This window comes from Ambystoma mexicanum, chromosome 1q (genome assembly GCF_040938575.1).
Source record: "Ambystoma mexicanum isolate Mex_15411 chromosome 1q, UKY_AmexF1_1, whole genome shotgun sequence".
NCBI classification, from domain to species: domain Eukaryota; kingdom Metazoa; phylum Chordata; class Amphibia; order Caudata; family Ambystomatidae; genus Ambystoma; species Ambystoma mexicanum.
Genome location: NC_090922.1, coordinates 1,320,802,677 through 1,320,946,855, shown reverse-complemented (window position 1 = coordinate 1,320,946,855; position 144,179 = coordinate 1,320,802,677). Strand labels below are relative to the sequence as shown.

The 144,179-nt window shown below is 45.9% G+C and overlaps 1 protein-coding gene across 1 annotated transcript; it reads right to left on the bottom strand.

Annotated features, from left to right (window-relative positions):
- Nucleotides 1–56,039: 56,039 nt before the first annotated feature.
- On the bottom strand, nucleotides 56,040–127,921 carry COA7 (cytochrome c oxidase assembly factor 7). Its single transcript, XM_069642181.1, has 3 exons — nucleotides 127,729–127,921; nucleotides 83,117–83,257; nucleotides 56,040–56,608 (listed from the first exon to the last, which is right to left on the bottom strand). The coding sequence occupies exons 1-3, from the start codon at nucleotides 127,832–127,834 to the stop codon at nucleotides 56,163–56,165; spliced, it is 693 nt and encodes a 230-aa protein (XP_069498282.1). The 5' UTR covers nucleotides 127,835–127,921; the 3' UTR covers nucleotides 56,040–56,162.
- Nucleotides 127,922–144,179: the final 16,258 nt, after the last annotated feature.

Genomic DNA, 144,179 nt, shown 5'->3' with positions numbered 1-144,179 from the left:
GCGTGCGCGGGCCCCACGCCTGCCTGACCCAAGGGAGCATGGCCCTTGATGTGATACCACTGTCTGTGGCTGCAGGACTGCATCCCTCCCTTGATCAGCTGTCCCAGAAACTAATACTGTGGAGTGTGACCCAGCATCCGTAACCACCACAGACGCACGTGACAACACTGACTGGCCCTGTGAGGGGACGTGACTGCTGCAGACGCTTGGGCTACAACAGCACCAACACTTGATGCACTCACCTGCGACAGCCTAGAGGAATCCACATCCGGTTCACCACCAAAGCCACTGATTTCATCAGTCTGGATTTTTTCACCATTAAAGCTCCTCTTCCTCGATGTGGCGGTCTACTGTGCCATGCATTGGGATTGAGCCTGTTCTGCTACTGCATGCTTTACCTTCTTGGAAGGTCATGCAGACCCTGTATGGCTGGGACCACTCAGGTCAGTAGGGGCTGGAGCACTAGTCGGCTGGACCATGGCATGACCCACTAATGCTGGGACAGTAGGTGCCCCTACGTGAAGCACACGTAAGCAACTGTAATGATAAGAATGGGTGTACGCAATACACAGGGGCATCCAGAGTATGAATGAAGCATACGCAACTCACCAGTAGCGTCTGGAGAAATAAAAATACACGCGCGTTTGCACTGAGGCAAATCCCCTCCAAAAGTAAATGGGTACGCAATACGGTGCGTGTCACGTGACTTCCATAGATACCTCAATGACGTGAATGCGCACGGGATCTGCCTAGGTGCGCAGAGTATACACTCACAGTAAGTAAATTACATTAAATCCCATCACGGAACAAGGTCCTTCACTGCGCTGGCAGCAAATGCAGTTGCGTGACGCACACCACGGTACCTCATGCCCACACTGCTGCTTGTATGACCTCTTCTGCCCCAGCTTTGCCCCATTCACCACTACAGTGCTGCTGCATGCTCGGGTCTGAGTGCTTGCATGCAACCTGCACTGTCTTCTTGTGCTAGCTGCTACACTACACTGCTACACTTTTGCCTGCAATCCTGTATTGGACCTGCAACCACCTCCACTGTACTTCCAGTGTTGCATCCGACACCTGAGCTGTCCGAACCAGGGATTCGCATCTTCACATATGGGGGCTCATCACTGCTGCCACCAGATGGCTATTTGTTCAAGCTGCTGTCACTGCCACATTCTACGTGACCACTGTTGGCAAGGACACTCTACTAAGATGCTCCACAGCAGAGGATTGAGGGCTGGTGCGGTTCGCATTGCAGGTACATTGCACGTACACCAGAAGAACATTGATGGGCTGCTGGATGAGTCCCAGCACTTATTTGAGGCCAGGAGGTGCACCTGCACATTGACAGATCCATGCAACCGGTAGCACTGCTGTGCACCACCGCAGGATCTTGTTTCACTTGCACCAGAAAGACGAAGAGGAACTTGCCAAGCTAGAGCGAGATGACATCATTGAGCAGGTGGATGGCCCCATGCCCTGGCTGTCCCCAATCGTGGTGGCCAACAAGCCCAAGTGTCCCGAGGTCTGGATTTGTGTGGACATCAGATTACCAAACCGTGCAATCCATAGAGAGTGCCACCCGACACCTATGCTAGATATCATTCTTGCAGACCTTCAGGATGCCAAAGTGTTCTTGATGCTGGAACTCAAGGATGGCTACCACCCGTGCCGCTGCACATGGATTCTCAGCTGATCATGACATTCTCTTTGCATGTGGGGCTATTCTGCTATAAGTGGTGGAGCTTCGGGGTGTCCTCCACTGCTGTGGTCTTTCAGTACATCATCAGGGCAGTGCTGGTGGGGCTCCCCATGGTTCTCAATGTGAGAAACAATGGGCTCATATTCTTGGCCTCTCCCAAAGACCATGTGTCCAGACTTTCAGCAGTATTAGCCAGGATAGCTCAGCACAGCCTGAACTGCTGTTTCCTGCATTCCCGGGTTGATTTCTTCTGATTCCTATTTCACGAGCACGGGTTGTCTCCTGACCCCTGGAAAATCTGTGACATTAAGGACGCAGCACCCACCCCTCCCACCCTCCAGCATACACACTCTGAAGTGAGAATTTTGCTGGGGATGGTGAATTTCTGTGACCCCAACCTGGCCACATTGACTGAGCCGTGACGGGTTCTCACTGAAAAGGATCAAGACTGGTGGTGGGGCCAACCACAGCAAGAGGCTTTTATGGCCACCAACGCAGAGCTTGTGGCTGACACAGAAGCTTTCCTAGGAGGCAAGCTGAGGTTCCTCATCCCAAAACACGACTCTAAAAATCTCAAAGTTCCAGATTTGGCAAAGATAAGGGAGGTCCAGGAGAGAGCCAATACAAGAGAAAGTGCCAGACGGTGGCTGGAAGGAAATCTTATGGATTTGGGGGACACAGTATGGGCGCATACACAAAACCCACTGCACAAGATGTGTCTGCCTCAAGCAGGGGTGTTGCTAGGTCTGGAAAAGATCAGGAGCTAAGCTGATGTCAGGACTCGTGGAATTCGGGGCTAGCTATAGCCTTTTGGTTGTAGCCCATGACCTTCTATCCAGGGCTACAACCAAAATACCTGAGGCTACAACCCCCTCAGCCCCCCCCAGCAACGCCTCTGGCCTCATGACACCAGTCCCTGGACAGTTACCAGCAAGCAGGGGTCCATGGTAACTGCTGTGAGAGGGCGGGAATCGCTTATGAGGAACTTCAGGTGGTTTAGAGCCTTCCAAGGGAGAGGTGAGGAAAAGTGGCCTAAAATGGATGACTGTTCGATACCGGAAGGTGAGATTCTTGCCCAGACACCTCAGTCAGAAGTGGAACAACAGAGAAGGCAGGAAGAGGAGAACGAAGATGGGACTATGCAAGAAGGACCATCTGTAGGTGCAGTTTCAGATAATCATCAAGCACGTTGGGCATATTTCTTTTGCCCAATATATTTCTTATATTCTCTGGCTTCAGTCACGTTAAAGATGATCCTTTATCTAGCCGTATACAGAGTTCATTGGTGATGACCTACCAGCCATGTCGCATCATCTTCCTGACAATTTATTGACAAATTGTCAGTTTGAGTAATAAAATAGCAACACTGACAAAAGACTCACGGCCTCATTACGACACTGCCGGTCCGTTAGGGATGGACAGAGATGGAAAGCGGGGAGGGGATGGGTGCTTCAGGGGAGGGGATGATTCCTTGGAAATATAGAATAAGGAGAAGGATACACTGGGGCAATAACGATTGAGGGAGCCCTGGAGTGATGGCAAATCACAAGGGTGTGACTGGAGTGCATAAATGCTAGGAAGGGAATGGCAGGTATACAGACCAGTGCAGCCACTGAGGAAAGGGGTGAAGGAGAGGAATATGCGGGACACACTTCAAAGGGGACAGCGGCAAAGGGACAGAGAGGGTTGAGTGACTCAAAAAAAAGGATGCCTTCAGAGGCACTGTAAGAAAGGGACACACGTATCACACGGGAGGGAATTCATCAATACAGGCAAACCTGGAATTCAACAGAGAAAACATAGAGATAGATGGATCACAAGAGCTGGATTTCCAAATAGCCCCCATGTGCATCTATGTGCCGTGGAATAGGCTGTTGTTCACACATGATTTTTTCTTTATAGGATACTAGTGGTACCAACCGGCGTTGCCTGGGTCTGTAGCTGACATGCACATGGGATCTGCTATAGCCTTGTGCATGTTTTATTGTGTCATAACGTCCTATTTTTGAAAAATCACAAAATTATCAATCTCCCCAAATCGCCCATACGGATAGCACAGGGCCGGCTTGGTCAGATGGGGTGGTGGAGTGATGTTGGTTGGATTGCACTTTCACCAATACACTCCAGACTGGTATGCCGACCCCAGACCGAATTTCAGCCCACCAACTGTTGTGGGCTGGAGCTAACAATCGCAAAATCGTCAAACTCCTGAAATCACAAATACTGATAGCACAGGGCCAGGCCCCGCCCTGTGCAGGGTGAATGTGTGGGGTTGGTGAAATTTCCCTATGGCCAGTACACCCCAGACTGGTATGCCGACCGCGGGCCAAAATTTCAGCCCACCACCTGTTATGGAGCTGGAGCCAACCTCGAACATACAAACACACTGCCAACAAATATATTTAGATGATAAAATGTAACATTTACATCCAGTAGTACATTCTCTTCTCTCTATTGTACAATGAAATAAAATGGAATGTTTCTAATTTTGGAGTCATGCTGTGTGAAATAATACCATCTACGAACAAGAGTGTACTGTCATGGGCCATTTTGATTTTTGCTATGCAAAGTGAAGGTTATATCTCTGTAGGCAAGTGAATGCTAATCGGACACACTTTTCAAATATGCACTGTTTCTAAAATTGGAATGTCAGCGTTTACGCCAGAGCTGGTTTCAGGCTATGTGAGTATGTAACATAACCTCTGCCATTCATACAGTGGACACATGTATACTTCTGCTGTGCACTGTCTGCTGGCACACCAGCTGCTGAGATGTGAATTGGCCATATTTAAGTAGCAAAAGTATCATGCATTTCTAATGTGGACATGCAGTAACTTTGTAGATGTTACTAATGTACAGATTTCTTTTAAAAACTTATGGCTAAGGGAGCATACTTCAGACGATGCAGATGCCTACTGCTACCTCTCATATTAATAATATAAGAGAAAGTATGCTATGGATATACATTTTGCTAAATCTTGAATTAATTTGTGCAGCAATTCTTAGCAGACGGGTTAACTTGCAAGTGGCACCCTGTCTTTGTTTGTGATATCTTCTATAACTAGAGTTTAAGTTTGTTGCAAAAACATGTTATTCTGCCTAATCCTACCTTTCACTTATTGGCTGGGCTGATCAAAGTGTACAGCTGCTGCAGGCTCCTTCCCTTTGAAATGAGCTGTCGGCAACTAGTCCAGCTGCTCTCAAGAAGGGCTTAGTGCCTCTAGTGAAAATATATGTTGGGAGGCAGATGAATATGTTATCCATACCTTCTGCCCCTCCCTCAACCCAATACCGCACAGGTGAGAATCATAACTCACTGAGGCAACCGTACCACCCTTATCACAGGCAGGTACACCAAGACAGAGACCATTTGGGCTAAAGATGGCAAACGCAGAAACTAACATGACGGTAATAAGCGCCTGCATTAGACACAAACCAAACGTGCACTCCACATGAAGAAACGCAGACACTATGTAAATTATGCATTGATACATGGAGAATATTAACATAGCATCCACAAGACATGAAGAACACTAACAAAAGCAATGTACAAGTTATATGCAACATGAATAACACAAAGGTCTAGCTCACTATCATAGAAACAAGAGTGTAATTGGCCAGCCATCTTCTTCAAAATGGAAGCCGCAGCATGCTTTTTATTAAAAGAAAGACTTCAAGATTTTGAGAGAACTCAAAATTCTGAATCCATAAAATACAGATCTGCGCACATCTCAGACAGTGGCTTACAACCCAAGATTGCCATGAATACGGAAGCATAGGAACGGCAGAGGGAAAGAGCAAGATAACAACTCCCAAGAAGTAAGCCATATATTCTCAGATTAATTAAGAGCACAACCTGTCTATGTTATCCAGGTGCAACGACTCAGTAAACCCAAAAGCTCCATGAAGGATAATTCAAGGGTGTCCCTGATGTCAACAAAAAACACAGCACGCATGGTAATATTAACAAAAACATTAGTAAATAGGAGGTAATTCTATTTCATGTGTCTCTCATCACACGTGACCCATAATTGGAAGACAGTGTCCATTCATTAGAAGTGAACACAGATAGGACACCAGCTGTACTCCCAACATGTACACACAGACACAAGACGCTGTAGGAGTCCAAGTACAAAGAGATCACCCTGGTTCATGGACTTGGAATGAGGGATGGTAACATTTTTAATGAAAAATGAACAGTCCATGGGCCTCTCTCTCTACTATCGGTCAGGCTTATGTCATGACGACCTGTCAAGTATCCAAGGTTGGGTAGTAAGAAACCAACCAATCAAAATCCTCAATGGTATGCCACTTATGAAATAGCTTGCCAACCAATCTCTTGGTGTAGGTATAATGTATTTGTACCTTTATCAATTTTGAGGAGGTTCCAGATAGAGCTATCATATATGTGTAACCCAATCAGACGTTTAATACATATAGAGTGTATATGTAGCCACAACCACTAACCAAGCCCTCTAGGTTTTGGTAACTAAGATTATGTTATGACATCAGCGATGATGAATTGGTAGTATTGAAACAATTGTTTTCTATGTATCCTCTGAGAGAAACAAGATTGTAATGCTTGCATGCTGTTCCTGCTTTATTTGGATGATAATAAAGCTGGATTTTGCCTTTCACTTGGTCTATTTCATCTTTGAGTCTGGTTTGGATTGACTCTAAGTCCTCTGGGTAGTTTGGGACTTCCCTGGGCCGTCTTAATATATCATCACTACAACCCAAGTCGGATTGGGGAGATAACATCAATGTATAGCAGCCATACCTCAGTGCTGGCTCCCCAGTTAGTCACACTTGGCAACATCTTCCCAAGTCTGTCCTCTTTGTCTTGCTGTTTCACGGTAGCCCTTTATATGACAAGATTCTTTAAACTACTCATTCTATCTCCAATCTATTTGATCTTTCTGACTTCCAACACCTGAATAATAATCGTTTCCCTACCCAGGTCAGTCTGACAACGTGTGCTCCTACAAGAGCCGCAACACTCCCATTCATGCTGGTGAACCCTCTCCCAAAGCTGGAAATACTCAGAGGTGGGTTTCAAGGGGACACCTTTGGGCCACTAAAGGACCACCGGTATGCGCATACAGCTACCACGGATTTCTGAGTTTCGGAGTACGACATAGCTGCCATGTTTATGCCCCAGTCAGCGTCACCATGCTTATGTTGGCCATGCCTCCTCCAATATTTGTTTTACCTTTTGACCATTGACCATTAGTTTGTGGATGAAACCACATGAGAGGGCCTTTTAAATGTTCTTTTAGCTTATGATTAGCGTGGTGTTTGTTGTATATTGGATATTCTGCACCAGGTTTATTCTCTCCACTATGTCCTACCAAATCTGTCTCACTTTTGCATTTCCAGCATCTGTTCAAGTACATTAAACTCAGTTTGAACATATTTACCGGAATTCAGTGCATCTTGTAGCATACCTTCTGCAGGCACATCTGCTATTACAGGCTGATGCAAACGCGCAGTGATAGGCTCCTGACAGAAGACCAATTCCCTGAAAGGATTTCAGTATTTAAGGAATTGCCTAGCCCCTACTCTTGAGTCATCTGGGAGAAATTTAGGACAAATCTAGACTGGAATCTTATTAGAACTCAGCCATTTCAAAGAGGATTTAAAGGGGCCTTACACTGTTGAAGATTAGCATTTTCAGAAGGTCTGCCTGCAACTTTAAAAGACTGGTGCCGAGAAGGCTGACTATCCTGTTTTGTGAGCACCGGGGGACCACTCCGGTGGTGACAGTGCGCGGCATAAATATCCTTTAACATAACATAACGTAAGCCCCCTGAAAGACTTTTAACGTTCTTTCCTGGAAGGGGAGAGCAGAACCAGTGATCTAAATTCTTCCGAGGTACTGGTAAAAGGACCCACAGTGTTGTGAAGTCCAATCATGTTCCCCCTGGCATTTTTGGTGCCCAGCACAAGAACATTTGTGATTCAAGCTTCAGCCAAACTGCTGTCAAGATGCTGAATCTTCCCATACTCGCCAACAGCATGTGCCCTAAACTTCTGAAACATCCAGCTAGCCCAATCAACAGACACGACACCATCGCTGAAGCCCTTCACTACTGATGCAGCTCCTTCGAACTGACCTCTTGCAAGAATGGAATTGTCAATTTTCTTCATTTGAAGTCACCTAAAAGATGGTCGCCATGCTGTTGAGACACCAAAAAGAGATTATGGTAGAGTGGAAGTGTTTTAGATTCTGACTTCCTAACCTAGGACCGTAGTCTCTAAAGAAGGTTTATTACCCTTTCCCCCACCCTAACAAGACACTCATCATGAGCATTTTCCATGTACACTGTTCCCTCTCACGTGCTTGTATTTTTCCTGCCTCTTTATCTATTACCAAAGTCAGCAGACTATCGTTATCAAGCTTACATTGTCTGTGCCTTTTCTGTGCCTTTCACTTACACCGATGGATATTTAGGGTTCTTTGTAAATTGTCGTTCTTTACGTACATATTTTTAGAACTTTGGACATTTGTATTTAGTATTAACCACACAATTGTTGTTTGGAGGCTTAGAGTGTTCCCTCTGCCTTAGCTATGGACTATTGTTGACTATTGTGGAATTACCCTACCTCTGGGGAGCGGTCTGTAATTATGGTAATGGTGAATGCATTTCCCAAGATGCAACAGTTCAAAAGTGGCCCCTGGCCATGGTGCCAGCTTGCTTGTTCCTGATTCAGGTATTCCATCCTCATGGGAATCAGAGTATGATCATTCCCTAATAAAAGCTAAAAGAACATTTCAAAGAACCTCTCATGTGGTTGTCATCCACAAACTAATGGTCAAAGGGGAAAGCAGATATTGGAGGAGGCATGGCAGGCATAAGCATGGTGCCGCTGCCTGGGCATAAGCATGGCAGCTCTGTAGTACTGATGCTTTGACAGCAGGATACAGAAATGTGTGGCGGCTGTATGCGCCTACCGGTGGGCTTTCAGTGCCCCCAAAGGTGTCCCCTTGGCACACACCTATGAGTATTCCCTGCTTTGGGAGAGGGGATTGGAGAGGTTTCACCAGCAGGAAGGTGAGTGGTGATGGCTTTTGTAGGAGCACAAGTTGTCAGAATGGGGTCCATGATATGGCGTATTTTTATGTTTCGTTTTTTACAAAACGGACTGAGGGATAGAGCCGAGCTCCAGTTAATATCTGCTCACAGAGTCCAAAACGCTGTTTGCTTTTATTCTAGAAGCTCCCTGATCCTGGAAAATCTTTTCCTGTCCAAGCTGCTAAGATTTGGAATTCTCTTCCTGTGGACCTAAGACTACAAAAAGATCTAAACTGCTTTCACGACAACTGAAAACGTTATTATTTCACTGAGCGTCCTCCCCGCATTGCCTAGCCAACTGCACGCCTAATGTCCTGTCTACTCTATGTCCAGTGTTTATGTTATGGCGCCCCGATACCTGCAGGTTTCTGGCCCCTTATAAATAAATAAATAAATACAATAAAATAATTAAATTATTTTTATTTTTTAAATGTATTTATTTATTGGTCACTTGTTAGGCGATTATACAATTAGCAAAACTGTTTCAAAGCACCCACAGGGCAAGAGGGTGGGGACAGGGAAAGGTAGACAATGAATTAAAACAGAGATAAATAATTAAATTAATAGTAAAACAATCATGAGAATAAAATGGAGGGGAGACAAACCTACGCCTTGTGAGTGTTCAGAACGTGCAAGTGCAGAGGGGAAGGGGGTATGGGATAGGTTTTGTGGTGCTCATGGAGAAGTTCTTGGGGTGAAGTGCTAAGAAGGGAAATCGTAAGTGCAAACTCCTGTATGGAGCAGTTGGGATGAGTGATGTTGGGCGTCAGGGCCTCGAAGAAACACAAGGGCCCTGCACATCAGTCACGCTACTGTATGATTAGCAGAGGAGAAGGAAAAGGTAAAGAGATAGGTCTTGAGGCTTTTTTGCAACTTGAGGAGGTCCTGCTCAAGATGCAGAGTGGGAGGGAGGTTATTTCACAGAAGGGAGCCTGCAGAGGAAAGGGATCTACCACCAGCTCTCTGTTTAGCAAACCACTTCACATGCAGGGAGTTGGTGCCAGAGGAACGCAGGAGTCTAGAAGGAGAGTATTTGGTCAGTAAGCGTTGAAGATAGAGTGGTCCCCGGCCCCAGATAGCCTTGTGGATTATCCAGAGGGATTTGAATTTAATCCGTGCTGAGACCAGGAGCCAGTGAAGGCTTTATAGGGCAGGAGAGATGTGGTCCCTGAACTTGAGGCGAAGGATAAATCTTGTTGCCCTATTGTGGGTTAGCTGGAGGGGGTCGGAGAGTGGACCAAGGAAGATTAAGGAGCAGGCTGTTGCAATAGTCTAACCTGGAGAGAACCAGAGCACGGGTTACATTGAGTCTCTGGGGGGAGGTGAGGAAGGGAAGAGTTCCTTTGAGAAGGAAGAGCTGAAAGTGGGACTTCTTGACTATGTCCTGATAATAAGGGATGAAGGAAAGGGAGGAGTAGAAGATGAAACAGAGATTCCTGGCTTCAGAAGAGGGGGCAGGGAGAGAGCTCATGAAGGAAGACTAGAGTGAGGGGAAGAAGTAGGGTGCAGTGGCCCAATAGGGAGAATCTCTGTTTTGCTGGCATTGAGACAGTGGTCATTAGCAGTGCACCAGTCCTGGATGGCAGAGAGCCAGTCAGGGATGAAGGAAGGTGCAAGGGCGTCAGTAGGAATGGTTGTGTGTCATCAGCGTAGCATTGGAAGTTGGGGGAGGAGGCAGCAATGAGGCGTGCCAGCAGAGAAAGGTAAATGTTCAAGAGCCAGGGTGAGAGACTGGAGCCCTGGGGGGACACCACATTTGGAGGAGGAAGTAGAGTAGGAGAAAGAGGCCAGAAAGATTTTGGAGGAACGGTCAGTTAGGAAGGACCTATTAGGTACTGTCATTACCTAGACAGTTTCAATTTTCTTATGAGCCCTGGAGATGACACTCTGTTGGTCAATGGATAGTCTTGTCTATGCATGTACTAACTGACCATGGTGTGGACAATCATTGTTGTGGCTGGCTACTTTGTGGGGTTTGAGAGGAGAAAGACGCTATGCTGTAGTGTGTGCCACTATGGCTGTACAGTGCACAGTGGCTAATGTGTGTGGCTGCTGCTCTATTTATTTAACAAGAGCCTTACAGTGCTGGTACTATTACTCTGTGATGTGATTGCAGTGTTTTTGGGTCACGGTTATGGGACTGAGCATTGTATGTTGCCCCATCTATGTCACTCAAATGAAGGACTCTGCTTAAGTGCCAGTATTCAATTCAAGCCACATTTGCTTCAGTTGTAGGAGTGTGGGCATTGCACAGTTAACAGTGGACACTGCTCATTCCTCCCCAAAGTGAACCAGTGGTCTGGGAAACACTTGTCTGACAGAATAATGAGTCTTGATATTTGGCAAAAGCAAGACCCTACATGACACAACTGATAATCTGAGTTAAAGCCTCAACATTTTGTGGCAAGTTATTTATAACATCAGAAACAGTATCACAGATGAGGAAAAAAGGGTCACTTGTGTTGAGTGTTCAGCTCAGGGAAGTGTTTTCTCTCTGGGAATCTGGACTGAGACAGTGGACCAACATACAGGAAGGTTGACCAGTTTAAAAGATCAATCTAGGTGTAGCAACAAATGCCTTTTAGGCCTACCTGAAAGTACTCACACCATTGAATTGTTCATGGAGGAAAAGATCAAGACCCCTTTCCTGATGATCATGTTTTGTCTTCAGTTGCTGATGGCATTGCACACTGAGTTCAAGGGGAAAAACATTTTCCAAGTGATCCAACCTGTCCAGCTATGATTGTATGTATGTATGTATGTCAGATTATATAGCGCCGGAAGCCCGCAGACATCAGGGCGCTTTAACAGACAAACACAAAGCTATAGCACCTCCTGTATCTGTGTACGAGGCTCAGACTAACTGGGGAAAGAAACATACCTATCTTGAGCTTGTACTTGGGTACTATCAGTAAGCTCTTACCTTCGGAGCGTAACTGTCTCTGCGGGGTGTATAGTACCAAACTATTCTTGAGGTAGCTGGGGGCTTTCCCGAAGAGTCATTTATGAACAAGTGTCATAGCTTTGAACTTTATCCTCTCTTCCACCCTGAGCCAATGTAGCGATCTTCTGGCCGAGGTAGTATGCTCCCTTCTCCTAAGATTCTTTACTATCCTCACAGCATCATTTTCTATGACTTGGCATCTGGCTAGATCCTTAGCAGATGCACCAGTGTGCAAGGCATTGCCATAGTCCAACCTAGATAGCACGATTGCCCTAGCAATAGTGGCCTATTGCTTTCATTTAGATATGGACTAATGGCCTTCACAAGACGCAGGTAATTGGCTGTATTTTTGTACAGATAGCTAACCTGTGCTTCTGAATTAACAGAGGAGTTGACCATCATTCCCAGGGTTTTGACCTGGTTCGAGACTTGGATTATGGCTTCGTTTATCTGGAATGTCTCATACTCCTTCCCCAGCTTAGCTAATAAACGACTGGACCCGAACAACATGAGTTCGTTTTTAGTATCATTGAGACACATCCAGTTTAGCTGCATCCATTCATTGATTTTGCTGTATACTTTAGCAATCTTCTCACTATCCAGAATATGGGAGCCCTCTAGTTCTAGTATGAGCTGCGTATCGTCCGCATAGTTGGTAAAGAACACTCCGGTTTCCACCAGAATGTTGCACAGACTTCACATATAGATGTTAAAAAGCATTGGCGAGAGACTTGCTCCCTGGGGCACTCCGAATAGGATTGAGATTGGATCGGAGAAATTATTTCCCCAGTGGACTCTGGCTTGGCGGTCTTTTTATTTATTTATTTATTCGTATTTGTTAAGCGCACAGAATCAGCCCTGAGGCATCGTGGCGCTGGTTACAGAATAGCGCTGGTTACAGGAAAGCGAGTCTTAGTTACAGCATAGAGGCATACAGGCATACAAGTTTGGGCAGTAGCAATATTTAGCAATGTGTGCCTGATTGGCTGTAGGTAGAGGAAATTTAGTTAAAGAGAGAGGTTTTGAGTTTTTTTCTAAACGCTGTGAGGGAGCCTTCTGCTCTTAGAACGTGGGGGAGATTGTTCCAAAGTTTTGGTGCTATGTAGGGGAAACCCTGCCCTCCTGCTGTAATCTTGTTGATGCGTGGTACAGTGAGTTGGTTAGTGTAGCACAGTCTGGTAGGTCTGGATGAGGTCGGTCTGAGAATGGTGTCTGAGAGATATGATGGTGCAGTGTGGTGGATACATTTGTGGGTAGTAGTCAGTACCTTGAAGGTGATGCGTTCTTTGACAGGGAGCCAGTGAACTGATTGTCTTGCCAGTGTGATGTGGTCCCTTTTGGAGATGTTTAAGGCTGCTCTTAGAGCGTTATTTTGGGTGACCTGAAGTTTGTTTAGGTTTTTTTCAGAGGTGCCGGCTAGGAGTGCATTGCAATAGTCAAGTTTAGCGCCTATGGTAGCTCTTGCTATTGAAAGGCAGTTTTCTTTGGAGAGGAATGGTTTGATGGCGTTGATGAGTTTAGTGCTTAGTGCAGATGCGGAGACAATGGCACTAACTTGTTTGTCCATGGACAGGGTTGCATCAATGTAGACCCCTAGCGTTTTCACAGAAGATAGGACTGGGATAGTGCAGTTGTCGATGTTGAAATTGGCATAGCAACTATCTAGCCTGGCCAGTGTGGATTTTTGGCCGAGGATAAGGATTTCAGTCTTATCCCCGTTAAGACATAGGCCGTTAGTGGCCATCCAGGCTTGAATGGTGGCGTAAATGAGTTTTAGAGCTAGGGCGTCTTTGTGGTATGAGCCTGTTAGAGGGAGGAGCACTTGGATGTCGTCAGCGTAATTGGTGTAGGCAATCCCAAGTGCATCAAGTTTCTCGAATAGGGGCTTAGTGAATAAATTGTAAAGCGTAGGTGCTGTACAAGAGCCTTGAGGGACACCGCAGTGTATTATGGATGGTGTTGCGCTAGAAGTGTTTGAAAAGACTTTCATGGCCCTCCCTTCAAGAAATGATGTTATCCAGGAGGTGGCTTGGTCAGAGAAATGTGCGGAGTGGGAGAGGTGTGAGGTGAGGGTCTTGTGGTCCACTAGGTCGAATGCCGCAGAGAGGTCGAGGAGAAGTAAAAGGGCGGGTTTACCTAAGTCCAATATCTTGGTTATTTGGTTTTTAAGGTCCAGGAGAGCAGTCTCTGTTCCATGACCTTTGCGGAAGCCTGACTGTCTGGTACCTAGGATGGAGTTAGATTCGAGGTATAGTTGGATTTGGCTGTGTGCCACTTTATCTAGAATCTTGAGAAGGAAGGGGACTGTTGTTATAGGTCTGTAGTTGTTAGGCACCGTGGGGTCGAGAGTGGGCTTTTTTAGAAGTGGGCGCACCCAAGCTTCTTTAAGACTGTCTGGGACAGAACAAGTCTTGAATGAGGCATTAATGAATGCGGTAATGATTGGGGCAAGTGGTTCAGCGCAGTCCTTGATTAACTTAGGGGGGCATGTATCGGCTTTGCAAGTCGATGGTTTCAAATGTTTCAGTATGTCCAGGACTTCTAGTTCTGAAACTTCTTTAAATGCAAATTTGGGGATGTTAGTGGTTTTGCTAGGCGATTGGGAATCTAAGTGCCGACTCTGTTTCGGCAAGGTATTGTAGTGGTCACGGATTTTGTTTTGTAAGAGGTCTATTTTGATGAGCATGGCGGCTTGGATACTGTTGCACCAGCCTTCATCCTTAATGATCTCGTCAGAGGAAGTGGGAGGCACTGTGAGCTCTTTAAAGATAGAGAAGAGTTCTCTTGAGTGGCACTTTGAGTCTAATATTCGACGGTTGTATGATTCAGATTTGGCATTGAAGATGGCGGTTTTGTATTTTTTTGCGGTGTCTTTGAATAAGTCTTTGGTGGTGTCGCATGGGTTGGCCTGCCAGTTTTTAAGTGCTTGGCGCTTTTTGTTACGCAGAGCTTGGAGGTCCTCTGTGAACCATGCGTTTGAATGGAAAGATTTTTTTTCTTTTTTCTCTTCTAGAGGAGCAATGAAATTTATAGCATTGGTGAGCGTATCCTTGAGTATGTCTGCTAGGATGTTAGGATCTTGTGGGAAAGGAGGGGCGAGCCATGGGGTTTTGAGAAGGGGGCGTAGATTGTCTGCAGTTAATTTTTTGGAGCTTCTGGCTAAGGTGGCGGATTTATGTACTAGTGTTTTTTTGGTAGGTATCGTAGGGATAGAGAATTGTATGCAGCTGTGATCTGTCCAAGGGAGGAATGTATTGGATGTGATAGAGGAGCTGCAGTTATGGTCGGCCAGCCAATCAAGAGTTCTGCCTTTGGTGTGGGTGGGTGACACGATTTTTTGTATGAAGTCTAGGTTGGAGAGGTCCTTGAGGAAGGAGGTTGCCGTTTTGTCCTTTGGGTCATTATAGCCTAGATTAAGATCACCTAGGAGTAAGGTTTTGGTGGATTTTTTTAGGTTTTCGCTGAGAATATGCGTGATTTGCCCTTGAAAATCGGCTGGGAGTCCTGGGGGCCGGTAGATGACATGAATGTTAATGGTGTTGTTGTGAGAGAGGGGTAGTTTGGCCGATAGTATGTCTGCATTCCCTTCCCAAGTGTGGGGTGTGGGTCTGATATGGTGGATGTCTTTATAGATTATGGCAACCCCTCCCCCTGATTTTGTAGGTCTGTCTTGTCTAAGGATGGAGTAGCCTACTGGTACAGCTAGGGTAATGGCGGGGCCTGAAGCTTCATGTAGCCAAGTCTCTGTGATGGCTAGCAGATCTAAGTCGAGGCTGGAGATGAGCTCGTTGATTTCTAGGGCATGGGCGGTGAGCGATCGAGTGTTAAGTAATGCGCATTTGAGTGTTGGTGCTACCTGACTTCTGTTGGGAGGCCGCTGTTTCATTTGTTTTTTCTGCTTGAGGTTGGGTGGGGTGGGTGGTTTAGGGGTGGGTGTGAGGTTAGTACACGGTGTGAGGATGTGAGGAATCCTGGCCATAAGGTTGTGGGAGACGGATGTGCGAGAACCTAGTCTATAGTTTCTGTGTGAAGTTGGGATGTGTTGCGATGAGAAGGACCTAGGTAGTGTGCGTGTCCTCAGTCTGCACAGTCTGGTGCAGCTATTAGGTGTAGAGGAGTGAGGATGCGCGGTGTTGGGACTAGAGTGAGAAGGTGTTGAATTTGTGTTGGATTGCATCATGATGCTGGGGCTAGGTAAGCACGAGTGTAGATAATGTCGTCCATATATTGCCGTGGCGAGGAGTGTGCCTATGAGTAGTAGAGTGCTAGTCTGGTGGTGCAGCCCTGGTAGCATGCTGGAGTACTCTGTTGTGCACGTGGAGGGAGGCGAGACTGAGCAGCGGTGGTTCTAGTAGTTCGAGGCGCTAGTTGCCTAGAGGATGTCAGATGGTAGAAATGTGCAAAAAGCATTCACTGTCTATAAGTACGAAATGAGGCATTTTGAATCAAGAGTACAGGATTTTGGCATTGCAATGATACAGTGGAAACCCAGTGGAAACCAGTGGTCTGCAAGGAAGATTAACCTGCTACTATAAAACAATGTTTTTCTGTTGTCAAGAGCGCGGAATCGGGTGAGATACCAGAAAAAGAAAGTAAGCTGTTCGATCTGGACTGCTTGAAAATTACAATGTTGAGCTGTAGGTTAAAATGACCTAGTTAAAAAGCATCTTCAGGAGAAATAAAGAAAATATGCGATTGGGGATAAAGCAAAGATGGTTTAAAAACTGGCAGAAAGCATTTCAGTCAGGAAAAGTATTACCTTATGTAGGAACTGCTGGCTTGAATGTATGTGCCACTGTTTGTTGAGTTTATTTCTCTATTGATTTATTTGGTCTCTGCTGGTCGTGGATGACTGGAAAATATGGATGTATGTGGGTGGTTATAGAATTCAGAAATATCGACTTGCTGACCAGTGCTTCCTCAATAGTCCTAAAGATGGAGGTGGTTGAGTTTTTGATTATGTTGACTATTTGGTGGGCATTTGCTCTTGTTTATGGATTTGTATTAGACTGGGAGTTTGGGATTTAGTTCCTGATATTGGGTTGTGGGACCAAGGTGAGGAATGGTTGTGTGCGGTAGGTGGGTGTCATCATGAATAAGCATGGTTGTTGGGTTGTAGTTGTGGAAGTGGGAGGCAGGCCAAAATGAGATAGGCCGTGAGAGAGATCCCAGACTGGGCAACCGTTCTGGACTAGGGAATCAGCAGACCCAGTGGGGGTGCGTTGTGTACGCAGACAGACTGGGTTTCCACTGTGGCAATAACAGGCAGGCTGCACTGAAAAGTGGGAACACAATGAAGGCACCAAAGTCTTTGTAGAAACCAGAAACAGATTTATTACAGGAAGAGGTGTAAACTCATTGCCAGCAGGATACATTACATTTGAAGGTATTTGTACCGCGCACCGTCACCAACAAAGTTGGTCCCCAGGCGCTCTGGCGGATCTGCAAACAAGAAGGCAAGGTGAGTTAGGAGGGTGAAGAGGGAGTAAGATAGTGAGAGAATTGATGTTCTGTCGGCAACTTCTTCTTGGTATACACCGTGCGCTGAGCTTTGGTGCGAGAATCAGAGTGATGTCAGACCTTGTGTGCTGTTGGTGCGGCTTATGTGTTGTTGCGGTGTGGTGAAGTGCATGCGGCTTGCAGTGCGAGAGGTGGTTGTGTGAGTTTTTGAGTGATTTAAGTATGCAGAAAGTTTGAGCTTTTTTGTTAGTGGGTTATATGTTTTGCAGGTAATCTTCACAGTATTCCTGAATGACTAGATTTCGGGAATCCTGCATGGTGTGACAGCAGCTAGATTTGAGTGTCCTGTATTGTGGAGCGAGAGGCCACACCTAACAGAACAAATGAGTATAGGACCATACGCAGCTGGATTTGAGAAACAATTGAATAATTCAGTGCAATCCCAAACGCAGCTATATTTGAGAGTCCTGCATAGTGGGAGAGAGGCCTACGCCTAACAGAACAATTGAGGTTTTAGGCTAGCACACTCCCTGTTGTATTCTAATGAACTAATTATAGTGTTGTATTCTAATTAACTATGTGTAGTGAGGTTGGAGTGTCTATTCTCCTCCTCGGGTGTCGGCCAGAAGTTGTGGTGTCCCCTTTCTTCTATCTATGTGAATTTGTCTGCTGGAACTTTGGGAGTAGTACAGGCCGGGATGCTATGGGCGAGTCGTCTCAGTGCTACCGTCATGGTCTGTCTATGCGTTCAGTCTTTTTTTTTTTTTTTATAACAAATTTTATTCGTTTTATAAACATAAACATACAAATCAAGAACAAAGAACCCGATCGGATCGATCGGGCATACAAGCATTCTCTAAGCACGGCTCTTCATACACATTGCAAGTGTCAAAATATCAAGTCCCTCATATAATAAGTTACAGGTCATCCAAATTATACATGATGTAGATGGGTCTCCAAGGGAGTCCAAACGTCTATGAAATCTATTCATGAGCTCACAACATACTATGTGTCTTCCCATTTTTGCCAGATCTTGCGTGCTTTCCCTGGGCATCCTCTGGTAGTGTATATTCTCGTTTCCATTTGCACACAGATGTCCACGTCCGTTATCCATTGGTCGTATTGTGGGGATAAGGATGAGCCCCACAGCTGGGCCAGATTCCTCTTTACGAGTCCTGTGGTAGTTGCCAACATGAGTCTCTCAAATCGGGAAATATCTAAGTCGTCATCCATCCCAAGCAACAGCAGTTTGGGGTCCATAGGTATTCGTTGGCCCATGACCGCTGACAATCTGTCACAACATTTCTGCCAGAAGATCTGGATTCGTGGGCACTCCCACAAGATGTGAAAAAAGGACCCCCTCGCCTGTTGGCATCTTAGACAGTTGGGGTCAGTTGCTCTCCCCCATTGGTGTAGGGCTTCTCTTGGGTAGTATACCCTATGTAGGATTTTAAGTTGGATCAATCTGATTCTAGCCGACATGGCGACTTCCCTTGGGTACATGAGTGCTTTGGTCCATTCTTCCAGTTGTATTGGCCCCACATCTCTTTCCCATTTTGCTTTCAGGTCTGTAAGTTCCGTTGTGGCGAAAGAGGCTATTGCATTGTACATTATGGAGGTTATTTTACTGTCGATACGTTCTACCACAATGTTCCTCTCAATTGGTGTGCAATCTGGAATATTCGGTAGGTCTATCGCACATGTGGTAAGTGCATGATGCATTTGTCTGTAATGAAAGTGTTCTGTGGGGGATAGGTTGAATTTGTCCCTCAGGGTCTGGAATGGCATTATCACTCCGTTTTGAATTATGTCTGCTAGCCTCGTTATCCCAGCTACCTCCCAGGCCGCCCATTTCGGCAGTTTACCAAGCTCCGGTAATCGCCTATTACGCCATAGGGGCTGTGCCAGCGTGAGCTTCCCATCCCATCCTAGATGCTTGTGTGCGTCTCGCCATATTTGTGTTCTGTGTGCTCTAATTGTGTTGGGGATCATGCGTACCTTGCTATGGTAGAGGGTCTCTAGTGGGGAGAGCCCCGTAACCATCTGGCTATCCGCTTTAATGTGTGGTAATTCAGGGTTGTTATGCAGGATGTCATTTATTATTGGCATCTGGGCTGCCCAATAGTATGTTTGTAGGTGGGGAAGTCCTATACCTCCTTCCCATACGGAGCGTTGCAGGGTTTTTAGTGCGATCCGGGGGTGTCCTCCACCCCAGAGGAGCTTTCTGAGAATCTCGTCTGCTTTGTGGAATTCTATTTTGGGTACATACAGTGGAGCGTTTTGGAGGATATATACGAATTGGGGTAGAGCGAGCATTTTAAACATTGCCGCCCTTCCTAATAGGGTGAGAGGGAGGGTCATCCAATGTTTCACGTCGTTTGCAAATCTATCTCTGATTGGGTGTAGATTTTGGGATACATATTGCTTGAGGTCCGTCGTAACCTGTACCCCAAGATATTTAAACTGCTCGGTTTCTATTCTGTATGGACAATTGCATAGAGCTGTCGCATCAGTTCCTTGGATCGGAAATAGAATGGATTTGCTATAGTTTACTCGTAGACCACTAAATGCTCCATAACTGTTTAGTATTTGGGTGACGATGGGGTATGACACTGGTGGGTCGCTCATATAGATCAGTAGATCATCGGCATAGAGGGAAACTCTATCCTCCCAGTCCCGGGCCCATTGGAACCCCCTCCACAGCTGTGAGTCTCTCAGCATTATTGCCAGGGGCTCAATTGCCAGTGCAAATAGCATCGCCGAGCGGGGACACCCCTGCCTGGTCCCTTTACCCAGATTAATGGTGCGTGAGGTCCATCCGTTCACCCTTATCTCAGCTGTCGGTGTATTGTAGAGCAACCTGACCCAGCCTATGAATTGCTCACCCAACCCCATCCTACCCATGATGCACCACAAGGCCTCCCAGTGGACTGAATCGAAGGCTTTTTCGAAGTCAATCGTGAGGAGTGCTAGTGACTCCCGCAACGTTGGGGACTTTTCAATGGCGGCGTGCAGTCTATGGATATTCATGCGTGTGGATCTCTGCGGTATGAAGCCACATTGGTCTGGGTGGATAAGAGTGTGTATGACTGTCTGGAGTCTGTTAGCCAATATCTTGGCTAGTATTTTGGCTTCTATGTTTATAAGTGAAATCGGCCTGTAGGAGCTGCATATGTCTGCTGGTTTGCCTTCCTTATGAATCACCACTATGGTGGCCTTTCTCAGGTCCGGGGGTAGGGTTCCTCTTTCTTTGGCATACAGGAACATTTTATGCATATATGGTACTATTCGTTCATTGCCAATCTTTTTCCAAGCCTCCACTGGGAAGCCGTTAGGCCCTGGGGTTTTACCATTTTGGAGTTGGGATAGGGCTGTTGATAGTTCTTCCTCTGTGATTTCTGTTTCTAAGCTCATCCTTTGCGTATCACTTAGGTGTGGTATGGGGAGTGTATCTAGGATGCTGGGATCCACTGCAGTCGTCGGGGAGGCGTATAGTGTCTCATAGTACTCTGCGAAGGTTTCAGCAATGGCCGAATCAGTCCAGGTCCGTTCAGCTTTCATGGTGGTTATACATCTTATCTGGCGTTGCCCCTCCTCTCTTTTCTCCAACCACGCCAGCATCTTGCCGGCTTTGTCTCCAGTCTCGTATAGTCTAGTGCACATAGCTATATGTGCTTGTTTCGCACAGGTGAGTGTGATATTATGCAGCTTCTTTTGTGCCGCTTGCAGGGTTCTGTTGTCGTCTGGAGCGCCTGTATTTATATATTGCATTTCGGCATTTCTGACCTCTGTTTCAGCGTCTTCAACCTCCTTCCTGTGCGCTTTTTTGTGAGCAGCAGTCCAACTCAGTATTTCACCTCTCAGCGTTGCCTTGTACGCCTCCCATATGGTTCCTTGGTCGTCTATCGAGTCCTGATTTAATTCAAAATATGAGGCAGTGGCTTCCTGAATCTTTTCTACTAACTCTGTGAATCCTAGATAATATGAATTCAGGCGCCAAGTCAGTGGGGGCATGGGTCTTTCTGTTTCGAGTAGGATCATCAGCGGCGAGTGGTCTGAGATCCCTCTGGGCTGTAGCGTTGCCTCCGTTACCTTGTGTATGTCTTCGCCAGGGAGGAAGAAGTAGTCTAGTCTAGACAACGATGCATGTGCTCCCGAATGGAAAGAGTATTGTTTCTCCGTCGGATGCAAATCTCTCCATGCATCCTTCAGTCCCATTGCTGTAGTGAAGGTGGCTATTTTAGTTGGTATCCCTGGGTTTCTCCCTCTTATATGTGTGCGGTCTAAATTGACGTCCATTACGTCATTGAAATCTCCACCTACTACTAGTATATCTGCAGTGTTGTTGGCTATGATCGGTGTGATGTCGTCGAGGAAAGTAGTTATAAGCGCCGGGGGAGCATAGATCGCCAGTATGGCAATGGTTTGATTCCATAGCGATCCTTTTATGAGGACAAATCTTCCTCCGGTATCCAAGGTTATGTTGGATATCTCAATAGGGATTCTCTTGTTTATTAGTATTAGCACACCTCTCGAGCCCATTGAAAAACCTGCATGTATTGCTGTACGGTATTTGGTTCTTTTGAAGAATTGGTATCGTGTGCCAGCTAAATGCGTCTCGGTAAGCAGTGCTATGTCTGGGTTGTGACGATTCAGGTATTGTGTTACCAGTCTTCTTTTGATGCAGTTTCCCAGGCCATTGACATTCCATGTCATGATAGTAAGTTTTTTGGTATTTGGCTCTTTCGCACTCATTCCTTGTCCTGTTTGAATGTCCGTGTCAGTGGTAGCAGTTTAGGCGAGGGGAATCCTGTGCTATGGGTGTTTGGACTGCCCTGTTTTCTTCCCATCTCAAAGTGCTTGTCTAAGCCGTGCTTTCCTTGTTGCCAACAAATAACGCGAACAAGTCCCAACTCTCCCCCCTCCCCATACTCCTTCCCCAACTGAAGCATCTGTCGCCCACACAACCAAACTTAATCAAACCGTTGAACTTGGGGTGTCTCTAGTCACTGTGGCGTTGGAGGCGCCGTAGTGGAGAGTCTGGGTATTGTATTGGGCGGGTGATTGCAAGTTTCGTTCTGTTGCGGTTGCAATCGGGGGGGTGGCTTGCGTGGTGTGGTTTATCGCAGCCGCCAGCCGTTCTGTGTAGTATTTGTTCCAGCTTGTGCCTCCGATTGTTCAGTTGCGGAGAGCGTTACATGCAATGATCTGTCGGTCGTATTTAATCATCGGCATTCTGTGGTATTTCTTCCATTTGTTGCTGTGGCGGCTCATTTGGCAGCCTGTTTGGTCGAGGTCTGTTTCTTCGGTTTTCCTGCCGTCTCCATGGGCCCCATTCGCCTTCTAGGTTGCGTTCCGCCCAGCTCCATGCCTCTTTTGGATCCGTGAAGTGCACAGTAGTGCCCTTATGGTAGATTTTCAGCTGAGCTGGGAATAGCAAGCCGTATTTCACATTCAGCCCTAGAAGTCGCTTTTTGAGAGTGTCAAAGGATTGCCTTGCTCTTTGTACTTCTTTGGTAAAGTCAGGAAAGAAGGCTATCCTGGAGCCGTTATATGTCATGGCCCCTTTCGTCCTTGCCATGTGGAGAATCGCATCTCGGTCCCTGTAATTTAGGATCTTGGCTATCACCGCTCGTGGTGGTGCTCCGGGAATTGGTCTGCCAGTCGGTATCCGGTGTGCCCGTTCGATTGAGAAGAAGTTTGAGAGGGATTTGGGAGCGAATAGATCGGCGAACCATTGTTCGAGGAACAGCTCCATGCTGGGTCCTTCTTCTTTCTCCGGCAGGCCGAGGATTCGGATATTATTCCTTCTCGATCGTCCTTCTCCTTCTTCCACCCTCTCCTCCAGTGTCTTAATGCGGTCTAGTGCGGCATTCACTTGTTGACCCATGCTTCTTATAGTGTCCTCCGCCACTGATATGCGCGTTTCCGCCTCCCCTGTACGGGATGATAGTTTCTGCAGATCATGGCGCAGCAGGGAGACCTCTGTGCAAATGCTATCCATTTTGACTTCCATGGCGGATCGAGAATTGGAGATAGCGTTCATCACGTCTCTAAAGGATATGTCGTTCTCGGGCTCTGGTGATTCGACAGTTCTATTCTGAGCCATAGGTGTCGGGGCAGACGTTGTATATTGCTCCATTGTGTTCTGGGTTCCAGTTCTTCTAAGCCTTTCTTTGCTTATTTCTGGCGTGTGGGGGAAATAATGCGCGTGCGTTCCCCCTGGCTATTCTTCGTAGTAGGGGGGGGTGGAGGCGGGCTGGCGGACGGGGTGCCGTCTGCTGTGCTTCGGTGTCTCAGGAGGTCGCCTCCCTTCCTCCCCCCTCTCCTTACCGGTTTTGCTGCGTGCCGTTCTCCAGGTTCCTTTCGTCGTCGCAGCGGTCGCTGCTGTTGGCGGCAGGCGCTCTACGAGAGATTGGAGCGCCCGCTCAGCTTAGGCCTGTAGTGCTGGTCTCCCAAGATACGCTGGTGTCGTAGGCCTCGGCGTAGCCGGGATGTCTTCCCGGAGGATAGCTAGCCCAGCGAGGGCCACGGGGAGCGGGGAGGTGGTTGCTCTTTTCGGTCAGCAACGATAGTCAGGGCTGCTGACTTTCCCCAGCGGAGGTTGGCGCCACTACTCTTCGGCTTCCGTGGGAGGCAGCGCCCGTGGGTCTATATTGTGTTGCCGTCGGCCATTTTGATTTCGTCTTGGCGCCGACCGCCTCTCTCTCTCCAACTGCCGATATCTCGGGATTGACGCTTCGGAATTAGCACCAGTTGCAGATATTGTTCCTACTGGGTTTCCGCCACCCTTGAGGAACCTTTTTAGGGCTGTATTTGCCCAGATTCGTAGGATATTTCAGGATGTAGCTGGCGGCTTCGGGAGCTCTACGGGCTCACGTCTTCATCGGTCGCCGGCTGGCCACGCCCCCCTATGCGTTCAGTCTTAAGTGTACTCCTCTTGTGGCCATCTCTCATTATATCTTATTGTATGACGTGGAGTGTGTTCCTTGGATTCTGTTCGTGTCCAGTTGTTTGGTGGGAACCGGGATCAGTATCTTTATTCATTGTTGTTTTAGCGGTGTGGGCGTTCTTGTGGGTGCTCTTCTAGTTACTCAGTGAAGAGACAGGATTTGAGTAGTTTCCTGAATACTATGTGGTTTCTTCTGTTCTGTATATTCTTTAGACACACTGGACTAGCTAGGCACACCAACTGGCATAGAACCCGGGGCCTGTGGAGTACCCTTGGTAGTAGGGAGAAAGGGAAGAGTTGGAGAAGGAATTGGAGAAGGGAGCTGCTAGAGACGTTAAGGGGGAAAAGGAGAGAAGGAAAGGGAGAGAAAAGAAAAGGAGAGGGGGTAAAAGGAAGGGAGAGAACAGAGAGGCACAAAGAGTTACACAGGGAGAGCGAGACACACAAACACAGGGAGAGACACACTGGGACAAAGACACAGGGAGAGGGAGACAGGCAAAGACACAGGGAGAGAGACACACAGACACAGAGAGAGAGAGACAGGGGCAAGGCAGAGAGGCCAGGAGCCCTAGTGGTGGAAAAATAGAGCAGATTGAGGAAAGGAAGGGGAAGGATTGAGAGGTAAGACCAGGGTACCCACTGAAGGGGCCTCCTGAGCTCTGCTGCCTCCCACCTGTCAGCACACCGCTGTCAGAAACCAACAAAAAGAGTGCCTCTCTCCACCGGTTTATATAAGGCTGTCTCTTCACCCACTCCAGGGCCATCCAACCAACCAGGCAAGTGTTTGTATAGCTGTTGCCAGGACACATTTTGGGTGGTTTCCAGTGGAGATCGGATGCAGAGCTGGACACACATTCTCACGTATTCTGTGTGATTCTCAGGACAGGGGAGTTGAAAATTATATAGTGCAGGGCAATAGACGCCCAGAGGGGAGGTTAATTGTAGGGTATGGGTTAATGACATTTTAGAATGCAGGGCAGTTGGGGTCACAATGAGGGATGAATTGCTGGACTGGGGAATGGAGTAGGTACCCAGAAAGGGTGCAAGAGGTCAGGTGCTAGTTTGGTGACTTGCAGAGGGTGGGATAATTACAGGGTGTGGTACATGTGGCTTTCCAGAGCCCGCATCCATGATGGACACAAGAAGTGGAGTGACTGGGTGTAAAGGTGCAGGCCAGCTATCACTGGGTAGTGGAGGAGGGTGTCAGGAAAGGGGAGTAAAGATTCAGACCTAGGCGGCAGATTACACTGGAGCTGGTTTATGGCTCAAAGCAGGGGGGCTGAACAGGTTTTCCAACAAGGAGCATTGGCCAGAACTCTGGGAGGAATGCGATCCTTCTGTTACTGGCTGAAAGCTGGTTGACTAGGCGGGGGATAGCGAAAACTGGTTTTAGTGGAGTCCCCCAGAGGGCAATGGATATAAGGGGGATGCGAGCCATGGTCAAGTAGGGTCCAGAGGTTTTACAACAGTTTGATATGAGGCACCAGAGTAGTTTGCAAATGACAATTAGTTCAAGTAACCCCCCAACAGAATACAGGATATATGAAAGCATTTTTCCCCAGAAGGATCTGAACCAATCTTTTATTCCATTCAGAAAGTTCTTGGGGGTGGTCCCAGGGGAGGTGATGTGAGCAGCATGGTCAAAGACTTCATCAGAGTAGTCTGGCACAAATACAAATACAAAACACTCTGACCCAACAAGTGCACACACTTGGAAGCCAATATCATGTCGAGGGTCATAAGGTTTTGGAGAGCCAATTTTCTCAACTCCTTCTGCTCTGTGGCCAATGTCTCCAGTAATACAGCAGTCTCATTCACCACTGCTTTCAGAATTGCTTCCAACCAATAGACAGCCTATCCTACTCTCATGAAACCCATCTGTGGTCGTAATGCAGTGCCATACAGCTGTGTGTCTTTTAGAGGAGTGTATGTGCTCACTATGTCACAGCCTTGTTGTAGGTCACATGCATTTCAAATCTTGCCAGGAGTTCTTTTTTTTTTTTTGGTGACCCTGATGGTGGGCACCATGTGTCCTAGGGCACAGCTGCTACTCCATAGTTGAGGCAGCTGCTTGTAGGCTTGGCTGCCACACATTCAGAAGAGGTCTTTAGGAGTCAATCACCTATGTGTTGGCTGGCATTCAGGCAAGGGTGGCTTCCATACCTGGTAGGCAATGTAAGGTAGGAGGCAGGGCTGTATTTTTGAAAAATGTGTTGGGCCGTTTTAACAGGAAGAAGACATTCGGTTCGCTGGGTTATCAGAACAGTCCATTTTAGATTGTGCCAGTTTCTTGACAACCAGGGGGTGCTTGTGTGACCAAATTACCGTGGACTGGCATCTGGTGGTGGTACCCACATCTTATGCCCCTTCTCTTTCCCACTTGAAGCACACAAGGATGATGTCCTAGTACAGTACAGTTTGAAAAGCTTTTTCCATGTGTGGACTGAGCTTCCCAGGTGGCAGAGGAGACACTGGCAGGTACAGACTGGGATTTTGGGATTTTTGGGAGGTCAGTTCTTGTTAATGAAATCTCGGGGATCATCAGAGCGTTGCTAAAGGACATGAAAGGGGACAGGGGTTGGTTAATGGTAAATATTTACTGGAACCCTGCCCAGTTCCCAATTATTTCCAATTATTGTGCAGAAATTGTGGGACTATTTGACTGTATTTACCATGCAATATCCAACAGATAAAATACTGATTCTGGGAGACTCATTCATATTGTTTACTGGATAACATGTCACATCTGGCTCAGAGAAAGCAAAGGAAGTCGGATGGTAGAGCGTGGTTTGAATTTATGAAAGAATGGGAATTGTTGTCCTTTAATGGTAATCTGGAGACAGATACTGGGGCTTCCCCTACTCGGAGAAGGGGTCCTTCTTACTCTATCATTGACTATATCTCTGCCTCTCAGGGATTGTTTGAGAGGTGTAGTCACTTTAAGATTGTAGAAGAAAAGTTGAGTGACCAGGCTATGTTGATTTCTTCCTTTGATATTCCTTTAAGCCAGAAAACTACTTACATGAAACAGACGTTGACATCTAATTTAGCTGGTAATAGGCTGGTTAGATTTGATAAGGGGGGTCAGAACCTGAATGCTATGCTGGAGATGACCACCTCTGATCGGAATGATGAGGAGCTTCGATTCCATCTTGAACCAAATAATTTTGTAAAATTGCTATGGGATTTGATTCCATCAGTAGTTGGTTCTGTTAAAAATAAAACATCTTATACCCATTGTTTTGATATTGGGATTTTAGAAAAAAAAAGAAAGAAGAGGGGAGCTTTATGTCCTAAAAACATCAAACAAGACTAAAGCTCAGTACTATCTAGAGGCCAGGTAAATAAATAATACATTAAGGAACTGGATGAGATCCCACCAATCGTTAAGATTACAGAGAGACGGAGAGAACATGTTAAAAACTGTCAGTCTCAAAAATTCTCGTAATTTCTGGTCATTGATTAACAAAAAAATCTATTCAAGGACAAGAAACCCGATACATGAGCACTCCTGGGTTGAGCATTTCACTAATATCTATGGCTCACCAGAGAGTACTGTCCAAATCAATATCTTCCTGGGAATTGGGTCTTGTCCTACTCCCTGGAAGAGATCAGATTACTAATAATTGAATCATCAGTGTAACATGCCGCAGGGCCAAATGGACTCGGCAATGCAATCCTAAAGTTGAATCCTGATCTCTGGTCAAGGGTGTTAAAGACATTATTCGATAATATCATTAGAACAACTACTATTCCTAATTCTTGGAGAAGTTCCGTAATCATTACGATCTTTAAGCATGGTGATCGCCCAGCGGTGGCTAATTATCATCAGATATCTCTTTTGAACGCTGATAGCAAAATATTTGCTGGTCTGGTCCTTAGAGACCTTGAAGATTGGGCCACAGCCAAGGGAGTTCTCTAACCATTTCAGACAGGATTCTGCAGAGGTTTATCTACTACACTCCATAACCTCATCCTCAGTTGCTTGAGCTCTGGGAGTGCAGTTAATGTGGAGGTTTGGAGGGGGAGACGTCTCTATGGGGCCTGGATGGATTTATCCCAGGCCTTTGATACTGTAAAGTCCCTCTTGGCTATTCTTATAGAACTTCATCACAATTCCACCCTACGAGTGAGGTTATCTAGCGCTGGCGATCTATCGCAGGTGATACGCAATCAGAGAGAGGTTCACCAGGCTGCCTGGTGGCTCCCTTCCTATTCAACCTTTACTTATCTGACCTGCTTCATTGTTTTTTGACTCTCCTGTTGTTCAGTCCTAAGATCGGAGAGACCAGGTTATCGTTGTTAAGGATTTCAATCAGGCGACACACACCTTGGTCTCGGCCTAGTATGCAGTGCACAACTGAAATGCTTATCTTTTTATATAGTTTCAATATTGAAATGGTACACCACTCATATCACACCCCCTTTTCAAATACCCCCGAGTCACAATGGACCATGAACCGGGCTAGTTGGTAAAATACAATATTTATTAATTTATTTTAAAATTCAAAAGAAATCATACACTTTTAATATGGGGCAGCAATCACCAATGTGGTGATAATTACAATGTGAATGTGAGCAATGCACTGGGTTTAACCTGCTCGTGGAACATATACACAGCACAGTAGAATAAGAGCACCTTTTGATTTAGGACAGATAGCACCCAAGTTAGGATTTCCCCATGCAATGTTCTCTCAACCCACAAATAATCAATTCTGAGTGGATAAACAGATGCAGCAGGTAATCAGGAATGAAAAATAGGAAACAGAATCCCAACCTGATCTTCCCTCCCAAAAAAAGAGAGAAACACTGATGTTAAACCCCTTGCAATGTTATGAAATGACACTCGGAAATGGACAAATAAATAATGTGTGTTGAAAACCTTGAAGCAAATAGAATTCCTCACTAAAGCAACGGTGCAAAGACACTAACAATCACAAAGAATGGATTACCAAAAGCATACAGTTCGAAAATGAGTGGCAAATTTAAAACATGTTGCAGCAAAATGACATGTGTGAAAGCTGCATGTTTTTCATTCCCGCCTAAAATTAACCAAACTGTTTTTAATAAAAACAGGTGAAATACGCTGATTCGGAGTGCGTTTTTTTTTGGTTGGGGGGATAGCTATAGATCACAGGTACCATATGGAAGTGAAAGTAAGTCTAGCTGGCAAATTGGATGAGTTATGCAAGATTTAGAAAGGTGCGCTTTGCGAAAAATGAAGGTGCGAAATAGGAAAGGAAATCAGTCGCGGCAAGAACAGTTTTACTTTACACTAGAGTATTCAGGCTAGGCCTCCAAAGAGGGACACAGTAAGCTCCAGGGTTAATTTGCGAGTTCAACCCTCTCGCCCCTGCACCCAACCTTGGCGGAACCAGTCCGGTCACTCGAAATAGGACTAAGGGCTTAGGATTACACAAGACAAAATTACTAAAGAGATGGCGCTAGCACGAGAAATCAAGAGCAGGGTTGCAAGAATGATTCTGACAGTTTGAACAAGTTAGCAGAGTAAGGATAGAATGACTTAGAGAGTGTGATAAGGACAAAGACGAGATAAATAGACTATGGATTACTCTGGGGTAGGGATGATACTTACAGTACACTTTTATTTTGGGGTTTTGGACAGTGACCGGTTCTGGTCACTACACGGCAAGGCGCCCAACAAACAGCTGGGCAGTTCTGGTCACCGGATGGCACTGCTGACAATTCTGGTCATTAGATACTAAAGATCAGCTGGATGGCAGGTTTGCAGCAATCATGCAGTTAGTGGTATCAGGATGCTTCCCAAAAACACCACAGCTTTCCCCTTTGGTTATTTGGGAATTTTAGTGAGTTTTCAGATTTGAGGCCTTGCTGGGATAGGATCAGCAATGCTTGGGTTTTGCAGTGGGCCCTGGAGTAGGGACAGCAAAGTTTTGGCCTTCTGGATAGATGGAACAGGACGTCAACGCAGGAAAATCAGGAAGAGTGTGTGTCTTGTCAGGGACCCTTATTTATAATGCCTAGTGACATCAAAGTATATGACTGGGGCAGGCTTAACTAAACACGCCTCTAACAACGGGATTGGACAAGGGTAATAGTCTCCGCCTTGCTCTCAGCTGGTTGGATTTCAGGAAAATGTCAGATTTATGGTGCAAGTTTTACAATGTCCAAAAACCTCCCACAGTTACTTTAACTACAATCCGATTCTGCCACAAACATACATTTATATAATTGCAATCTCTTAGCAAATTATATACACTGGTTACATATTTTGTGCAGCACATTGCAGTCCAATCCTCCAGTCCGTGAGACCTTGTTCCACCATTCTACAAGTTGTGCGTACTTTTCCATGAGATTTATATTACTCAAAATTCTAGAACTTTATACATGGGTGTGGATTATCATAAGGGATGTATGTACCAAAATGTGCTTTTGCAACATGGATGCTTTTCATGTAATCTGGCATATTTTGCCATTTCTGTCCCTAAGGTGTCAATGAATTCTACCAAGTCTTAAAAGAAAGCCCAAAAATTCACTTTTACACTGAGCAAATCTTACATTTTTACAACGTCTTGCTGCAGAGATTAGAGTCTTTAAAGTTTATTTATGAAATAGTCTTTGGCAACATATGGCAGTCCTTGTTTTTTCTTCCTTCAACTGCTGCCAACTGGAAATTTCCTTCAAAGCAAGGTGGGGTTTCTCAGCTTGAATGAAGATTGTATTGCCCCTTCACACTTCAAACTTCCTGGCCCAGGGAGCTCCATTGTCAGTGGGTCCAACCCAGCCAAGATTCTTTCCCATCCTGTAATTATCAGTGGGGTGGTAGTCTCTGCTGAGAGTTTATGGTGTGACTGCTTCCTAGGGGGGGAGTTTCAGGGTTGCCAACTGGAATAACTTTTTTGGGAGCTTGCAAATTCAGCCCATGTGTTTTAAAATCTTTATTTTCTTATTTTGGGTCCTGAATTAAAACAAACCTGTGGAATAAAATAGCCCCTGTGTGAATTTTCACCAGCCACAAACCCCTTCCCGTTGCTAGGTAATGGCAGGCTTTCCTTCAACAGTTTCCTTTTTAAAATGGGCTTTTTTCTCCTTCAGTTTTGCAAAAGCCCATTTTTTACACGCGTTGAAAACTGCTAGCATTTCTTTCTTTAAATTCGGTTTGGCAGCTCCAACAGATTCCCACACTGTCTTTGCAGCCAAATTCATTTTCTTGAAAGCAGGAGTTTTGTCTGAAGCACAGATACATTGAAACTGACCTGGCTCAGAGAGTTGGAGTCTCTTTGAACTGCTGAGCCTGGATACTTTTGGAAAGAAATAAACACGTGTTCCCGTGCGAGTGAAAGTGGAGTTCCTTGTTGATTTCTCTCAGAGTTGGTTTGACAGGGCCTGTCATTCAGGAATTATGCCTGGTTTTGCTGAGGCACAATGAAATATCCTGGGCATCGCAGGGCCTTTTTAATCACAGTAGTTTAAGACAGAACAGATGGAATTAGCGTCAAAGCAGCATTTTTAAAGGGTGAAAAAGTTTAATTTTGAAGGGGAATTTTGGGTTTTCAGCAAAGCAGTGCTGCCTTTTCACTTTATTCCATTTATGTGTTTCAGAACACACTGGAACACTCCTTCAGTGTGTCTCCTTGTTCCATCCTGCCTGAACTGTGCTTGGCAGGACGGTGCGCCATCTTTTTGTTGCTGCAAAAATGCAGTTTTGAGGTCCTGGTGCGCACAGGAGCCAGGGCAGCCGTTTGCGGTTTTATGCAACCAGGCAGCTTGGTGATGTGGTGAAATACTGTTGAGTGAGTCCATATATCCCACATCATGGTTAGTCTACGGAGACAAGGAACAAGTTACTTACCTGTAACTGTTGTTCTCCAGCATGGGTCTGGCATGGATTCACATGCTCATGAATATTCCCCGTCGTCAGGCTGGGAATCCTCGGTAAAGAAAAAACCAGTATCAGTTTCGTTTCTGATCTGTCTTTCGTAGTAATAACCAATCACTGGTCTCTGCGTCATACTGACCACAGCCAATGACTGCCCTCTACCTAAGCACCGCCTCTGGCAGCCATCTTCAGATTTGGAAGCACGTGAAGTGGCAGTATGACCAAGTGAAGAGCCGCAGAGGGGTAGGCGGGAGGGTTCGCATGTGAATCCATGCCAGACCCATGCTGGAGAACAACAGTTACAGGTAAGTAACTTGTTCCTTCTCCAGCATGGGGTCTGGCATGGATTCACATGCTCATGAATAAAGAATACATAGCAGTACACACATGCACAACCACGGGAGGTGGCAAAGGCTCAACATTAAGCATCACATCAACTCAACATTAAGCATCTTACCTCCTCACCAGGCTCACCTCAGGCGAACAGGTTGCGCAGCACTGCTTGGCCGACCCTGGACTCCTCCCTGGAATCCCGGTCGACGCAGTAGAATTTCGTGAAGGTGTGCGTCGACCTCCACGTAGCAGCCCTGCATATGTCCAGCAGGGGCACACCAGATAGGAACGCCGTGGTAGCTGCGATCGCTCTGGTGGAATGGGCTCTCGGACGGCCAGGCAGCGGTCGGTTTGCCAACCGGTGACAGTACATGATACAGCCGGAGAGCCATCTGGAGATGGAAGCCTTCGAGAGAGCCTTCCCCTGATTGACAGGTCCAAAGTTCACAAAGAGTTGTGACGTCTTCCGAAAACCTTTCGTGCGGTCCACGTAGAACTTCAGCGCTCTAGCTACATCCAGCGAGTGCAAAGTCCTCTCAGCCGGCGACGAAGGCGACGGGAAGAACACAGGTAACACCAAGGGTTCGTTGAGATGAAAGTCCGACGGTACCTTGGGCATGAAGGAGGGATGCGTCCTGAGCACTACCCTCGTGTCGTGGAAAGTCAAGTACGGGGCCTTGCAGGAAAGGGCCTGGATCTCTCCCACTCGTCGTGCGGAGGTGATGGCCACGAGAAAAGCTGTTTTCCACGATAGAAACTTCAACGGGGCCGAGTGCAGAGGCTCGAACGGAGGTCCCATGAGTTTGGTCAGCACCACGTTGAGCTCCCACGCCGGGGCCGGAGCCTTCACCGGCGGGAACGATCTGAACAGTCCCTTCATGAACTCTTTCACCAGACGATGAGACCACAAGGACGTCCGGCCCGTGGTTCTGGTGTATCGGGAGATCGCAGCAAGATGAATCTTGATGGACGCGTGTGCCAGACCAGCCTTGGCCAGCGTCAGCAGGTACGGCAGCACTTGGGGAGCCGTAATCCGTAGAGGGTTAACCTTCTGTGCGTGGCACCAGACAGAGAACCTCTTCCATTTGTGTCCGTAGCATTTAAGAGTCGAGGACGCCCTGGCCTTTGCAAGAACCTCTCTGCAATCGGCCGGTATGTCGTATCCTCCAAACTCTAGCGCTGCAGGAGCCAGGCCTGCAAGTTCAGCGACTTCGGGTCGTGGTGGAGGATGGCGCCTCCTTCCCTGGAGAGTAGATCCGCGTCCGCCGGCAGCTTGATTGGCGGGGACGCCGACAAGTCCAGAAGGTCCGGGAACCATATCTGCCTCGGCCACGCAGGTGCGACGAGGATCATCCTGCACCATGACCTCTTGAGCTGGTTGACGAGCCGGATTAGCAGAGGCAAGGGAGGGAACGCGTAGAGGAACAGGCCCTCCCAGGGGAACGAGAAAGCATCGCCCATGCTCCTCGTCTGGGGAAACCTGCTGGCGAACCTCCGGCACTTGGTGTTCGTCGCCGTCGCGAACAGGTCGATCTGGGGTGTGCCCCACCGTCGGAAGAGGCGATCCACCAGATCCTGCCGTAGTTCCCACTCGTGGCACGAGCGCAGCTCCCTGCTGAGTGAGTCGGCGATGGTGTTTTTTATCCCTGCCAGATGAAACGGCACCAGAAGAATCCCTTGGGCGACGGCCCAATGCCACAGGTCCTGCGCCTCCTTGGACAGCGCTGGGGACCTGGTTCCGCCCTGTTTCCTGATGTAAAACATGGTGGTGGTGTTGTCGGTGAAGATCCTCACCACCTTGCCCTTGAGGGACGGAAGGAAGGACCTGAGGGCCCAAAACACTGCACGGAGCTCCAGGACGTTGATATGCAGATTTTCGGTGTGCGCTCCCCACCCTTCTAGGGAGGCATCCGTGGTCACAGTCACCTGGTGGGCTGGGGTCTGGAAGTCCATGCCCGCCGTCAGATGCGCGCGGGTGCCCCACCACCGTATCGCTCGTCGGAAACTCTCGTCGAGCTTGATCCTTTCCTCGAAGCTGCCCGTCGTCTGGATCCAGCGCGCATCCAGGAACTCTTGCAACGGGCGCATCCGGAGCCTGCACATGGGAATGAGGTAGATGCAGGAAGACATCATCCCGAGGAGGGACTTGATGGACCTCACCTTGGCCGCGTCGGCCACCAACATCCGTTGCACCTTGCCCAAGATGGTCCTGGTCCTCTCCTCCGACGGGGAGGCCAGAAGGGACACTGTGTCGAGCCTCGCTCCCAGAAACAGTGCGACTTGCGCGGGCACCAGGTGGGATTTGGCGTAGTTCACGGAGAATCCCAGGTCCGTGAGGAGTTGGACGGTCCTTGCCGTGTGGACCACGGCGAGCTCCCTCGTCTTGGCGCGGATGAGCCAGTCGTCCAGGTAGGGGTAGACGTGAATCCCCTCGCGGCGCAGCTGCGCCGCCACCGGTGCGAGGCACTTGGTGAAAACCCTGGGTGCCGACCGCAGTCCGAAGGGAAGGGCTTTGAACTGGTAATGACGCCCTTGGACCACGAATCTGAGGAATTTTCGGTGCCCCTTTAGGATGGGAATGTGGAAGTAGGCATCCTCCAAATCCAACGACGATAGGAAGTCTCCTTCCTCCAGCTGACCCAGGACGTGCTGGAGGGTGACCATCCGGAACTTCTGCGCCTTGATGAACTTGTTCAGGCGTCGCAGGTCCAGGATGGGGCGCCATCCTCCCGTCTTCTTCTTCACGAGGAAGTAACGCGAGTAGACTCCGGAGCCCCGAAGCCTCTTTGGGACGAGTTCGATGGCGCCCTTTCTGAGCATCGCCTTTACCTCCAGGAGAAGTTGAGGGACGTGAAGTTCTTTCCTGGCCACGGGGGGGACGCGCGGGCACCTTCTTTGAAACTCGAGCGCGTGGCCCCGGGCCAGGGCGTCCAGCACCCAACGGTCGGTGGAGATGGACTCCCACACGCTGACGAAGCCCGCCAGCCGGCCTCCCACCGGGGTGCTTCGGTGGGGGCCCGACCCCACGGCCGGTTCAATCCTGCTTGGACGCGGCCTTGCCGCCTTGGCCTCCTTGGCGACGACGGCGGGGGCCGCCAGACTTGCCTCGTCCTCTGTAGGCCTCTTGCGACGACGAGCGGGCCGCTTGACGGTAGGAAGCGAAACCGCCGCCGGAACCTTTGGAGGCGCCCTTGCCTCCGCCGCTCCGAAAGGGCGTCCGCCGTTGCTGCAGTACTCCAAGGGCCCGGGCCGTCTCAGTATCCGCCTTGATGGCCTGAAGGGAATCGTCCACTGTCTTCCCAAACAGGTTGTTCCCGTCGAAGGGCATGTCCAGGACCCTGGTCTGGACGTCCTGCCGAAAGTCCGTAGCCTTGAGCCATCCGCGACGTCGAAGGCAAACGCCGTTGCCCATCTGGCGGAACCCAGTGTCGGCGATGTCCGTCGCCACGGTGATGGCGTGGTCCGAGGCCACCTCACCTTCCTGCAGGATCTCAAGGGCCTCCGCCCTCTTGTCGTCCGGCAGAAAATCCAGCAGGGGAGCTATCTTGTACCAGAGTTCCCTGTCGTAGCGGGCCACGATAGCCAAGGCGTTGGCCGCTTTAATCGTCGTCGCCGCCGACGAGATGACTCTGCGTCCCATGGCATCCAATTTCTTTCCCTCGCCGTCCGGCGGGGAAGTCGACGTGGAGGCCGCACCCCCCCCCCGCTTTCTTCCTGGCTGCCGCGGAGACGACGGAGTCCGGGGTAGGCTGCGCCCGGAGGCATAGGGGGGCCGAGTCCGGGACCCGGTACTTTTTCTCGTACCGGTCTCTTTTCGCTGGCGTCGTGGAAGGGTTCTTGAGGAGGGAAAGGCCCTCATCCCAAATGTCGTCCAACAGAGGCACTGCGAGGACCGTCTTCCTCTTGGTCTCGCGCCGTTGGTAAAGGAAGCCTTCCTTTTTCTTCTCCTCAGGGCAGAGTTGGAAAAGCTCGGATGCCCTGGCGATCATTGAGTGGAACGATCCAATCTCGTCGGGCGGAGAAGCCCTGGTGGGAGGCGACGACGGAAAATCCTCGTCGTATGCCTCGTCGTCCGTACCCGTCGCTGCTGTGTCAGTCCCCGTATCATCCCCTCGGGTGGACGGGGAGGAGGGCTGGACGGGGCGCGACGGTTGAAAAGGAGGCGGTGGATGGATCCTTCTTTTCTTGGTAGGGGGAACACCAGAAGGTCCCGGTTCTGGATCCCCCGACGGGAGAGGTTCCTCCGTCGGTAACGGTAGTCTCGTCCTTATCTCGGAGCATAAGGACTGTATAGCCAACAAAATGGCCGCTGAGTTGTCTTGCGGCGCTGGCAGAGGGGAATCCGACGGGCGAGCAGGGGCCCCGTCGGTATCCTCGACGATGTCGTCGTCGTCACCTGCGTCGGGGCCCATTCCGACGGGCTGGTCTTGTTCCACGCCTAGGCCGTGGCTTAAGACCTCGATCAGTTCCTCTTCTGAGGTTGAGGCCGAATCTACGCCGACGCCCTGCCCCCCCTTCTTCCCCACGGAGGGTTTCACGGGGGTCCTATCGATGGGCACGAAAGAAGACTCCCTCCGAGGAGGCAGGGAGATTCTGGGCCCCGAGGCCGCCACCACTGGTGCAGCCTCCACAGGCTGGGCCAGGGCCGCCGCGACCGTTTCGATAGAGGGCTTGGTCGAATGGATCAAGGCCTTCACCACCTTAGGTGCGCTCACCGCCTTATCCTTGAGGGAGGGGGCACTGCCACGCTCCTCCTCTGCCTTAGAGCTCGACCGGGGTCTCTCCAGGAGCTTCGCCGGGTGCTCGGCCTTCCTCTTACCCGACCCAGAGCGTTGGCTCGTGGTTGATGGTGCCGGGGAGGGTGCGCCCTGCCTGGCGCCCGTAGAGCCCGACCGTTCGGCGCTCCCGGTGCCAGCGGACTCGCGGTGCTTGGCCTTATGTTGGGCCCCCGTCGCCGGGGCGCCCTCAAAGGTCTTAGAAGACCGCTCAGATTTCTTCTTCTTCTCGCCAGACGGGCTCTTACCCTCCAGCCAGCTGGCGAGACGTTGATGGCGGTCCTTCATGGTCCGTTCCGACATGTTGCCGCAAAACGCACAGTCCTTCTCCACGTGCGTCTTGTCCCCATGAAGGCAGTAAAGGCAGAAAGAGTGTTCGTCCTCCTTGAAGACGTTCTGCAGCTGGCATCCAGGGCAGGCCCTGAACAGCTTTCCGGGCGTCGAGCTTCCCTTCTCCTGGGCCATCTCCGAGACCGGGCCTGAGAAGCTTCTGGAGTCCTCCGAAGTGTAGCTCGACGAAATCTTCACCCTTGAGGGGCACAGATGAATCCGACACGGGTCCCCGTTGATCGGATGTAGGATCGGTGGAGCTTGAGGCTCTTTTGACCGAAAGAATCGAAGTTTTTGTGAAAAAGCGCGAAAAAATAGCACTAACGCTCGAGAGCAATAGCACGAGGATCCCAACACATGAACGTGCGGTAAAAATCTGAAGATGGCTGCCAGAGGCGGTGCTTAGGTAGAGGGCAGTCATTGGCTGTGGTCAGTATGACGCAGAGACCAGTGATTGGTTATTACTACGAAAGACAGATCAGAAACGAAACTGATACTGGTTTTTTCTTTACCGAGGATTCCCAGCCTGACGACGGGGAATATTCATGAGCATGTGAATCCATGCCAGACCCCATGCTGGAGAATATCATTGTTCTGGATTATACACAAATCGGCTTGCAAAGGCTTATGACGGCCCTGGGAGAGTACTCAAAATCTAATGGTTTGAAAATTAACCCAGATAAATCCAGAGTCATGATTTCCAAGTGTCCACTGACTAAAACGGAGCCATTTTCCTGGAAAATTGATAGTTGCTCTGTCCCCATGGTAGGGAAACTTGTGTATCTTGGTTCTAAGATCACTCCTTGTCCAACAAAATTGGATCTGAATAACACTTTAGATTTGGAAGCAATAAAATTTAGGATCTCATATGATCATGATCCACTTAAAATATTGTACATTTTCACTTACCCCGCTGATAAAATACTATGTGGGGAAGGTTATACCAACTTTGTTGTTTGGATTGGAGTGCAACATCCAAATCTTTGAAATAAACTGTGAACGTTTTAAAGCAAGGATATGGAAAAGAGTTTTGAATCTTCCCAACTCAATTCCTATGGCCTTTATCCGTTATGAGTTGGGTCTGTCCTCCCTCCTACTATCGATGGAATTAAGACGGGTCTCTTTATTTAGATAGATTAATGTCTATCAAATTGATTCTCTTTATGAGGACGTTCATATCCAATTGCTTAAGGAGGACAATATCTTTCTGGAAATAATTCATTCCAAATGTTCCGATATCCTTGCTACAGCGGACACAGATATAGATACCTTGAATTCCAATCCTTTAAGATCTAAGGAATTTATCAAGAGAAGAGACTGGATCCGGACAATCGATAGGCTACGATCAGCAAAACTATCCACACATTTTTCAAATTATGATAAACCTAGAGCTGTTCTTCCCACCTATGTACAAAAATTCCCTGATCCTAAGGCCAGGATGAATTCCCTTCGAATTAAACTAAATATCTTGCCCACCTTGGAATTTCTACATATTCGGGATAAGATTGGTTTTCCGTCTGACATATGTCAGGACTGTGAGTTGAACACTAAACATACAGTAAAACATCTTCTTTTAACCTGTCCTGGGATAAGGGAGAGGCTAGTTTCCCGGTACTTGCCTCGAAACTCTGGAACTCTATGTCTTCCTCACTCAGACAAGAACCTTCCTTTTTCGTCTTCAAGTGCAAAGCCAAAGCATGGCTCATGGACCAAGATTCACACAATTTATCACTGCATCTCCACTAAATCTATGATTTACACATTCACTGCAATTGCCGTTTGTGGAAATCGGGATTTTATTTGTTAATCAGTTTATAATAATATGGCTTGAAGGAGAGCCTGCTATGAAATAATCTGCTAGGGGCCATTTACAAACGCCATTCAAAAGATTAGGCCTCCCTGCTTTAACACACAAAGCTAAAAATGTAGGCCTCAGGTTAGGCGCCTTACTGCTTAAAACCGCACGATGCATAAAACTTGCTTACGTCCGCTGGAATTCAAGATAAACAGCATGATCTCTCACTGAGATATGCGTGTCGAAAAGTACATTAGCTCATCCCAGATGTGAGAAAATTCTGCTGACATTAATGGGAATTTACAGTAAACCATTTTATTAATAAAATGAGACTGGCACTTCCCTTTTTCTGCTCAAGGTCTAACCTTTATACACAGTAAACGTTTACGCTGCTCGCTTTCTTCCCCAGTTTACAAATAGCATTTGCTTTCAGTGACATGATGTGATGTATTATGACGGGGCTGCCTTTTTCCTCTCTGCATATACCGTCCCGACACATTCAGGGAAAACATAGCAGAAGTGACGGAGGGGTGATTAATCTGCCAAGAGATGTCTATGCACGTATTGTGTGGGAGTGCTGTCTGGTATCTAGCTATATAAACGTGGTCATTCTGCTTTAAAAGTTGTCAGCAACTGGGGACTGCAGTGACACTTGTTTTTTCTCCGTCATTGTAATCTTTCTTTGCTCACCCACTTAAGTGTTATTCTTAATAAATGCTTGCACTTGTGAAAACCTCTGTCGGAATCTGTATGTATCTCATGTAAAAGTATTTGTTCCATTTATATTTCAGACGGGGTGAACCCCATCAAAAACCATTGTAAATTCCCTTTTTTACAATTTGGCAACTCTAGTGGGACTTCGGTGACAGAGGGCTTCAGCTTGGAACTTTTTCCAGCGGTTCACCAGTGCAGGATTGTCTGTTTGACGAATTGACCCTGGAGGCCTCTGCTCAGAAAGGAGCCCATGCTCCAGCAGCCACAGGAAAACCTCAGACCACATCTGCAACTAACTGCTCAACACGATGATCTGTTTGTGACAGAAGGCTCCCCCCGTCTGAAAGGCCGTCTGAGGACCAGTGCCACATTCGCTGTGAGGTTCCGACACAGACGTGCGTGTGTGCCGACAAGATAGACGACATCTGGAATCCAGTGAGAATGTTTCTAGCTGTTGAAATGACTATTTGAGGAATGAAAGTTGTGTCCATTTTTGATTTTTTTATTCTCTTCTCTTCCTTTCATTTTTTCCGTTTCATTTTTTTGTTTGTGTGTATTATTATAACATGGGGAAAATACTACACTTAAGTATGCCCTAGGGTTATAATCCTTGTGATCATGAGTTAAATACAAAAGTTACGGAAGGTAACAGATTAGCGAACAAAGCGAGGTGCGCCAATAACAGGTAATTGAGTAATCATGGGAAATGCATGTACCAAAGTGAATTGTTGCGCAAGTAATTGCTTGAATAACATAGAACAACACGTGCCAACACCACCGACGGGGAATCCTGGGTGGGAGATTATGGTTAAAAAAAGGATTAGGCACCGTTTTGTTCTTACGAGAATGGCACAAATATACCTCCAAAGCCAGTGATCCTACCCTGCTTTTTCCGATTTATGGCTCTTTTGATTTAGACTGAATTACGTATCTCAGGGAAGGACTGCTGGCAGGAGTAGATAAAAAGATAAAACCTCTTCAGTGGGAAACGTATAAAATCTGGGCGGATTATGCCCGACAGAAGTCGATAAGAAAAGCTCGACTTAAGGATAAAAAGCCACAATCAGAGAGAGATAAGGCAAGAGCCTATGAGCTCCAAAGACTAAAGTAAGGCTGTGAACAGGATAATAGGAAGAACGTATTGCACACAGTATGAGCATGTTTCCAAGTCATGTACAGAGGATTCAGCACCTATTATACACACAGATCAAGAGCCTGATCCCTTAATAGAATGTCTTCTCTCCACTAAAAGAACTCCTCCGCCTCCTTACTCTCGCCTGGAAGGGAGTGGGGAGTCAAAGAACACCACTCCTCCACCAAATGCTCCTGTATACCAGACTAGAAGGATAACTGAATCCCAGAGAGATGAAGCAAAATGTTTTGCAAATGCTTGCATAACTAAAGGTGCACAATGCGTTAAAATAGCTAGGGATAGTGCACCTCAAGTTGAACAGCCAGTGGCAAATTAAATTGTGAATTACTTATGCAACAAAGTATGGTCAGCCTATAAATTGATTAATAGAGATGAACCATATGATCTTCCAGACGACTACAGGGAAATGGATGTGAATAGACAAAAAGGGATCATTTCCATAGAAGACTGCTCAGATATTATAGTGACACTACTTATGTGGCTTGAAAAAATTCCCTTAAAAAGGTCAGTAACGCACCAGAACCCTATGAGAGAAGTACCAGGTTTTGATAGCAGCAACCCCACACATCAGGTTCATGTACCTTGGAATTGCATGGAATTATCTTTTACTAAGGACTTTCCAGATATTAGACAGAATCCAGAGCAATGGTATAGTCACCGTGTGCTAAAGAGTGGACCTCTCACAATAAATGATATTGATCAGTTGTTCTCATGTATATTACCCCCAGATACCTGGAGACAGTGTAGAAAACAGGACAGTGAAGAACCTCCCATTAAATGGACTGATTTAGAGGATGAAACAGTGACCAAATATAGGAATGGGCAGAGTTCTTTACACAAGACTATTCTTGCCTTGATACATAATGAGAAGGATATAACAGATAGTACCCAGAACGCAAATGAACTGGGATAAGTTAACTCATTGCAAACAGAATGAAGGAGAATCAGTTGAAAATTATTTTACCAGGAAAAAGCAGGCTTTTAGCTCTTTTAGCGGACTGGACGCAAGTACTACAGAAGGACAAAAGGGTTTCTGTTCCCACTTTGTAGGAGGATTACTTTCTTACCTTAAGAATGATATTCAAACATATGAATCTACATGGCCAACCCAGATTTCTGCTCAAATACTGACCATGGCCAGATATTATGCGGATAGACTCAGTAAAGAAAAGACTGAGAAAGCTAGAAAGCTGAATAGTTTAAAATAGAGTATTAATGCAAAAAGCATTTCCAGACAGAGGAAGGGGGTAGATGCAGACAGCAAGAGGTATGTTCAGAGGAAGGAGACAGGGGGCAAGTGCACCCCCATTCAATGGAAAGAGTGGTATAGATGAAGGATGCCACTATTGTAAATTGAGTAATCATTGGATTAAAACCCAGGGGAAGAGGGAGATCAGTAGGGCGTGGTTTTGCCAGAGGACAGATGAGACTAGGTAACAGTGAAGAGGAAAAACTATCCAAGAGCAGCAGAATTATTTTGATCCTAGACAAGGCCAACAGTATTCAGCAAGAGATTACTATGAAGATGACACACATTCAGATGACTATGTAGAATAGGGATGCAGAAGAGAGGGAAAAGGGAGAGTGCAAATACAAGTGGACCACGAAGGACCCTATGTTGAATTAGCACTTAAAAATACAAAGCCAGGAAAATTGAAGTTCTTACTTGATGCGGGGCTACCCATACATCCATCTCCCATAAATTGATACCTACTGTACCCCTCTCTGGGAAAGTAAATACATCAGTAGGGTTTTCAAATACACCTACTTATAGCCCCATTTCAGAGCCTATCTATTCTCTATAAGACCTATTTCATGTCATGCTCCTGTTGTGCTTACTAACAAATGTGCGTTGAATCTATTGGGAATAGATCTGCTATAAAAAAAATTGCATGCTACAATTTGCTGTACCCCTGATGGTGTTTATCTCACTTGCATGTCTGATGACTTAAAAAAAAGCTGCGCTTACAATGCTATTACCACAGATGTACTTTCTGATGAATTACTAACTGTTGATGAGGGTATGGGCTAAAGGTAAAAATGATGTATGGTGTCTCCAGATAGCACCTGTTCGCATTACAATAAAAGACAATGTGCTTTACCCAAGAATACCCAGTACAAAATAAAAAGCACTAGAAGGAATCCGTCCAGTAATACAAGATTTCTTAGCTAAAGGCATTATCAAACAAATTGCAGGCAGCCCCTGTAAGAGCCCGATACTTCTCATTCAGAAGGTTAGTGAGAATGCCACACCTGAATGGCGATTAGTGATTGATTTGCGCCGTATTAACAAGTTAGTACTGCCTCAATTTCCAGTTGTACCAGACATGGTTTCTCTTTTTACCATGATCCTACCTGCTGCCCAGTATTTTACTGTCATAGACCTTAAGAACGCATTCTTTAGCGTTCCAATCCACGAGGATAGCCAGTATTTGTTTGCTTTTAATATTGAAGGAAGGTCTTATACATTCTGTAGAGCTCCACAAGGTTATACAGAGTCCAAGTATGTACAGTCAAGCTTTAAAAGCATAGCTAGATTGCTTTTCACTTACTAATGGCACAGCCCTCTTACAGTATGTAGATGATTTGCTTATAGCTGCTGACACCAAAGAGCAATGTATAAACTGTACAGTCCAATTATTGAATTTCTTAGCACCATTAGGTCACAAAGCTTCTCAGAATAAGCTACAGTTTTGCCAAAAGCAAGTAACTTATTTGGGTCATATCCTATCCAAGGGAGAAAGGAGATTACATCCACAGAGAATACAAGCTATATTCAATACAGTAGCTCCAACTACACAGCAAGAAGTGAGAGGATTTTTAGGTATGATGTCGTTTTGCAGCCAATGGATTCCCAATTTGTCTCTCTTAGCAAAACCCTTATTCAATCTCACTACCAAAGAAACGCCAACTCCAATGCCAGGTACCAGAACACCAAGCAAGCTTTGATATGCTAAAATAAGCTTTGTGCAGCTCATCTGCTTTAGGGACCGCCAATTATGCTAAATGTTTTTCCTTATTTGTGCATGAAAGGTCTGGATGTTCGCTATCTGTATTAACTCAACTCCATGGAGATAGAAACAGGCCTTGTGCCTATTTTTCTTCAACCTTAGACACAGTGGCTAGGTGTTTGCCTAGATGCCCAAGTATGGTTTGGAACGCAGAGAACGCTTAAAGTGCATTTAACCCACAATGACTGGAGCAGGCATGGCGAACTGGAGCGCACGGAGCGAACTCGAACACACGCGGCAAGCCGGAATGCATGAATGCGTGACCGAAATATATGGAACAGACTGGGATGCATGGAGTGGATAGGAGTGCAAGGAACGGACATATATAGTATGATTTGGAATGCAGAGAATTTCTGAAAGGGTATATAACCCATCTTTTCCCACCACCACGCTTACTCTCTCCTTACATCACCACTCAACTAGAACACAGTGATACTATGACACCATTCGGTATAACTGTTCTCATACCAACACTCGCCGCTCACTCCACATCATTCTAAGTAATCACTGCTGGTAACACCCCCCCCCCCCCCAAGTCAGGCGTTCTCCTCAGGCCCAACGCAGCCACATCCGTTCTGGATAATTCCTGCCAGAACTAACACATATCCCTGACCCCAAAACCAGCACACCTACCGCTAGAATGCAGCTATTACACAGATACTGCACGAGCTGCACACATACCCGGTGCCCACACGCACCGTTTTGACTCTCTCTATTCTCTCTATTGATATGAACTTCGGTTCCCAAGGGCGTTCAACCTACCAGCGCCTTCAGACCATACCAATGGTATATAAGGCGCTATATAAATGCAAGATAACAATAACAAGGGCAATTGAAGGTGCTCACTTTCTGTGAAACAATCGGAAGGTATAGTGCAAGGACATCCACTGGTAGTGATGGTGCCTCATGCTATTGATATACTGATGAACAAAACACAAACTCAGCATATGATTAATGCTAGATTGACCAGATATGAACCGATTTTTACTCGCACCACACAACGATAAAAGGGTGCAATTCCCTTCTGATGACCTCACTGTATTGCATGACTGTATCCTCACAGCAGATGAGGAGACAAAGGGAAGGGTAGATTTAACTGCTATACCTTCAAGTGAACCTGATGAACCCTATACTTGGATGGCTCATGTTTTAAATTGCCAAGCGGCAGCTCCACAACTGCCTACATTTCCCCAGGTATCGTGGTTCCCAAAGACATCACAGGAGTGACCGAGGGACCACAATATAACCTCAGGCCACGAAAGCTAAAGTAACTGTGCCGATTGATGCTTGCTTCTTTTCCTGAATTGACTTTGCTGCCTTCTCTACAGATTGTCTAGGGCGGTGAATACCGGCATCTTTAACAAACTGTCTTTGGGGTGAGGCATTTGAACACTCCTGAAACTCCTATAACCCTTGTCTTGCCCCAGCCTGTTAAGAGTCTTTCCTTTAAGAAACTCTCTCATAATGCCAAACAGTATCTATGACACCTACTCCTGAATCCAGACCTCGCTCCAAACCCAAGGTTCTGTTATTTCTACTACTTCTGAGTGTTTTCCTATTTTGTTTATTTTTTTCCCCTAGACAAATCGCTCAAAACCCCATATTCTGCTAAACCTATACCTATATCCTATCCTTTCACCAGAAGAATCATATCATAAGGAACAAATAAGAGAGAATGCTTTTATTTCCTTGCTTCATCACACTCATGATATTGTGATGGATTCCGATTGCTGGATCTGCTTGCAGTACCTGCCTATGTGGGGGAAGGGATGCCCCTGCTACAGATACCTTTACCTTTTCTTCCTTCCTTCCTGCCATGCATTTAGTATTCTCACGTATTGAGATAGTGCTTGCCCTCAGAAAGAGGTCTTTAGGGTTTAGCACCAAGAGTGGCACTGCTGTGAATAACAAAAGCATTTACTGTGATTTTGAGAAGGATATCCTTAAAAAGGGCTGATGTGATCTGGTAACTGTACCCAATGCTACTTTTCCTTTTTCATCATATTTTTCACCCTTTTCTGATACTGCAAACCTTCCTTCACTATATTCTCCTGATAAACTGTGTGTGAACTCCCCTACCACAAACCCAATTGCATTCCTTAAATTAAGAAACATAGATGTCCAAGATAGTATCTGTATAGAAGCTTCTGAGGCCTATGAGGTGGGATATAGCTGAGATTGTAACATAATCTACCACATGCCTGACCTACATCCTTCTATGGATGCCACTATGTATGTGGGGGATTCTATTTACTTTATCTGTGGTAGTCATGCGCACACATGGCTTCCCAAGGGCTGGGCAGGACGTTGCCATCTAGGATTTGTATTACCAGCCATATCTGTTAAACGCAACAATGATGTTCCACAAACTATCATTAAGCACCTACCGCGCTCCAGAAGGGGTGTGGTGAACCGAGGAGATACTGCAGCTGACATTGCCGGTGACTTAATGAAAGCTTTTATTCCCTGGTTTGGCACCGCTATTAACTCATGTGATATCAGGAGGTTAGCTAGGCTGTTGGATGCCACAATCGCTGAGACAGCAGATGTTTTAGAAAACATAACTATTGAAATGCAGACTGGCCAACAGGGGGTGCACGGATGAGCTCTTCCTCTGTGTGAGCTCTATCCAACAGGTCCTTCAAGTGGTTTGAGCCCCCACTTCGGGACCCCCCAGACAAGAAACACACTGGTGCTACATGAACCTGCCCCCCCCCCCAAAACTGGAGAAAACCTGGCGAAAATCGGCACAGCATTGTGGGAGAAATCATTGTGCAAAGGAGGCAACGCGAGACCCGCAACCCCACTTAACGGCTGTAACGAACATCATACGTAGAAGAGTGAGGAAGCAGCTACTGTCCCCGGCTCACAGAGCGTGGCTGGAGCACCATGGTGGACCCCCATTCCCAAGCTTGCACTGCCCAAACAGCTAATTGACTGGTGCGAGGAAGAGGAGCAGGAGGAGCCACCCTGCAGAAGCCTGCAGGCAGAGGACACAAGCTCTGTAGATGCAAGCTGTCGAGAACCTCCTTGGGTCCCGGTGACGCAGGAAGAGCGGACCCTGGCAGAAGCAGTAAGCTCCTATAACTGCCCGAGGTAACGGCCAGTCGCCGGGGAAGACGTCCCGAAAATCCGACAGGCCCATTGCCGGACCCTCTGTGCATGCTGTGGAGACCTGTGTGCTGTCGGGCAACCCCGCTGCCCTGGCTGTCTTCTAAGCTGCATAAGCGAGGCGCCGGACGATAGACCCGCCATACGAGTTGGTGATCCAGAGCGGGACCGACCAGAGCAGTGGGGTAAGACCCCGCGGCGCACTGTCACCCGAAGCGCATACCAACTAGACAGCGCGTGCGGCCCTATGATACGCGCTCCCTGCATCGAAGACGAGAAGCAGACGGATACAAAGACCGTTTCAGGACACAATTGAGCCCCTAAAGGGCTACGCTACCCGGGGCGCACACGCAGTACAGCCTCCGCTCGCCTAAAAAAAAAGGAAGATCCAGGGTGTTACAGAGAGTGCCCCCCCTCGCAGACAGATGCAACCGCAGCGGTTCAGAGGGGGATACTTAGGATGCAGTACCCAACCACGTGGAAATCAGCAGGACACACAAGAACCCACGTGCACAGCAGACACCCCACTAACTTTAGGCGCAGCACCACAAGGACATCCAGAGGGCCCCCCTGGCTCAGAAATACTGGCGACACCGAAACAGCTCCTCCAGCCCACGAGCCCACATCGCTACTCCATTACAAACAAACCGATACCGGGTGTCCTATAACGATTGTGACACGCCGTTGACTCTACCGGGGTCAGAAGAAGATATTCACAGACTCCACCAGTGCCCTTCAGTGCTCCCCACCTTGTCATATGTGCCTCACTGGATGGACAGCTCCCACCAACTTACACAGCTTCTCATCCACTGAGGCCACATTAGATGCGTTCATGCCAGACATCCCTGCCAACCCGGGAATCGGCCTGAGACCAACAGATCCACTGCACTGAAGTCGAAGGAATACACAGGGGAAACGCCACAAGGCACAAGACATTCACATCCCCACTGAATCAGGTAGTACAAGAGACAATAGGGCGGAACTGGGCCACTCACAAGGCAGAAGGACCAGCTCCAAACCACCCCCACGACACCACAATTAATTTCCATCCACTTGCCGTGTTGACTGGGCACACTCCTCTCGACACGCGCGCACAATTCACAGGACTGTTGGGTCCAGAACCCGAGGCTGCCTCGGACCCCTGAACTTAGTCCTAAGTGCCACCGAATCGTTACAATTGAACTGTGTGTACCAAGGGGTTGGGCCCTCTCAGAATACAGAGAGGCATGTGCCTCCCTTGGGCAAACGCACCAACAAACTAGGAACAGACGGAAGGAGCCCCTGGGCATGCAAAGAGAGTGACCACACCCCAGAAACGGATTGATACTGCAGGGTACCCGCCTGGACAACCTTACACTAGTAGAGCTTGACGGGAAGAAATATCATACCCCCACAGGGGTAGTGAACAGAACGAAAAGTGCATGGACACACAACAGAAACTTGCTAACTACCAATACTCCCCACGTCACCCGGAAGCGGACCCCAAATCGACATCCAACATGGCGACATCGGGAAACGGAAGCTGCCGCGACAAAGCGCGACGTAGCGGCCCTTCTTTCTGAAATGAAAAATATGAGAGCAGACATCGGAGGCAAAATTAACAGGATCACAAACATAATAGATAAGCTGGAAGAGAGACTCGAGGGAGTGGAGACCAACCAAACCTCACTGGACACACTTGAATCCCAAATAGATCAGAGAGTACCGGACATTGAGACAAGAGAAGAAGAATATAGTTAAAAAATTGATGTCCTGGAAAAATCGCGAAAGGCTTAACAACCTAAGGATCTTCAGAATACAAGAGAAGGGGAAACAGAACAAGACTTGAAACAAGCCCTCCACGCGATCTTTGAAAGTACTATTCGAGGATGATGCGGTAGATGAACCCAAGATGAACCGGATTCACAGAGCCGGGGGAACTCCTGGTGGCCCGAAGACCGTTCTAGTGAGATTTCACAACTACTCTGCTAAAGGGCGAGAATTCTGGACAAACCCAAAAACACCCCCCAAATAGTCCACGGCACAGCCAATGTGATGATTTTCCAGGACTTGTCCTCGCGAACGCTGGCCATGCGAAGGAAATGCATACCGCTGACCAAATAGCTTAAAGAAAAAGGAATCCGACATCGGTGGGGGCTATCCCTTCTCTCTCACATTTGAATACCAGGGAACTACCATCAGAATACAAACGGAAAAGGACATACGAAACTGCATTACAGACCTCGTAGGCAACATCTCGAACAAACAGAACCTAGAAGAAAGATCCCGTGAGGACCAGCAATGGAAGCTACAGGGGCCCAGACGCAGGAAAATTCCGGTATCCAGGAAATATAGGAGGATGAACACCTCACCGGGAATGGATCATTGAAAATGGTAACTGCCAAACAAGAGGGGTTTAGAGAAGCTCTACCCCAGAAAACATTAAAGATGCAGCGGGAAGAATCCCCAAAGACATTCAGAGTCTGTTCCCGCCTTCATCTCCAGAAGACCACACCTGAACAGTGCACTTGACGCCAGTAATGACTTTCAGGTAATTGCTGGGTTAAAGATCACCACAGTGAGTTAAACTACTTGAACCTAGCCACGACACTAACTGTTAGGTGGTCGTCTGGAACGCAGACAGTGCAGGATTGCATAGCGAAATACGCAAAGGCTTGCAGAAATTAATACATAATGAGAAAGGGGGGTGGGTGGGTTAAGGGGGCTCACAGTTCTCAGCGATGCTTAAAATATGGACTGTGGGTTGCACGTTCCGCACTGATGGTCCGAGACTGGCTGGGTGAGATGTTCCAGCTAGTTCGGACGCTGAAAGGGAGGGAAAGTGGGAGGGGGGAATGGGAGCGAGGAGAGTTAGTGAGCACGACAGATGTGAACAGGAGTACAAAACAACTGAAGATTAATAGGTACATGAGACGTCCGCATACCAATGAAAATAAGCGGAAGTACAATGGCAGCGTCACCTCCAGTTAATACACATGGGCTTCTCAAGGTTGGCACGCTAAATGTGAAGGGCTTAAACTCACCAAATAAAAGATCCTTAGTTTGCAGGGAATTTAGAAGAGCGCACTTAGATGTGCTCTTTCTACAAGAAACAAAGTACATGCGGGGAGAGGAGCAGAATGTTTTCCCAGCCAGCCAGCTCTCAATACTGGAGCTCCAGGCCCTTGAGGAAGGCGCGCGTAGGCATATTGGTCAGCAAAGGGATAAACTTTGAACTCTCCAAGACATGGACCGATCAGGAGGGGAGAGCCATCCGATTGGTGTGCAGAATTCACATTACTACCCTTACCTTGGCAACACTATATTCCTCTAACACTGGTCAGACCCACTTTCTGAAACACACTGTTCCAAAGATAAGCAGCTGGACATACTATCCTGGGAGGGGACTTCAATCTATGGGCTGAATCAACTATGTACAGACAGGCAGGCAACCCAGAGACCGGCCCCCTACCCTACCAGACAGAGGCTGCGCAGAAGCGATAGAGATGTTGCAAATCTTTTGTTTACATGATACCTGGTGGCACTTACACCCCGATGACAAAGGATTCACCTTTTACTCACCACCACACCCAACATACACCAGAATAGATTACATGTACTTAACAAAAGACATCTTCGAGGTCGCCAACACAGCCAACATTGTTCCGATCTCTTGGTCAGACCATGATTTGGTATCAGTCGGTATTGGACTGGACACCCTACCATCCAAAAATACAAAACGGCAATGCAATGAATCACTTTGGAAACACCCAATCTTCCGCACTGAAATGACACAAGCAATTGAAGAATACTTTAAAATAAATGACATGGGCGACATCCCAAAGAGAACGGTGTGGGAGGCGGGCAAGGGGCGGAAAAAAAAGGAAAGGGCCATAATAGAGAAAAAGTTGAGGAACGAAATCACACGGCTAGACACAATAGCATGGAACAATGAAACTGATAGGACTTCACAATTCGGACTAGATATGATGCAAGCTAGTATTACAGTTATGTCTAGATATGACATAATGCTAATCTTCTCAATTCTATCTAGATGCGACGCAAGCTAATCTTTACAACCCTGTCTAGGTGTGGTGCAAGTTGACATGCACAATTCTGTCTAGATTTGACGCAAGCTAGTATTACAGTTCTGTGTAGATATGACGTAAAGCTAATCTTCACAATTCTGTTTACAATTGACGCAAGGTAATCTTCATAATTTGGTCTAGATATGACGCAAGCTAGTATTACAGTTCTGTCTAGATATGATGTAATGCTTATCTTCACGATTCTGTCTAATTGTGATGTTTGCTCATATGCAATCTTTCTGGACGAGCTAGCACATAGTATAGTCTACCTAGATGCGAGATATTACTCACTAATAATTATCTTGATATGCGAGATGGCTGGGCAACACAGTTCACAACTCAGTGTGTCTATGTGGGGCGACAGTTGCTGAATGGAAGTGGGTACATGATATGATGATCTATTATATGATATATATGATATGGCATTTATAACGCGCCTATACACAAGTGTTATAAGGCGCGACATGCACATTACCTTCTATTTGGTGGTAATAAGATAGGAAAGAGGTGGGCCAGTTTTGTGGTTGCAGAGATAGCTGTGCCCCTGTTATGTTAAGTTACGTTATATTAATATATACAACGCATCAAAACTACCCAAGGGCAGTCTCTAGGCACTGCAAGAAAGAGGACGTGGTTGCTTAGTGAGGGAAGAATGATAGGATAGGTCCAAAACCAGGAGCAACTGGCATCTGCGTGTGCTGGCTTGCAGATGGTAGGTTGCGTGCACTGGCTTGTTGTATCAATACAGGTAAGGTCCAATGACTTCAGCGTTTTCTGTGTGGCTGTTGGGGGTGTGTATGTGTGTTTTATGGGGAGATTGGCAAGTGTTTAAGGTTGTGTGCACTGGCTTGTTGTGACCGTATGGGTAAGGTGCAGTGTTCGGGTTAGTTTGTTGCAAGTGTGTATTGGTTGTGATGGTTTTGTGTTAGGGTATACGTTTGCTAGTATAGTGTTTGGGTGGTACGTTTGAGGAGGTAGAAGCAGGTGGTTAGTGCTTTGGCTATTTGCCAAGTTCTTCTATGTGGCTAATGTAGACAGTCCTTTTTGATGTGGCAAATGACTAATCTCTATAATTCTTCTAAGTGTGACGCATGGCTAAACTTCACCTGGACAGAGTGTGGACTCCTAAATTGGAGGCACAACAATAAGTGCAAGACACCTATATTTGAGATATCTAGATAGAGGGAGAACGCCCAAGTATGGGACACAACAGTAAATAACACCACTGAACAGTTGGTACACAGCAGTGATAGGGGTACTCTTCACTAGCTGACTAATTTTGGTAGGCTATGCTCTGTAGGTAATGAGAGGCAGGGTTTTTCGAAGTATAGCGATTGCTGTACTCCCCACCCAGACCACACTTATTTGGTCAGTCGCTGCTGATTGACGGCTGGCTACTGGCTTCTCAGGCAAACATGGTCTGGAGCTGCTTCTTTGGGAGCTGCCCTTTGCCTTGGGGCCCTTAGCCTAAGAGGTTGCACGGACAGTGGGCTGCGCTAGGGTGTGTGATTAAGAGCCTACCTCCTGGAGGGCAACAGCAAATTACAGGCACAGGGCAGGGGGTAGGGAGGGGGGCAGGAGAGAGGTCACACAGGTGCGGCAGAAAATTTGAAAAAATTCTGGAAGGCAAGTGTAACAGAGGCAGAGACAAACCTGACTGTTCCAACTAACTGCAAAGGGGAGGGTGGGGACAGGAAGAAAGCCAGAAACAATATACCCGAGGTACTGCACACTCTAGATGCAGGCCAGCTCTGAAAAACAGGGTGGAAGGCCACAGAAACCCAAGCTAAAACCACCAGAATAGCACAAACTAGTAAAAAAAGATTGGAAAAAAAAAAAAAGAAAACACACACACTACTCACTGAGCATCAACTTGTATGTCTCTCAAAGTCTGTGTGTGTCCCCCAAAGGCCAGTTAATTTTAAATGACTACCTGTTGATATTTACGTCCTGATTTTAATGTTGTTAAATCCTTGAATTAATCATGCAATCTGCTGCTGAATAAATTGCTTACCTATATAACAGTGTTCGATCCCTCTGGTGACTGAAAAAGCTTGCACGGACGCGAGTGATGTCCGTGTTCTGTTTTGTCTAGATCTGAGTGCTAAAACGCGGTCCCCAATTGGTTCTTGGTCTATAGCTGTTGCACACGCGTGCAGTCAGCGCTCCTGATCTGCAGTGCATGCGCAATCGCAACGAGAACCTCTGCACGGCGCATGCAAAATGCTAATGTGGCGTTGTCAAACGGGACTCAGATTTAGACAAGAACACGAACAGCGCTTAACAATATTAAAATCGGGTTGTATATATCAACAGGTAGTCCTTTCGAATTAACTGCCCATTGGGGGACACACACAGACTTTGAGAGACATACAAGTTAAGAACACTAGACAGCATACCACTGCAACAAAGGGTGAGCGTGTCTTAATTCCCATTATATTTCTTGATACGATTTGTCACTTTAAATGATCTACACTCCAGGAATGTTATACCATGGTACTTCACCGCTCTGCACTTGGTTCTTTTTAAAATGTGTTCTATATCGTCTGAATTACAGCAAACCCTTTACAACAAAGATACATCCACCATGCGATGACACTCTCTGAGGAATTGTGGATCAAGTTTAAACTATTATTATCATCATTTTCAGCCTAGCTAATCAGCACTAACACCGGGTATCCCTGTATGGTGTTAACAATCTCTGAAATATCACCAGTATTTGGCAAATGAGACAAGACTCGCCCTTACTAACCAATCAGTTAACATGAATTGCCGATGAGCACATTATTTTCCAAGGCTGGCATTCGGCCAATTGGTCTCTAATTTACACAAAATAGTGCATCTTTCACTCTGCTTGATTTGGGGATTTTATGGTGTCATCATGTTTCCCTATCCGCGCACACCCAATGCTGAGCTATGTACTGATTGCATTAGCGAATGCTAAACTATAACACATTGTTGGTATAAGCATCTTAAGTATTCTTTTGTGTTTTTTCCTGGCCTCCCCCTGTGTCTCCAATACACTTCACTACAATTTGGGTATGTGAATTAATTTTGGTTACTATAACATTCCTTACGATATTGTTATTCTTTGCTTGTGTATGTGAACTTCTCACAATTGTTTTGTTTCTACTGTATCATACTTTTAATTTTGACCTCAATGTCAGCCTTGAAAACGACTTCTTTTGTCGAAACACGTGTCGGGTGACACTTCGAGATACCAATAATAAACAATTGGTGCTGATTAACATCCAGATGCATTTGGGACTTTCTCACTAATCACAGGAAGAGCGCGTATTGCGCGTCATTCTTTGTTACACATTAACAGTGTGGGCCTTAACAGTTTATTTATATTTATTAATTGGGTATTTATAATGCGCCAATACAATAAATGGCGTTTCATGGTGCCACATGACGAAAGTGGGTGGGATAGGGATGAAGAATAACAAAAACGGTCCTACTAGGCCTTGTGTCATTTGGATCGTGCAAGTGCAGTAACAAGAAATGAGAGGGCGGGGCTGGATGAGGATGAGTAGTGGTGTAGGCCCCTCCAGGCTAGTGCACGGGTGAGGGAGCCCAAAGGGGCAAGTGTAGGTTAAGGGAGGGTGGGGGAAATCAGGGGAGAACAAGTGCTTGGGTACACTAGGCGAGGAGGGCGTGGTGCCTGGCAAGACTCAGAAAGCACCAGGCAGCCAGGCAAAATAGGGCAGAGGAGGGACATTAGCAGGGCAGGGGGAGAGAAGGAAGAAAAGAAAAGGGGGGTTTTGAGAAGCTTCCGGAACTTAAGGAGATCCGGCTCAAGCCTGAGGGGCAGGGAGGCCATTCCAGAGGGCGGCTCCTGCGGAAATGAGAGATCTACCTCCCAATCTCAGAGTTGGAGCTAGCAGACAGAAGGGCTCTAGAAGGGAGGCGTTTAGGGAGAGAGAGCTGGAGGTAGCGGGGTCCTAGGGCCCAGAAAGGCTTGTGGATGGTGCACATGGTATACAAGTTGATCAACGCATCAACGGGGAGCAAGTGCTAGAGATTGTAAGGCTGGGGAAATGTGGTCCCTGGGCTTGAGGCCAAGGACAAGTCTTGCAGTCCTATTCTGGAATAGTTGAACAGGGCGAAGGGAGGATTTAGGTAGACTGAGGGAGAGGCTGTTGCAGTAGTCCAGCCTAGAAATGACCAGCGCTCTGGAGACAAAGGTGAGGAAAGGGAGAATGCCTATGAGGAGCTGAAGCTAAAAGTGGGACTTCTTGGCAAGGGTCGCAATGTGAGGAGAGAAGGAGAGAGAGAGAGGAGTCGAAGATGCCACCAAGGTTTTTTGCCACACAAGAGGGTAAGGGGATGGGTCACATGGAGTAGGATCTGGAAATTGGAAGCATTTTCGGTCTTATTTATCTGGTTTTATGCTCTCAATTACAGATTTTCAGTAGCATTGTGAACGGCTACAGTTTAGTCACGTATCTGTAGTCATGGCAAAGGAGTGGCTTCGAAAGCAAATAATGTTGGATTTTGGTTTCATAACATGTACACAGGTCTCAAACTCGCGCGTCTTTCACAACAACAGAGTTAGAATTTTTTCCACTATTCATGAAATTTGGTTGAGAGTGATTTTCATCCCCTGCTCACACCCAACAGACAAATGCTCTAGGAAAACAGAATATGCAGAATAAATTAACATTTAGTTATTCTAACAAGAAGATTGAATTGTACAATGGCACATTCCACCCAGAGTGATCTTGGAAAGAAAAAACTAAATTAAAAAAAATATATAAGTGGAATCATTTATTTAACTGGCGAGAACCTATTCCTTGATGTGGTCCTTAAAATGGGTTGACGGGATTTCAGAACAAGCACTGAAAATAGATCACTGCAATACAAGTCTTATTTGTGTCACTCCCCAAAAGTGATTTCCTTGGGGGCTACTTGTTCTTGGTGTAGGTCTTTTGCCTTATTTTTTAATAGTTCTGCTTTGCTATCATCCTTATCTATGCCATCTCCAAGTTTGTACATTCGGCTGGCATTTGCACATGCCCACACATGGCCTAGATCGCAGGCCTTCACAGAGTAACTCAGAGCCTGGCTCATGTCTTTTGGTAAATCTGGGGCTCCTTTGATGTACAGTGCACTAAGATTGAAGCAGCTGGGTGCAAAATTGCCATTGCAGGCCATAGTATAGTAGTCTCTGGCAATAATGGGATGAGGCTTGTCGTCAAATATCCGTCCATCATGTGCCAAGAGACCAACGTTATGGCATGCCTCTATAGACTTCTTTCCGCCTTTCTTACAGGATTTCATAAAGCAGTCATACGCAGCTTTCAAATTAGGAGCCAATCCACCTATAAAACGAAAACAAAGGATATTGAAGACCAAGGTAAAATAATACAAACATTAATTTAAAGATTGTCACCACAGGGCATTGCAACACTGCCAATAAGGTATATCAAAACAACATATAGTAAAAAGAATACATTTATGTCAAGAGACAAGTTTCATTCAATCATGATCACTTGTCTTACTTCAACTAACAACAGGAAGAGTAAACAATAATAGTGAAAAATTTGCAGAATTACTTTGAGGAAATTCTTGGTTTTTTTAATTTTTATTAAAGACACAGATATACTGTCCCCTTCTTTAATTAGGAACACTCGAGCAGCGTAATTTTAAAGAAAATGTACTGCAAACATTGAAGAACCCATTTCCCATGTTCCCTGTAGCAACATTCACATTATAGTTAGCTTCAATCAGGATGAAACCATCCTACACAACCTGCCTTTAAGCTTCCAGTTGCCCTCTTTCCTCAATGCAATGGGGTCTAAATCAAAGCATTTCACTTTCTTTCTACACCTGCCTGCTCTAGTGGCTAGTGCACCCAACAAAAGTTGTAAAAAAGAATTAACTGCTCTGAGCCAACCTACATCCTCTAGAGTAGTTGAAAACTGGTTTGGCCTGGTTTTCTGACACAGACATGCCTAATACACATCCTATGTCGGTGGCTCAGTTTGTTTGGTGTTAGGGAAAGCCCGACTGGCTGGCATTCAAATCCTGTTGTCGTCTGCCAACTGTGTGATTGGAGGGGTGAATGCGTTACCAGTGGGACAACCGGTCCCTTCTTCAGTTCTTATCAGAGTTGCTGAAGGACTTCTGTGAATATGCAGAGGACTTGCTTTAGCCAGATTGCCTGGCTCATATGTCCTTGCCCCCGATTACTTCTTTCAATGCTGTAAACGCCTCCTTGCCTTTTCCTCTTCTTTCTCCTCCTCCTCCTCCTCCGCCTCCACTTAGTCATCATTGCTAGCTGAACTGGCTTTGCCATCTTCAGACTGTTTCCTTTCATTTGCTGTTTTGCTTACATATGAAATCTTCAATCAAGCACAGCAAGATGTAGAGTGGATGAGTGGTGGTTTGCTCCATTCCATCCTGAGTAGTCACCACCAATTGCTCCCATCATGGGACTCTTTGTTGGCTGGCTAACTCCTCTTTGCCTTGGAGCCGACAGGATCCCTTTGGAGGGGTTCCTCTTACTTGATTCCTTCTCCATCACAGCTGCTTCCAGCTTGCAAGTCATTGTTCAAGGTACACAGATTATTCTTTCTGTGTGGGTGATCGTCAGTCAAGTGGTCAAATCCTCAGGTTCTGGGTGCCTTCCTCAGACCTTCAAAAGGAGGCATACCACTTACCAGGTACTCCCACCATTGCCAAGCCAAATCCATTGCTACTGGCACCATGTACTTGTCCCTATATCCGGATATATTCCTTAGAATTGTCGCTAGGAGTCCCTTGAGTTCTGGGGCTTCGCAGCCCTCTCCTCATCCCCTCTACCGCAATATTACCATTGATGTGGATTGGTTCTGAATCTTACTTTGCACACACGATTCCCTGGTTTGCAGGGTATCAGACCTGCAGGTCTTCATGGCTGTCCCCTCAGGCCGTTTGATCCTTTGGCTGCCCTTGTGTGGTAGAACTGGTACTTCCATGACTGTCCCATAACTGGTTTCCCTATCAACTAAGACATGTTCTTCCCATGGGGAAACCTCTACAAACTTTTGAACTCCTGCTAAGAGACTGGAAAATGTACTGACCTAAATTTAGATATTGGTTCTTAAAACCACAGCCTGTTAGATGTTAAGTCAGCGTAAGGTATATATTGAAGGATGCTGGAATTTGAAGGGGGAGGGTGCGGGGGTGTCCCCCGGTTTTTCTAGAAACAAAAAAGCAGCAAAAACCGACCCTAAATAATTCTGCCAACTTGCCATGTCGCAAAAAATAAAAAAAAATAAAAAAAAGTCTGCAAACCTTCAGAGAACTGGGAAGGGTCTATACGATGGCCCTTTTTTTTTGTTTCACACTTGGACTGTTTGACTGTGTGTTGTGCTCTACATCAAAGAACCTATGTAAAATAAGACTCCACGATGGCCGCCAACACCAGATAGACGTGTCGGCAGCCCGCTCCTGCGCCCTTATTATCTTTGAAGCAGTTCCACCACCCCCGGAACACCCTATGGTAGGGACGATAAGAGCAGATACGAAGAGGAGGACCCCCCAGATCTATATGAGGAGCCTGAAAGCGTATGAACGTAGGAACCACCGTGGATGAGTGTCGGGGCCCTCATAGACGGACACAGAGTAAGGGCTCCAGTCGGCTCAAGAGGGAGACAGAGGAGAAAGTTCCACATCCGCAACGGTAAGTATTGGCTTCCCATCGCGGGCGACAAGTGAACGCCAGGGCCAAGAATCGGGGACGGGGCACACACTGTCCGTCAACCTGCGGTGTCGAAGAGCCAACCCGGAAGCAGAATAGAAGGCCCCTACAGACCTGCCAGAGGGAGGATCAGGGCATAGACCACAGTGCTTGCCCATGGGCCATCTCCGACACAGAACGTGAGCTAAACGGCCCCCCACGGAGGAGCCGTGGGGAAGAGGAGGTTCCCCAGTGGCGACAGTTTGATATTGTGACGGGCTCAACTTGAATGAAGAGGACCACATTAGAAGACGTTTGCACCGTTCACGTGTACACCGGAGAAGGAGGCGGAAGGTAGCAGCCTAGCAGGCGTCGACAGGGAGACCCGCTCCGGGACTGATGACACGCAGCCATAAGTAGTAACATGGAGGTGGAGGAGAGACTAGCCAACAGCAAGGGGCACGGACCAGGGGGGTCATTCAGGAAGAACCAGCAGGCATTAAAAGAGGAGGAGCAGCAGACAATAAAAGAGGAGGGCGGCCCCCTGATCGACCCGAAAGGGGGGTCCATTAATGCAATCACCTCAGCCCTGTATGAGGGTAAGGGAAGCCCCACCAGGCCTCACGGAAGGAGGTAGTAGGCCTACGCCCAGGGAGAGGCCTATTATCAAGAAATAAGGGCAGAAGGGAGGGACAGGCCAGGGAGCAGGAAAGCCTGGGGGCACCAACAATGGGCAACAGACCCCTGAAATGAATGGAACAGTGGGGGGCAACTAAAGAGACAATGTCTCTCAGATGGAGGAGAGTGGAGTGGAGTGCTGGATCAGGAGTAGATGCCCCCCACCCCACCAGCAACACTGCAGGGTACATTGGGCAAGAACACTCGGGCATGATGGCGTCCAAAGTCAAAGCCAAAACCTCCAAACGGGGGACACAGTGGGCACCCTCATCCCAATATGGGCACCAAATGCAACAAGGGACTTGGGGGAAAAACATGCAGACCCCATGGAAGCAGAACAGGTAGCACCAGAGTCCTGACAGGATTTCCATGATGACATTATGTCACTCCTCACTAAAGCATTTCACGACCAGTTCCAACTGATGCACACCAACCTCTCCAGTCAGAGAGTCGAGCAAGGCCAGGCCATGGGAATTGGCAGGAGAAAGGCAAAGAATGGTGACTCTACGAGACCCATGCCTGAAACAAGGAGAAGAAACCAAAGAAACGGGCACAGAGGAGGAATAACAATGGATAAGACAAGCCCAAGCTAAGCAACAATGCGAGGAAGTGGGGGGAGTAAGCGCACATACCTGGGAGGAGGAGCTCAGGTGGAGGATTCATCTTGGAACCTATAAGGGCGGGTAAGCGCAAGGGGGGGCAGGGGAATTTGAGATTTGAAAAGGGAGGAGTGGGAAACATCCAGAAGTTGGGGGACAAGATGGAGGGAAGTGAAGTGGGGGAGGGGACTGGGGAGAGGGTTGAGAGACTCAAACGCAACAGGGTAGGATCCAAGGGCAAAGGGAGGCGCACAAGGGATGAGGAGGGCAAGGGATCAATTGTACGGAAAGAGGCCCAGGGTCTATCACACAGGAAAGGAGGTGGTGGTAAGCAAGGTACATGGAGAATCACCCAAATTCAAATGGTCCACACATAAACGAGAGGGTTGAATACCCCTCTCAGGAGGAGGAAATTAAAAAAAATCACAAGGATTACAGGCCCAGATATACTGGCGATCCAGGAGACTAATCTCCTGGCAAAGGACCAGCCGAGGCTCAAATTGCAAGGCTTCCGCCAGATATTGCAGGCATCATGTCCAACGAAGTAATGGGGAGTAGCATTGGCTATCAGGAACAGTCTAGAGTTGAGTATCAGGATCCAAGGGGGAATAAGGGGGAAGGTATATTATAATGGTAGGGGACCACAAAGGCACCTCGTACACTCTGGCCTCAGTACACAACCTCAATACCAGACAGGAGGCCTTTCTGAGGGAATTCCTGAGCGTGTTGGAGGGCTTCACGAAGGGACACATTGTAATAATGGAGGCCTTTAACTTTGCCTGGCAACAGGAGCCAGGACAGATCCGGGAGGAGGAGGAACGGGGGGAGCGGTAGCTTCGGCGGTATTACAGGGTAGGTTCAAATGTTTAGGGTTACGGGTTGTATGCAGGCAGCAGGGTGGTGGGGGCTATACTCTCATGTCCAGTGTTCACAGAACACAGTCGCGAATTGACTACATCTGGGTGTTGCCGGGGTTGATGGGGGCAGTGGAACACGTGGAGGTAGGTCCTCTGGGAATAGCGGATCATAAAGTGGTGACAATGATAATGAATTTGCGTGGGCGCTCACCAGGGGTCTGAAGTGGAGAGTCCCAGGGGAACTACTGTGAGACCCGATTGCAAGGGAGGGGAAAATCAAGACCTTCTTAGAGCTAAACAAGAGCTGAGACACAGGGGAGGGCACCCGATGGGATGCCTTTAAGGCCACAATGAGGAGAGTATTTATTGCAGCAGAAGCACGAAGGGAGAGACAGATGAGGACCTTTGAGGCCCAATTTAAGAAGGAAGTTGATGAGGCAAAGAGACGGGCAGGGGAGACCCCCTCCAGGAAGTCACTTAAGGCTTATAGGCAGGTGGTGGGACAACTAAATGTCCTTAAGACTAAGAGAGCTGAGTCAGCATTATGGTTTGTCCGACAAAGGCTTTATGCCAAGGCTAATAAGGCTGATGCATTATTAGCAAGGCTATTAAGGGGGGCTGCGGGCAGCAAAATAATTGAAGCATTAAAGGATGGCACAGGCACCCGTCACTCCCGCACAGAAGACATTCAGGAGTGTTTCGCAAGCTACACCACCTCCCAAGATCCCCAGCGTCAACAGCAGACTACCTGGAGAAAATCCAGCTCCCTAGAACAGACGAGGGCACTCAGTAGATACTAGGCTAGGAAATTAGAGGAGGTGAGGAAGATCATAGCAGGTCTTCCCCCAAATAAGGCACCATGACCAGCGGTTTTTACGGCTATCGTCGATAAAACATTTTCCACAGCCCTGGCCTCCCACTTGACAAACCTTTATAATAGATTCCGGGAGACAGGGCACACCTCGCATTCTAGGGAAGAAGCCAAAATAACATTGATCCGCAAGCCCAATAAAGAACCCACTAAGTGCACGTCATACCGACTCATTCCGTTCATAAATATAGACGCCAAAGTCTATACCAAAATCCTGGCTAAAAAGGTTAGATGCGCCCTTACCTGCTCTGATCCACCAAGAGCCTGCTTTGTGTTAGGGAGACAGGCCGCAGATAACATCAGACACGTAGCCCACCTGATAGAGAAGGCCCAAAAGACTGCCATTCCATCGGTCCTTCTCTCCTTGGATGGGGAGAAGGCATGTGACCAGGTGGAGTGGTGCTTTTTTTTCCAGAGTGATGGGAATAATTGGATTGGGGAGGGCTACTTCCTAACGATGGTCCAAGATAATTACAGAACCCTGGTAGCTTGCCTTTCAATTAATGGATCAGTTTCCCTCCCTAGCAAAATAAGCAGGGGGACAAAACAGGGGTTCCCACTCTCACCATGTTAAATGCAATCTACCTGGAACCACTACTGCAGAGTCAGGGGGGGCAACATGGTACACCGTTTGGGGTTAAGCAACATGAAGTAGTGGCCTTTGTGGACGACATACTCCTGTCACTCACCAAATCAAGAGAATCCTTAGAGGCATGCAGGGAGATACTGAGGGGCTTCGTGAAGTGTCAGGGCTTCTGATTTGTCAAAATTAATTTGAACTCCTCAACCTCACGGTAGGCGGAATTGAAGGTGACATTTAGTTGGAATCCGGTGGGGGGTGAAATACTTGGCGGTATGAATTACACTGTCGCTCTTTGGCTGGTACGAAGCCAACTACCCACCCATGTTATCGGCTATAAAAAGAGACTTCCAGAAGTGGAGGAATCTTCGGGTTTCTTGGACGGGCAGGATGGCAGCGGTTAAGATGGTTACACTGCCCCGTTTGCTTTACTCGTTCCAAGCAATCCAACCTGCGGTGCCTTCTAGTTTCATCAAGGATCTAGAAAAGGTGACAGGGAACTTCATATGGGAGGGGAAGAGGTTGAGGCTCAATTGATAGCTCCTGATGGCATCTAGGAGGTAAGGAGGGTTGGCGGCCCAATTTCCAACAGCCTTACGATGCCGCACAGTAGCAGATTATAAGAGAATGGTTCACACTATCAGCGGGGAAACAATGGGTGGAAATGAACAGGGCAGGGGCTCAGCATGATCTCAAGGACGTCTTGCGGTTACCATGTCAAGATAGGCCAAAGCATTTGTACTTGAGCGCCATAACCAAGCTGGTAGCAGACATGCGAGACAAGTTAGCAGGGAAATACAGGTTTACGAATTTCCCCTCGCCCTTTACACCTATCTTTAATAACAGTGATTTCCCCACAGGAAATGAGAGAGGGCATTTTGGCCAATAGCAGGAAGGAGGATGTGGGGTGATCCAAGACATGTACCAAGGCCTGACCATCAGATCATTTGTAGAACGCAAGCAGGAGTTTGGGGTGGACGAAAGAGAGAGTATCTGCTATTTTCAACAATGACAGTGGCTGCTAAATAATGAGATTAAAGCCGCGGCCACTCGACCCCTTACTCCATTTGAAAAATTCTTGTTAACACACGATGGGACCAAGGGCTTAGTCTCCAATTTATACAAGATTCTGGACGTTGCCATCCCTCTGGCTTCTTGGCCTTACATGGCTCACTGGGAACGGATGACCGGGAGGCAATTAGGAGGGAGGAATGGGGGAAGATTGTGGAGAATGATACCAAAGGTGTTCCTTGAAAGAGGATTACAGAACTCAATGACGCTTCCAACGTCTGAGACTTTTGTACCCAAGTTGAATCAAACCAGACGAAATGACCTCACAAGGACTAAAGCGCCAAGGATCTGAGATGGGAGTGGGGGTTGGCGGGGGAGATGTTTAGCGGTTGGGTAGGGCAGTTGGAAGGGGGTGGAATTATAACTTATTGTAAAATCAATAAAAAGAAAATAAAACAAAAATACTTGCTTAATGTGTTATTCTATAATACAGTTCATATTTTTCTGTCTGTTTGTAAAGTGACATTTCTTAGTTCGTCTATTGGGAGTAACTGTAGGCATCCATCAGCCTTCTGCCTTCTGCCTTCCCCCGAAAGGAGCGGACTGCTCAGACATTACTACGTCACAGTGATTTTGGTCTATCCTGTGGTTGGAACGCTGTGTACCACTAGGATAGATGTTCTCACATCCCTGACAATAGAGCCCTGGACAAAAATGTCCACAACATTCTACACATTTTAAATGAATTTTTATGGAGGACTCCTTTGCACTTCTCAGATTAGATGGTGCTACCAGCATTCATTAAAGAGGCTGGGCATTACACCCAGCAAGCTAAGGCGTCAGGATCCCATGGCATCCTAGTGTCTATTGCTCTTTGGCCGGGTCCAGTATCGTGGCCAATATACTGAGTCTCTGGGACTTTGTACTTGCATAAGTGCCATACCCTCTCTCTAGCCCTCTATAGGGATCTTGAAATTGTTTAACAAAAAATATCTTGGGTTGGCTCTCTGGAGTTGAGGATATCTTCCCTTTGATGTGCGACCTTGAGCATTCTGCTCCAAAGCATTCCTGCACCTCTTGGTCTAGTCTCCAAGCCTCATTTTAATGCACTCTGCCATTATTTGTGGCAGACTGCAATCCCCATGGCCAAACATGACATACACAGATGAACGTTTCCTTTTGGCTACTCGTATGACATGCTGGATTACAGATACCTTTTCCAGCAGTTCGAGACAAGTTTGTTGTGGTTCCCTGGTTTGCAATTGACAAGTCATGTCACGCTGGCCCAATATACCTACCACTGGGCTCTAAGATCTGGTTTCAGGCAGATTGTCATTCATATTAAGATGAGCTCTCTCAGCGCTTGTCAAAATTGTCCGACAATATATCTTACTTCTATTGGCCTTTGGCGGGTGCTAGGAACAAGAGGGTGGGCTCAGAGGCATTGTAACACTTGCAAAAAAGTAAACTACCCCTTTCCTAATTTGTCTTCTTGGGAGCCTTATTTTACAGCAAATTGGCAAGTAGTGTGCGTTCCTGTCACCTCATGCATACACCCATGTCACTTAGCTGTAGCTTTATGGGCACCAACATGTCTGCTACGACTCTTGATAGTGTCCTCGATTGAAGAGGCCAAAACTCATAAAACTTGCCAAAGAGAGGTCTGGTTTTGAAGGGCCTTCGTCATCTGACCATGCAGGCTCGGAATATAATGTTTGAGCCTCTGACATACTGAGAGGACTGGGCATATGCTCTGGAAACTTCAGCTGCAGGCCACGTTACTTGTAGAGCTTCCAACAGCTGGCCTGGTGCTCTGCTAGTAATCACCGTCAGGTCTTGATGAGCGCAGGTTTCTGTCAGGGAAACTGCTTGCCATTTTAGAGAATAGCCACAGCTGCGAGCCCCTCTCTAGCGTGTTCATGCAGCATTACAGGTTAACGGCTTGGACACGTGAACAGGTACACTTTATGAGGAACGAAGATAAACAGCAGTCTGAGCTTTACTAAGCCGATAAAGTATGACTGTATTCGGTTCATTAATTGTGGGCACCAATACAAACTGGAGTCCAGATGACCACAGAAGAACATTGCCCTATTCAGATGGAGTCAAGAGAGGCTAGTGCACCCATACCTGGTGTTAGGCGTGAGGGCGATTGTTAGCTTGGCAAGAGACACGAACACTGAGCATAGGTGATCAGTGGAGGGCTGTCAGCAAGAGTGGCACGCCAGCAGCAATCGGTCATGAATACCCAGTGGATATGGAAGCAGCAAGGCATAAAATAAGCGGTATTGCATTGCAATTTGCAATATGATAATGATGTTTTGCTGTTTACTTTAACAATCATGTCGCACCAACTGCAATATGAATTTCCACAGCAAAAAAGAAAGAAAAAAAAAAAGATTGTGCCTTTTAAAGTTCTGCCTCTGTGCACAACGTGCACTGCAGGCGTGGCAGAAGCACCCGGGCTGGGCTAAAAACATTGTATCAATGTTATGTCAGCCCAGCCCGGATGCGGAGTCATCATGTCATGAGAGGAGGATCTCAGCCCCCCCTCTCACACTCTGGCTTAACGTTCTTGAGGTAAGGAGGCCGAGGGAGTCAGTAGGGGCCCTTTTCATGTAAACGTGTTTGGGTGCAAGTGTCTGATGATAATATTTCTCCCGCCCATTCGGGCAGGTGAAATGTTATCCATCAGACACTTGCACCCAGCACCCGCCGTAATAACGCAGACTACTGCTCGTAGAAGGCCTCTTCTACAAGCAGCAGGCTGCATTATTACGGCAGGTGCTGCAAAATAACTACTTCAGATTTAATATTCGAAAAATCTTAATTTTGATTAAATGAATGATGAGCCCATCATCACTCTGCTACTTTCCACTGCTCCTGCACTGTTTGTGATAATGAAAAATGCTTTGTTTTGTGGGTGGCACATGGTCGCTGCAAGAAGGTCAAAAGAGACATACCTACCACAAACAATTTCAAAGGATCTGGTCCCTTCTGTCTTTCAACCAGGCCATGTGGTGTATGCCATAATCCTGTTCAGGCTTGATGACTGTTTCAGGAGATTTACTGAGTGCCTACAGAGATGCATCTCCTTATCTTTTGTGTCAGCATCATTGAACAGCTTGTAGCAGTCTTGCACATTATACTTTCTGGTCACCTGTTGAAGCATCACCATTGTGGCTTCAAGTTTGATGCACTACACACAAATCTAACAACCTCATTGCAGCCTTCTTGATGCCTGGTATCAGGGCGGGCTGCAGCACGGGGTAGAGGTCCAGGCCCCCTCAAGGCCACCACCAACCCTTCCTTAGTGAGAAGCCTTGCTAGTGGTGTTAACTATCACTGGGACCAGGTGGGAGGGGTGGCAGGTTGGGTTGCAGGCATAGGGGATTTTGCACTAAAAGCACGGCAGAAACTTATGAGTTATTAGCACCTTGAGGGGCTGCACTACAAGAGGCCAGGCCAGGATTTGTTTGCTTGCCTTGGTCAATGTGTTATGCACCACAGCCATGGTTCTCGTTCTCACACTTGCATCCTAGCTCTCACACCATAGCCCTCTCAACATGCACACTCACTACTCCCACTATGTATTCAAATAATGCATTTCCCACTCTCACTTTAGCTCTCATTTTTACTCAAACCTAGTTTTTATGCGTTCTTGCACGATAGCTCTCAATCGCAGTCACCCACACCCTTACTCTTACTTGCACCAGAGATCTCATCACAACTGCACTCTTCCCTGCCTATAGCCCCCAATCTCCCTTGCTCCCTGTCCCATGTTCCTTAGCGTTCATTTTCACTCTCACTCACCCTTCTTCTCCCACTCACTCCCTGCAATAAAAGTCTTTGAGTTTTTAAAATGTTTACCAGAATCCAACTGCACTTTGATCTTGTCTGCTATCTTGCAGCCTTATGCCTCTGTTCAGAAGTGCATGGCAAAAGGTCCTGATCTCGATTTACCCTCCCCTTTTGCGGTTAAGCCTACATATCTCTTGGCCTTTTGAACAGTTATTTTTTGCACCCCTAAACCGCCCGTCTCCAATTACTTTTTGATAGCTGGCATTAGTGGAAGATGCCATTTTAACACATAACAAAAACAAATAAAACTGCAGAATCATTATAGATGCAGCCAATGATTTTGCAGTTTTAATACAGGAAACTTCGAGCTCTGTACAGGCGCTCTAGGGCAAAATACATGCAAACCTCCTAATTTGCATATGTTTGTAAAGGTGAAAGGCCCCAACCCTGTCCCTGGGATTGCCGGGCTGTGTGTTGGCAAGTGGCTGCACTGGCATTTGTTCGGCTGTCGATTCTCGAGGGCCCCCCCCCCAGAGTGAGTGTGCATTGTTGTGGGTAGGTAATGAGTTGATTTTTACCCATTTTGTAGGAATTGGTCTGCAGTGTAGAGGAAGGTTAGGCAGAGAGGACCTTCCCACTGTGACTTAGCAATGGGCCTCAAGAGGTAAGCAAAGCCTAGCCCAACTTTTTATTCCAAAACTATCTTTTTAATGTAATTCAAAGGCCTTCTGCAAGCAGGATGCGTTATTGGTGCAGGTGGCCGCGCTGGGAATACATTTTCTCCTGCCCGTTTGGGTGGGAGAAATATCATTTACAGCCATTTGCTTGCGCTAAGCCCCGCACTAAAAGCACTGCCGGTGCAGGCAGAACGCCTTCTTTCAATCACAATTTGAATATTAGAATGCTTTCTGAGCAGGCGGTGTTAAAATTGCAGGGCTGTGTGCATTTGGTGGGCAAAATATTCGTCCCAGAGCCCTTTGCTAGCACGCAGCTCTGCACTGATAAAGCCTGCAGAAGGCTAAATCATTTGTTCTTTCCTGTCAGCAGCAACTAAGACTTGCAATAATAGATTTGTGATCATTATGTTAGCACTTGAATCAGAATAGTGGGAAGCAAGAGGAAACGGGAGATTTAGCAAAGCTAACTGTCAAGTGTCCCGTGAATGTGTAAATAAGTAGATGCCTTAAACACCACAGTTGCACAGAAAGTGACTCAAAGCTATTTCTTTTTAAAGCTGAGTTCATCCATGAGATGTGTAGTCTTCTGTGCAGGGTGGTGCAAATACTCCAAGGAGGTTGCTATGGGTGTACTTTGCAAATAAACAAGACCATGGTGGCTCTTGTTTAACCCAAAACAAATGTGTACTAATTAGAGCCTGGAAGTAACATTCATGCAGCAAACCTTTGCATTTTACAGACATTGCACTGATGTTATACTTCAGAGGTACATAGAAATCATTTCTGCATTCTTGCTAATTCTATATCTTGGGGTACAACTAATTGTGGCCACATTCAATATTAGTACAAAATTGCTAATCAAATTAGTTCATTTGCTAATAAAAAATGTTTAATTAGCAAAATCTGCTAATCAATTTTTGAAAACTAATTTATGCCTTGAAGCAGGAGTAATAAAACTAACATTACTCACAGAAACAGCAACAAACTGGAACCATCAATCATATCCCTTATGAGCATGCAGACTCTTCACCTTCCAGATAAAGTGTAAACATTCAAATTAATATTGCAAACCACAGCTTCTTTACAAGTATAATAATATGATATTTATCTGGCGGTTAGGTAACACAGAAAGGTGGGACATGAAATACATGAGATTTCATAGGATTGGAGTCCGATGTTATTTACATTTTTCACTACAGACATTTCCAAGAGGATGTGGGAAATGTTTCCTTTAATGTTAGCAGTTAGGTCTGTCCAAAATCATGCTGTTTGCACTTTCAGAATTAAAGAAAGAAAGCACAATGCTTGGCTCCAGTCTGCCCATATAGATTCTGGGACATCATGATGGAAATTAAATGAAAAAATGTCAAAATCAATGCTAACCAGTGCTGTCCATATCAAACCCGAACTTATGCATCACAAGATCCTACTCTTTTTTATCTTGCAGAGAGCAAGCTCAATTTTACTCCTGCTTGCTTTATGATGCAATAATCTTTACCCAATGTTTCATCTTTTTCATGTTTCCTTTTTCCTGCTGCCTGGATATGTTCAGTCTTCAATCCCCACCTAAAAAAGTAATCTTGGATCCCAAAGAAATAAACAATTTGCGTCCTATCCCCCAATGAACATTTCTATCTAAACAACTGTAGAGGGCTGTGGTGACTTGGATTCAAACCTTCATTGAGAACTCAGAATTGTTAGACAACGCTCAGATAAGTTACCACTCCACAGTACCAGACTTATCACTACATCTGTTTTAGATCAGCTAAAAGGCAAATTAGACCCTATGGCAGCATATGACATGGTCGACCATTAAATGCTACCCAAGAGGATCCAAAACGTAGGCGTTCAGGGCACTGTTCTTAAATGGATCAAGTCTTTCTTGAAGATTGCTCTCAAGAAATCCAATTTGACTCCCTTCTCTTCACAACCTCCCCATGTTAAATGTGGGGTCCCTCAGGGCATGGCACCATCGTTCCTTAATGAAGCACTTACATCAGTCGGGAGGCCTTATTCTATTATGCAGACGATAAATAGCTATAGGTTGCCCTTAAGGTGGGAGATAACCTGCCTATCAAGAGTAGAGAATGTCAGTCCTCAATCAAGTGTTGGATTGACTTGGAATTTTCTAAAAATGAATCATGACAAAACTAAAATACAAATTGTTAATGAGAGAGCAAACACCTTGACTTCTTTATGCTGGCCAAATAATTTTGGGCAATGTCCCAAACCAAAGGCAGAAATAAAGAAGTCTTAAACAACAAATTGACACTGAATAGTCAAATTGCAGCAGTTATGAAAACCTGCTTTTTTCTTATTAGAAAATTGAAACCTATTCTCCCTTAACTATCCTTTTCTTGTCCAGTTTTGGCAATACACTCACTGGGGCTGTTTCATGGAATTTGTGCGCCGAAAAACAGGGATTTGTGCGCCATTCTGCCCGCAAATCCCTGTTTAACAAATGGGGATTTGCGGGCAGAATAGCACACAAATCCCCATTTTTCGCCGCACAAAATCCATGAATCAGCCCCACTGTTCTCTTCCCATTTAGATTTCAACAATAGCATCCGTTTGGAGCTTCCCAAGTATTTGATTTCTCCCACGCAGTGAGTACAATACACTGCAGCCAGAACACTAAAATAAAATTAAAAAAAATGTATCTTATTACTCTGACACGGCACCCTTCACGCTGGCTACCAGCTAGAGAGAGCTTATAAGTGGTCTTCAAAACTAACTTCAGTCCCCTGTCTTGTAATTGAGTCTACATATATTGATGTGACCACTAAGATCTAACCAGGACAGAAAGCTCATCATTCCCAGAGATCAGAAAGAAAGTCGATGGGTGCTCTTTTGTGGTTCAAAGAGCAAAAATCTGGAACACCTTACAATCATCCTTCCTAGAGTCTCTAATTAAATTGACTTTCCGGAAGCACCTCAAAACAGTTCAACTTGAATCCACTAATGTTGGTGCAGCCAACCTACGATTCATCCTTTCGAGAACGCAAGATCCCTTCGGGTGAACGCTGCGCTCTATTTAACTCCATATATAACTTGCAAAACCTTGGTTTTTGCCACATGACTAGTGAGCGCAATGGCCGCGCAATGCAATGTTACTGGCCTTTTTGTGCTTTGCTGTGGCATGCAGTAGGTTTTTATTGGACTTTAACATTGGAGCATCATAAACAAAACTTCATTGCCCCACCTCTTTTTGCTAAACCATAGGATATGTGCACCGCATCACTTCTTTTCTTTGTCTTCTATGCATCTCCCCTTTCACTAGTTAATTTTCACCTTTCTTGACTACTAGCTTTTCACTGCATTTTGATACCCACATTGAGGCAATTAATGTTGTGCTGTGCCATAGACACAATGAAACAAACACGATGTTGTGCAATACTACCTAAGCTAAAAAGGGGCGACTTTACTTGGTCTACCAGCTCCAGAACACAGCTGTGTCCAGCCCCCTCCAGGCCCTGCCAAACAGGTAGGCAAGCAGAAGCAAGCACGTAGTTGTGGAAAGGACAAAACATGTGCACACTCAACACATACACAAGCAATTACACCTTGCTGTAGTGAATAGAACATGGCTGTACTGTAGAAAAGGTAGTCAAGGTAGGTCTATTCTTCATGCCTTAAGTTAGTTCTTAGTCCTTCTGCGCCATAAAAGATCACTGGGAAAAAAGGAAGGAACATACAAGTGGGAAATGGGCTGAAAATAAAGCACACACTTAATCTGTCAGGGTAACTAGATCAAACAAATGATCTTCAACATGAAACAGAAATCAAAATTATTATGAATCCATGGCAGAACTCCATGCAAGAGGCCCTCGGACCTCAAACAGTGATGGCAATGTATTTGATTAGCATTTCCTGGACTCATCTTAACTGGGCGTGTCTGCTTATATAGACTTTCATTGATCAGACAAGGAGAAGAACATCCATTTCGTGGTTGCAGGTCGCTAAATGTAGATGACGCCAAAGAGCTTGGAGGGAGATTCTGTGAGCGGGAACATGTTAAAAGCCAGGGACAGCAAACCTCTGCTTGTGTGTAAGAGTTAGCACCATACTCTCAGACTGGGAACCTGCTCCCCATATAAACAATACATGGAAGCAAGCCTAGGGAAATTTCTAGGCACAGGAGCTAGAATGAAGTGGAAAGAAATATATGTTACCTTCAATTGACAACTAGGTCACAACAAATCTGAGGGTTGAACCGGATCATTGATGGTTCTTTATGAAGAACCCAGAGAAAATAGTACATGGATGCATGCTTCCCCAACCAACATGAGCAGGAGACTGGGTCCATCATGCCATTGACACTTGGCATAACCCATCTTCTAGAATTTATAATCTACTCCCTTTGTGACAGAATGCCATCTGGTGAGGGTTGGATAGCCGGAATGTATTCGATTTTTAGAAATAATGATGGGAGTAATTATGTTTCTGTAAGGGAGGTCTGCTTATGTTTCAGAAACTCCGCCCCTTCATAATGCTCCATGCCAAAATCATAGTGAACCCCCGTGTGCCTATGCAGTAACCGTCTCTTGACATCTTTAGCAGCTGCACTGCAGGGCCAGCAGGGTAGGTTCAAAGGTCACATGTCCATCCTGACGGCTGCCGAAACACAAGTTCCAACAGGCAGATGATTTTTTTAAATCATCTGCACCTGTGGTCTCAAACATAATTATGTACCCTAGTCAGCCTGGTGGCACATTAAGCTGTAAATATATGCAATATTTAGTTATGACATGGTGGCTGTGGAGGTTGCACAATTATTCAGCCACTGTATTTGGATGTGATATCGTCAGCTGGGTGAACAGTTATCCACTCATGCAGGGGTGGTGTGTATTAGCTGTCTGGCCTCAGTGTCTCCACAAAAACAGTTTGGGACCCTGTCTAAGGACGATGCCCCTTACATACACTTGGGAAGGTCAACTACTCCAAGAGATAGGACCATCCGTGTCCCTTGGGAACTAGTGCTTCAAAGACAGTCCGGACATAACAAAGACCCTCACACCAAGGTGCTCTATTAAAGTAGGCAGACATTTGAATTGAATTGATTTAGAGTAGCTCGGAAGAGAGATTGAGGCCAAGAGAGGGATTCCACCATCTTGTAATGTGCGAGGGCGACCTAATCTCCTTGTAGACAAAGCACTCTAGATAGGACATTAGAGAGCAAAGAAAACTTGTTACAGAAACCTGGACTGGAAGCCCTCCAGTAGGCTTGCTTTGGACCAACCTGCTGTAGCATTTTACCTGTAAAAATAATATTAGTCAATTCAACTTTGAACTTTCACAAGGAGGAGGGTTCACTGCAAACCTGTTGGGAATGCAGTCTTTTCCAAATGCAGAGGTGAAGGCAGAAGGCTCTGAGGCTGAGGATGCTCTGCTCCTTACCCATCCCAAGGGCACATTTGTATCACCGTGCTGTAAACCCTATCCTCCTGCCTGTGCACTGGAATCAGGATCCTGCTCACTGGAGGTTCCAGAAAATCGTCCTGGAGTGAAAAGTGCAAAGTACTTACTTTGTCCCTGAAGACCCTGGACTAGGCCTCCCATCAAGGCCAGAAGCAGTTCAGAACCTCGTTTACAACCTCGAGAACTCGTCAAGCCAAATCGACTGATCAGCTCACTTCATACCTCAATTTCACCTGCATGCTGCTTGTGGCTCTCTAAGCACTTACAACTGCTTTGTCGAGCTGTCTTGATGCTGAATCAACCCAGTGAGGCGCCTCCGTCACCATTCGATCTCCAGCTTGCCCGTCTAAAGTATCCCAAGCACCAATAAAAAAAAGCATCATGTTGACCAGATTCGAAAGCTGACTCAACCCAGCGGATGCATCATTTCGACCTGACCATCAACTTGATCTGTACAGAGCAATCGACGTGGTCCTTCTTGAACACGGGCCCTATACACAGAGAACGGAATCGCAAAGCAGTCTTAAAGCCAACTTGTCGCTAGAACAGCACGGCTACTGGCTCGACTACAGTAAATCCCCAAGAAGCAGGCTTGATGCTGTTGAGCCACCAAGACAAAACAAATGTATTTTCAGTGTTCCTGTCCCCCTGGTCAGCCTGAAAGGACCCTAGTGACTGATAAGGCCCTACTCTCTGCATTTGGCATTTGCTGTGCAAATAAATTGTCTACACCTCAGTATTCACCTAGAGTGTCCCTTTGCTCTCAAAGGCTGCATTCTCTGTTTTTCCTTTACAGGGATGGGTCTTTACTGTTTTTAATTAGCTGTGCACATTATCAGAATAAAGTTCATATTTTTACAGAAACCTGGTTGGACATTCTTAAAGGCTTTCCCTCAGCCCAAGTAAATAAAAAAGAGGTTAAGAAGGTATATCCATCGAGCTGTGCCAGTTTCACCTTTATGTGTGGGATCAGTAATTGTTTAATAGTGTGGGGATGATTAGGCCGTTTAGCCACTTCTTTCCCTGCACTCCTGCAGAACAGTAGTCATTCCATCACACCTTTGTCATAGTAACAGCCCCATCTCTATTTATGGAGGCGAAATGTTATTTCACTTTAAGTAAACAAAACCAAAAAAAAAGGCAAAGCAGCACATAAAGCAGCAACCAGCGCAACAGATAAGGGGTGTATTGGCTACTTTTACTCTCTATAAATTGCCAAATACACCCCAAAAACAAATGTAATTGGAAACTGGTTCATAAGAGCTTGTCTCACTGCCTTCACCCACACAGTACCATGGATATTTCTGGAACAGTAGCAAACATAGTACCACAGCAGGAAACCGCTATTATTACTCCAAGGCATAAAATAAGCAGCGTCGCATAGCAAATTGCCACGCAATCTGTTGGTTTATAATTAAATTGTCACTTGTATAACAAAGCTAGATTTTTAAGTTACCCGTAAATGAAAGCACAACTCGCCCTGCATTCTGTCTAGTCTTTAGGGCTCTCTACTCTCTTTTCTCTATTCGTTATTTGCTGCAAGTTCAAAACGGGCTAACTGAGTAGGAGTGCAGCAGTAATCCTCTCCATGCCAAAGGCCTCTGTGGGAGTGCTAGATAATATTTTCTTTTTTTCTTTTTCAAATAATAGGCAAACCACAAGTAATCAGGAGGATATTTTGATTAAGCCAACTAAATCCTGTCTGGCAAAGACAGGTATCTGTTAACTTTACTTTTATTTCATTTTGTTGGGGAAGGTGACGAGTGAGCACTTTTTAAAATGTACATTACCAAATTCCTTTGATGGCAAGCCTAGTTCTGTAACCTGCTGGCTACATAATCTGTGCAACTGATACTCAACTCATGAGCTGATCCCATACTCCTTGACATTCTGTCTTATCAACATGTTACTTTATACCCGCTAACCTGTCCTGGGAGGATAGCTCAGCGGCAACGTGCATGCCTTGGAAGCAAGACGACACGAAGCAACACGGGTTCGATCCTCGGGTCCGCGTTTAGAATCCTCAGGGTGTTTAAGCACGTTATAAATACGCAACTAAGACACAAAAAAAAAACAATTGTGCAACTAAAAAACCAAAAACAAACAATTTCTGTAACAGCGCCTCGATGCCTGCGGGCTGTGTGAGCGCTTAACCTGAAAGTGAGAGAGCCGCAAACTACAATATTCCATCTAGTTTTCCTAGGTTTCTGCCTGCTACGCCATCCATTCTTCATAGTCTCTTACTTTCTTTCCTCTTACATAAGGAATACACAAAGCTAACTAGATGTCAATGCAAAGTAGTGGTCACTAGTTTCATCCAGTCTGGAACTAGACCACTAGACCTGAAGATCTACTGCACTACCATGCACTGTAGTTAGCCTTCAGAGTTCACTTTGCTCTATGATTAGGATTGCATTATCTATTAGCACCTGTGGGAGAGAACTGGCCAAACCGTTTTCAGAGCCTTTTTATCATATCTATTTGTGTCCATTCATGCAACTAACCGTTTACATTTTACAGACACTCATTCAAGGCTCCCAAAGTCCTTTTGGCCACTTGCGTAGTCTAGTAGAACTTGTGAATGGCGAGTACCATTTGCAGGGGATGTTTGAAACTTTTATTTAACATTTACCTTGTTTCCAGTAGATGTCAAATAAAGGTTTCACTGTGCATGTCTGGCCTATGGATGGCAGCACTGGGCCAAAGAAAGTAGGTTTGTGGTGACATGCAACATTCTACAGAAAGCACATTTAAATTGGTCATCCGTTGCCATGGGTAGAGTGCATTTCACTTAGGTCGAGTATGTAAACCAAGTTATTCGACCTGCAAGTTTAGTGGAATTTTAAAGAATTTTCATGACATGACTAATGTCTCACTTCAGTGGTACACAATCAAAACTGCTGTATTGTTGCTCATTTTATGTCTTGGGTAAAAATAACTTCTGGTGACATTAGAAATATAAATAGAATATTGCTAATAAAGTGGAACTGTTTGCTAATCAAGAAAATGTTAATTAGCAAACTCCGCAAATCAATTTTTGAACTAATTTATGCCTTGATTACTGCCTAATCCAAAGAGGTAAACATGCATCTTTTATCATGGTTAAATAATACGTAAAGAAATAGTTATTACAAAAATATTTCTGTTTTATAGTTAAAATATATTTTTTACTCGCTCACAAAATTCTCCCTTTGGGAATGGGACTTACATTTTTACTCCCTAAAAACTAATTTTAGTGGCAAATTAAAAAAAAATTGGGAGTAAGATACTCCCACTTATCTGAAGCACTGCCAGCAACGCATGCCTGTCCACCAACTCCTCATGCACGCTCACGCTATTGGAGCTCAATAACATTCAGCATCTTGTGCAAGCAGGATTTTGTCCAAACTAAGATACAGAGTCAGTTTTAATCTCACTCTTCGTTGATCTAAGAGTAGACGTAGCAAAGGTTAAGAATGGGCAGAAAGGGACCAAATACAAATCAGTGAGATAATCCAAACCAACATTTGAATTCCTGGCTTTTCAATCTATACACAAATAACATGTTACAAGCTATGTCAAATAGGGACTAAACTGTAGTTTAGAGCCGTGCAAGTTCCTCAACCTTTACACATGCACAACAAACAATTCGCCAAGTTGCTGCCTTTGACCAACAGATCTGAATGGCATTGGGTGTCAAACAATATTCTTTCACTATTTACCATACCTACACTGGCTGACCCAATGAGCTTGCTCCTTGCTTAGGTCAATGTCACTTACTTTACTCTCTCACACATTATTAGACTATACAACATGAAAAATGCAGAAGCACATATCTTGATTAAAAATATGAAAAATACAGCACATCAGAGCACTTTTAATTTTCAGCTGGTAACCAGTGGCACAAAGGATTACGTTCAAAGCCCTACGAATATCACATCAAGCTCATCACAATCTAGATTCCTAATAAAATATACACTAATATCCTCCAAGATTGACTACAAGCTTCATGGTCCATGTTCACAACCTCTACACCAGTATTGACAACGCGAGCAGTAGAAACAAAAAAGGGGTGAGGAGGGGGATTTGTTTCCCGTTGCTGAGGAAGGAAGCAATCAATTTGAGTGGCGAGCCACGGATTCCTAGAGTGCAATCGGTCAAGGAAGATTGCATAGTTAACAGTGTCAAAGGCAGCGGACAGGTCAAGGGGAATCAGCACTGCGCAAACCTCAGAGTCAGCTGTAACCTTGAGATCATCCCAAATCGAGATCAGAGTGCTTTTCTGTTCCATAGTGCGGTCTGAAGCCTGATTGTGCATTGTCGAGGAGTTTGTTGGATTCTACAAAGCTGTTGAGCTTGGAGTATGTGGTCCAGTCAACGAGTTTCGCAAGAAGTCTGGTGTTGGAGATCGGTCTGGAATTCTTAGGGTCAAGGGGGTTGAGGAGTGCCTTTTTAGAAGTGGTTTTACATGCGCTATTTTAAAGGCTTCAGGAAAGGAGCTAGAAGAGAGGAGTCATTAAGTATGAATCTTGCCTGTTCTCCTGCGCAAGTAGAGGAGAATATTTCTTTCAGAAGGGAGGCAGGGCAGGGGTTGAGGGCAGGACCCAGAGGGTTTGCTGCAAGATAGTAGGTCTAGGAACTTGTCTCTCGAGATGAGTTGAAAAGAGTCAAAGTTTGGCATACATGGCATCTGGACAACAGGATTGTGAGGGGTGGATGTAGCGCAGTGGGAGAGGGTGGAGAATTTGGTGCTGAGAGGGAGTCACAGAGTGTTTGAGTGGGAGTGGAGTGTGGGCAGAAGTGCAAGTAGGTTTCACAAATTCAGAGATGATCTTGTGGAGTTCTTTGCTGCTGCTGCCAAAGTTCAGAATTTGTTTATTGTAATAGGGTTTTTTAGCCTTTCGGATCTCGGATTTGTAATTTCGGTGGTTGAGGGGAAACATGGATCTGCTGAGATGGTTTTAGATACTTGCCATTTGCGTTGTAGTGTGTTTTGATTTTTGAGTGTCTTCAAGTGGGGCATGAACCATTTGGGAGACAGTCCTATGCGTGAAGTTGCGGGACGGGAGTGGGTGACAGGAATTAGTTATTTTATTTATGCCAGGAGTCAAAGGATTCAATGGCTAAGGGTCTACCATAGGACAGCGTTGCTGAGAGACAGAGTAGTAGAGCTTCGGCAAGGCCGGGGACTACCTTGACTTTGTTCCAGCATTTGTGGTCAAAAGTGGGGGCAAAGGGAGCTGTGGGAGGAGTGGTAGGTGTGTGGATAGAGAAGGGGATGGCTGAGTGTTCTGTCCAGATAAGCGGTTTGGGACTGGATATAGAGAGGTCACAGGAGCTAAAAATTGCATCAAGGGTGTGCCCACCTGAACGAGTTGGACCAGTGGTATGTCGAGAGAGGTGGAGTGCATCAAGACTGTCGACCAGAGGTTGGGTGATGGGGTCGTTTGGGATATCGAACCAGATTTTGAAGTCTCCCATGGGTTGGGTGATTTACCTGAATGGTAGCTATTGAGTCACAGAGATTATTGGCAAAATGACTGTTGTATCCAGGGGTCTTGTAGACTAGTAGGAAGCTATGGGTGAGTGTTGATGGTAGCAAGAGTTTTATTAAAAGGGATTCACAGGAGGCGTTGCATGTCTGGGTTTCGACAAGTGAGACAGAGAAATTAAGTTTGTGGAGGATTGCCACTCCGCCACCTCTCAATGGTCTGTTGTATACAATAAGCGAGTGGGAGGCGGGTGGGGTAGACCTTGTTGGCAACAGGTGCAAAATCTTCACAGAACCAGGTTTCGGCGATAAAGATGAGGTCAGGATTGTCAGAGGATAGGAGGTCAAAGATGCTATGCTTATTTCTTGCTACGGAGTGGGAATTGAAAAGGATGCATGCGACTTCATGAGGGGGGTGGTTTTGGTGCCGCTCATCGCAGGGAGTGCTCAGTGGGCTGATGTAATCTGTGAGATGGGGGGCGTGGTAGGATCAATCCGGGTAGTTGCGACTGATTGAGTGAGGGTAGAAGGGGGTCTGGTTGAAAGTGCACTTTTGAGGGTCGGATGAGAGGGTTAGTTCGATGGGAGGCGGGAAGAGTAAGCGGGCGGTGGTAGCTATGTGGAGGATGTAGTGGTGAGGATTGGGGGTGATCAGCGGAGTACCAGTGGTAAGGTTTTTTTGGGAGTTGTCTGTGGTTGGAGTCTGGGGGGTTCTAGGGGTTTATGTGTACTGGATGAGAGGTTGAGAGCAGGGGGCGGAGAGGGGAAAGGGGCAGGGCTGAAGGTAGGGGTAGGAAATGATGGGAGGTTGGACCGATAGAGAAGCGGTGAGGAGTCGAGGGAGAGGGTTGATTACTCCTTCAGTATTTTGTGGGCTCCGCAATCATCCTACATCATGGGGGTTGCTGGTCCACAAGTGATTGGACACCTTCTCCAGAGCTCTCTCCAAGTACAATGGTAGTGTCTTAGCAATGAGCATGGTGTGTGGTACCTCTGTGCTCTATGATAGAGTATGAACATTTCAAACACCATCTCTCCTGTGTTATTGACTTCTTCGAACAACTGTTCAGACACCTCTCTCAATGGCTGGGTAGGGTCTACGCACAAATCTGAATGCCCTTTTCCCCCCTCCCCCACCTTCATCTGTACCAGGTAGTACCAAGGAGTTATCTCGTCTGCCCTTGTGATCACAGCTTCTAGAACTAATGTGATAATGGTACCTGCTGCACTTTCCTGGGGGACAGCTGGTCTGAACAGGAATTCAGCAGGTATGCAGTGTGTCTTGTCCTGAATCCCAGGTACCCATCCTAACAGGGCTATTACCCCATAGAAAAACAAATCTTGTATAAGCGCACTCCCTGCATGTTGGTCACTGCAAAGTGCTTTTGTTACTGCTGCAGCTCTAGCAGGGTATATTGCTGGTGTTGAACACACTATACGTTCCTTAGTGAATTAAATGGTCATATTCTGCTTGCTCCGGAGATCCCTCCCTAGAAGGTAAACAGGTGTGCCTTTTCGAGAATAACAGTGCTTACAACTCCTGCGTACCTACAGTAGTATGATATATGATATCATATGGCATTTGTAACTAGTAGATAAATAGTAGATAGTAGATAAATAGTCAGTGAAAGGAACCAATACAATAGCCCCAGTGATCCCTGCGGTTCCATTATTTTACCAGACAGGGGGAACATTGCTTCTCTAATACAGAACCTGATGGCCATGTATCAACCATGAAACTAAATGTTCCATCTCCTATCCTCAATCCCACCCGGGGTTCCGCTTACGGGTTGCAAGTGATTGACAGTACTGGGCATGTCAGAGCTCTCTGTGGGCTGTCCTATTGGGGATAAACATTTGTGCCTGGGAGAGGAAAGGGATTGCCCCCTAGGACGCTACCTCCTGTGTATTGCGTTACTGTGCCTTGCGGCAGGCGTTTTTTATCCCGTGGCTATGGTGGGGTCTGTGTGGGTGGCTGCTCCATTTGCGTCTTTAAGGTGTTTGGTGCTAGGTACTGGATCGGATGTGACTGCATGGGACCTGGGCGTATTGTTGTTCAAAGAAAAAGCTGGCGCAAAATATCCTGTCTTCCCACAAGACCCACACTGTCTTCCAAACCTTTGTCTCATTCCACCAATTTAGGCTCCGTCTTCTGTGCTTGTTCCGCTATTTTTTTTCTCCTTTTCTTGCCTTCTACTACAAAAATGCACTGTGTGTGCCTGTATCTCAGACCATTATTTTGCCTGAATACCAACTACTTTAGCCAAGTCACCTTGCACTTCTGTTGGGAGACCCCTGTGCAACATGTGATAGAATACAGCTATGTTTTTGTCACATGTCCTCGCCTTTCTCTACTCGCTACATCTCCTGAATCTGTTGAATCTAGAATGCTGGGTCGTCATCTGCCAGAATTGTCCTGGCCAGGATTGAATTTGTGTCAGGGTATGCGTCCCTGAAAGCGCTCGCCAGTTGTTTAATGGGTACCCATTATGGGTATCCCTCCTCATCTGCACTCCTAGGTACCTCGTCTTCCTCCATCTCTCATCCACCTGGGGCCCTAGTGCGGTGAACAAACTCTTCCATGTTCCCTACAGCTAACGTGATCCCTGCGGTCTGTTTTTCCAGGGCATATATTCACTTGCCTGCTCCTGCTCTAAGGGAGGGCAGTGTCTTCACTGGGTTGATTCGATCCACGTGGGGGCAGGGCACATACAGTGCTCTCCCTGCTCACCTCTGTAGCAAGGGGAACTGTGTTCGCCTCTTCCTATTCTGAGATATCTTCCTTCCCCTTTTTAAGGGCTATTTGTCCGGTCTGCAATCTAAGCCTCTGTTCTTCATCGGTCTACCAATCCTCATCTTCGCCTGCTGCCTCTCCTTCGCTACATGTCGTGTCATAGTCAACGCTACTGCAGCATTCATCCCTATGCTGCGGAACCTCTCGAGCTCCTGCTGAATTAAAAGATTCCTCACTTGAGTTTATCTTGATAACCTTGCTATCGATCTTGACAAGAATCTGTCCCCGCCCTTCATTCGTCGGTTACTATTGCTGCACCCCGCCCTTCCTCCTGCCCTTGTGCTGCTCGTGCCTGCTCCTCCTCTGCTTTCTTTATCCCTGCTTCTAATTCTCTAAGATCCTTATTTTCTATTTCCATAATTAATGCGTCTAGTGTTTTATCTTTTTCAGCTCTGGTGTTCCCTTTGTGGGCTCATTGGGGGCGTACACTGGGGGTTGGTGTACCCTGCAGTGGGCTGTAAAGGAAATTACCGATAAGGAGGCGGGCAGTGGCTTGTGCCCGTTTGGCTCCCTCTGTGCTGCCATTAGGGGCATTCTCTACATCTTCGAAGATTTTCCATAATTCAAGTATACTGTGCCTACTTTTTTCCTTTATATGTCGACAATAAATGTGCATACATATGTTCCAATATAGTTTTATCATTCGTGCCCACCTCTGGCTAGGACTTGAAAATGTTGACTTCCGTTCCCTAAACCCACTCTCGGTGGTACTTCAGGTAACGCTTTCTAGTGTGCGTGTGTCAAAGCTAAGTGCAATTCACACGTGGACACAAATGCTAAAACAACTAATAGAAATACTTGTCTGATGCAGTGTCTGTTACCTGAATGTAGTAACCTGTGCTAATGTACAACACCGTCATCTTTTTTCATTATGAAAATAAAGAAGTTAACAAAAATGCGGACACTAAAATTAACGCCTGTCCATGCTAACAGAATTTGCGCAGCCTGAACCTCCTTGCACATTTTTAAACAAGTCACTCGGCTAATGTGGAAAAGCAATCACAATGGCAATCATGCTCTCTATGAAACAAATATGAGAAGCCTTTTTCTTGACAACAGAGCAATCCACCAAGGAAAGCATTCACAGAATATAGGAAATCGCAGAACATTTTGGCATTGAATTAATGAGAAGGCAAAGCACAGGAAGGGACAGCAGTTGGGAGCAGAAGCAAACATACAGGGTCTCAATCCATGGGGTTTTTGAATTTTCCGAGATACAGAAACCTTGGTGCTCCGTGGTACAAATAAGTTACCCGAACTAGTGGTGGCTAAGTAATGTCAAAATTGAAGCCAAGGCACATCTCTGAAAGGACCCCATATTTAATAATGACAACACAAACATTGCCTTAAATGTATACATTGTAAAATAAATCTTGCCTGCCACCAGATGACTGCTAGCGCTGTACTTACCTTTACCAGTTATATAATAGCCTCCAAGCTTGTAGCAGCTTTCACTGTGCTGATTCTGTTCACAATTGACCTTCAACACTTGGGCAGCTGAATCAAAGTTCTTTTTTATTCCTTCGAAGTACTCTGCCAGTCGATGGCAACCTAAGGACAAACAAGCTCTGTCATTCACAACATAGGTGCAGGTAAATAGTTGCTTGTCGCATTAAGGAGTCAAGTTTAACACTTTTGTTCACATGTGATCCGTTTGTGCCAGCATCCCCTCGACTGCATATAGTATTGGTGCATTGTGGCAGGGTTTCGAAATTTACGGGACCTGGGAGCTATTTAGCTCCTGCATATAGCCTAACAGCATGGTCATCGAAAAACCAACAGTTACAGCGAGCACATTTTGGCTCCTCAGGCCAACTGATGGCGAACAAACAACTATGTGAATTTAACTCTGTGCATTTGGGACAATCTATGAATGAACATTAGGACACATCTGACATTTAAAACATAAGGTTAAAAAATGATGGATACAATTGTAAGTTTGCATTTTATGTGAAAGTTAGATTTGCATGTTCATTTTTTTATTAACCTTTTATTCTGAATTGTAACTTATTTTGAATTGTCATTTTTAATTGTCTTATTTCTGTACTGTTTCCTAAGTTTGTTAAAGGTTACTTGTTAACCAATAACAAATAAAAAAATATATATATATTTGCATGTACGATCTCCTCAATCCTCAGTGGTAGCACCTGGTGACCAGTTACTAATGGACGAATCCAATCCTAATTTCGGACCTTCTGTGGACTCAGGACTGATTTGAATGCCAAACATGGGAGACGGACACATAGGTTGAGTTTTCTCGCAATTTTATTAAAATTATAAAAAGGTGAGACAAATGCCTATCTTTCCCTAACCTAACAAGAAGCTCCCTAACTATCACACGAAGGATAAAGGAAAGTGACCTAATGTCCAAAAGTATCAGTCCATCCCAATAATACATAAAACAAAATCATACAGGAATTACATTGTGGTTTCAATTTAGCATAATAACATATCAATTCAAGGATTAAAAAAAACAGCAAATCTTTGTGACCAAGGGTGCATCTCCTTCCGCTGGATCAATTCAGGATGTTTCAAAGCCCAAAGTTCAATTGTAGGACCGTACTTTTCATTAGCCAAGTTCCACTCCAAGTAGAATACACAGTTCTTTTCATCCAATATGTCCTTCACTTGGCAAAATAACTAGTTTCAAACGGATTTCTCACTCTTATGACAATTGTCAAAGTTTTCTCCCAACCTTCTGCTTGGTGAACCAAAAAGACTTCATATATCAAGTTGGAAAGTCAATGTAAAAAGTTATTTTCTCAAAATATCAATCACATTGCATTTCTTCTTCATAAGCAACTCCTTAATCAGGATGGTTCATTCACAAAAGTTATACTTCAGTCAGGATGGTTATATAACAGTTCATCAAAACACAGTAGTGGATTGCCACTTCTTTCCACTGCAACCTTCTACCACAGTCCCAGCACTTCACATCAACATCTTCCTGGTCCACTCGCATGCCAGGACTAACTTCTATTTGTTCCTTTCCTGGTGTACACGCCTGCCAGTGTAAAGCTCCTACTACTTATAACTAGTACTCGGCAGTGATGCTTGTTCCAATATTTCCACACTTTATTCCCGAATGAGGAAAGTTGAACCAACAACGGCTTCTTGGGTATGTTTGACTTGCAACACAATTATTCAGCTTCTTTCAAAAACATGCTGTACAAAAAGAAAATATGATTTTCACATGGATCTGTTTGCCATAGGCAATGCAGGTTACAGTTCTCACCCCCTTGATCCCTTCTACAAAGACGGCTTTTCTCCAGTTGTCTCAGATTTCTTTCTACACAACCTATTAGCTGTTGGCAATGTAGTTTACAGCGCATTTGGGACTGCTACATTCAAATTGTTCTGATATTTCTTTCAGCTTTCTTTGTCAATGCAGATATAATTTCCTTTTGTTGGAAAATGGTATTCACTTTGTTTGATTACTGCCGCCTTTTGGCTTTGGCAATGGGGACTGCAATATTCTCCTATTTGGCATCTCCATTTTGGGAGGTTACATTCACTTTGCTCAATTATTGGTCGCTTTTGGCTTTGGCAATGCGGGTTACAATATTCTCCTGTTCAATATCTCGCATTAGCAGAGTTTCGTCCAATTAGCTTTAGTTTACAGGTTCGATATTGAAAAGGTGCACTTGTGCACAACGGTTTGCTTCAGAGCACCGCAGGGTCACCTCAATTAGGCCAACTCACCAGTATGTCCTGGCATCTCAGTTGGACTCGCTGTTTCTGCTTCTTCACACGTCGGGCCTCCCTGACGCTTGACAGCTTCAGTCAGCCTTCTTCTGCTCACGCTGTCTGTGAATGGAGCACCCGCTGCTCCACATGCGCTCCACTGACAGTCTCACCAAAGCGGGAGGCAGAATATGGAGAGCTACTCTCTTCTTTGGGCAGCTGGCCTCCACACTACTTCCTGCTGCGCAACCTCTGCATCTGCCTGGACCCCCAAACTCTGCCACTTTCTCTGCACAGTGTCTGGCTACTGGCAATGTGGCGGCTCCAACCAAGACTTCGTCATTATAAACACAAAACCGCTCATTAGAGTTTTGCCACTCTGGATCCCTCTTCCTCATCTCAGTATTATGTCCCATTGCTCTTGATTTTAAAATCAAAATCATCAATTTGACAATAAGCCATCAGGACTGTAGGGTGACAGGGGCATTGGTCAGAGGGTTCTCCCATTTCACCTGACCAGAGTTTCCTCCCAGGGGCTCCGCCCATATAATACCACCTCCAGGGTCAGGGTCAGGTAGCAGCTGCCTTTCCCTGGCCAAATGGGAGCGTGTCCAGGTCAGGGTTTCTGGCATGATCACCTCCGATTCATCACACCATCGAGAAACTCCTTGACAGGTGGTGTTATTTCGTACAAAATAGTCCTTCACATGACCCCATTGATTTTTAAACTTTCATCCTGTTGCATTACTGATGTGCCATGCAACAGTGAGCGTTCCAGATGTCTAAGAAACAGATGGCTACTAGGTCAAGTCTGCAGTAGACGCTGGCATGTTTCAGATGAAGCCCTTGTGGGTGTTTGATTATCAGAAAGGCGAAACTATGTCCAAGATGAGGATCCAGAAAATCAAACAAAGATTCTAACATTCGGGGGACAAGATACAAATTACTATCAAACCATTAAAAGTCACTTGCAGCCTCAATTTTACACATACCATGCACCATTGCTTACTGGCTAAGAGTGTATTATCACTAGCCCGGAAAATTGAAGGAAATATAAATGAATTGCTGGTGGGGTACCTCAAATCGCATTTAGTAAAAGGATTACATAAACTGCCACAAGGTCACCTGACACACAAAAAAAAATAATAAGAATTCAGGGCGTGGCTGAAAAACCCAAGGATTGGGTTTTATGTGTGTGGTATGTGCATTGTATTTGAATATAAGAATGTGTCACAATGCAGACAGCATTATGACAATGGACTATGGAACCGATAAATTATGAACTGTTGGGGTACCTTTGTGGTATATGCAATCACTCTAAATATAAAAATGAAGTAACGATTAGAAGCACAAAACACAATTAAATGTGCATTATCAGGATGACTTCCATTCGAAAAAACAGAGCAGAACAGAAAGCGTATTTGAGATTCATGGGCACTGAAAGAAATAAGACTCATGAAAGATGGTGGTAGGTAACTAATCGAGGGAAATAAAATGTAAAAGGAGATTCAAATATTCTACCTCAACACAAAATGACACATGGGCTTAATAACAACCATAAACTAGTTGCGTTTCTATAAAATGTTGCAATTATCAAGTCATTTCCTCATGCTTCTTAATCAAGTGCAATATGTCGGATACCTCGGAGCATGAACTTTATATGGTTAGTTACTAGGTTTGCTTTCAGAGTGTGAATTTCTCCTGGAAACGTGTTTAATGAATGAATCTAAGAAAACAAGTCAGACGGTATTTGTTGTAGTATAGAGATTGAGAGGTATTCATGTAAATATGCAAAACAGGAGAGTTACCTCAATGGCATTATGTGCACTACAGTACAGTCTGGGCTCAGTTGCAGCTATGTGTTTGAAACTTTTACTCATACAATATTGGAATAATTGAGACGCTTTGGAGTCGCACCCCAAGTAGTTGGGGTAAATGGAATTCACATTAGAAACTTAAATGCGTCTATGAGAACATTTTTGTTCACAGAACATGCTTTCAGATTAATTACAAATTAAGTTTGCAGGTTTACATATGACAACATTATTGGTTTCTAAAGAGATGAAAAAAACACAAATAAATTTATACTGTGTAGTGGTGTTTTGTGGAGATTAACTATGAATTAACTCTTTGCTCATGCATAAAAAGCAGCTATTCCATAGTACTTGGTTGTTGTAGATGAACCTGTGGCTGAAATGACTGCACCTTATGGCAATAAATACAAGTGGTGTAATGAATGTGTTGCTAGTGTCAATCAATACCCCTGGTCCCATTCAGTAATACTAAAGTTGATTCCTGGAAAACATTGGCCAAATTGGCCAGGATTGTCATCATTGGTGAATAAAACGGAAGCCAACTCGTTAACAGCCAAGGAAGCTCAAGGCAATCATACTGTGGGAGTCTTAGAACTCACTATCTGTAAGACAGACACTATGGTAATTATCATAGACTTCCGTTATTGGAGCAAATCAATATTAGGGCAGAACAATAAGGAGTATGCTTGTTTTTTATAATTGTGCATTAAGAGTTAAAAATGTAACTTTCACACAAAAGGATAGGAAGAATCGTATTATATGCATTCCTCAAACAATAGATTTAAAAAAAGGAAAATTAACATCCAGTATAACCATTATATACAGTACATTAGTAAGACAGCGTGGACGGAGAACCATAGATAAAATCCTCGTAACAAACATTTTATAGCAGCAAGTATCCGGGAGATGCATTTTCCTCTTAAAATGCGAAGCCAGAACTTGAACATGTGGGCTACATTGACCCACTCAACAGAATTCTTCTCCATAACCAAGCGGCGCTTTGGCAGACAACAGCAAAATGGCTGCGCTGGCTGCTTGGGGCACCATTGCGTCAAAACTGCGCCTTGCAGCGAAAAAAGGATGGCTGCACCATCTTGCCAAATACAAGGTTGGAACCGGGAGCAGACAGAGAAAGGTGCCAGTGTGTTCTGGGGTGCACCCAAACGATTTTAATCAAAGCAGCGCTGCCCTGCTGCTTGCAAACCCACAGTCCCCAGAGAAAAAGGGAAATATTTACATTAAAAATGATGACACTGATGCTTTTTCCTCCGATTCATCACACTATTTTATTAAGGAGACTCTGCCATGCCCATTCACATTGTGCTCCAGCAGACAAGAGCAGTATCTTTGAATGACAGGCTGTTGTTCTGAAGGAATCAAAAGAAGCTTTACTTCAGCCACACAGGAAACACTTTACTTTTGGGATACAAAATATCAAAGATCAATGTGTCAAAGAGGCCCTGGCTCTGGGCCCATGTCAATTTCAGTGCATCTGTGTTTCAAACAAATTGCTGCCTACCAGAAGCCAACTATGGCTACAAAACAATGTGGAAGTGCAGATGGAAGAGACAAACCGAATTTGCAAGGAAAATGCCAGCTGGCTTTACGCATGGACAAATGGGCTTTCGAAAACCAGAAGAAAAAAGAAATGCCCATTTTAAAAGTACGATGTTGAACAAAAAAACTTGTCTGTGCCTAGAAATGTAAAGGGGTTTGTTGCTGGGAAACAAATAGGGGATGTTTTATCCAACAGGTTTGTTTTGATCCAGGTCAAAAGAAAATAAAATAAAAAAGAAATTAAACAGCATTGGCTGAATTTTGCAAGCTCCAGAACAGGTTTTTCCCTGCTGGCAAAGCTAAGGCTTCCCCTAAAAGGAACCACCATAAACTTCCAGGACACGAAAGTGATAATTGCTAGCTTGAAAAACTTTGAATGGACCAAGACAAAGAAAGTTGAAACGCTCATCAGACATTCGTCTGTCCTTCAGGCTGGGGAAATAGAAGTTCTGGGACTCTAACCTGCGAAGTGGAGGGGGCCATAAAACCTTCAATCAAACTGTGAACCCCCATCCCACATAGGGCTGAAGTGACAGTTGGTGGTAGCCGAAGAGAAAAAAAACATGGTCCATTGAAGGACAAAAGCCAGCTCAGTTGTTTCAAAAGACTGTTTTATTGAAGACGGTTATTTTTGCAGCAGAAATTCGCAAAAAATAAAATGTAAAAAATGAACAGTTTTAATGTAATTTTGTGGGGTGTAATTTAAGATGCTGTAGCCTTCACTGCCACGTTGGTAACAGAAATGGCAGAGAATTGGGTATTCTAAGGAAAGAATACCTGATGCCACTGCGTATTTCAATGCGGACATGCCTAATGATAATCCACACACCTGTATAAAGTTATAGAAATTTAGGCCGAATATTTCACACAAAACTTATTAGAAGGGCTAAACAATGTCTTACAGACTGCAGAGTTGGACGGACATGTGTTGCATAAAATATGTATTTTAACACAAAAGAACGGTTTTGGAGACTCATGTACCAACGATTCATCTATCATAGGTTTGTCAACTGTTTCATGTACACAGACTGTCCCTACTAGGACTGACAAGGTCCCTGTCTGGCAAGCAGTTGTTTAAAGGCATCTGTTGTCCAATGCACAGTGTCAGCAGGGATATCTGGGAAGCAAACTGATAAGCTCTACTTAGTCAGTTATGCATTCCACATATAAAAATAAATAAATAAATAATCAGATTAAAAAATCAGATAAGGTCTGCTAAAACTTTAGATCTTCTGCAATTCAAGTTATATTATATTGTATCTCACGCTAAGTGCTTGTGGCACAGTTTAGCTACTGGATTTATTGTCTCTCTTTTAATAACCAGCTAGCTGAACTATATCCATAGGCTAAAGACCTTTATTTGATGAAGGTGTTGCAATTGGGCTCTGCAAACCAGAGCTCCACAGCTTACAAAATAAAAATTATAATGTGTTTATAAACAATCTTTTCTTTGTAATAAGTGTCCTTGTTATTCTTTAGTGGATATCTTCCATGCATGAGAAGGCTCACGGCTTGCGAGGTCGACCGGTTTAGACGGTCTGATGGCTGGGATCGTCTTCCTAAGGACCAATGATTGTGTATGATGAATTGAATTCAATTGGGAGATAATCTCTTGGGAGATCTCCACTGGTTGCACACCTCCGCTTCCTGTATAGGAATCCAAAAGGATGGGTCAGAGGGATGGCTTCTGTCTTAGGATCTCGGATGTATAATTTACCCAGAGATCTGGTATATATAATTCTAGACCTATAATTAATAGGATGCGTGCTTAATTAAGGGGTCCCAAAGTGTGGGCTCCTATGATAGCAGCTATGCATGCAGGGCTGGGGGGTGGCGGGAAAGTGGTGCGATCTGTGCAATCAAGATTATTTACTAATTTATATTCACGGGTGGCGTTCCTCTTTTCTTAGCCATTAAATCTAGTTTAAGTAAAATGTGTCTCATTTTTAAAACCGATTTTCTCTTTTTAACTGCTCTATTTTCCTAAAAACTAACCTCATTCTACCTTCCATATCTCTCTCAACTCATCATCACCTATAGCTCTAATTTCACTTGCATATTGTCCCTGTGCTGTGCATCCATTACCGTCCAGAAACCCCATTCCAATTCAGTGTTTTTCTCCTGTTTTTTTTGCAAAAACCGTTTTTACATTTAAAACTGTAAACTAGAAAAAATGCAACTTTTCCATGTGTGAATTCGGCTGCACTGGGTTTTCCATTTCAATCTGCTTTGTGAACTGTATGCGTTTGTGGGACTTTGCCTGATGGTTGCAAGTGTATTACATCCCTGATACTATGATAAAACATAAGCATATCTTTATTTAACACACATATGATTAATTATTTCTCAAAATCAGAGTGTCATTTTAGAACTTTGCAAAGGGTTTCCCTCTTATTTGGTGATGGAAGGTCGGATTTTGATTCTGTTTGCTGCCTCTTATCCAGGCTACCTGCTGCTTCTTTCTAGAATTTGATTATTTGTGGGTGTAGGGAACATTGTAGGGGGAAACCTTAACTTGGGTGCCATCTATCCTAATTCAAAAAGTGCTCCTATTCAATTGGGCTTTGGATATGTTCATGTAGAAGGTTAACCAAGTGTAGTTCAGTAGTTTTTATTGTAATTATCAGCCCATTGGTGATTGCTGCCCAATATTAAAATGTGTGTGATTTTTGTGAATCCTAAAAATAAATATAGTATTTTCACCAACCGGCCTGGTTCATGGTCCATTGTGACCCGGGATATTTATAAAAGGGGGTGTGTGACGGGTCGGGTATCGGCTCAATTTGAATTCATTGAAATTAAAGAAAAAGTATTCCTATCGAGCACCACATCCCAGGATAAGACCAAGTGTCCTGGTCCGTTGTGCAACGCCCGATGGTATCCTTAACAAACCTATTTAAAGGGAAGCATCATGCACACATTGTAAAATGTAGCCTCTCTCATGCTCTTTAAATTCTTGCACCTTGTAAATAAGTGTTCAAGAGATTAATTAGCATTACCCTTGTTAGAAAAGCGCAAGACTTCATGGGTATAAGAAAGAAATCTTCACTTATGATTTCATTTGTAGGGAGTAAGTTAAGACCAGGTTGCAAGAAATCGTTTTGCAAAGAGTAACTAGAAGACATTATTATATATTCTGGCAAAGTAGACCGTCTCCTATCCCAATGCTTCCGATAGTGAAGCAATTTATATTTGGCGATGCTAGCTCTTTTCAAACACCAATTTAGTGCCACAATTACTTTCTTGTTAATAGTGATTTATTATTTAAGAAGTCTGTCGTTGGGTTAATCTCTCTAATAATCTCCTCACATTCAGAGACCCACCTTTTGACCTCCATCGAAGTCACTTCATTCATTACCCTCTTTAATAGTGAAAAGTCAGAGTTCAACGGAAGTGTGAGGACTTTACGGAATAGACCTAATTTATTCCATTTGATCTGCACTTCAAGAGATGTTAGACCAAACTCCTAACGGATAATGGGGCAGAGGCTCCCTTTTGAAGAGCCCAAACGCCACGCCAAATCAGGCCTCCCAGAGTGGTTAGCCTGCCTAAAGGTCCATGAAGAAATAGTTCTGCTCCATTGCATAGACACGAAACAACTTTCAATGTATAAATGTTCCAGAGTGATAACAAGGAAAATGTACCATATCTAAAATGTATCCATTTCATCTGGGAAACGGATGATGTTCCCTTCAATCCAACATTTTTAAACATGTTACATTAGAGCTTTTATTTTAAGAATTGTAACCAAAATATGTAAAATGGTCTACTACCTCAATTTTCGATGAGTTTAATTTCCATCTATAGACCCGCCCGTACGCTTTAGGAGAACCATGACCTTTATTTTTTGGGTGTTAAGTTGAAGCTAATTTGCAAACATATTAATTCAAAGCTTCAAGTGATCTTTGAAGACCAACTGCAGTCCTATCAAATAGAATCAGATCAGCTGTGTATGCTAACCAAGCAAACAATGCAGAACCCAATTTAAGGGGCAAAGCATGAACTTCCACAAAACAATTAGTTAAATCCGAGACAAAGATTGTAATTGTATTATCATTATGGTTTTATTTTCCTTTATATGTAAAGTCTTTGACTGCATCACATTGATATGATATTATAGTTTATTTATATAGCGCCTATACACAATGTGTTTCAAAGTGCTTCACGGCAAGGGAGGGAACAAGAAAAAAAAAAAAAAAACTGACATTCTTACAGGCCATGAACAACAAGAATGTGAAATAACTATCGTACTCAGCCTAGCGACATTTCAGATAGTGTAAGAGCTAAGACACAGATAGGAAGGAGATGGAAAACAGACAGGCGTCTACCGTACTAGGCCTGACGACATTTCTGGTATAGCCGGAACATTACAGGAGGTGAGGGCGAAGGAGGAGGAAAGAGGGTAAGGAACAAAACAAGCGACTATCGTACTAGGCCTGATGACATTTCAGAGACAAGAATATAAAGTATAAGTATGAATAAAGATTGAACAGTGCGGGAGCCAGAACCAGCCCTGGCGTAGCCCATCATAGGTCTTAATTGGGTCTGACATACGACCCGAAGCATCGAATCTTATCTGAACTGATGGATTCGAATGCAAAGATTGTAAAATGGTCCAAACCAACTATAATACCCACAGCGCCCGAATTGCAATTAAAGGCGAGATCACAGACAAAGTGAACATCGGGTGAGGAACGAAACAGGGATGCCCCACGTTCCCCCTCCTATACGCAATCTTCTTAGAACCCCTACTAATTCTGATAAGGGACTCGGAAGCCCTGACAGGCATAGAAATGGCACGAATCCTGCATAAAGTAGTGGCATATTCAGACAACATGCTAATGGCTCTGTCGGACCCTGAAAAGACTTCCAGCATTGCTCCATGAGATCAAAAACTTTGGAGCAATATCAGGCCTTAAGATTAACAGGCAGAAGTCGGAAATGTTGGTATTAGCAGGGGATAGAGAAGCGCTAAAAGGCCTAGCCTCCTCCCTACAACTGAGAGTAGCCGACAAAGGGGTGACCTACTTCGGAATCACACTAACGGACCGAGTGGACCGGCTCTGCAGGGAACATTTTCTGCAACTACTGGGGAGATTCAAACAAGACTTCTAGAGATGGAATCCTCCAACGATCTCCTGGTGGGGCCGGATAACCTTGATAAAAATTACCATTCTCCCCAAACTAGTGTACTTCTTCCAGGCAATACCAATCAAAATCCCCAAATCCTAATTTAAAGCATTGAACAAAGCAACCATGGCATACATTTGAAAAAAAAATTATTTTTAAAAACAACCAAAGTGGCAAGAAAGGTCCTCACGGCACCAATACAAATGGGAGGTCTAGCCGTCCCACACTTCCGCAAATACTATGAGGCAGCTCAGCTGTGGGTATTGAAGAAATGGGTGCCAGGGAACTTGCCCAAAATATGGGCGTCCCAGGACAGAGTGGTGGCAGCCACCCCACTGTCAGTAATGCAATGGAAAGGGAAACACTCCAGACATCCAAACCTTCAAGTAAGTGAGGTAATGAAAGCAACACTGGAGGTCTGGGACGATGCAACAAGAGGAGGAACACTAACACAAGAGCCGGCTCCCTTCAAATCCATGTTCGGCAACCCGTACTTCCCCCCAGGGATGGAGAAGGGAGAATACAGGAAATGGGAAGAAGCGAGATGCATCAAAATAGTGGACATACATTGAGGCAGCGACATTGTGCCACACTAGGGGATCTCTTTAGGGGAGGCAGGCTATTAACGTTTGAGGAATGGAGGCAAACATACCAGGTAATGAGCGGTCACTTCCTCACGTATGCCAAAGTGGTAAGACGCCTGGCAGTATTGTGGGACGGTATCCCGTAAGAGCCTGAAGTGCATCCACTGATGCGGACACTGTTGGAGTTAGGAAAGGGTGGTGGTAGAGTGTCATGGATATACGGGGCTCTGCAGGCAGCAAGAAAGGACAAGGAGCTGGTGGTAAAGAGTAGATGGGAAAGGGACACGGGAGCACCTATCTCGGAAGATAAATGGACAAAAATGTGGGAACAGGACCAAAAGACATCTAGGAATGCGCAATTCCAACTCACCCATTTCTATTACCTGCATAGGGTGTATCTGACACCAGAAAGGTTACACCAGATAAATCACTCTGCGCCACATACCTGTCCGCGATGCGGCGGGGACCATGCCGTGTTTTGGCATATGGTATGGGGTTGCCCGGTGTTAGAGAGATTTCTCACACAAGTGCTAAATTCCCTCTACCTTAGAGCCCTCCAGCACTTTTGCTATATTTAGGGGCTTTGAACTTTTTAGTTTAAATGGGCTTTACTTTTGTGTTCTTTGGTTATGGAGTTTTAAGACAACTCCATAGGCATCATCGTTTTCTGTGTGTCACACAGCACCTTCAGTGCAGTGGCACAGGGATGTCTTTCATACTTCAAGGTTTAAATACCTTCTCTGGGACTGACTACTGTCTCCCAGAGCATGCAAAGTTAAATTGACGTTACTAGTCTCTTTAAATGTATAGACCCAGCACCCCTATCTTACTATAGAGTGCTGGAGGGTGTTGCCTAGCTTCCCCTGAGTCAAAACACTCATGTAACAGTCAAATGTTACCCTTTCCTACTTTAAATGGCTGGTGGCAGTGGTTTATATCAAGCTACTGTGATTTTGCCAGACTGCTAACAGCGGAAGCTAAAAAACAGGTCAGCCATGTTTTTCAATATGGCGCCCAATACCCATCTTTAAAAACAGACTCCGGTCATCTTTTTCGCCATTTCTTTTAGGAAAGGTCCTTCTTGTATTTGTCTGTGCACGCCAAACCAGGTTTGGTCCCTTTGTTTGTTGGCCTTTGGCGGACTTCAGTGCTGAAGCCCTCCTCTGGCGCCTGAGTGTCTGGGTGAACAGGATGTGAGGGAGGTACCCAAAACTCCCTGTGCTTAGTCTCCTAGGAGACCCGAATGCACTCAGATGGGATTGGCCAGCTGACTGTCCGGCAAGGATAGCCACCCTGCTGTGCGAGTGACAGCCAGGCTGGAATGAATGGGGGAAAACTGTTTAAAAGCAGGTCTCTGGGATTTGGAAAGCAGAGTCGACCACTGTACCGAAAGAACCCGAAGACGAGGTGAAGGAATAGGAGTGCTGCAACTCCTAGACGACCGGTGAAGCCCTGCTGCAGGTCCGAATTGCCTGAAACCCCGACGACAGAGAAGCCCTTCAAGGTTAACTTCTTCCCTTGAGTTTGGTGGGAACAACCAACTCGCAAGCCACCTGGACACTGTCCCCATCTGATCAAATTTTCTTCAGAGTGCTGTTGAAAACCGGATAGCCATAGGGAAGGAAACCAGCTTGTGGACTTTAAGGCAGTCACACCTTAAAACAACGTTTTGCCAAGCTTGTGGCCTCATCCCTGGCCAGTGCAGGAACCTCCCGACGTCGTCGTCCTTGTCCCCACAAATGAAGCTCAGGGACAGCGAGATCTGCTCGAACTGCCAGGAACAACTGCCTCAGCTACAGCTCTTCTTCAATTTAAAAAGGTACTGTGCAAACGCGGTCCGGAAATCTTTTTGCCCATTGCGAAAATTCGTGGAACTTTCCCAATTTCGAAGGCTCGTCCTTCCCTAAACATTCGTCAAACTTTTCGCCTAGTCAAATTCTTCTAAACTCTGTGGCAAAGACTTAACCATTTACTACCAGAACTGTGCTATCCTATGCAAAGACTCTGAACTATTGACTTTGGACCAGGCCTATGAACTGAATTGCTGGTTGTAGTTCACTGAAACCTTTTGCCCTGCCTAAGAAAGTATTTGTGCTGTCTATTCTTATAACCTTGTCTTTTTACCCCTTTCTAAAGTATCTGAAGTGCCATTTTGCTCCCACTTCAGGGGAGCTAAACTTGTTCATTTACTTAGCGGTTGTGTATTTGTGGTTTATTAGTGTGCGATATTAAGCTACTCTTGCTAGTGTAATGTTTTCAAACTGACTGTGTAAATAAATGTATATTCTTTTACCAAGAAACCTTGAGTAATTGTTTGTTTGAATCACTGTATTGGTTGGTCCTATGTGTAACTTGTTCTACTGCTCACTCAACTCTTGAGATAAGTCTGGCTGCTCAGCCATCGCTACCACTTTACTGTGTAGTACAGGCTTGTACCAAAGGTGAATTTGTACATTTGTATTGACACTTGTAGTCTTAATTGTATGTAGTGTTCCCAAACGGTACTGCATGTGATTCTGCCTAACACCCGGTTATAGCTAAATACTGGGAGTGGTGGTGAACCGGCTGAATGCTCTAATGGGAAGCAGATACGAATGTACCCACAAGGTAAGCTTATGGAGGATCGTACTGAGGTCTAAGAGGTACAAAAACCAGAACAAGATTGAGCGACTTCTGCTGACATGGCAAAACGGCGGATCGCAATAGAGGGGAAGAATCCGGTGGACCCAATCGGTGAGACAATGGCTTCATGAGACGTGCAGGTGCGGGCTGGCGAAGCTGGACTACTTGAACAAACACAGGGACCCGGAAGGGGAAAACGCACTAGTAATGGACTGGGGACAGCTACTGAATGAGCTGCATCCACTCAGGATCTGAAACCTCCTTGAACAGGCACACGGCCAAGGGCACAAACACATAGGGAAGGGGAAGGATAGATCTGAAGGGAGGGAAGGGGTTCCCAGCCGTGAAGACTGAGCAGAGGAAGGGGATTACGGGAAGCAATAGGGAAAGGAAGGCACTCTGGGTGGGGAGGGGAGGTCAGAGAGAAATTAGAGGTGGACATGGGGAAGGTGGTCGGGGGGGAGAATGTTGGAAGAGGGGGGGGTTCTTGTTATAAAGTTAGTTATATAAAATTACATAGAAGAAATGAGCCGGGGGCAAATACCAATAGAGGGGGAGACATGGAACATTTGGACAAATCATGGCAAAAGGGGAACATACAGCAGAAATACCGTCGTCACAGATAGCTCTGACCGCAACACACAGCAACACATGCGGCATAAAAGTTGGGGGGCGGCAAAGAACTGGGGACGTATCCCCCCCGCAATTGGGGCGGGGGGACGACAACAAATCCCCAGGAAAAACTCAGTGATAACAAGCTCCATATCCGCAATGCATGTACCATGTTATGTTGCAATGTTGACTTGTTTGTATTATGCACAATTAAAAACAATAAAAAGTTAAAAAAAAATAGTGGACATGAATCATGAACAGAAGATTAGATCATATGAGGCCTGTAAAGCTCTGCTAGGTTTGACAAACAAAGATAGATACAAATATGAACAACTCCGCCACTGGCCATCGACCCCGTACATACGCCAGGTGGCTACAAGGAAACTCACCCCCTTTGATCTTTTCTAACATCCAATACAGGCCCGAAAAAGTGTGTCTCGGACACATACAAATTTCTAAAACACACACAGTGAAGAAGTACAATGGAACTATATGAAGAAATGGGAAAAAAAACTTTGCAAGACACTACATCCAAGACGCACTGGGAATACATATGGAGGGCTATCCCAAAATTGACACGGGCGATACAACTCAGAGAAATGTGGATAGAAATCTTAGTCCAATGGCACTACACCCCAGACAGGCTACATGCAATGTACCCGGAAACCTCAAACCGGTTCTGGCGGGGATGCGACCAAGTGGGGGACTGGAAACATAACTGGTGGGATTGTCCCAGAATACAACAATTCCAGACAGATGTGAAAGCCCAGATGCAGGAGATGTTTCAAGACCTGGGAAGGGTGGAAGAAAGGGCATGGCTGTGCAGACTATGGGACCCCCGGGGAAAGCTCTGGACAAAACTGCAAAAAACAAAACTTCATGGGTCTGGTAATTGCGGCACGGCTTGCAATTGCGTAGAAATGGAAGCAAAAAAAAAAAAAACATTGACTACATTTGAATGGCTCCTGAGAGTGTGGTCGTCTACGGCAATGGAATGGATCACATACAACTGTTGGGTGACCAAGACAAGTTTAAGATGGAATGGGGAGCAATACTCACATATTTGCAAAACAATTACATGGAACAAGGGTGTCCACATAAAATCAGAATACTCCACCTGTTCGGATCATGAACCTCAAACACAAACTCAGGCTCCAAGGGCTTGACCCTTCTGGGGAGAGAAGGGAGGGAGGGGGCAGGGAGGCGGGGTTGGGAAACTGTTCATGGTTAGAACTGTTGAATATATTGAAAACCAATAAAAATATGTTTCAATAAAAAGAATAGTGAAGGCCTTTCCCCTCCTCAAAGTCTCAATGGTATCTCCCATAAAGCAACCATTATACCTAAACAGTCACCATGTATTCATTAAATTCATCTAGTCTACCCCCTTGGCAAACTCTTACAATTGGATTCGCAGCGATAGAACAGTAGCAATTGAATTCCCCTGCTATTATCATTGGGATGGCCATTCTGGAACCACTCAGCAAGAGTATTTGGCCGATTAGTAGGTAATTGATCATCATCAGGCACATTTGGGTTCCAATAAACACTGATTTAGAGTATAGCCTTTCCTTCCAAGATCCAGGAACCTTTTCTGGTCAAGTTTTAACATAGTAGCAAAAGGGCCTAGACAGGTATTAGAAAATATACAATTGTCACAAAGCTCATCTTTAAGGCCTCTGCCCCCCCAAAAGGCCTGCCTCTTCAGCCCATTTTTCCTGGTTGCAAATAAACTGTACAAACATCTAAACAAAGGGGTTCACATAACCATACTTCCTGAAGCATATCATTATTCTCATGAAAACTAAGGGAGACCCGATTCCTCCTCAATAGAAGTGTGAACCCCCTAGTATTCCAGCAAGACTTGCAAAGGGGTAGAACTAAGAATCCTTAATCACTCCAGAGTTTTTATACGATGCAGAATGGAGGGCACCAGGCACCCAAGACAACTATGTTCCCCATTTGGAAAAGAGTAAGATAATGAAACAAGTCTTCTTTCCATTTGGTTGTGGGAACAAGTAATATTTAAAAGATCATGATGCATAGATGTCCTACATTGAAATTGGGGTAGCTGAGGAGGTCTAAAGATTTCCTGGTTAAACGGGGCATCCTGATCTACTTGATGGAGGAGTTAGTTCATAGCACATTGCCCATATAGCATCCAAATGCTTTCTTATCATTTGTGCAACTAACTTGGATTTTAAATAAACTACCACCACCACATCTGTTTGAGCTTCCTCAATAAAGTAAATCAAGTCAATATCTTCAGTAATTAAACGTAACTGTGGTTATTATATCAATAAAGTTGAGGAGGTTCCCGCTATTCAGAATTGGTTGTTTCTCCTGATGTAGGATTGCTTCTAAGATAAAACAGTTGGAAATGTTGTTCGGGGCAAGCACTGAATTCTGCACTGCACTAGATGGGAAATAGCACAATTGTTTGCAGACAATTATAGACAGGCGTGATTGCAGTGGGAGCCTGCTTCTTTTGGGTGGTGAGACTGGGAGCTCCGGCAAGTCATCAGTCTGGCCAAAGTCAAACTTGTTCAGAAAAACCATCAATCCCCTCCTCCATTCTAACAGATCTTTCAGGTTCCTTGTGTTCTAACATTTCAACCCCTGACAGTGCCACATAAGTACCAGGAAAAAAGCACCCAACGTCCCTATCTTTAATTAAAGAGGGAGATCCTGAAGAGGCGACATCCTTGTTTTTGCTTTGCTTTTTTATGCATATTCACTTTTCTTAGAGAACAAAGGGCTGCTACTGCTTCCATACGGTTAGTGTTCAGAAAAAATGCACGGGACACTTTTCAAAGGCTATGAGATTCTTCTCATTTTTGGTTTCTTTTTTCTTCTAGAACCAGAAATAATTGTTGTACCCAATTTCGTATTAGAACGTGCCCCCACTACATCTGAGGTGTGGGTGGTAGCATCTCAAGAGACTGTATTCACTGAAAATTATCCAGACATTTCCCGTTGTAAACCATAACCCTCTGAGGAATTAGATAAATCAATAACTGTATTAGATCACAAGGATGATGACATGTCAAGGTCACAAGGAGGACAGTGTGCTCTGTCAGTATCAATAATTAATCTTTCAAAAACTTTTACTTTAGAATTGATAGCAGTAAGGATAATTTTTTGATCACCAAGTTCTTCTCTTATGTTGTCGTAAAGCCTAACGAATAAAACAAAATAATTTTTTTTTTTTTTTTTTTTTTTTTTTTTTAAAGAGTTCAGGGCACTAATAGTGGCAGAGTGTAGCATTGGAGCTAATTGCAGAGAATCTTGTCTGTGTGGGGACAAAAAATAATGCATCCTTTCCAAAGAAAAGTTGTGACAACAGCGGCGCCAGAATGTCTTTATAACGCTGCTCTAAAAATACTGAAGGAGAATCTACAAAAGAGAAGTTTTTTCCCCCGTCTTTCTTAGATTTTAAATTTAAGCTGAAACGCCCAACAGAGATTTCTCAGCTAGCAAAACACCAGACTCAACTGTCAGTTGCTGCAACCTAGCAGAGCGTGTTAAGTTGATCAGAGGGGGGAAATGCACACAATGCTATATGCGTGATGCGGATCCAAAAGAGGAACATCCAGTGCCCCAGATAAGGTTTGAAAGTGGGAGTATTTTACTCCCTATTCTTTTAAAAATGGAAGTAAAATGATTTGAGTAAAAAAGTACAATTCCCAATAAGAGCATTTTATAAGTGAGTAAAAATATGTTTTCAATGAAAAACAGAAATGCTTTTGTAATATTTCTTTGCGCCTAGTAATTCATGCACATTAAAAGATACATGTTTACTTCTTACAATCAGACAGTTGAAATAGTTGTTTCTTCCTGTGGTGGTACATGCATGACTGGTCCAAACATATCCATTGAGCTGTGAGGGAGAAAGCAGTGGCATAAGAGGTTTTTTCCTATTTTGTGTTTGGAGTTTTTTTACTCCCTATTTTGTGGTAGTATTTACCAAATTTTTAGGGATTAAAAGTGGCCAATATACCCCTTATTTGTAGGGCTGGGAGCATTCTCCACAAGTTGCCATTCTTTGATTTCTTAACCAAAAAAAGTCTGTATTTGTTGAGGGCTGTGTAGCCACCTCTGTGTAACGTGGCGCGGTGCACAATACAGCAGGTAAAGCAGCTTCAGCAGCATTAAGGTTCAAAGAATGAACAGCTTCCGAGTACATGACAGGTTGGGTATAGAATAGAAGGCAACGGCTGATGGGCTAGCGTAGAAAGAAAAGAGGCACGTTTTTTTATGTATTAAGGGAGCTTACAGGAGATAAAAACTAACCAACATATATTCCAGACCTCGACCTCCAACCACAGGCAAACTGCACTTTGCCCTTGCGCACACATTTCTTTTTGGGGATCAACAAACAGAGGTGGGGACGACTACACACAAAGATGTAGGATTAACATTCTAAAAACATTGGACATTAAAAATATGACTAGAACGCAGAGTGCGAGGGGCCGGAGAAACGCGGCACTGACACAGGTAATGATTTTTCCAATTGTGCTTTTATTCAAATAAAAAGAGGGTTGGGAAAAGGCCTCACTATCCCTCTATAAGAGAGGTTTCTCTGCCTCAAGAAAACCAACTAATGGACCAGTCTTTGTCAGGATGTCCAAAATTAGATGTCCTGTGTCCAAAACCCTATCCCTCACAGTATATCACCCCTAAACCACTATAATGGAAAATAATAATGTAAGGCTTCCTTACAGCCTGGTGATATTCTTTTATATACCACCTTGGTATATCACTGAAACTTGTACCCTTCTGTAATGCCACGGAGAAAATCCACATCCCTGGACTTACATGCTCCTTGTACTACAAAATATTTGGTAATTCAAATCTTCAAACACAAAGCGATCCAAAGTTACAAGTAAGGGTTTGCTTATTGACTGACCTTGAACCTGCTAAGAGGAAGTGGTTTAATTTCCCTTAACATGGCATGATTTTGCCAGGCGGACAATCCGCTTCCCTAGATCTTTCCAGGTTCACCTTGATGGGGTGTTCACTCAACGCACTCCGAGGGGTATATTTTCCTGCCCCGTTTTGTATTGGTTACATCCAGGCAGGCTTGCTTGATTCATTCATTAACTCGTCGAGTAACTGTCTTTTACAAAATGCCCAGGTGAGAGATAATATCTTTAACCAAAGCCCCAATGCCTGGAGAAATTACTCTATTTATGCTTCTGCCAAGTGTATAAACTACTGGAGGTTCTTAGTCATGGTAGTGTTGATTTATGAGGTTTGCTAAATAACTCCAGGGGGGGGAAAAAAGGTCGAATGCCTTTTTTTAAATGCATTTTTATTTTTTGGCTTCCGTATAGGGAAAAAAATGTGGTTTTTATAACAATAAAATTGGGTTTTGGGAACCTCCCCCCCAAAAAAAAACAAACACTTCAACCTTTTTTTTTCTCTCGCTCCTTTTGACTCGAAACTATTGCATTCTAATCAATTGCAGTCGACCCTTTAACCTACAACCGTGCTCTTTCTTCAGTCACTTGGTCTCCAAGTGTGACTTTACTTTCCGCAACAAAGGCTTTTATTTCGCTCCCCTCAGAGTCCTAGAACCAACTCCCCCCGCCTTGCGAGTCCCTTCACCCCATGTGCGTACCATTTTCATTCATTGCCGCAGCCCGGGTCCACTCTCAGCCGGTTGCTGCAGAGGGGTATTCTTCGGGCATATCGCGGAACCTCCCACTGTCTCGCCGGTAGGCTATTGTCTCTCGGCAGCATGGCACTGCAGACACCAGCATTGGAAATCCCAGCACCCTGGATTCTCCTGCTCAGTTGCTGGATAAGTGTCCAACCATGGTTTAACCCGCCGTACGCCGTCAATGACTCCTATACAGCCTGCTCCTCTCATGCGCGGTGCTCGCCTCTGGTTTGGACGCCTCAGGCCTTCCATGACCGGGCGTCAGCTTTACCCAGGAACACAGGTCACCTTTTTTGGAAAGGTCACTACCGTCTCGAGGTGTACTCTCGGGAGGATAGCTCAGAGGCAACGGGCTTGCCTTGGAAGCAAGACGACATGGAGAACCACAGGTTCGATCCCCAGGTCCACGCTTAGAAACTTCTGGGTATTAAGGACGTTATAAATAACCTATCATATCATATAATATTCTCCCTTTTTCCCCCGCACGGAGGCTCCTTTCCTCCAGGCTTCTGCAGCCTGTTCCGCTCCCCACGTTCTATTAGAATTAATTCTCTGCTTACTCCCGTTTGTGTCTTTCATGCTCCTACTACTTCTCCCGACCAGTTGTCCTTGTCTTTTTATCCTGAGGTCAGCTTCCTTTGCAGATAAGCAAGTAGAATGTTACAGGTAGTTCTGACGTCCTCCTCCATCCCTACAAGCCCCCCTTCCCCAGTATTTCACGAGTCCACTACTGACCCAGCTTTACATAGTTAAACTGATTTTAAAGTCATTGGTGTGACTTTAGCGAAATACACCTACCCATATGGTAACTGGGAATGAGAATCCGGCCTTTCTATACAAATCTATAAGATTCCTCTTGGTTTAGGTATGCGAAGGACATTTCTACTGGAGTTTATTGGGACGAGAGAGACCCTCTCCCTCGTCACAAGAGATAAACATACAGCACATTAATTTGCATGCAACTCAGAATATGAGAACTTAAATGGACATTTTAAATTCCCACTGCAAATAAAATCGCTGTCACTTAAACACAATGCAAAATGTAAATACATGCTATACTAATACTGTACAGGTGTGTTACATGGAGCATTGCACCCGACTCCAAATTCAGCGGTATAAGATGGCCACTCGTGCTGAACTGTTTCATTTACTGCCCCATGGCATCCTTTTCCTGCGGGCTGGTCCTCTCACCTAGTCTCTTGGAAGGTTGCTCCAACCTGTTGGGTTTTGGGACTCGGAGCCTGAAATTCTACAGGTTAATCCCAGGTTAAATTGCAGGTCTGTATACCTCAAGCAGGGCTCGGGGTCTGTTCTCCCCCCAAAGATTAGCTCAAAAATCCCCAGCTAGGTGGGTCTACCCAGCAAGCAACGCAGGATGCATGCTTCCTTCAGGACATGCATAGTGTCAACTTATCCGCGACACACAGGTTTGGCCCACAATAAAACAATCCCTGGTCTACACCTTCCAAGAACTCTATGCTCGCTTTGAGGAATTACAAGAATTATTTTCCCTACTGGACCCTATGAATCACTGAATGGAGTTTCTTTCACACTTGTCCTATGACGGAGTCAGAATGGCTTCTCTAAACATGGGAACAGTTATTGCAGCCAGGAGACATATCCATGCCAGGGACTGGCAGACAGAAAATTCTCACAAAAATGTGGCCTTTAAGCTTCCATTTCAGGAATCCACACTCTTTGGTAGAGTTAGAGGAGAAGGTTCATCAAGTCAATAAACAGGAAAAGCATTCTAGGTCTCTAAGAAGAAAGCAGAAGCAGTAATCTTCTGTTCTTTAACATCTTTCATGTCGCAGCCCAAGGCCCAGTAGTCCTAGGGCAAATGTAGACCATCTTAAGGGCCAGGCAGTGGGCATCTCGCCAGCAGATTAGGTTGGTCTCCCCGCATAAAACAGCTTGTGACTGACTGAAAGGGCTCCATTCCTTCAGCTCAGTGGATGGGGTTGGTTGGTTATATGAGGGTGTGGGGGGGTTAGCAGGGTCCAGACTCTACAGAAATTCCTAGAACTCCTATGCAGAGGCAACAGATTAAAATCCAGCTCTTCCTCGTCAGTCACAGGATTCTTAAACATCCCCTGGCTTCAGGAGGGGCGGATGAAAGCCTGCATGTGGAAAGAAGGTCAGATTCAGAATTGGACGATCTGCCTGGTTATGAATTGCAGGAGATCAACAAGTAAATGGTCAATGTCAGAACCTCCAGCAAATGAACCAAATGAACTGGAGATTTGTTGGACTCACCGGATCTCAGTAATGCTCATCTACATGATATGATGTCATTTATAACATACCTGTTTTACACAGGTGTTTCTAGGCACGACAAGACAAGGAAGGGGAGACAAAGGGAGGACAAAACAATCTTACTAGGCCTTGTGTGATTCAGATTGTGCAAGGGGGGGACGCGCTTAAGAGCTGCAGGGGTGGTGGCTAAGTAGGTGCAGAGAGGCAGAGAACTGCAGGTTTGCAGATACAGTCCCTAAGTGGGTGGGAGGCCCGGAGGCAGTGTAAGGGTCTACTGGTCGTGCAGGAGCCTGGTGCCGGTGAGGTTCAGAAGGTGACCAGGTAACCAGTCAGTACAGCAGACATGAGCCTCACCAGAGGAGAGAGAGAGAGGAAGCGGAAGCAAAATAGAAGGTCTCGATTTGCTTCTGGAACCTAAGGTGGCCCTGCTCAAGTTTGAGAGAGGCAGAGAAGCTGTTCCAGAGGGAGAACAGAGACCTACCCCCCACTCTCTGCCTGGAGAGGCATCTGACCCTCAGAGAGTTGGAGGTGGATGAGCGAAGGGCTCGAGAAAGAAGATGCTTAGGGAGCGAGAGTTGGATGTAGTGTGGTCCCCAGCACCAGAAAGTCTTGTGGACAATGTAGAGTGTCTTGAACTTGATCCACCGGGAGCCAGTGGAGAGATTTCAGGCTGGAGAGATACGATCCCTGGGCTTGAGGCCAAGGACAAGTCTTGCAGTCCTGTTCTGGATTAGTTCCAAAGGGTGAAGAGTAGAGACAGGCAGATTTAGAACGAGGATGTTGCAGTTGTCCAGCCTACAGAGAACCAGGGCTCTGGAGACAGTGAGCTTCTGGAGGAAAGTGAGAAAAGGAAGAATATCTCGCAGGAGGTGCAGCTGGTAGTGGGACTTATTAGAGATGTCCGAGATGTGAGAAGGAGAGGAGAGGAAAGGAGGAGAGGGTGGAGTCGAAGAGGACACTAAGGTTTTTTTGCCACACAGGAAGGTGCGGGTTGAGGGCTCAGGGAGGGCGGCCAGAGGGAAAGGAGGAGCAGGGGTCCCAATGAGCAGGATCTCAATCTTACTGGTATTACATGTGCCAATACACCTAGAGTATCTCAAGTTTTCAATTAATAGTTCTCCATTTTGGGCTTCAAGGGTGTGTACAAGGTTTTGGCACTCCTTATAGGGAGGCTTTACAATAAGGGACTTGGACTCTTCCCATATCTGGATAATCTCCCGATTCATGGTTTCTTTATTCAAAGTGAGGGAGGCAGTGGCCAGCTTTACCTCGGACCAACCATGGTCCTATGGCATCTTCAGCGGCACTAGTTTGCAATCAACATACTTCAAGAGACCGATTCCGGTCTCCCCCAGTGGTGGCCGCTCTTCAAGGGTGGCTGGAACTGGGCAATATCCTCTGGGGAGTTTGCTAGATCCTCCTTATCAGCTGTAATTACTACTGACACTGACACCTTTCTGGGACCCAAAACTACAGACTGCTGGTGGCCCACTGGGAATTACTATGTTCATCCAAATGGAGGTTGGAGGAAGCTAGGTCTCAAGACCTCTTCAGATTTTCCTCCCACATTCAGTCACTTCCTGTGATAATTCTATCAGACTATACAACAACGGTGTCCTACCTGAACTGTCAGAGGTGAACACCCCAAAAGTGGATTTCCTGGGCAGAGAGGTACTGGTTATCGCTCAAGTCGTCCCATATCATGGAAATCCACAGCACAGTGGCAGACCCCCCCTCAGTAGGAAGTTCCAATAGTCTCATGACAGAATCCTGAGGATTCTAGGTCCGATCATGCGCAGCCAAGTCCAGGTTCTTCTGGTGGACCTTTACTGGACACAGGGGGCATGCTTCCCCCCTCATGCTTCTCCTGGCAAAATCCCCACCTCCGTTTCCACCCAACAATCTTCCGATTCTGGTTTAAGACTTAATTTAGAAAAGCAATTAGCAAAAGCCTGCCTAGTTCATGACAGGGAGGGCCTAGAGAGGGAGGGTCTTTCTTCTTGAATGTCGATAGCAGTTCAGCACTCCAAGAAGGTGCCTACGCTGCGAGCCTATGATAAGCATTCCGATACCTTTGCAAGTTGTTGTGGCAGGGACCATCATCTTCCTCTGGACCGTGGGTCTTCAGACATAGTAAGGCCTCTTCAGCGCGGTTTTCAATTGGGTAACCCTGTGTCTACCCTCAACTCAGCGGGGGCCATTTGAATCTTTCGTCCCCTTGTGTGGTTACCTAGGATTTGGAGATTATTTCCTGGCTGCTGTGCAACTTTGCTATCATTCATCCGAGGTGCAAATCCATTATTCCTTCTTGGGACCTGGCAGTAGTTCTCAGAGCCCTCCATTGACCTTCCATTGAGTGCCTTTGGTTTGCGGACATAAATAACTGAACGCTTTAAATTGCCTTCTTCAGTCGCACATAGGAGCACTCTAGGCTCTTGTGTCCTCTCCAGTTCCCTTATCGCTCCCATTTTGCCAGCTGTGGTTCCCTTTTTTACCCCAATGTTCTGTCCACTGTGGCGAAACAGAAGAAGAACTCTGACAACAATTGGTCATGGTATAGATAGGTTTACACAAATAAAAAGGACAAATGCTGAAGTGGCCCTATCGATATGAGACCTTCTAAACTAAAAACCAAGGGGGCTTGTCGTAGTCCAAAGAGTTCAGAGTCCAAATTCCTAGTTACTAACAGAAATATACCAAAAGGTTGCCTCCAGAACTCCGACTGGGAAACATTCCAAACTTTTTTTTACCCTCCTGACTCCACATATATATATGTGGGAGGGGGGTATGGGATGGATAATACAAGTATAGGGGAGCTGCGGGGTGGGGGCTCCCCCCGCATAGGTTTGTGGTATAAAAGGGGTTAATAAAAACAACAAAAAAAAACAAACAAACAAAATAAATCTGCCTTTTTCAGCCATCAGACTTCTGGAGGTCGCAGTAATCACATAGATCCTTACTAAGACTACCACTTTAGAAAACCTAACTAAAACAGAAAAGGAGACATGCACAACAGCCTTGGAATGGGCTTCTGCCTGGCCCGGCTCTTAGAGGACTTATTATGAGTCTCCAAGTTCTGTTATGTCTCTACACAGTGTGCAGTCCTTGTGTGTAGTTTGAAGGTTAAAATTATAAATGTCTTTTAGAAAGTTCTCGCTTCCTCCTCTCCGGGAGAAGACAATTCTTCTGTTATATTATTCACTGTTTATCACTGGTTAAATCCCTTCAGGATCACTTGAGCTTTGACTATGTAGTAGGATTGTGGTTCTCAGTCCAAACACATGCATTTTTTTTGGCATCCCGAGCCTTCATACAAATCAAACATTTTCCTTTCACTCCCTGGTTCACAGGGCGTGTGTCTGTATACATTCTCTCACTTTGATTGTAAATGGCTTCCCCATCCTTCATAGACAAGTGGTCGTAATCCTTTCACACTCTCTGCACTGGGTCGCATGCCTGTTCCACTCTTTCAGGCTTTCACGCTCACGGCGACTTCTCCAGCCGTGATATGCAATATTAGCGTCTCTCTCATTCCAGATTACAGAATACCTGGCACTTGTGCTTGCTCCGGTTCCCCAGCATCCTACCGGGAATGGCTTTGCCGGTCTCTGACCCCACAGCTTACTGCCCTTGCTTTCGCCTGCCTGTTCGTGCTCACCTCGCTAGTACCAGCATTCGCTGTGTGGAGCTCGGTGACTGGGGCTCCTTGTTTTCTTCTGGTTTCGGTGTCTGTTACTGGGCGCCCGGCCCACCACTGAGCTATAGTGGTCGCGCCACCAGGAAAGATGGTTTGCTTCCTGTCCAGGCTCCTTTCCCAACAGCTTGGTCAGTGTACCCGCTTCGTAGCCTCAAGCTAGCGGGCCTTGCTCCTGCTACACCACCGCTGGCTCTACGTAGCTCCTCCCTTCCAGGATGTGTTCACAGAGGCTAGCCTCTGCGTACCATGGATTCTCATCCGGCCGTAGGACTCTCACACAGCTTCTCTGGCCTCTCTCCATTTACAGCTCTTATTCTGTGTACGTACGTCATCACAATAATAAAAGGTGTGTCCACCTTCCTTTATGGTGGCCTTCAGATAACATTCAGCATTACTTAAAACCAATAGGGTGGAAGGAGGACTGCTGGTACATGCAGTTAAAATCTGAGAACATTCAGTTCTTTCCAGTCCCATGTGGGCGGGCAATGGAGTCCTTTCAGGGAAGTTCCCATTGGACTGGGAGTCCTTGTCACCCGAGGGGAGTCACTCCCAGTGAGGTCCCACTTGCCAAGAACCCTACGGAGGGGCTTGCAGAATGGGCCCACTGCCCTAGTCTCACATAGGGTGGCTCCCCATTGGGGAGAAAGGACACATTGTCCAGATCCGTCATGACACCTTTCACCTATCCCACAAAAAGAGCTGCGGTAATAGCTCCAGTTTTGTCTCACGAGTCTACGGAGCATTTGGCATCCCTGGAGTCATTACCTATCTGGACATAACCTGTTCCTTCAGGCCCTCAAACATTCTCTTTTTGACTTTTGGACCACCCAACAAGGGACATAAGGCCTCATCCATTTTCATCAATCGCTGGCTTACTCAGGTGCGTGTTCCCCTCTCCCAGAGTTTGGTGTTGGGACGTTCTACCCTAGAAACGGCCATGTCTTGGGCAGAGGCAAAGGAGGCATCTCTTATAGACATATGCAGAGCGGCCACTCCTGGGCTCTGCTTATTACTTCTCTCCATGCTTATCCACTTTATGTCCCTGGGCGGGTGAGCCATGGGTTTGCCTCTGTATGTCTACAATCTGTCCTATGAAGGTTTATATTGTGTTCTTTGGGCATTAAATGTTCACTGAGTCTTTACAGTATCCAGGCTTTGCCCTTTTTCCCCTATTGAAGGGCAAATCCCCCTGCTTTGGGAATATTAATTTAGCCAGCAGTGGGACAAGGGAGAGGTCAGTGGGGGTAATGCTAGAATTACTTACTGGTAATCTTCATTACACCTAGTCCATCTCTTCCTCGTCACTGCCCTGCCAACAAGCCCTTCCCTACCAGGATGATGGGTTGGCCCAGTCTCTTTGGGAACCATTCACAATGAGGGCAGCACGAACGGCTATCTTATACCACTGAGAGCGACTGGCAGAACAGGGAGAAGATTGTTAGTAAAGCATACACGTTTGGAGGTTGTGAAAGGGACTGGTGTGTTTACAACAAAGCAAAATCCTGGTGTATCAAAGGTTGGCCCATATGGGGTGTGAATGAATTAAAATTATTCATCCGGTCCCAAAACCTTTATATCTAGTATAATTCATAGATATTGCATGCAGTCAGAAATTAAAGTCATTCCTTCAAAATGAGACATAAACATTATGGAAATTGCAAATTAAAAGCTTTATATCAAAGGAACAGAAAATGATATACAAAAGTGAGGTCTAACATGTAACAGCATGTAAAAACAATGGTTTAAATGGTACATACACGAATTAGGTGTAGAATCATTAAAAAATTGAGAATACGTAATGAAAAAAAAAAAAATTGAACATAAGTTAGTTTACAGTCACAGTTGGTTGACAAATGAACTCTTAACAAGTGAAAGTATAAAATTAAAGAAAATGAAATGAAAAGACAGTAATATTCATCGTAAGCTGTAACCTTATTGAGGAAAACACGAGCCCCTTGTTGTGGGGCAATTGTGAAAAAACAAATAAGTTAATTATTTTTCGTATCCCAAAATCGAAAATTATTATGTATTGGGATTGGGTCTGCCAGTCTACCCAAGGGACTGGAGCAAGGTAGACAGCCAACATTTAAATCATTTACATTAAATTAGTTCTTCAACATGTGGTACGCACCAATGATATATGTGCCATTGTGGACAGTACACAAATATATTGGTAAAGTTGACAATGTGTAATGATGAGTTACAAACATATCTTTGTATCATTTGTAGAATTAGCCCCGATGATGGGCTGGAAGTCCGAACATTGGCTTCAGATTCTGCCACTCTAATTCTGAAGAAGGCATGATGTGCGTCATTAAAGGATGTCACAAAGAAAATCAATAATTGTTTCATAATTTATGATTTTGTTCTTTTGTACAAGAGCCATCACCAGATTGGGTGATTAAGTATCACCAGTTAGTCTCTACAGTGGATGAAATGAAAAGCACATGGTTGTCGGCGTGGATCAATAATACAGCATAGCGTACACAGGAGTCACCACAATTTACCAGTTGATTCGGAGTGTGTGCTAGCTCAGTAGGGTGCCAAATCACTTGTTCTATAAGGGCAAGCCCAGATGGTCTCCAAAGACTGCTCTTTAGCTGGGTCTCTGATGGGGATCCCCTCTGTCCCCCACCAGCAGTAGGTGTGTGCAGTAAGAAGCAGAGAGACCTGGGAAAATCATATCTGAAGTGTGGCTCACACACTGCCACTGCTTCCCACACTGAACCCTTTTAATCATCCCAGGCAGAGCAGTTACTTGGGAGGGCGACTCCCCGGGAACAAGTAATCTGTAAGGGTGCATATCAACTGTTCCCAGCTGGAGTCTCATCAGCACAGCATTTCCAATATGCGATTGGTGTTAAATGGCAACAGACATATCATCGATTAACTGATACTGGCTGTTGTTCGCTGGATGATCCTTAAGAATTGCACATGCTGTGTGAAACGGGACCGCAGGGTTCGAAATTGCTGGGAGCCATTTAGCTCCTGGCTATAACAGAGGGGAGCCTGGTTAGCTTGAAACCAGCAGCTACCAGGTGCTACCTTTGACTCCCCATGTAAGTGGTGCCATACAAACATAGCTATGTAATAATAACTGTATAGGTTTGGAAATGTGTTTAAAGGAGCAGTGAGGACCCACCTAACTGACATTCAAAGCATATTGGAGTATAATAGAGAAACAGTTAGCATTATGTACTAGCCCCCGGCTCCCCAGAGTTAGCTCGTGCCGAACAGGTGATGAGTGATATTCAGCAGCTGCTTTTACTCCTGGTCAACAAATCCCAATTAAGATCTCTGGAGAGATGTATAACAAGCTCCATGCTGCGTTAAACAGTGCCTTCAAACAGATGGCCCTATCATACATTTTCTTTTGCTTTATGTCTTTAAGTCTCTTTAGGGTGCGGATAACAAAGCTACAATCATATGCTTTTGTCGCAACCTGTTGGATAAAGATTTGTATAATTATACCTGAAAAAGCAAACAAGTATCATACAAAACATTAATTATGAGTAGGCAGGGGAGCAGTGTGGGGCAGGTTGCAGCGCAAGAATCTCCACTAGGGTTTCAATTCACACAAGAACTAAAATGGCCAGCCTGAGGCTTCAGTTTGGAGTCCTGCTGGGGATTTGAACTTCCACCTCAATAATCCTGCCGATTTACAGGCAGCTCGCCTGATCTCAGACATTTCAGCTCTGGGTCGTGTTCAGCTAGTGGCTGGTCCTACACATTGCCTGGGGAACACATGATCTCATTTATGCCCCTGCAACCATTGTTACGCTAACTGCTCCTGTGCCGGTTTTGTGGTCTGAGCACATGATTCTTCCTTTCACTGTGGTCTCTCCCTCCGTCCTTTGCCCTTTGGTACTGCCTTATCCTCCCAGGAGGCTCTGGGGGGAAGGTTAAACATGCTGATGCTGCCTTGGCCATTGCTCGCCTGCAGCCAGTCGACGGTCTTTGCAATTTCCAGACTCTTGCCTCGAAGTTGACTGACGTTGCAGATTCCTTGGCACCCCTCTAAGCCTCCAGACGTTGCACCAGCCCTTCTGAACCCTGGTTCTCTACTAACATGGCGGTTTATTGCCTGGCCTGTAGACAAGCTGAGTGCACATGGCGTGCGTCGTACTGCGCTAAATTTCACCTCGCCCTTCACCAGGTGACTGCTGTTTACCAGGTGGCGATTATTCAAGCTAAGTGCAAGTTTTTTGCCTCGCCACCTTCTGCGCACAGTGTGGCTCCTTCTCAGAGCCTCTGTGATTCGCTGTGTACTTTTCTTGACTATAACATTTCCACTATTTGTCAGGAAATTCTGTCCTCTGCTACTGTCTGTCCGGCTTGGGTGAACCCTAGTCTTCCTTGTGCTCCCTCTCGGGTCTGGTCCTCTTTTCCTGTTTTTTCAGAGTCTGCCGTTTCGTAGGCAGTGCTTGGTCTCAAATCCACTTCTTCGGCTGATCCTATCCCTCTTGCCATTCTGAAGGATATTTGCCCTGACATTTCGCATCTGTTCACCGCTGCCGTTAATGATTCTTTTTCTTCTGCCTACATTCATGGTCCTCTTAAGCACACTCTTATTCCTCCTCTTCTCTCCTTTCCCAGGAAACTCTGGTTACCCCCCCCCTTCTCTGCTCCTTTCTTGAGGGTTTTGGCCCGGGCGTAGAACCGAGTCTGTTCTGGTGGCCGTGGTGGATGACGTAGCACAAATCATGGATCAGGGATCCTACTATATTTATCTGCTGCCATTGATATGGTCGACCATGGTATTTTGCTAGAACGGTTGGCCACAGCGGGGGTCTCTGGATCAGTCCTGGATTGGTTTGTGTCTTTTCTAACTGGTCATTCTAGTCCCTCTCTCTTTCTCCGTTCATTTCAGTGGCTAAAACCCCTCACCTGCGGGGTGCCTCAGGGTTCTGTTCTCTCCCCTCTTCTTTTCAATTTATATATTTCAACCACTTGTCAAGCTGATTCACTCTTTTGGGTTTCAGTGTTTCCCTTATGCTGATGACAGATCCCGGTGAGACTAGACATATCCCAGCCTGCCTCTGCGGAATGTTGCCGCTCCCGTCTGCTGGCTATCCATCTTTGGATGGGTCAAAACTGGCCATAATCAAAAATATATAATAAACATATTTTTAAACAATGTTCTTATGTACAATTGAGCAAATGAGGCTCAAACCCTAAAATTTTAAGCACTCAGAGGCACCCATTTTGTTAAATGGATGAGCCTCCTAGTGCTTGTGTTAAGCTCTGCCCTCACGGCAATAATGAAGCAAAAGCAGGCTGTAAAAAACAAAAGCTACCAGTAGGTGGCTTTTGCTTCATTATTGCCGGAGAGCAGAGAATGCAGTCAGGATCCTTCCTGCCGTCTGCTGCTGGTAAGTGTTTTTTAATTGTTTTTTTGTTCTTGAAAGAAAACCACAGCAATTATAAATACAATGAGGCTGCCTTCACTTCATGTTTTCTGTGCTCCCCAATCCCAGGGAAGCACAGAAAATGTTAAATGAAAGGCAAAGCAATTATAAATACTTCACCGGCTGAGTTTTCATAATGGCTGCAACTTTCTTTTCTAGTTTCCTGTGCTCAGGATCCGTCGAGTATCGACGTCATCCCTCGTATAAAAGCCTCGAGCACGCCCGTTGGCCTGAGTTCTGTTTTTTCGTATAATATAGTCCATGGATCTTACTTCGTTTTAGGTATGCCTCTTTTGACCCAAGCCCTAAAAGAGTTTACAGTGTAATACACGTAAACTGTACTGTGGGGTTAGGATGGGAGGGTCGATGAGGAATATGTGGGAGGAACATCCAATCGAAAGAACGTTACAGTTGGTAAGTAACTTGTTCTTCGAATGGATTGTGTCCTCTCACGTATTCCTCATCTTAGACTCCCAAAGCAGTTTTGGATCGGAGGTGGGAGTACAGTATCCTTTTCTAATCATGTACAGAATGTAGTACAGATTTTGCAAACTGACCCCCTTGAGAAGAAGTCGAGTCCAATGCATAATGTTTTATAAAGGTGTGCATAGATGACCATGTGGCTGCTGCACAAATATCTTGCACAGGGACACCCCTTTATGATGCTGTACAAGTAGCCATGCCCCTGGTCGAATGAGCTCTTAGTCCATCAGTTGGTTCTTTTCCTGCCAATCTATAACATTCTGTTATGGCTAAAATTATCCATCTGGATAAAGTTTGTTTTGTTACCGGAAGGCCCAGTTTACGTCCAATGTATCCCACGAAAATTTGATCACACTGGCGAATCTTTACAAATCTTGAGATGTAAAAACTAAGAGCTCTCCTGGGATATAGTCTATGAAGTCTTTCCTCTTCCTTGCTTGCATGAGGAGGAGGGTAAAATGTAGGCAAAGTTATCTTTTGTGACAGATGAAAATCCGAAACAATTTTTGGCAGGAAAGAAGGTTTAACCCTAAAAGATGGTGTGAGGAGGACCGCTCGAAAGCGCATGCAACTCACTTACCCTGCGGGCTGATGTCAATGCTACAAGAAGAATCGTTTTTAACGTAAGGAGCCTTAAAGGGCAAGAATGTAAGGGCTCAAATGGAATACATGTGAGAAATTTTAAAACTAGTTTTAGATCCCACACTGGAACCTGGAAAGGTATTGGGGGAAAAACATTTAAAGCTTTTAGGAATTGAATTATCAAAAGGTATTTTAAAGTAAGATTCTTCTTCAGAAGAGCGCTTAAAGATGGATAGCGCTGCTAAATATCCCTTTATTGTCCCAACCTGGAGCCTCAGATTGGCCAAATGTAACAGAAAAGATAAAATTGTGGGGATATTACACTGAAAAGGGTTCACATTCTTTTCTCTGCACCAGCTACTGAACTTGTTCCAACGACACTGATACAGAGACTTAGTTGCTGGCCTTCTGGCCGAAAGCAAAATCTCCATCACCTCATCCGGAAGGTCCCAATCCTTGTATCTCAGCCTTTCAGAAGCCATGCGTGAAGGTTGAGTATGTTGACCTTCGGATGGAGAACATGACCTTCCTGTCACGAGAGAAGATCCTCTCTTCTTGGAAGACGTATTGGAGGGCAGATGGACATGTCGAGAAGGTCCGGGTACCACGTTCTCCTGGCCCAATCCGGAGCAATTAGGATCATGGTCTTCCTGAACTTTCTCAACCTCCTGATTACTTGAGGGATCACAGGGATTGGAGGAAACACGTACAGTAGTGGGAACTCCCATTCCACCACGAACGCGTCCCCCAGAGCTCGTCTCGGGGGAAATTCCCTTGAGTAGTACAGTTCGCACTTCCGGTTGACCCCGGTCGCAAACAGATCCACTTGAGGGGATCCACAAAGGGTGAAGATCTCTTGAATGACTTCCTGAGCTATCTCCTACTCGTGAGAGACTGTGCTCTGCCTGCTCAGAGCGTCCGCTGTTGTGTTTCGCTCTCCGGCTAGATGAATTGCCGATAGAGAGATCCCTTCTCGTATTGCCCAGAACCAGAGTTGCATCGCCTCTCTGCAAAATGGTAGTGACCCTACTCCTCCTCTCTTGTTGAGGTAGTACATGGCCACTGTGTTGTCCGCCATTATCAGAACATTCTTTCCCCATACAGAGGGCAGAAAGGCCTTCAGCGCTGGTCTGATTGCCCTCAACTCCAGAAGATTGATATGTAGTTTGAACTCCCATGGAGACCAATGTCCGCTGATTGTCAGATCGTTGATGTGGTGTCCCCACCCCGTGAGTGAGGCGTCCGTCACTACGGTTATCTCCAGCCATGGTTGCCAAAAAGATTCTCCTCTGAGGATATGATGTCTGCAAGCCTACCATTGAAGATCCTGTGCTACTTGGGCTGGGACTTGCAGTAGATCTGACATTTCCCCTGAGAACTGGGACCATTGAGTTCTGAGAGCCCACTGAAGAGATCTCATTCTCAATCTGGCTTCTGGCACCAGGAAAATGCAGGATGCCATCAGACCGAGCAACCTGAGAAAATCGAAGGCCAGAAGATTCTGGGCATTCTGAAACTTTGTCACCATCTGCAGAATGTGGTGAGCTCTCTCTTCGGGAGGCGAGGCTTGCCCGAACAGGAATCCAGGACTGCTCCTTAAATTGGAGCTTTTGTGAGGGTATCATGTTTGACTTTTTTAAATTCAGAGAAAAACCTAGTTTGTGAAGGAAGTGACGACAAGTCTTGGACAGGTGATCCAGGGCTTGTTCTGGAGAACATGCTCTGATAATCCAATCGTCCAGATAGGGGTAGACATGAATCCCCCCTCTTCTGAGACTTGCTGTCACCACCGCCATCAACTTGGTGAAAACTCTTGGGGCGGAGGTCAACCCGAATGGCAGAACTCGAAACTGATAGTGAGAATTGCCAATCGCGAACCTCAGGTACTTTCTGTGCTTGAGATGGATTGGCACATGAAAGTAAGCATCCTGAAGGTCCAATGATACCAACCAGTCCTGGAGTTGGAGAGCCTGAAAGATCTGAAAAAGTGTGACCATCTTGAATTTGTCCTTCCTTAGGAACTTGTTGAAGTTTCTCAAGTCCAAGATGGGTCTCAGTCCTCCGTCTTTCTTTGGAATAAGGAAGTATGGGGAATACCAACCCTTGTTCCTCTCCGCTACAGGTACATGTTCTATTGCACCTTTCTGTAGTAGGGTTAAAACTTCCTGCAACAGGAGCAGATCCGGATGCTTGGCAGAGTTGTATTCCGGAGGATGGTTCTGAGGTTTCTTTAGAAAAGGAAGGCAGAAGGTTTCAGATGCTGTGAGATCCTGCCTCCCACCAGGGTCTTGTGGGTCAAAACCTCAGAGTGGTTTTGCGGCAGCTGCAGCAGCGGCCGATGGCACAGATGCCGTTGCTGGGGCTGATCTAGCACCTTTTCCTCTTCCCCGAGGACATTTTCTTTGACCTCTTTGATTTGCCTGCCCTCTTCCTCTTCCAATTGAGGAATAATAACGAAAAGGTCGACCCCTCCAGGAAGATGAGCCTGTGTAGGGGCGTTGCTGAGGTTGTCTTATAGCGGCACTTAGAGATTTTGCTGCCTCTTTGGAGGTCTGTAGCTTCTCCAAACTTTCATCTCCCTTGCTACCGAACAACCTCGAGCCATCAAAGGGCACATTAAGAAGTCTGGATTGCACATCAGGAGCAAACCCATATTTTCTTAGCCACACAAATCTGCGTAGCACTGTTCTAGTCGCCATGGACCTGCTGATGCTGTCAGCTGTGTCCAGTCCTGATTGAAGGCATACTCCCGAAGCCTCCTTTCCATCCCTTATAATAGCTAGAAAGCCATCACGCTCTTCGCCTTCTGGGATGTGTTCAGCTGCCGCTGACATACAGTCCCACAGGGTATAAGAGAACCTTGCTAAAGTACAGATTACATTGTTAGACTTCAAAGCCATACTGCCCGATGTAAAGATTTTCCTGGACCATGCATCCACTTTATCGTCCCTATCTGGAGGGATTGTAGGGTATGCAGCATTTTTTGTGGAAGTGGCTGCCTGTACTACTAGGCTTTCCGGAGATGGATGTTTACTGAGGTATTCTGGATCAGATGTACAAGGTCTATACATTGCCACAAACTTTCTATTCACAGCCCCTATGGCTTCAGGATGTTCCCATGCAGAATTGACCCTTCTTTGTAATGCAACGTGAAAGGGTAAATTGGAGTCTTGTTGGGGTGTTCCAGATAATATATCTGTCATGTCATCATCATGACTGACGGTGAACTCGTACCCCACCCCATAACTTCTGTAACTCTGCCCATGAGTCTTCTATAACTCGTATCCACTTGTTCTGATGGGTCTGGTTTGTCAAATTCATACTCTGGAGAAGTATCCAGGCCACTTGCCGTTTGCAAATATTCTTGCAAGTCTTTCATTCTTGATTGAGGATCAATTAATTCCTCTGGGACAGGTCTTGTACCATATCTAACACCAGCAGAGGTCACTTCCTCTTGTTCTGATGAGTCTCCTCATATATGGATGACATGGTCCTGAAAAACTCATGTCGACTCTCAGGTTGAAAAACTTTTTCAGGCATTACAGGTCTTTCCTTCAATAGAGGCTTGGGCGTCGACGAAAGCATCGATGGCGCCGTAGTCTCAACCACTTCCTTCGATATCGAAGGAACTTTTGACGATCTCGATGTAATCGTCGAGGAAGCCGTGGAAACCGTCGAAGGAACCTTCGTGGTCTTCGAGCGGGAGCTCGACATAGCTTCCTTCGAGTGAGTTGTCGACTCGAGGAGCTTCGAAGTCTTCGACGGCGTCGATGTCGACTTCGATGGCGTATGATCTTTCAACGCCATTTTGTTTCCCTCTGCCTTCGATTTATGCACTGAAGGATGCGTTTTACGAGGTGATCGAGAAGAATCCCTCGATGACGTTCTCAATGTCTTTTTATGAGCCTTTCTTGTTTTGGACCTTCCTCTGTCACCTTTTTCGTGAGCAGGAGCATGGTCTTCCTTAGCTATTTTTGAGGGGGTCTGGGCCGCGTTCTCAAAACATTTTAACATGGATACTCGAAAGGCTTCCCATTTCCTAGGAGAGTCATGTTTGGATGGGCATGTTACAACCTCTTCCAAAGATGTCGATGAGGATGAGGGAGATTGATGCCGTCTTTTCTTCGAAGACGAAGAAGATTTCCTCGATCTACTTCTCGAATGTCTTTTACGATGAGATTTTGAAGACTCGTCCAAGTCTTTCTTTTTTAAAGTAGGCTTCGAAACACCCTCCCCCATCGCCAGTTTACCTCTACGCTCTTTTAGGGCTTTGTGGGTCATCGACTGGCACGAACCAGTCTTCCGTTCGGTGGTCGGGGCCGAGGCACCATAGACAGTTCTTATGTGTCAAAGACATTTTCTTTCCACATCTTAGGCATTTTTTAAAGCCTGTCTTCGGCGTGGAAGGGTTCGAAGACGCCGACATCGCTTTTTGTCACGAAATACTGAAGCGCCGTTTTACTCGATCTGAAGCGAAGCTAACGGAAAAAACGGAACTGAGGCCAACGGGCGCGCTCAAGGCTTTTATACGAGGGATGACGTTGATACTCGACGGATGCCGCCGAGGGACATCGACGCCGCGGCCTTGAGTGGAGCGCCCTCTGCTGGACAAGAGAAAAAAATTTCTGAGGCGAAACCTAAAAGGTAAGGATATATCTAAGATGAGGAATACGTGGGAGGACACAATTCGAAACAGCATTTCTATGTACCTCTGAAGTAATACATTCGTGCAATGAGTGTAAAATATAAAGGTTCACTGCATGAATGGACTACATAAATAGTTCTGATAAAAAAAGCTCTGTAAACATTTTTCAGTTCAACGCTCTGTGCAGAGTGATGGCTCAGACCAATCCAGTGACCGGACAGCTACATGACTTTGCCCTGCACTCTGGCCGGGACAGGCCTTAGGTGAACCACCAGTGAAGGCAAGTGGCAGAGCGTGCCACCATCGCACATCATCTGCATATCAGACTGGAGGAAGGTATCAGTCTCCATGTTGTTCAGTTATTTATCTTGCACTGCAGGAATGAATATGTATTGCCCGGGCTACTGCTACAGAGCAGCGACAAACGTTGCCTACCAGCTCTGTGTGATTACCTTCTGTGAAGGTAGGTAATTGGTGTTAACATAAGTTCAGAATTATACATTTTTAACATTTGAACATCTTTCCATCTAGTGCTGTTGGGTGGGTTGTGTATTTTAAAACGCTCCAGTGGTGCCAACAATGTATGTTTTGTATTTTCCTGTGATGTAATTGTTATGCAAAGCATTAGTTTTGAAACTTGAAAAATCCTACATCTTTTTGGCCACAAAATGTTGGCAAGTATGCTGCAGGCCTGGGTGCTTGGAAATTGGCAGAAATAATATTTCTCCCGGCCATTCGGGCGAGAGAAATATTATTTCCAGCCATTTTCTAAGCACCCAGGCCTGCAGTAATAACGTGGCCTGTTTGCAGAGGGCATTTTCAATTTTTTGTTCAGTCTCGTGATTAAAGCTTTAATCACATGACTGAAAAAAATGCCCTCTGCAAGCAAGCTATGTTATTACTGCAGGCCTGGGTGCTTGGAAAGTGGCAGAAATAATATTTCCCCCGTCCATTTTTTTCCAGTCATGTGATTAAAGCTTTAATCACGAGACTGAAGAAAAAATTGAAAATGCCCTCTGCAAACAGGCCACGTTATTACTGCAGGCCTGGGTGCTTGGAAAGTGGCAGAAATAATATTTCTCCCGTCCGTTCGGTAGAAATATTATTTCCAGCCACTTTCTAAGCACCCAGGCCTGCAGTAATAACATAGCCTGTTTGTAGAGGGCATTTCAAATATTCCTTCCCTCTCGTGAATCATGAGAAGGAAAGAATATTTGAAAGGCGATCTGCCAGCATGCCATTTTACTGTGGGGCTGGAATTAATATTTCTCATGGCCACTTGCTAACACCCAGCCCCGCAGACAAGGGGCTCCCCCTCCTCCACTAAGCACCCCAGCATGACTCCTTACCTTGGATGGAAGCCGGGTCTGCGAGTGGAGCCGGGGTGTTCCTGTTGAAGTCTTCTCCATGTGACTTCAACGCTGCTTCCGGGCTGGGCTCATACATTGATACAATGTATTTAGCCCAGCCCGGGAGCTGCTGCCTGCACACCGTCAGTGCACCGAGCGCAGAGTTTAAATAAACAGACAGTAATCTGTGCCTTTTAAACTCTGCGCTCGGTGCCATAAATCATATCGCAGTTTCTGCGACATATTAAATTTAAAACGCAAACCAGCGGTATCTAATCGCAAATTGCGGTGCGATACCGCTTATTTTATGCCTTGTTTATGATTGCAGTTGATTTCACTTTGAGTCTCCCGGGGTCGGGGGAGCCTGGTAGACTCAAAGCGAAAGACACTGCAATAATAAATGCAACGCAGTTGTATTTATAATTGCCTCTGTGTTCTTTTTAAGTTTCCCGAGCTCGCCCAAGCCGAAGATCCCGAAAAACAAAACCACAGACATCATAGATACAACAACATTGTATTTATGACTGCAGTGGCTTTCAGTTTGAGTCTCCCGGGCTCCCCCGACCCGGGGAGCCCAGGAGACTCAAAGCGATAGCCACTGCAATGATCAATACAACAACGTTGTATTTATAACTGCTGTGGTTTTCTTTCAAGAACAAAAAAAACTATTTTAAAATACACTTAACCAGCAGCAGACGGCAGGAAGGATGCTGACTGCATTCTCTGCTCCCCGGCAATAATGAAGCAAAAGCCACCTACTGGTAGCTTTTGTTTATTACAGCCGGCTTTTGCTTCATTATTGCCGCGAGGGCAGAGCTTAACACAAGCACTAGGAGGCTCATTCATTTCACAAAATCGATGCATCCTAGTGCTTGAAATGTTTGAGTTTGAGCCTCATTTGCTAAAAAATGTACATAGGAACTTTGTTTAAAATATTTTTTATCATAGCCCATCTTTTGAGGCAAAACAATTTAAAAGTGAACTGTCCCTTTAAGCCTGCCTCGTGTAGGCGGCCATTATTTTTCCGTGGCGTAGGCTTCTCTGTGGAACTCTGTTCCTCTGTCCCTCCGGGCACTTGAGGATCACCTCTCTTTCTGCCATGCTCTGAAGACCTATCTTTTTAGAGCCTAACTGCTGCTCTCTCTGGTTTGTACCAGACCTGTCAGCACCATGATGCCCTTGCTGGTGAAGGAGCGCTTTACAAGTTTGCTTTATATTAAAAAGTAGATTAGATTATTATTCAGATCTCCCCGATTTGGACACTGCTGCCTGCGTGGAACAATTCATAATCTCCACGTCCCTCTTCCTCCTCCCAGTAATTACCTTTGAGAAGGCTCTGCCCTCCCATGAAGCTTTTTTTCAGAGCCTTTTCTTTGCTGGTTCTGCCCCTGCTAAGGAGGTATAACTCCCCCCCCCCTCCCTGCCCACCCACGATTCCTCAGTTCCTTTTGTTCCTGCCAGGTTTCCGGCCTCTTACTGTTATGGGGTACACAGGGAGCAACTGCTGGAGACCCTTGTCCTGGTGACCTTATGCATGGATGAAAAGCTGTCAGGACTCGAGGATGCCTGCCAGACCTCCTGCGGGGTCTGGCGGTGGTGAGCCAGTATCAGCGGCATGTTGGGATCCGGAGAGTTTCCGGCTCTGGTATGGCTTTCCCTGTGCTGAGTGAGTCCCGGAGTTCCAGCTGTTCCAGGGCCGGTTTTGGGCCTGCTCCCTGGATGAGGGTTGCATCTTTGCATGGGCATGCAATATGGCCATTTCGTAGGATAGGATCTCTGCGCTTTCGGTGGTGGGAGGGGAGTGTTACTGGGGACGGCAGGATTGATTAACTGTGCATTCATTCTTGGACAGGCAAAGCTTGCTGCTACTCCCGGTTCCGGTGTCCAGGGCGCACGTCTTGATGACGTGACTCTGCTGCTCCCAGTTGCTAGGGGGGAGGCGAGTCTTCTGGAAGCAGCACTTCCCCTCCCCCTGCCTTGCAACTCACACACTTTGGTGGCTGTCATATGCCCTATGGGGGGCTCCGTCTGCAGCTGGGATCGCTGTACGCCAGTGGTGGCTAGTGAGCTTTCCCCCAGCAGGAACAGAATCGGGTGTTTTTTGCCTGCATACCATTGAAAGCTTGGCCCCCAACTCATTACTTGGCCACGCCGCAGGCCTCTGGGCAGTAGCAGGCATCTGGGTCATAGCGGCGCCTAAACATTGTGGTTCGGAGGTAGTCATGTTGTGGATCCTCCAATGGGGTACTGCGCTATGAACTGGAGGGTTGCCTTGCCAACCTCTGGATTGGTTGTTCTTATGGCACATTGGGGATGTACTGCTCTGTGCGATGACAGTACGCCTGGCTTGGGCCTTCTGCCTACTCTTGGGCATGCTTGGATGACGTGATGAAAGGCTGCAGTAGACACCTGCTCTTGATCCATTAAGAGCATGGAGGTTTTTCTTATGGACGTTTTGGCAGAACACTCAGAGGGTGGGGGGGAAGTGTTTTTTGCATTCTCCTTTCTCCTGTTCCCTTTCCTCCTCCTCTTCGACGGTGGATTCCCATGAACGCAAAGGCTTCTCTCTCCTCCATGCAGGAAGGTGTAAAACTCCACCAGTACGGATCTGGACAGGGAGAGACTGGTCTCTATGAATTTCCAAGTACAGACGGTCCTGGAGCAGTTTCCCAGGCCAGGGGTTTCTGTGCGCGAGAAACAGTGGTTCAATCCATCGGTCTGAAGTTAAGCTGCTGCAAGCCTACCCCCAAGGCAGCTCTCGCCATATCTCAGACGTTAGGAGCAAGATCTTAATGGGATGACACTGTGCACGTTCTATGCATAGGTTCCTATCCACGTTTTCCCACCGTCAACAGAAACGGCCTGGCTTCGAGCGATTGAGTATGTGGGCGTCGTCCTCACGAGTCTGTTTGGGATTGCCTCCACGTTGGCTAAACAGTACGAGGCCCTCTGGGACTGAGATAGTCTTCTATGGTTCCCCCTTAGCCTTTCGGTCCGATGCCTATGGCGTCTACGCAGCAGCAATGGTCCTAGAAGGTTTTGGGGACTTCCGTGTTCCTTGGATGAAGGGTCAGATTGTTCGCAGGTGGCCGTACAAATGCAGGTTGTGTTCATGTCCACCCTCTTCTACTTTGGAGTAAGAGGGAGGATGCTGGCTGTGAGCACGCCTGTCTCAGGCAGACATCACAAGTGCCTCAGAGAACGGAAGGCGCCCAGCAGCTTGCAGCACTTAAAATTCCATTTGCTGGGCATAGGCCGTTTGGAGACGCTTTGGAGGCTTCAGTGCGCAAAGTGTTTGAGGCCGGCAAATACGCGCCATGTTACAGAAGGAGTCTTCCACTTAGGCAAGCCCCGGAGGTGCCCACATGCATAGGAAGTCTTGGTTGGCCGGTGCACTCAGCCATCCAGGACCTGCGGATGAAGACGGCAGTTGTCAAGGTTCCAGTGGGTCTTGGGGTTCTGCTCAAAGTTCTTGCTGGTCCCAGGGCCAGGCAAAAACAAGTTCAGGCTCGTCATGGACTTTGGGGACCTGGACACATTCGTGCTGTCCAGGTATTGCGAGGTGGGTGTGCTGAAGAAGGTCTTCCTGAGGAGTGATTGGCTGGTCTCAATGGTTCTCCAGGCGGCATGGTTCTATGTACCAGTCTTCTGACACTGACAGTGTTTCTGTGACTCACGGTGGGCGGGATTCATTGCCATTTTCGAAGGCTTCACTTCAACCTCAACTCGGTACCCGGGGTGCTTCAGAGATTACTGGCTCCCCAAGTGGTGTCCCTGCACCAGGAGGGCATCCAGGTCTGCCCCTACCTGGACGTCTGGCTGGGCAGGGCCACGGCCTGGTGAGCAGGGCTGTATTACCTGTGCAAGGTTGGCCTAGCTCTGTCAGATGGGTCTTGCTGATATACCTTCCGCATTCCCACTTACTCCTTCCCGGAAGTTCCTGTTCATTGGGGCTCCAACTGCACGGCGGTGGGGGGTGTACAGCTAGCGGGAGTCGGGACCTGCAGGTTCCAGGAATTGTTGTACATTCTCCTCTGCAGGAATTGCAAGAAGACTTGGTAACTCTTTGAGTCCTAGGGCCTCGTGTGTTCCTGGTTCCGTGGGCATGCCTGCTCTCGAGACGTCACGCATTGGAACCTAGATTCCTGTGATTCCGTCATCTTGGTTCTCTTCAAGAACACCCTGGGAAGGGATCACCTCTGGTGGAACTCCCCTTCTCTCTTCCGAATGGGGGCATACATGTCCCCTGCGATTCAGCTCATTCTTGTAACAGACACCAGCGGTCGGGGCTGAAGGACACTCTGTTGGGACAGCGTTGTCAGGATGCGTAGCCTCAGGCAGTGTTCCTCTAGTCCCAGCGACAGGGGTGTGGGTTTGCATGGTCTAGGTTTTTGATTCACATAGCGGTTGCGGTCCAGAAACCTGGTTGGCCTTCCACGATTAGAACCTATAACCGATTAGAACCTATAACCTCCACTGGGAAATGTCTAGTGTGGGGGTTGGAATCTGACAGCCCTAGTTTGGGCTGCCTGCCCATGTACAGTTCCTCCATGGTGTTGTGAGACAAGGTGCCTGGCGGTGTCCACCTTACGTTCACGGTGGGCAACTGCTTGGGCTTTCTGACTTTGTTGTTCACCTCCTCTAGGCGGTGGGGCAAGCCTGTAGAGCTAGCGGGTGTTCCCTCCTTGGGGTTTGCACCTTTTGAACCCACTGCTACTATTGATTGTACTCTGGAAACTTCCTTTCTGGTTGCAATCGCATCGGCCTGTAGGTTGGGCAGGCTCCGGGTGCTCCTCTTTGGGGGGGTGGGGGGGGTTGGCGAGGAGGCACTTCTGCTTCGGGGGGAACCCAGCATTGTTCACTTGGTTCCCCCTTGATCCTACCTGCCGCAGGAAATTATTCTTCTGGCTTCCTTTCGGGTCTTGCCATTACATGGATGTGTACCATGTGGTTTTTCAATACCTCTTACGCATGCAAGGCCATGAAGTGATGGCCACTTTCTGGTCCCCTTGGAGGGGTAGAGGGGTTTTGTTCAAAAGGTGTCCATGGCGACCATTGGTGGATGGATGGCTTCTCCGATGCTCATGCCTTACGATAACACTGACCGGTCCCCAGGGGCGTAGTACAGTACAGTCCACGATTGGGTGGGTGAGTTCCTCTTTTGGCCACCAGCAGAGCTGGCACCTGGTTCTGCCCTTCCAAATTTATTGTATGTAGTATGGTCCCGATCTACCTCCTTTGGGGTGGGGGTTCTGCGATCTGTGTCACGTTGTGTCTTACATTGCCTGTTTTTTTTTTCGGAATTGGCAATTACATGGTAGTGGGATGGTTGAGCATTGGACCCAGTGTTTGTGTGGTACTTATTGCATGGGCCCCTTGCCCGTTTACCTGGGACTTGGTACATCTGAAAGGTAAGTAATGGGACGAGGAAGAGTGACATGGAGGTAATGCCCTGATTACTTACCGGTTATCTTCATTACACCTAGTCCTTCTCTTCCTCGCCCCAGTACGGACCTCCCTTCTCTCCACCTCCTGGGGGTGAAGTGCTCCATGACTTTGCTTGTGTATGGAACTGAGTCATCCTGGGTAGGGAGGGGGAGTTCTACCTACCTAGAGTCAGTGAAAAAAGGCTTGGATAAAAACGTTCCTGGGAGGGCAGAGCATTCTCAAAGGTCATTACTGGGACGAGGAGGAGTATGACTAATGACGATTACCGGTAAATAATCAAGGCATTCAACCCCAACTCGTCAAAATCCTCAAAAAGACTATAACGAATTTGCCATCTCAAACAACTTTAAACACCAGTAACTCGGCAGTGACGTACAAGGGACCTGTTCTCCAAAAACATCTGACTTCTCTCACTTTAAAGATTCACTCGTCAGATTAAGCCGAGGAATAAGTGCCACAAACATGCATACTAGCTAGCAACCTTACCATTTGGGTCCTTCTCCTTGTAGCACTGGTAGCTATACTCAGTACCCACATTTGTCAAATATTCACGCACTTCCTCCTCGTTTTGAAAATCTACCAAACCAGCCATGGCTCATCCAAGTGCCAAACGAGCTAAAGCGAGCGCTGATGTCCAAGGACACAAGGTGATGAGTGCTCCACATTAGAGAAACGGACCTACCATGCCACACAATCACGTGTTTTACACGTCCTTCCCCTTTACGTACTTCTTACTGTGACCCTGGGGGGCGGTGCCCATGAGGGGGTATTCTAATCTGAGCAATTGTGAATCCTTATTTTCTCCGTCACGTTACATTATTTGCAGACTTCTCGCCTGAGTCGTGAGTTCAGTAATAAGCGGGGGCATCAGCTCAGCTAGGGTGACTAGCAGGTACCGATGCAAATTATGTACAGCTAATAATACAATTGGGCAAAACAGTAAGTTTAAGGACACACATTTGACAGAGGGTTACATTTACGGGCGCGTTTTGGATGAAGTGCACATGCCGAAAATACATCTAATCCTATTAAATGAAGTAATGCGCTGATTACTTACCAGTACTCTTCATTACTCCTAGTCCTACTCTTCCCCGTCACATGACTTACTTCACAGGAAATTCTTCTATTTTCTTTTGAATAACTCCTCCCCTTAACCCTCAATTCACAGTTCAACATATACAAACTGGAGCACGGGACCCTCCCTGCAGGGAGGGAGAAGAGGGTCGTCAGTACTGTGACAAGGAAGAGTGGGACTAGGAGTAATGAAGATTACTGGTAAGTAATCAGAGCATTACCTCCACGTCCTCTCTTACTTCTCCTAGTACTTACTTCATGAGGCATACCAGAGCAGCAACGGGGAGAGATCCGAATGCGACACGGAGACAGAAGTGCAGCAACACAAAGCACAATCACATTCCAACAGACAAAACAGCAACCAACCCCAAATGAATAGGGTGGCCAACTTTTCAAAATGGCTTTGCAGGACATTTTACGTGCAGATGCTCAAAAATGGTTTGTAGCGCGCAAGTTTTTATACAGCACCATTCCTTCGCACCAGCATATGGATATTTTTGTTTACATATAACTGTTGTGATGTTTAAATGTCCTGTCCTGCTGGCCATCTATGTATGCTCAGAGAATGTTGGTGCTTGGAATGACTGACAGCGCAGGAGAATGTTGATGAGTGTTTGCTGTTGAGCGTTCTGTGAGTGTCAGTTGGGGGCCTGAGTGAGCTGGTGTGTGTGTGTGTGAGGATGGCCGGTGGGTGGTCTGTCTCCTTGTATATAACTAAGAGAAACTGGAACCCCTGTATGTATGTAAATAAAGCTTATCTACATCATAACAATGACACCGTGTGTCTAAAAGCACAACCTGCACTACTCCCAATTGTAGTAGAGCTCAATAACACTTTCCTGCATAGTGCGGTGTGTATTTTTACCTTTTCCCAAGAGCTATGCTCCTCAGCCAATCACACTGGGGCCTTCAACACCATTCTCATCTATGCAGCAGAAAATGTCCACTGTGAGTTACTGAAAAGAGAGTGAGTATAGCCCTGATAAGTCTAAGTAGAGCAATTTAAGAAGTAAATGGTGGGAAGGTCAACCTGCAAACATATGCACCTAGAATACAAACTGACCCCTTTTAAGACTCCCTGGGCCATTCAGATAAATAATGCTTCCATGCAAATAGCATGGAAGCAGCTGATTATCTCTGGCACAGCCAAATGTTTTCACTAAAATCATTAAATCTTGACCTGCAAAAAAAAAGGTGCTTTTAGTCACTAATCAAATGTTTGTAACCTTATGAATAACAATGAGCTGTACATTTGTGACACATAATCTGCATATCTATCTTTGTTTATTACACAACTTCTTTTATTACCTGTCTTAAATCACTGAAAGTACAGTGGAGTTAACTAGATCTTTCAGTTTGGCATTATCTTGCCTTCCGGCACATAATAGTTTACCATTCAGTATGTGAAAATTAAAGCCACAATCATATTCTTTTGCCTTAACATATTGCTATAAGGATGTACGGTTTATGGTCATCTAAAACCATTGCATCTAATGCCATTCCATCAAAATTTTTCCATCGAAAACATTTCCATCTAATGCATTATTGTTTTTTTGGGGTGTCCCCCCTAAACCCCTGTTTTTTCACCCTTTAAAATACACCTGAACAAAAATTAACCCTTTACCCCCAAAAACATGCATTAGATGGACATTATTTTAGATGGAAACATTTCGATGGAATGGTATTAGATGGAATGGTTTTAGATGAATTGACTAGATACCAGGATGTAAGTGTTGTCATGTGGCTTTATTATGTAATTTGTGTTTTTTTGTAATTCAGCTCTATAAGAAATTATGACTGCAATAACCCACACCGAGAACACACTTCTTGTCATTACAAGTTTCTCTGGCATTTCATAAAATTCATGCGAGCAGATAATTCCTGTGATATGTAACAGGTTGCCTGGTAACAAGCCACTCTGCATGGCTCTGAAAACCCCATAAGTCCCAAACTTGTGTAAGTACTTCCTCCATGTCTTTGCTGTCCAGATATTTCCCTTGTGCATCAGCCGATGAGGAACGGGAAGTGGCTGTGGAGGCCTGCGCCCCAGAAGAAGAGGACAATGAAGAGGACAAACACCGGCATTTGTGCCCATGCGTGTGTGCATGAATACAAAGGAGTGTAAGAGGATTCAATTCAGCACTACAGCTAAGTTAACGCCTAGTCTAGAATACTGAATGAAAACCCTTATTGATATATCTTTATGTCCAGTTCATGCGTTCTGGATGACTACCCCTATATAACACCCCTCTCTTGGAATCCCCCTGACCCCACTGAGCCAAGAAGTAGTTCTGTTTTGCAAGTTTAAAAGGTTTATTTGATAATTTAAAATATATATATATCACACTTTATAATAAATTAATAATTGAATAGCACACTTAATCTGATATGATAAAGATCAACAACGGAGAATCTGGCACTAGCACACTTCTTATAATCACTAATGAGTTGACATGAAATGGATAAGGTAGCACACAGGTGAATAGGAACAAAAGAAGAAGGTGGTACAGAATGCTTTATAGAGTTCAAATAGATGCAAGGTTGAATGAATGAAATGCAGTATAGAAATACTCAATATGATTTCAACAAAACAATGTAATCACTTTTCTCTGGCAATCCCCTCCCCCCCTTGATGCAAGGCAAGGAAATGGAAGGAAAACACACAGTTCTCAGAAATGCAATCAAATGTGATTCAGTTCACCCCAGCAAGCTTAGACTACAGAAGTTTGAAAACACAGGCCCAAATTGCTTTGATATGTGCTGGCAATGAATTAAAAAAATATGCTAAAATGCTTTTAATTCCCTTTCAGAGGTTCAGGGTGAATGGTATCTAGTTAATATTAGCTCTGGCTCACTCTAGCAATGATGCAGGGATAGTTAGCAGGTTAAACGAATTTCTGGCAAATGGAAGGCAAGCAGCAGCCGATTTTACATGAGGAGAAATGTGCAAATCGCGGTAAAATTCGCGGATGCGCCGAGCGCTATTACAGAGGAACCACAAGGACTATCTCTATCGTTTTGGGGTCCTAGGAAGGCCTAGGATCTCATCTTCCAAATGAAAGTTACTGCAAGTCTCTAGCACAAACGGTTGCGGAGATATGAGCGATTAAATAAAGGTCGTTTTTCAGATTTGAAATTTTAAAGTTCAAAAAGACACGTGCAGCTTGCAACTAGAAAATGACAAGTGACAGCTTTGCAAATGAATGACAGGTGACAGATTTGGATCTATCAGGCAGTTCTACTTAGGTTAATAGATTGAATTATATTATTTTAACTAGGAGATTGGTTCTACACAGTTCTGCTGGGTACTCACACTATATTCTTGAATTAAATGGGCCTCGTCACGGATCTGGTCAGGGTTTTAAACTGGACTCTGGTCTGGTCTGGTCTGGCCTCTGCACTTCACAGTGATCTGGGTCAGCTCTCTCTGCTGGTCTGGGTCTCTCTGGGTACAGCACTGCTTTCTCTCTGGTCTGGTCTCTTAGTTCTGGATAGATTGACGTCTCTAGTTTGGCTTTCTGGAGGTTGATGGAGGTAAGTATGGATTTTTCCGGCAGAGCTTCCAGCTGCAGATAAAATTGAAGGTCCCTATCTGTCCTGTCTGTCTGCTTTTATGTGTTTAGAATGTGGGTGTGTTCTAGCATCACTGACCCTACCTCTCTCTCAGCTTCTAATTGGTCAAACTTCCATTTATCATTTGATTGGGGAATGAACTGTGAGTCAGAGGGATGTCATTTTATGGCTTGCAGTTAGGACACTCCTCTGTCAGATTGCACACATTCTATATTTGATAATAAAAGACATATTTCACAGTTACACAGTTGCTTGAAATTACATATACATGGTGTGGCTGAATTTAGCCATGTCTCTGTCCAAATCTGCTGTTTCTAAGAGCTTGCATTCAGAAATGGCACATAATTGACTTTTTAACTGATTTTTCAATTTCTGACATTGACCCAACTTTACATACATGTGCGCAGGGAGTATGGACATTAACTGATGAAGTTTCAGATTTTTAACATGCATACCTTTAGAGTTATATCCACTTTTCCGCTGACACCCCCCTGAACATACCACCGGTTCTAAAAACCTCTTAAACTGTGGGCAGAAAAATCACAAGAATTGTGGTATCATTTATAAAATTTTCACATGTCCGCTCTATGAGTTATTCATCTTTTTAAAGTTATGTTCTGGCTCCAAAGGGGTGTGGTTTACCCTCAGCACAAGGTTGAATTTCTGGTTTTTCCAGTTGTTCCTTAAGCCAGGTTTCAGATAAAATGTCACTTTTTGTTCCCCAGTTCCTGCATTCAAATAAAACTAAACATTTTTACATATGCAGCTAGAATGCTGATTCTAAGTGCAAAACTATGACATTTCAACAGTTACAAAGGCATGTGACACCAAACATAGGTCACTCATTTAATCTAAACATTTTCGATTTTAGTGTCTTTAAATCCAGTGCAACTTAAACTGCTGACTCCATAGCAGTTTTGTTATAAGCACTGTTTTGGGCTCTTCATTTCCCAGATTTTGTAAGCACACAAAACCTCATTCTGCCAAATGTCTGCTGGTGTTCAGTGAATATTTTGCACATGTTGCAATGTTTAAAATAGACACTTTGGCTTGCCTTCAGAGGAACACAGGGTGGTTTTAAAACGCCGGCTTTTGGATAGTGGTGAGTACTGGTACTGCACCCATTTTTGGGATTGAAGAATGAATTCCCCACAATTCTAGGTTGCATTTGGCAATCAGCATTGCCATTCCCAATGGTTTCAGACTACTGTGCGGGTAGTCCAATGGTGGTTTTAGGCAGTGTCCTTCTGTGCCCATAACATCGGCAAAAATGGGTGGCAGCCTATTCTTCCTGCATTTCCCTGTGCATTTTCTGGGAAGCTCTGGCCATCATGATGTTTTCATGTCAGTACTGCACAGTTTTGAGGTAGGGCTCGGATGCATGGGTAAATACATCCCACAAGCCCCCCTCTTGCGATGGCCATTCGGTTTCACTGATGGGACTCGCAAGATCTGGGATGTTTCCTCATCTTCTTCCAATAGATGGCACAGTTCAGCATCTTTTCCTCCATCCGGTCGGATCGATCGGTTCTCCTCGCCGGTCCTGATGGGAATATTGGGCGGTACCCCGAGCCCGTTGCGTCTCAGCTCCCGGTCTCCGGATCGTCCTCCTTGGCCCGTCTCAAGGTTTTCTTTCTCCTAGGACGACAAAGGAAGAGCGGCAATACCTATTCATAGACGTTTTTCCACCACCGTTGAGATAGTGGGGCAGCATATGCATTTCATCATCACGAAACATTACATTCTTATTTTGGAGAAAAAAAAAACAGTATAACTAAGAGACAGTTTCATGCAAATCACAATATTTTAGAGACTAGATGTGGTATGTTTTATGATTGGAACTGAATTAGTCTGATATAGTACCCGCTAGGATTCCAGAGGATTCCTCCAGTTGTTGCAGAGTGTGCCTGGGATGGCAACATTTCAACTGGTTTATGTGGACCCACTTGTCTTCCCCCTCTGCCGAACCGCCTTTGGGGATGCGGATCTTGTAGGCCACAGAGGAGATCTTATCGACGATCTCAAAGGGTCCCTTCCATGTAGGCAAAAATTTGCGCTGCTTGGCCTGGTTCCTTTGGAAGTTGTATAGATAGACCCGGTCTCCCACCTGATATTCCTTCCTGGAAGTTTTCAGGTCATAGTGGGTCTTCATGCTATCAGCTGATCTTTCTAGATTCCGCTGAGCATAAGCAAAAGCATGTTGAAGGTGTTTCCTTAAATTCTCCACATACTCATGAGTAGTGGAGGCATTTATCAGTGTCTGCTCTTGGGTCCTGTAGAGCAAATGCTGCGGAAGCACCATCTTGCGCCCAGTCATCAACTCAAATGGTGACATTTTGGTTGCAGATGAAGGGGTAGATCTGATGGCCATTAGGACCAGAGGTAATCGGATATCCCAACTTGGCCCAGAATCTGCCACAAACTTCTTTAATATGCTCACAATTGTCCGGTTATATCTCTCTACTGCCCCAGAAGAAGCTGGTCTATAAGCAATATGCAGCTTTCTCTTGACCCCCAGTATCTCCCACATCTTTGTCATTACTTCACTGGTGAAGTGGCTACCTCTGTCTGACTCAATCCTTTGAGGTAGACCAAAACGGGAAAAGATGTGGTTAATCATCAAGGCAGCTGCAGTTTCTGCCTTGCAATTTGGGGCTGGGAGACATTCCACCCACTTGGTAAACAAGCATGTCACGGTCAACATGTACTTATTCCCCCTAGCCGAGCGAATCACAGGGCCTACAAAGTCGATTTGTAAATCTGACCATGGCAGTGTCATTCCCCTCTTTTGGAGAGGCGCGTGGTGCGTGAGGGATGATGGCTGAAATTGTGCACACACAAGACACCCCTTCAAGTATTGGTCGAGGTCCTGCCCCATGTGTGGCCAGTATGCAACCTCTCTTAAGATTTCCAATGTTGTGTGAAACCCCCTATGACCGGCAGTGGCCGCATCATGGGCGTGACTTAACATCAGGCTTCGGAATGAGGTAGGAACCACCCACTGATCGTGGCCAGCTTTGGATTTCCTTACCAGCAAACCGTCTTGGATTCGGAACATTTTTGGACATTTCATCAACACTCTTAGGTCCTCTTTCCCAATGTAATCGGTATCCGTCAGGGGAAAGTTCTCAGGGTCCTCAAGGTGCTGGTAAAATTTGCCAATTATTGGATCCCCCTTCTGAGCAGTAATCAAATCAGCATCAGGGGTCTCCTTACTCCATTGTGCAATTGAGAGGTCATTGTGAGCATTTGTCTGGGACCTAGTGATAGCAGCGACCTGGATTTCCCCCAACAGGGACTCAATCTCAATTAGATCCCCTTGGATGGCCCCGGTCTTGGCCAACTGATCAGCTAAGTCATTTCCAGTTTTGTCTGGTCCCTCTACTTTGGAATGACCCTTGATCTTTTTCCAATAGATGGTCATCTCATTCGAAGTGACCAGATCATCAATGTTTTGGATCAACTTCCCATGTTTCAAGGGTTTGTTGTTAGCACATAACATGCCTCTGGTTTTCCAATTAACCAGGTGCTCCACAAACCCGTTCCGTACATAATCCGAATCTGTGATTATGACCAGTTCGTGGAGTTGATGCTGGACAGCAGTGAGGATGGCCTGATGCACAGCCATCAATTCTGCCACCTGACTACTTCGGGGACCAATTTTGTATCCAGCGGAGGGTTCTGGGGACTCATTCACCCATGCATTCCCTACGCCGGCCACCAGTTCTTTCTCCCCGTTGTTGTCAACATGGTAAGAGCATCCATCCACATAGACAGTGGGCATTCCCTCACACTTGTCCTCTTCAAAGACTTTGTGGGGGGAATTAAGGTATGCCTCCATGTTGTCCTTTATTTTTAGACTTTCGTCCTCGAGACAGTTTTCTCTGGCACAATCATGCAAGTCAGCCAGACCTTGCGCGAGGGGACTCTTCTTGTTTTGGCCATATCTGACTTCCACAGGAAAGCCTTGCATTGACAGAATCCAGGAAGTAATTCGGGAATTACTCACATTTCCGGCCCGGATTCTGTCACTTTGGAGATATTGCAGAGGCTGGTGTGGAGTCTCCACTATGATGTGTTCCCCCTGGATAAACGGGCGGTAATTCTTCAATGCCCACACCGTTGCCAGGAGTGCCTTCTCACAATCGTTGAATTTTTCCTCCACAGAGGATAAAGTTTTGCTCGCATAGGAGATTACTTTATTGACCTTGTCATGCTTTTGGTATAATACTGCCGTCAAGCACGTATTAGAGAACCCTGTCTCCAGGAAGAACTCCTTGTTTCTGACAGGGTAAGCTAGGCAAGGCGCTTGTGAGAGGCTTCTTTTGAGTTGTTTTACTGCCTCTGCCTGTTCTGGACCCCATTCCCACTTGACCCCCCCCTTCAGGAGATGAATCAGGGGTCTGGTGATCTCTGCGTAGCCCTCAATGAACTTTCTGCTGTAATTAGTCAGTCCAAGGAGGCTCCTTAGTTCCCGCAGAGTTGTGGGGTCTTTCAGTTTCTGAAGTGCTTCCACTTTCTTTTCCTGGGGACAGAGACCCTGAGGAGTAATCTCATGCCCCAAGAAATTAACACGGGTTCTACACCACTGTGCTTTCTGAAAGGAAAGTTTTGCTCCGGCGGCCCTCAACTGTGTCAGAACATAACGGATCTCCGCGATGTGTTCCTCCACAGATGAACTTTTGATGAGGACATCATCTACATAAGCCAGGTTACCCCTCGCACCCAGGTCGGGCATGGCCTTATGTAGGAAAATGTTGAATTCATTGCCGGAGTTGAGGTATCCGAAGGGAGTCCGGGTCCATGTGTATTGCTGGCCCCCAAAGGTAAAAGCCAGCTTGTATTGGTCCTCCCTACTGACAGGCACAGTCCAGTATCCATTGGTCAGGTCTATTGCAGTGAATACCTGTGACCCCTGAATCTGGGCCAGCCCTTGGTCAATGTAGGGCAGAGGCCATCGGGAAGTATGGACCCGTTTGTTGAGCTCCATAAGGTCGGCGCAGAGTCTCCACTGGCCGTTTGGCTTTAATATCCCCAGCACCGGATTATTGAAGGTGCTGTGGACTGGACGGATTATTCCCCGGGACTCAAGGTTCTTAATTATTTCAGTAACGGACTCAATTGATGCGAGAGGCAAGCGATATTGCTTCACAAACACAGGAGTCATGCCAGGGTCCGTGGGGATTGTTGTTGTGTGGATGTCAGTGCGACCACAGTCATATGAGTCTACCGCAAAGAGATCTTGGAAATCCAAGAAAACTTGTTTCAACTTTTGCTTTTGCTCCAGAGTCCCACAGGCATCAGCTAGGTTGACTCTCTCTTCCACCATCTGCCTGAAGCCTGGAAAGACTTCTGGTTTGGCTATTTCCGCGGCCTCCTCCAGCTGGGTGGAGAAGTCCCTGGTCAGAGTGCTGATTTGGACCGGAGGCTTCAGGTGGGAAAGGCAGCCCTCATGGACCTGGAAAATCACCTCATCCTTCCTGAAGTCACACGTCACATCTTCCTTACCATAAGGGCAGGAAGTGTACACCAGGAAGTTCCCCCCATGCCGGGTAAAAATCCTGTCTGGTGTTGTATTGTCCTCACTGTCACTGTCAAAACAGTCCTTGGGGATTGGTCCTAACAGTTCATTTACTAAGTCGATGGAAAAATGTCGGTCATCAACCGCCATTCCAATAATGGTGCCTGCAGCTAGAGTAATACTCTTTAAGTCGCTGTTGTCCACCTCTATTAGAATGGTGTCATGTTCTATGTTGACTAATGGAGTTGGGTTTACCCCTAACCCTTGCTGTTGGAGAGAAGCATTTAGATGTATGTAAGCATCAGGGTTTTTCAACTCTTGTCCCCTTTTAAATTTCACTTCCAGGGAGAATTGTCGGGTCCTTTCTGGGATGGTGACTTCCCCTTTAACCTGAATTTCAACTGCATAAGGTAGCAATTGAGCTGACCTAAATGCTTTTTCTGGATCATCAAAGCCCATGGGATTATCCGCTAATCGGGACCAAGCTTTGAAGTTTATTAGGTCCAAACTAATGGCAAAGCGATTGAGAATGTCACTGCCTACGTAAAAGGCGGCAGGGACGTCTCGCACGACCCAACAATTATGGACTATGCTCTTGTTGCCAATGGAGATTTTGAGCATACACCTGCTTGGCAGGAGATGTTTGTAATTAGGTGCTTCCAGGTCCATTTCCCATTTGTCTATCAGTTTGAAGGTGGGAATGGCTGGATCTTTTGGGAGTTGGCGAAACATGGCTTCGCTGATGAAGCTCTTACCGTTGCTCACACACACCCGAGCGAGAACAGAGTCCTTCCCATCATTTAACTGAACAGGGATGAACAACTGCTCTCCAATTTGCTGAATATCAGCCAGGCTTTGAGCTGATTTCACATCTTTCTGGACTATAGGAGTGGGAGTTTCAGATTGTGGATTGGTATAGAATTTCAAAGTGTTTCCTTCCAGCGTGGAATACCACTTTAGACTGGAAGGAAGGTTGATTTTCAGAAATAGAGAGGACCCCCCATCACTAGTCTGTTGTCCTACTGCTATTACTGTCACGTCTGGAATCTGGTTGTTCTGGAAGTGAAATTCTACTTGGTCAGATTTTTGTTCAACCATGTGGCAGGTGCCTTTAAACTAACATGGTTGACACTCTGTTTTAATTTTATTGGTCGGCTAGTCTGGGTCCAGAGGACCTCGTTTACACAATCTATTAGGGGTGACAACCTTCTCAGGAGGTCATTCCCTAGTAAACAAGGGGTGCCCTCTGGGGTCACAACTATGACCGGGTGTTTCAACTTGTGTCGCCCGATCTTAATGTCCAAATCTGCCGTCCCCTCGATGGGAATTTCCTTCCCGTCAAAGTTCTGGAGTTGTCCAGGAAGAGAGGTGAGAGGAATTTGGTAATTCTCTCCCCTTCCTGCATTCAGTTCGTCAAAGGCCCTTCTGGACAGAAGGGTAGCTTGAGATCCAGTGTCCACCAGTGCCAAAATTGTACCCTGTCCCTGTACTTGTACCGGGGCATAATATCTTCCCTCCTTCTCCTCAAGGGGGCACAGATAATGTACATTTTTGGACAACTGGTGGGCTAACTTTCTGGTTTTGGACATCGCGAGAGAAGAATTTTGGGCAGAATTCTGTGGAGAGCCTTGGGAATCTGAAAGAAAAATTTGGCAACTGGAGATCAGAGCCATTGTGGGTTCCCCTGGCTCCGGTTCTGGGCCGCCCCCCCCTTTTTGGAGGCAGTCACCAGGATGGGTTCGAACCAGGGGATTTTCTTGATGTTGGTTCTGGGATGAGATGGTGGGCGGCGGTAGCTCAGTCTCCACATCTCCCCAGTCTGGATTTGCATCCCTAGGGACCCATTTTTCTTTGGGAGGAGTTCCCCCCTCTCTGAAGGAGAAGATCCTTTTCCCAGGATCCTCTGAGGATCCCTCTCCCTCAAATTGGAAGATCTGTACCTCCTCCTCAAATTGAGTCTGTTTGGGTCTTTTGTTTCTCCTACCCCCCCTCTGCTCCTTAGGAGGCAGACTTTCAGGGGCAAGAGATTTTGTTTCCGGTTCCTGGGTTTCCAGGGGCTGTTTACAAGTGAGGAAGGAAGCTTCCTCCAAGGCTTTACACCCCCCTTCCCCTTGTGCCTCCTCCCTGGGAACCGGTGAGTTATCGGGGTGCTGCCCCCGTCATTGTTCTGGAGCACCAGGTCCAGAGTTGGGTGCGTTCTGCGCCGGCACGCCCATCTGAGGGTTCTGCTGAGCCCTCAGTATGTGACCCAGATCCCGCGCCATGTTTTGAACCTGGCGCTCTAACTGGGAAACCCGCTCAGGCTGATACGGGGCCCTGTTTTCTCCCCTGGCTGATCCCGGGAAGGGTAGCTGTCCCTCCTCTGGTAATACCCCGGGTTGGGAAGATTTGGGTACCCCTCCACCCTTGGCCTCCCCTCTCCCGGATTCAGTGGTCTGGGCTCAGGGAATTGGGGAAAGAAGGATGGATGGTTTTGGGGCTGAAAGTCGGGAGGATATCTGGGGAAAAAGTTCTGCCCAGGGTTTGGTAAATTTCTGCCCTCCTGTGGAAAGTTTGGAGGGAAGTTCCCTGGGTTAGGTGCTTGGCTGGATCCCCCCCCTTGGGCTGGAGGAGTCCACACATAACCCAGGATGGGTCGATTTCCCTTGTAACGGGGACTTACATAATCAGGAGAGCGAGGGACCCCATTTGTGGGGCTGCCTCCCTGGCTCCCTGTCTGTGACTGGCCCGAGGACCTTCTGGGCCTAGCATTATTAGGTGCAGGTAGGTTTTTAGGCCCCCCCATCTCCAAATCCAAAATGGGGGTAACCTTTACCTCTGCCACCTTGGCAGCAGCAGGGGTGCTGTTGGCTTTGGGGTTTTTCTGGGCATTACTTTTGCTATCTACCGGTTTCTGCACCTCATAGATCCGGGTAGCCTGTTCAATGACCCAGTCTAAAGATCTTTTCTCGTGAAAATCCCTCACGAGCTGGGTCATGATGTATTTGGGCAAGGCATGGAAAAACATATTTATGAACTCTCTACTATCTGTGCGCACCCTTCTTGTGGTCTGTGCAAAAGCACGCTTTAACTCCTGCACAAATTCTTGTGGGGCCTGATCCTCCCCACATTGCAAATTGTAGGCTGCCTTGCGAGCCTCTTGAGGATTTCTGTGAACAGAAAAATGTTTCAGGATGGCCGCCTTATATGTGGACCATCTTAAATGATTTTGATCCTCCAGCCCCGCAAAGAAACTGGAGTATTCCGGGGAGAATGTCCACTTTACATATTGAATACAGCTTTGGCTGTCCTTCAAATGGAAAGTCTCCATCATTTGTTCAAACAACTCTAAGTGCTCCCAAACAGAATACTTAGCGTTCTTATGGTAAGGCGTGATGACGCTCCTGATCGCCTTAATCTGCTTTAAGGGGTCCTTAAGCAAGGCCCTTTTTGCCTTATTGGCCTTTTTGGTTCGGGTAACCCTTGTCCATTCATCCTCGGACTCAGAGGCACTGCTCCCAGAGGTTCCCGTCTGATCTTCCAGGTTTTCCCGGATTCTGCGAGCCTGGGAATGGCTGGCAGAATGTGGGGACCTGGTCTCCTGTGTCCTGCGCAGTTCAGAGGAGTCTTCAGATTCCTCCTTGCTGCCAGGATTTGATGGGTACCCCCTCCACTGACCTAACTGGGCAGAGGTTTTCAGGATGCCCTTAATGGGCCTACTCTCCTGGGGTTCCCCACTGAACTGTACTGTACTTGGGTGCCCATACCCGGATGCCCACCCCTCCATTCCTGAGTGGTACTGGCCTATGAGCCCCATACTTTTAGCTGGATAGTAATCTGCCATCCCTGTGGCCCTGTGCTCATGTGCACCAGGGGACATGGGGGTGGCAGAGTCCAGGGACTGAGAGGTATGAGGGCCTCTGGTTCTAGGGCTCCTGAGGTTATGCTCCGGAGTTTCCATTTCCCAGCGAACCTCATCTCTATCCGCCCCTGCTCCCTGTTGCAATGCAAGAGCCTGCATTTGTGCTTTCAGTTCCTCTGTTAAGGCCTTACTCGACTCTATCAGTTTCTCCTGCATCGCTACCTGTTGCTGGAGCCTCTCATTGTGCTGGCAGAGAGCCTCATTTTCCCTCTGTGCTTCCTGGTTGGTCCTGGAGAACTGGGCCAGTCTTTGCTGCAGGAGGGTTACCTCCTGAGCTGTGTCCCTATTGGCCTGCTCCTTTCTTGCTAGAGCATCCTCCACCCTCCTGGTGTGCTCTAACAAGTTCTGGTGTTCTTTTTGGAGGTCACCCAGTCCCTGGTGGGCCAGGTGATTTTCTTCCATTTTCCTTTTTAAATGGCAGACTTCCTGGCATAAGGCGTCTCTTTCCTGACTAAGAGCCTGCATTTGTGCCGCCAGGTCGCCCCTCTGCCTTTGAAAGGCACCAGCATTCTGGCGCTCCTGATCAAACTCTGCCTGGGTATCCAGGTCTTTCAGAATTAGTTTGTTGCTCTCTGCCTTCACTCTATCTAGATGACTTTGCAGGGTGGCTACCTGCTCCGTGCATATCCTGTTAAAGTCTAATTGTTGCTCCAGCTTTTTCTGGCTCTGCAGTAAGGAGTCCAAACTGTCTTGGTGCTCCTTCTGCAGGGCCAGAAATCTAGTATCCTGTTCTACCTTTTCCTGTTGCAGCACATCCATATCCTTCTTTATTTTAATGATGTGCTGCCTACTATCATCTTCTGACTCCTGGCTCCTCTGCAGCCTCTGCTCAGAAGAGACCAGGTCAGATTGGGCCTTCTCTAACACCATCTGTTGCCTATTTGCCAGATTTTGGCTTTCAGCACATCTATCCTGCATGTCTCCCATATATAGGTACAGGTATGCTGCTATCCTGGCAATCTTATTGTGTTCCTCTTTGGCTTTAGGAGCCATATATAGCTCACTCAGGGCCACATGTAAGGGACCCTGATCTCTATATATATCTGACCCTGTTTCAGTGACCTGTTATGTGATGGCCTGCAACCACGCATCCTGGCCCTGTTCGGTCCATTCACCTCTCACAAATAGCTTATGCAAGAGGTGCTCCCTGGCTATTTTCATGTCTACTAAGGTCGTCATTCTAGAGATTGGTCTCTGTCCTGACTTACAGAAGTTAGTATTTTATTTTTGCAGAACAGAACTTTTCTTGGAGTGTCCCTTTTGAGGAATGCTTTACAGCGTAATGCAGCGTGGTGATCCGACTGGATGTATGTATCCCGTCAGTTAGCACACTGTATTAAGCTGCACAAGTGGTATTCTAACCCAAACGTCCGGCTCGAGCCCCCAATTTGTAAGAGGATTCAATTCAGCACTACAGCTAAGTTAACGCCTAGTCTAGAATACTGAATGAAAACCCTTATTGATATATCTTTATGTCCAGTTCATGCGTTCTGGATGACTACCCCTATATAACACCCCTCTCTTGGAATCCCCCTGACCCCACTGAGCCAAGAAGTAGTTCTGTTTTGCAAGTTTAAAAGGTTTATTTGATAATTTAAAATATATATATATCACACTTTATAATAAATTAATAATTGAATAGCACACTTAATCTGATATGATAAAGATCAACAACGGAGAATCTGGCACTAGCACACTTCTTATAATCACTAATGAGTTGACATGAAATGGATAAGGTAGCACACAGGTGAATAGGAACAAAAGAAGAAGGTGGTACAGAATGCTTTATAGAGTTCAAATAGATGCAAGGTTGAATGAATGAAATGCAGTATAGAAATACTCAATATGATTTCAACAAAACAATGTAATCACTTTTCTCTGGCAATCCCCTCCCCCCCTTGATGCAAGGCAAGGAAATGGAAGGAAAACACACAGTTCTCAGAAATGCAATCAAATGTGATTCAGTTCACCCCAGCAAGCTTAGACTACAGAAGTTTGAAAACACAGGCCCAAATTGCTTTGATATGTGCTGGCAATGAATTAAAAAAATATGCTAAAATGCTTTTAATTCCCTTTCAGAGGTTCAGGGTGAATGGTATCTAGTTAATATTAGCTCAGGCTCACTCTAGCAATGATGCAGGGATAGTTAGCAGGTTAAACGAATTTCTGGCAAATGGAAGGCAAGCAGCAGCCGATTTTACATGAGGAGAAATTTGCAAATCGCGGTAAAATTCGCGGATGCGCCGAGCGCTATTACAGAGGAACCACAAGGACTATCTCTATCGTTTTGGGGTCCTAGGAAAGCCTAGGATCTCATCTTCCAAATGAAAGTTACTGCAAGTCTCTAGCACAAACGGTTGCGGAGATATGAGCGATTAAATAAAGGTCGTTTTTCAGATTTGAAATTTTAAAGTTCAAAAAGACACGTGCAGCTTGCAACTAGAAAATGACAAGTGACAGCTTTGCAAATGAATGACAGGTGACAGATTTGGATCTATCAGGCAGTTCTACTTAGGTTAATAGATTGAATTATATTATTTTAACTAGGAGATTGGTTCTACACAGTTCTGCTGGGTACTCACACTATATTCTTGAATTAAATGGGCCTCGTCACGGATCTGGTCAGGGTTTTAAACTGGACTCTGGTCTGGTCTGGTCTGGCCTCTGCACTTCACAGTGATCTGGGTCAGCTCTCTCTGCTGGTCTGGGTCTCTCTGGGTACAGCACTGCTTTCTCTCTGGTCTGGTCTCTTAGTTCTGGATAGATTGACGTCTCTAGTTTGGCTTTCTGGAGGTTGATGGAGGTAAGTATGGATTTTCCGGCAGAGCTTCCAGCTGCAGATAAAATTGAAGGTCCCTATCTGTCCTG

Coding starts and splice junctions, on each gene's coding strand:
- COA7 (XM_069642181.1), bottom strand. CDS start 127,834: ATGGCTGGTTTGGTAGATTTTCAAAACGAGGAGGAAGTGCGTGAATAT. Junction 83,258..127,728: donor CAAGGAGAAGGACCCAAATG/GTAAGGTTGCTA, acceptor GTTTGTCCTTAG/GTTGCCATCGACTGGCAGAG. Junction 56,609..83,116: donor CTATTATATAACTGGTAAAG/GTAAGTACAGCG, acceptor TTCGTTTTATAG/GTGGATTGGCTCCTAATTTG.